General features: G+C 46.2%; 1 protein-coding gene, 1 non-coding gene and 1 pseudogene across 2 annotated transcripts; 1 reads left to right on the forward strand and 2 right to left on the reverse strand.

Moving 5' to 3' along the window:
• Positions 1–35,741: 35,741 nt before the first annotated feature.
• Cdh3 (cadherin 3) lies at positions 35,742–114,271 on the reverse strand. The gene is made up of 16 exons (XM_045142112.1): positions 114,147–114,271; positions 113,863–113,971; positions 66,446–66,534; positions 65,150–65,275; positions 64,825–64,980; positions 64,564–64,708; positions 60,788–60,963; positions 60,056–60,184; positions 56,764–56,949; positions 51,666–51,907; positions 51,108–51,253; positions 50,181–50,405; positions 42,464–42,670; positions 38,146–38,276; positions 37,682–37,828; positions 35,742–35,996 (listed from the first exon to the last, which is right to left on the reverse strand). The coding sequence occupies exons 1-16, from the start codon at positions 114,192–114,194 to the stop codon at positions 35,787–35,789; spliced, it is 2,472 nt and encodes an 823-aa protein (XP_044998047.1). The 5' UTR covers positions 114,195–114,271; the 3' UTR covers positions 35,742–35,786.
• On the forward strand, positions 77,521–79,077 carry LOC105944250 (annotated as a pseudogene).
• LOC123458201 lies at positions 93,214–93,323 on the reverse strand. The gene has a single exon (XR_006635499.1). It is a non-coding gene; the product is annotated as a U6 spliceosomal RNA (small nuclear RNA).
• Positions 114,272–144,179: the final 29,908 nt, after the last annotated feature.

Here is a 144,179-nt window from a genome sequence, read left to right on the forward strand (position 1 = left end):
CTGGACTACAGAGTGTTGACTCAAAAAAAAAAAAAAAAAAGATAGTATTATTCTATTTCTACTTGAGAAAACTGAGAGGTAACTTGATTTTCCAGGGCCAGCAAGTGGCAGAGTTAGGAAAGCCCGTCATGGGTCAGACACTGTGCTGAGCACCAGCAGTCCAGAAATCCACCCTGCAGGGCACTGCCCTCTCTGTCTATACAGAATGACCCAGGCAACCCAGGGCTAGGTGGCCAACTGTTCCCATTTGCCTGAGATGAAGGGCTTCCAGGACGGAGGACTTTCTATGTTAAAATTCAAGCAACCCCAGAGTCAGTGAGCATTAAATGACCATCCACACCCGCATACGCGCCTGTCTGCACGCACACACTTGTGCCGCCAGCTACGCGTGTGTTGGTGGAAGGGCCATGACTTGATCTTCCCAGGATTTATAGGAGGGAGGGTGGGTGGAGTTGGTCAGACTGAGACAGGTGACAGATTAGAGACATGCAGAGCAGTGAAATGTAGGAAATAGACAACGTTTCCAAGCAGACCTAGAAAACTCCAGAGTCCAGATTTAGGATGACAGGTGATTTCCTTCCTTCCTTCCTTCCTTTCTTTCTTTCTTTCTTTCTTTCTTTCTTTCTTTCTTTCTTTCTTTCTTTCTTTCCTTTTTTCTTTCTTTCTTTCCTCTCTTTCTCTTTCCTTCCTGCTTCCCTCTCTTTCTCTTTCCTTCCTTCTTCCCTCCCTCCCTCTCTCTCTTTTTCTTTCTTTCTTTCTTAATGACTCTCCAACTTTTTAGAGCATATTATTCATTCTTTCAATAACCCAGCCTATACCAAGTGCTTATCTGGTGAAGGAGGTGCCACCCGGTACGCCTGAGCTTCTGATCGGATGGAGCAAGCAGACAAGGGAACCAGGGGCGTACAAACCAGGGCAGCAAGCAAGGATGTTATTAGCAACATTTAACAACTGGTAGAGGTGGACTCCAGGCCTCTCAGGATGAACACCAGGCACTGGCATTGGGGCAGGATTCTAGGTGCCCTGCTATGTCTGGCTTTACCTTTTTGGTTGCTAGAGGGTACGGAGGTGGCAGGGCCCGGAAGATGCGGGGATATGGGGAAGCGGTGATAGATTTAGGAAACTAGGAGAACCATAGCTGTGGTTTTGGTTGGGGGGGAGGGAAACCAACCCTGATCATGTGATTCACCAGGTGGTGTGATGGGAAAGCTCAGGGAAGACTTGCTTGTGGAAATGACAGCAAAATTGAAAGAACAGGGCCTGGGAATGTGGCTCAGGTGATAGAGTGCTTGCCTAGCATGCAAGAAGCCCTAGGTGCCTTCTCCAGCACCCCATAAACTGGGCATGGTGGCACATGCCTGTAGCCCTAGTGCTTGGGAGGTAGAAGCAGGAATCAAGAATTCAAGGTTGGGCTGGAGAGATGGCTTAGCGGTTAAGCGCTTGCCTGTGAAGCCTAAGGACCCCGGTTCGAGGCTCGGTTCCCCAGGTCCCACGTTAGCCAGATGCACAAGGGGGCGCACGCGTCTGGAGTTCGTTTGCAGAGGCTGGAAGCCCTGGCGCGCCCATTCTCTCTCTCCCTCTATCTGTCTTTCTCTCTGTGTCTGTCGCTCTCAAATAAATAAATAAATAATTTTAAATTAAAAAAAAAAAAAAAAGAATTCAAGGTTGAAAATACTTAGTAGCAGAGGCCAGTAAGTTAAAAAGGAGACATAAAGGGAAGAGAAAGGAAGGGAGGAGGGTACTTAATAGGTTAATATTGTATATATGTAAGTACAATGATTGTGATGGGGAGGTAATATGATGGAGAATGGAATTTCAAAGGGGAAAGTGTGTGTGGGGGGAATTGCCATCGGATTTTTTTATAATCATGGAAAATGCTAATAAAAATTAAAAAAAAAAAAAGAATTTAAGGTCATCCTTGACTCAGAAGGCATCATGGTGCTGGAAAGAAGTGACTGGAGTGCTCAGTACTACAATGTCTCTATCACACCTTCCAAGGCTCAGGGTCCATTGCGGAATTTGGCAGAAAGAATGTAAAAGCCAAAGAAAGGGTAGGTCTCCTTACAATGTGCTCCCCCAGACACAAAATGGCCTGGATATCCATGACCTCATAGTGCCTGACACTACCTACACAAGACCATCATAAGAGGAGGTAAAGATCACGACATCAAAATAAAAGAGAGACTTATTGAGATGGGGAGGGGATATGATGGAGAATGGAATTTCAAAGGGGAAAAGGTGGAGGAGGGAGGGCATTACCATGGCATAGTTTTTATAATCATGGAAAATGTTTTTAAAAATTGAGAAAAAATAAAATAAGATTAAAAACATGAAAAAAAAATTAATTTTGGCCCCAGGTTTCAGATGGTTCAATCTCTGATCACTTGGCCCTATTCAATTGGACAGAAATGTATGGCAGCAGGAGTGTGTGAGGGAAACGTCTCTTAGTGGTGGGAGGAGGGGAGGTGTGGCCACAGAAAAGAAGGGCACTGAAAAAAGTAGCAGTCAAGCCCCAGCAGGCTCCCTAGGTGTCAGGAGGGAGCTGTGCCTTTAGAGGCAGGGTGAGTATCCCTTCTGAGGGTAGCTGGTATGACTGGTCTGCTGTGTATGTCCTTGGGACAGGAGCCCTGGCCATCTGTAGGGCTATTCCTTTCTAGAGTTGGCCAGTGAGCCTGAGTTCGGTGAGCCTCACTCCATCTTGGAGCTTACAACGTGTGCTTCTTCCTGACTAGATGCCTGTTTTGGGCCTGGCTTGGGGACTGGTTTTTCATCAGATGTTCCTCCTAGTAGACAGAAAGTCACAATGTGATCTAAAAATGTAGAGAGAGAGAGAGAGGGAGAGGGAGAGGCAGAGAGGGAGAGGCAGAGAGGGAGAGAGAGAGACTAAGAATGTGGCTGTAGATGGCTTAGCGGTTAAACACTTGCCTATGAGGCCTAAGGACCCTGGATTGAGGCTCAATTCCCCAGGACCCACACTAGCCAGATGCATAGGTGGCACATGCATGTGGAGTTCTTTTGCGGTGGCTGGAGACCCTGGCACACCCATTCTCTCTATCTGCCTCTTTCTGTCCGTTGCTCTCAAATAAATAAAAATAATAAATAAATAAATAAATCATTTTTTAAAAGACTAAGAACCCCAAATGGCTTGATTGTAATGGATGCTGAGGCCAAGATTGTAATAAGTTCTCCCCACTTTAATTTTTTTTTTTTTTGGTTCAATATTTATTTATTTGAGAGAGACAGACAGAGCGAGAAAGGCAGGTAGAAAGAGAGAATGGGCACGCCAGGACCTCCAGCCACTGCAAACGAACTCCAGACGCATGCGCCCCCTTGTGCACCTGGCTAACGTGGGTCCTGGGGAATCGGGCGTCAAACCGGGGTCCTTAGGCTTCACAGGCAAGCGCTTAACCGCTAAGCCATCTCTCCAGCCCAAGATCTCCCCACTTTTAAGATTTGCTTTTCCCTCATCCCATCTCTGGTGAGAGCTGGTGTCAGGCTGTGGCTTATCTACCCAAAAAGCAGAACTGGGGATTGGGTGATTGTTGAGGACAGCCTGGGCTCTCTCCCAGCTTATCGTTTGCTTATCACGGACATGCAAATTACTGCCTCTGTGTTTGTTGCCTCCATTTCCCCACCTGTTCAATGGCCCATGATGTCAAGGACAGAACGTCCCATTTGAAGCTGCCCTGAGCAAGTCTGCGGGACCAGCCATGTTCAGACCCGTGTCTGGCCCCGAGTCAGCGGCATGTAAGTGGCGGCTGCTGTGGGGCACTTCCGCAGCTCTCTTTCATCCTTTCCAGGGAATGAGGACCGGGACAAGGCCATGGCAAGTCTGTCTGGTTTGTCAATATATTCCTGTCGCTCAGGGTGTAGTGTGGAACACAGAGGTCTGGGGTTAATATCTGCCGAACAAAAGGATTGAGTGGCCTTTACTCTGGGGTTAGCACTGCTGGATTCAGGCCGGCTGTGAGATCTTGGGAAGTTAGCTTGCCCACTTTGACCCTCAGTAAAATAGATTCGAGTTGATCAATGTTGTGCAAAATTTTCCAATCAGGACCCCCAGTAAGAAATTTAAATTTAGGGCTGGAGAGATGGCTTAGCGGTTCAGCGCTTGCCTGTGAAGCCTGAGAACCCTGGTTCGAGGCTCAATTCCTCAGGACCCACGTTAGCCAGATGCACAAGGGGAGACACGCATCTGGAGTTCGCTTGCAGTGGCTGGAGGCCCTGGTGCGCCCATTCTCTCTCTCTATCTGCCTCTTTCTCTGTCTGTCGCTCTCAAATAAATAAATAAAAATAAACAACAGAAAAAACAAAAAAAAAAAAAGAAATTTAAATTTAATTTATTTGTACGTGCATGTAGTGGGGTGGGGGGCACCAGGGTCTCTTGCTGCTGCAAGAGAATACCAGACACTTGTGACACTTCTCCCCCTCCCCAGGTAGAGTCCTGCTCTAGCCCAGGCTGGCCTGGAATTTACTAGGTAGTTTCAGGATGGTTTCGAACTCACAGCGATCCTCCTGTCTCAGTCCCCCACCCCCAGTGCTGGGATTGAAGGTATGCACCACCATGCCTGGCTCTTTGTGCTACTTTTTTTGGGGGGGGTGAATTTTCAAGGTAGGGTCTCGCTCTAGCCCAGGCTGACTTGGAATTCACTATGTAGTCTCAGGGTGGCCTCAAACTCACCGCGATCCTCCTATCTCTGCATCCTGAGTGCTGGGATTAAAGGCGTGCTCCACCACACCTGGCCTCTTTGTGCTACTTTTTTTTTTTTTAAATTTATTTATTTATTTATTTGAGAGCAATAGACACAGAGAGAAAGACAGATAGAGGGAGAGAGAGAGAATGGGCGCGCCAGGGCTTCCAGCCTCTGCAAACGAACTCCAGATGCGTGCGCCCCCTTGTGCATCTGGCTAACGTGGGACCTGGGGAACCAAGCCTCGAACCGGGGTCCTTAGGCTTCACAGGCAAGCGCTTAACCGCTAAGCCATCTCTCCAGCCCTTTGTGCTACTTTTTATGTCCAGTTTACATAGGTGGCTTGAGAATTTAAGCCACATTGTCAGGCTTTGCAAGCAAGCACCTTGAGCCACTGGGCCATATTTCTAGCCTCCAAGGAAATACATTTTATTTTTTAAACATATTTTATTTATTTGAGAGAGAGAAAGAAGGAGAGAATTGGACACACCAGGGCCTCCAGCCACTGCAAAGGAACTCCAGATGCGTGTGTCCCCTTGTGCATCTGGCTTACATGGGTCCTGGGAAATTGAACTGGGATACTTTGGCTTTGCAGCAAGCACCTTAACCACTAAGCCATCTCTTCAGCCCGGAAATACATTTAAAAATTATTTATTTATTTATTTATTTGAGAGCGACAGACATAGAGAGAAAGACAGATAGAGGGAGAGAGAGAATGGGCGCGCCAGGGCCTCCAGCCTCTGCAAACGAACTCCAGACGCGTGCGCCCCCTTGTGCATCTGGCTAACGTGGGACCTGGGGAACCGAGCCTCGAACCGGGGTCCTTAGGCTTCACAGGCAAGCGCTTAACCGCTAGGCCATCTCTCCAGCCCGGAAATACATTTTAAATTGTTTGGGAACACACTGAAATAAATTGTTTATTGTTCTTCCTTTTTTTTTTTTTTTCAAGGTAGGGGTCTCACTCTAGCTCAGGCTGACCTGGAATTCACTACATTGTCTCAGGGTGGTTTGGACCTCACAGTGATCCTCCTATCTCTGCCTCCTGCCTCCTGAGTGCTGGGATTAAAGGCATGTGCCGCTATGCCGGCTTGTTCTTCCTCTTTTCTGAGACAAGGTCTCATGTAGTCCAGGCTGGTCTTTAACTCAGGATGATGACCTTGAGCTTCTGATCCTCCTAGCTCAACCTCCTGAGTGCTGGGATTACAGGAGCAAGCCACCATACCCTGCTTTGTTTGCTGTTTTTAAATCTTTATTATTATTATTTTAAACTTTTTTTTTTTTTTTTTTTTTGGTTTTTCAAGGTAGGGTCTCATTCTAGGTCCAGCTGACCTGGAATTCACTATGTAGTCTCAGTGTAGTCTCAGGGTGGCCTTGAACTCCCAGAGATCCTCCTACCTCTGCCTCCCAAGGGCTGAGATTAAAGGCAAGCACCACCACAACCAGCTTAAACTTTTTTTTTGTTTTTTGTTTTTTTGAAGTAGGGTCTCACTCTAGCTCAGGATGACCTGGGATTCACTATATAGTCTCAGGGTGAGCTCGAACTCATGGTGATCCTCCTACCCTGCCTCCAGAGTGCTGGGATTAAAGGTGAGCACCACAATGCCCAGCTAAACTTTTTTTATTTGCATTTATTTGAGAGAGAGAGAGAGAGAGAGAGAGAGAGAGAGGGAGGAAGAGAATGAGTGCACTAGGGCCTCTAGATAGTGCAAATGAACTCCAGATGCATGTCACCATGTGCATCTGGTTTACGTGGGTACTAGGGAATCAAACCTGGGTCCTTAAGCTTTGCAGGCAAGCACCTTAACCACTAAACTATCTCTCCAGTCCCTCCACCTTTTTTTTTTTTTTAATTTTTTGTTGTTTATTTTTATTTATTTATTTGAGAGCAACAGAGAGGGAGAGAGAGAGAGAGAGAATGGGCGCACCAGGGCCTCCAGCCACTGCAAACGAACTCCAGACGCATGCGCCCCCTTGTGCATCTGGCTAATGTGGGACCTGGGGAACTGAGCCTCGAACCGGGATCCTTAGGCTTCACAGGCAAGCGCTTAACCACTAAGCCATCTCTCCAGCCCTCCACCCTTTTCTTTTAAGGTAGGGTTTACACTTGTAATACCAGCATTTAGGAAGCTGAGGTAGGAGGATTGTTGAGACAGAAGCCAGTATGGGTTACAGAGTGAGTTCCTAGTTAGCAGGGGCAAGAGAGAGACACTTCCTCAAAAAGGCTACAGAAACTGGGTATGGTGACACATGCCTTTAATCCCAGCAGAGGTAGGAGGATTGCCACGAGTTTGAGACTATCCTGAGACTACACAGTGAATTTCAAGTCAGCCTGGGATAAAGGGAGGCTTTACCCAGAGAAAAAAAACCCGCCCCCAGAAAAAAAAAAAAAAAAAAAGAAAGGCTTCAGAGTGAGTTCCTGGTTAGCATAGGCAAGAGTAAGACACTTCCTCAAAAACAAAACAAAACAAAAAAAAACAGGGCTAGGGACATGGCTTAGTGGGCAAAATGTCCTTGCCTGACGACCCGAGTTCATATCCACAGAACCCACATAAAGCCAGATGAGAAGCACAGGTGAGATCCCAGCAGAGAAAGGGGGTGGAGACAGGATAATCTCAAAGCTCATGGGCCATGCACCCTGGTGAACCCAGCTGTGAACAAGGTAGGATTTGGTGTCAAGGAGAGATCAAATTCCATGAAGATGCAGGAGATCCTAGTTCTGTGAACCCCAACGTTTGGGTCTTTCTTCAAGTTAGTGAAGATTTGAAAACATGGACTCTAAGAATGGTAAATTATGAATTATGAGCTTTATTTTAGAAAGCTTTAGGATCAGGGCTGGAGAGATGGCTTAGTGGTTACAGTGCTTGCCATCTCTCTGGCCCATCATGTGTCTTTTTTTTTTTTTTTTTTTTTTGCAAGAGAGAGAGAGGGAGGAAGAGAGAACTGGTGACCTTCAGCCATTGCAATCAAATTCCTGATGCGTGTGCCACCTTGTGCGCATGTGCGACCTTGCACACTTGTGTCACTTTGTGTATCTGGCTTATGTGGGACCTGGAGAGTCGAACATGGGTCTTTAGGCTTTGAAGGCAAGCACCTTAACTGCTAAGCCCTCTCTCCAACCTATGTATCTTATTTGTGTGTGTTTGTGTGTGCCAGAGTATTTGGCCACCGCAAATGAACACCAAATGCCACTTTTTGTTTGTTTGTTTGTTTTTTGTTTTTCAAGGTAGGGTCTCACTCTGGCCCAGGCTGACCTGGAATTCACTATGTAGTCTCAGGGTGGCCTTGAACTCATGGAAATCCTCCTACCTCTGCCTCTGAGTGCTGGGATTAAAGGTGTGCACTACCATGCCTGGCTCTGGCTTTTATTTTAGCCTTTCTAAGATTTTTTTTGTTTTGTTTTGTTTTTTGAGGTAGGATCTCGCTCTAGCCCAGGCTGAACTGGAACTTACTGTGTATTCTCAGGGTGGCCTTGAACTCATGGCAATCCTCCTACCTCTGCCTCCCGAGTGCTAGGATTAAAAGCATGTACCACCAAGCCTGGCTAAGATTTTAAAAAATATTTAATTTAATTTATTTATTTAAGAGAGAGAGAAAGAGGCAGATAGAAAGAGAGAATGGGCACGCCAGGCCTCTAGTCATCTGGTTTACATTCTGGGTAATCAAACCAGGGTCCTTAGGCTTCACAGGCAAACGCCTTAGCCACTAAGCCATCTCTCCAGCCCCATTCTAAGATTTGTATGGTTGTATCTCATTTTAGTTTTATTTTGCATTTCTCTAATGACTAATGGACTGATAAGCTATATTATTCAATTGTCATGTGCTATATACTGAGAGCTGACTCGAAAGACAGGATAGTCCCCTGCCACCACCTCCCATCTTGGATCCAAGCACGTTTATCTCCAAGTGTTCCTGAGATCACATATCCTGTGGCTGGCTGACCCCTTGGACCATGACAGGGAGAAAAGAAAACAATAAAGAGTCCAAGGATTAAAACATGCTGTGCCCTGGTCTAGAGAGATGGATGGCTCAGTGGTTAAGTGCACTTCCTGCTCAAGCATGAGGGGCCTGAGGCCAGCTGAGTACCAACCTTCAGAATCCAGGTAAACTTTTGGGCATGGCTATGCGTGTCTATAACCCCTGTTCGGTGGGGAGTTCAGACTGGAGAATGATTTGGGTTTGTTTGCAAGCTTTGGAATCAGTAAGAGTCTGTACACAGTGTGTGTGTGGAGGGCGGGGGAGGTGAATGGATAATGAATGGGGACACCTGATGTTCTCCGGCTGGGCTGCCTCAAGTGAGAGCACAGGATGCCACATCAGCATATACGTGTGTACATACCACACACACTACACACATGAAAATACAAAACACACTGTACCCTTGAGACCAGCTGAAAGTAAACTATTTTCTAGACTGGTCCCCCTCACCCCAACCCACATCTTAAGATGAGTGAAAGTCACTAATTTAAAAAAATATTTTATTTATTTATTTTTTGTTTATTTTTGTATATTTTTTTTAATTTTTATTAGCATTTTCCATGATTATAAAAAAATATCCCATGTTAATTCCCTCCTTCTTATTTATTTTTTATTTATTTGAGAGAAGGAAAGAGAGACAGAGAAAGAGAGAGAACAGGCTTGCCAGGGCTTCCAGCCATTGCAAATGACTTCAGATGCAGGCTTCTTCTTTTTTTTTTGTGGTAGGGTCTCTAGCCCAGGCTGGCTGACGTGGAATTCACTATGTAGTCTCAGGGTGGCCTCAAACTCATGTCAAACCTCCTACCTCTGCCTCCCAAGTACTGGGATTAGAGGCATGTGCCACTATGCCTGGCCTGTTTTTTTTTGTTTGTTTGTTTTTTGAGGTAGGGTCTCACTCTAGCCCAGACTGATCCGGAGTTCACTATGTAGTCTCAGGCTGGCCTCGAACTTGAAGGGATTCTCCTACTTCTGTATCCTGAGTGCTGGGAAGAAAGGCATGTGCCACCACACTTGGCAAAATCATTATTATTTATTCCATGATACTAAAAAAGCCTGTGATGGGGGATGGAGAGATGGCTCAGTGGTTAAGTCATTTGCTTGCAAGTGCCTTTAACTGCTGAGTCATCCCGCCACACCTAATTCTGTTTACTTATTTGTGACCAGAGAGAGAGAAAGAGTGTAAGAGAGAGAATGAGTACACCAGGGCTTCTTGCCACTGCCAACAAATTCCAGAACTGTGCACCACTTAGTGCATCTGGCTCTCCATGGGTACAAGAGAATTGAACCTGGGCCAATAGGTTTTGCAAGCAAGAGCTTTTAACTACTGAGCTATCTCCTCAACCCTATTTTTTTAAATTTTATTTTATTTACTTATTAATTTCAGAGAGAGAGAGAGAATGGGCACGTCAGGTCCTCTAGCCACTGGAAATGAACTCCAGAAGCACGTGTCCCCTTGCGCATCTGGCTTACATGGGTCCTGGGGAATTGAACTGGGGTCCTTTGGCTTTACAGACAAACACCTTAATTGCTATGCCATCTCTCTAGGCCCCTATTTGTTACTTGTTGAGACCAGGCCTCATGTTGCCTAGACTAGCCTTGAATTCCTGATTTTTTTTTTTTTTTTTATTTTTGGCCACTACCTCCCAAGGTCTAATATTAGAGGAGGTGTCTTCCACCACTCCTGGCTGATTCTTCTCTTTATTTTTACTTATTTATTTATTTTTTGTTTGTTTGTTTTTTTGAGGTAGGGTCTCACTCTAGCCCAGACTGACCTGGAATTCACTATGTAGTTTCAGGGTGGCCTCGAACTCACGGCAATCCTCCTACCTCTGCCTCCCAAGTGCTGGGGTTAGCGGTGTGCCCCACCACATCTGGCTAGTGTTAGGGTTTTGAGCCTACTGTTATGCCCACCAACAAGGACAGCAGGGGCCCTGTCTATGGGAGAGGCCTGGCAGTAGCAGCAAGCCTGGCTCTTTAAGGCCTTTTGTTTCTGAAGCAGCCCCAGAGATTATTCATTCAGCTAACCCTCCCCAGAACCTCCCCAAGAGGCAGCAGGAAGTGGGGAGGCTCCTCAGAGCAGGGAAGAACAATTAGCCTTTATTAAAATGTTATTCACCAAGAATGCTTTATTAGGAGACGCTGGCCTTGCTCTTGGACAATTCACTGCAGGCTGGCATGGGATTTTGTCTCCTGAAGGAAGATGAGCCCGGTCCAACACAGGCCTGGGCTACTTGGGCATTGGCCGTCATTCCCTTCACTCAGATTCATATTGTGTGGAGAGGGCGAGGAACCACGTGGCCTGGATTCAGTTTTTGTTTTGTTTTGTTTTTGTAGTAGTGGGGATTGAATTTGGGGCCTCATGCATGCTAGACAAGCACTGAGCCACATTCACAGCCCCAGATGCCTGGATTCAATTTTTATTTTTATTTTTATTTTTTTCATCTATTTCCTAGCTGTGTGGCTTCGGGAAATTTTAAAAGCATTCTGAGCCAGGCATGGTGGCGAATGCCTTTAATCCCAGCACTAGGAGGCTGAGTTTGGAGAATGGCTGCAAGTTCAAGGCCAGCCTGAGACTACATGGTGAATTCCAGATCAGCCTGGGCTAGAGGGAGACCCTACCTCGAAAAATGAAAAACCAAAACAAACATAATAAATAAACTCATTCTGGTGACAGATGTGATGGTTTATGTCTATAATCCTAGTACTTGGGAGATTGAGACACAAAGATTGCTACACGTTTGAAGTAAGCTGCATAGCAAGCTGGAGAGATGACTCAGCTGTTCAGGTACTTGTCAGCAGAACTAATGATCCTGGTTCAGTTCCCCAGTGTCTACGTAAAGCCACATGCACAAAGTGGTATATGCATCCGGAGTCATTTGCAGTGGCTAGAGAACCTAGCATGGCCATTCTCTCTCTTTCTATCTCCCTTTCTCTTTCTATTCTCTCTGTCTCCCTCTGCTTGCAAGTAAATAAATAAATATTTCTTTTAAATGTTAAAAAAGTAAACCAAAACCTATGCTGACCTGGAATTCACTGAGTCTCAGGGTAGCCTTGAATTCACAGTGATCCTCCTACCTCTGTCTCCTGAGTGCTGAGATTAAAGGTATATGCCACCAAGCCTGCCTTTCCTACCACTTTTTTAAAATTTACTTATTTATTTATCATTATTATTTGTTTTGTTTTGTTTTGATGGTTTTTTTTTAAGGTAGGGTCTCACTCTAGCTCAGGCTGACCTGGAATTAACTCTGCATTCTCAGGGTGGCTTCGAACTCATGGCGATCCTCCTACCTCTGCCTCCTGAGTGCTGGGATTAAAGACATGTGCCACCATGCCTGGCTTATTATTTGTTTTTTGAGTTAGGGTCTCACTATGGCCCAGGCTGATCTGGAATTCACTATGTATCTCAGGGTGGCCTCGAACTTGTGGCAATCCTCTTACTTCTGCCTCTTGAGTGCTATTTTAGTTTGTTAATTTATTTAAGAGAGAGGGAGGGAGGAAAAGAGGCAGGTAGAGAATTTATTTGAGAGAGAGAGGAGGTAGATAGAGGAAAAGCAAGAGAGAGAATGGGCACACCAGGGCCTCTGGCCACTGCAGACGAACTTCAAACCCATGCACCACCTTGTGCAACTGGCTTATGTGGGTACTGGGGAACTGAACCTGGGTCCTTAGGCCTTGCAGGCAAGTGCCTTAGCCACTAACCCATCTCTCTAGCCCTTTCCTCACACTTCTGAGGCTGAAGCAAGAGTTGGAGGACAGTCTGGACTATGGTATGAGATCCTGCCTCAAAACAAACAAACAAACACATAGAATTGGAGAGATGGCTCAGTGGTTAAATGCACTTGCTTACAAAGCCTAATAGCCTGGGTTCTGTTCCCCAGTAATCACATAAAGCCAAATGCACAAAGTGGTACATGCGTCTGAAGTTAGTTAGTTAGAAGGCCCTAGGGGGCCTATTCATTCTTTATTTCCTGCTCCTCCACCCCAAATAAATAAATATTATGAAAAAGGCAGAAACAAAAGTCAATTAAGGGCTGGAGAGATGGCTTAGCGATTAATGCGTTTACCTGCAAAGGCTAAGGACCCAGGTTTGATTCCCCAGTACCCATGTAAGCCGGACCCAGAAGATGGCGCATTCGTCAGAAGTTCTTTTGCAGTGATTGGAGGCCCTGGCATTCCCATTCTCTCTCTCTCTATCTGCCTCTCTCATAAACAAGTAAATAAATAAAGTCAATTAAGATTCAGCATGAGTGCATAAACGCAGGTGCTATGAAAGTTCGTTCTGTCACTGAAGGGATGACAAACCCAGAATGCTTTCTGGAAGAATTGATATCTAGGCAGGAATCTAGACTCAAGTCGCTTGTAGGTTAAAACAGAGAGACCAGCCATTAATTCCCTTTATTGGAAATGTGCCTATGAGATTCTGAGGTTTCGATTCCCAGATTTCAACTCAGCAATTTCTCAGCACTTGCCTGATTCCCAGGTACTGTGCTCAGTGTTAGGGGTGAGGGTAGGTGCTGAAGATAACAAGGAGTCATCTTGAGAGCTCATGGGGAGATGAACATAAGACGCATAACAACTGGACCCCGAGAGCTGGGGTGCGCTTACTTCATAGCATGTGTAAGACTCTGGGTTCCATCTCTAGCACTGACAAAAAAACATAGTAAGTTTTGGCTGGTCATGGTAGTAAGGCAGGAGGATCTTGACTTTGAGATCAGTCTGTACTACTTAGTGAGATCTTCTCAAAAAAAAAAAAAAAAAAAAAAAGATCCAGGCATGGTGGCGCACGCCTTTAATCCCAGTACTCAAGAGGCAGAGGTAGGAGGATCACTGTGAGTTCAAGGCCAGCCTGAGACTACATGGTGAATTCCAGGTCAGTCTGGGCTAGAGTGAGATCCTACCTCAGAAAAACAAACAAGTAGATCCTGATGAGATCTACCAGAGAAAGGCATAAAATGTCACAGGAGCAGCTAAATTCTGCTGCTGCCAGGACTGGAGAAGGGTTTGCAGAAGAAATGCTTGTAAAACTTGATACAAGTCAGGCATTGGGTGGTCTAGACCTGTAATCCCAGCACTTGGAAGGTTGGGGGGAGGAGGAACAGGAGTTCAAAGTCATCTACATACTGAATGCAAACCAACCTGGCCTACATGAGACTCTCAAAGGAAGGAAGGGAAGGAGGTGAAAGTAAAGAGAGGAAGGAAGGAAAGAAAGAAGAAAGACGGAAGGAAGGAAAGGAAAAAGGAAGATAGGAAAGAAGAAAAAAGGCATTGGCTGGAATGAGAGGGAACGGCAACCTGGGGAGCTGGAGGGAATTGTGTGAAAAAGTGAGGTAGGGCTGAGAGATGGCTCATAGGTTAAAGGCGCTTGCTTGCAAGCCTGATGGCCTGGGCTCCATTCCCCAGTACCCATGTAAAGCCAGATGCACGAAGTGGTATATGCATCTGGAGTTCATTTGCTGTGGCAGGAGTGTCTGGTGTGCCCATACTCTCTCTGATTTTCTCTCTGTGTCTCCCTCTCTGTCAAATAAGTAAATATATAACTTTTTTTTAAAGTGAGGAAGGGGCTGGAGAGATGGCTTAGCGTTCATAGGTTTGCCTGCAAAGCCAAAGGACCTCGGTTTGATTCTCCAAGACCCACATAATCCAGATGCACTAGGTGGTGCATGTATCTGGAGTTCGTTTGCAGTGGCTGGAGGCCCTGGTGTGGCCCATTCATTCTCTCTCTCTCTCTTAACATATATATATTTAAAGTGAGGTAGTAGCAAAGTCTATATTCAAGGAAATGGATTGTTCCTTGTGGACATTGTGGGGTGGTCTGCTGCATGATGTGTGTGGGTGTGTGGGGGGGGAGCAGGTGGGCAGGAGCTGGGGCTTTTGGGTCAAGAAAGAAAGGCCAGGTCTGGAAGAGCTTCAGATGGCCTGCTACTTGGACTTCCTGGAGGTGGTCATGAGAAAAGAACAGAAGTGTTGTGGCATAAAAGGGACGGGGGGGAAAAAAAGGGTTAGGAGCTGCATCCTGAGGAGGCCATTCTGCTAGAAAGGGGAGGAGCCCTTAGGAAGCAAGAGTGCAGCCCAATCCTCTCACTTGAGGCTTAGATGTTCTGGCCTAGGTAGGCACACACAGAGCAAGAGAGGGCAGCGCTTGTCAGCAGACTTGAGACCCAGCCCTAATATTATTCCCTGGTGACTCCTTAGCCAAGATGTCTAATAGCCCTAGAGAAATAGTCTTCACAGCAACCTAATATACTTGTTGATTATGTCTGAGGAAGCCATGCCTCTGTTCTTGTTCTTGCTGGTCAACTGAATGATCAGAAGGGAAAGTGAAAGCTATAGTAAAGTGAATATTTTATTGTTTTTCCACAATAAAAACATTATATGAGGACGGCATCTAAATTGTTTATCAAGCTGGGTGTGGTGCACACTCTTGTCGCCCTAGCACTCAGGAGGTACGGGCAAGAGGATCAGCTCTTCAAGATCACCCTCATACCATGAGCTTGAGGCCAGACCCAGCTGTATGAGACTGTTGCAGTCAGTTTTGAGTTGCTGCACAAAGAATCTGACCAAGAGCAGCTTGTGGGTTTAGTTTCACTTACAGCTAGGCATGGTGGCACATGCCTTCAATCCTAGCACTTGGGAGGCAAAAGTAGGAGATTGCCATGAGTTCAAGGCCAGCCTGAGACTACAGAGTGAATTCCAGGTCAGCCAGGGCTACAGTAAGACCCTACCTTGAAAAACAAAACAAAATGATGACATGAGCAGAGAATGGACATCACCTCCTGGCCAACATCAGGTGCACAACAGCAGCAGCAGCAGGAGAGGTGTCAGACACTGGCAAAGGGAAGCTGGCTATTAACACCCATTAGCCCACCCCCAACAATACATTAATACATCACCTCCAAGAGAATCCAGTTCCTGAACTGTCACCAGCTGGGGACCTAGCATTCAGAACACCTAAGTTTATGGGGGACAACTGAATAAAACTACCACATTCCATCCCTGGCTCCCATAAACTGATAACTATGCATGATGTAAAATGTAATTCATTCAGTCCAACTTTAAAAGTAGGTTTTTAAAAATTTTTTTTGTTGATATTTATTTATTTATTTGAGAGCGACAGAGAGAGAGAGAGAGAGAATGGGCTCGCCAGGGCCTCCAGCCACTGCAAACGAACTCCAGACACGTGCGCCCCCTTGTGCATCTGGCTAACGTGGGTCCTGGGGAATGGAGCCTCAAACCGGGGTCCTTAGGCTTCACAGGCAAGCGCTGAACCACTAAGCCATCTCTCCAGCCCTAAAAGTAGTTTTTATCAATAGTTTTCCCATAGTTTTTATTCATCCCAATGATGTTCAAACATCCCCATACTCCGAGATCTCTTCACTGACCTGTAATACCAAATAAACCCATAATGGTACAGACTAGACATTCACACTGCAAAAGATGACATTGGGCATAATGAGGAAAAAATTTAACCAATACAAGATTTAAAACAAACAGGGCAGAGGCCAAGTGTGGTGGTGCACACCTTTAATCTCAGTATTTGGGAAGGCAGAGTAGGAGGTTTGCTGTGAATTTGAGACCACCCTGAGACTATGTAGTGAATTCCAGGTCAGCCTAGGCTAGAGTGAGACCCTACCTCAGGGGAAGAAAAAAAAGGAAAAAAAGGAAAGAAAAAGAAACAAAGAGGCAGACATCAAGACATCAAATTCTGTAGCTCCAAGTCGGACAATTGTAACCAGTGACAAGTCTCCGGAGTTCCAATTCTGCCCCTGCAGATAGGCTGCTTACAGTCTGGGAAAACTTCATCCAGGACTAGCAGCTCTCCTTGGCATCCATCCTGTAGTTCTGGCATTTCCATTGGCTCTCCACTGCAACCCATGTTTCATCTATATGATTCCACTGGGCCTCCATACAGGTAATCTAACAGGCCTGCTTCACACTGCCCATGGCCATTTCCAAAAAACAAAACTGCATTTCAAATTCAATGACTCTCTCTTTCCCATATTTGGTTATATTCCATAGTACTAGGTGGGCTACCAGTTTGTTAATCTGGTGGGGAAGGGGAATTAATCTGACTTTGTTGTTTATTTTTATTTATTTGAGAGTGGCAGACAGACAGAGAGAAAGAGGCAGAGAGAGAAAGAGGCAGAGAGAAAGAGAATGGGTGCGCCAGGGCCTCCAGCCGTTGCAAATGAACTCCAGATGCATGTGCCACCTTGTGAATCTGGCTTATGTGGGTCCTGGGGAATCAAGCTTCGAACCGGGGCCCTTAGGCTTCACAGGCAAGCACTTAACCACTAAGCCATCCCTCCAGCCCTTAATCTGACTTTGAAGACCAGGATACTCCTTAGCATTCAGGCCTCTTATTCAAAGGAGTCTGAATTCTTTCTGTTGGCCCAATGCAGATCAATTGGCCCAATCTCAATGGTTGCATTCTCTCAGACAATTGCAGCTGAATGGGCAGCAGTTTCAGCCCAATGATTTCATTTCTTTCTGTGCCATATCCCTCTGTTCAAACCAGCCTGTTTCTTTTTTAAAAATTTTTTTTTATTTATATTTTTAAATATTATTTTTTTGTTCAAAAATTTTTATCTTTTTTGGTTTTTTGAGGTAGGGTTTCACTCTTGCACAGGCTGACCTGGAATTCACTATGGAGTCTCAGTGTGGCCTCAAACTCAAGGAGATTCTCTTACCTCTGCCTCCCGAGTGCTGGGATTAAAGGTGTGCGCCACCACGACCAGCTTTTGTTCAAAAAAATTTTTATTAACAACTTCCATGATTATAAAAAAATATCTGGGCTGGAGAGATGGCTTAGAGGTTCAGCGCTTGGCTGTGAAGCCTAAGGACCCCAGTTCAAGGCTCGGTTCCCCAAGACCCACATTAACAGATACACAAGGGGGCACACGGGTCTGGAGTTCATTTGTAGTGGCTGGAAGCCCTGGCATGCCCATTCTTTCTCTCTCTCTCTCCCTCTCTCTCTCACTCTCTGCCTCTTTCTCTCTCTGTCTGTCACTCTCAAATAAATAAATAAAAATAAACAAAAAAATAAAAATAAATAAAAAATATCCCATGGTAACACTCTCCCTCCCCCCACTTTCCCCTTTGAAACTCCATTCTCCATCATATCCCCTCCCCATCTTAGTCAGTCTCTCTTTATTTTGATGTCATGATCTTTTCCTCCTATTATGATGGTCTTGTGTAGGTAGTGTCAGGCACTGTGAGGTCATGGAGATCCAGGCCATTTTGTGTCTGGGGGGAGCATGTTGTAAGGAGTCTGTGGTGGTTTGATTCAGGTGTCCCCCATAAACTTAGGTCTTGTGAATGCTAGCTCCCCAGCTGATAGATATTTGGGAATTAATGCCTTCTGGAGGGAGTGTATTGTTGGGGGCGGGCTTATGGGTTTTATAGCCAGTTTCCCCATGCCAGTGTTTGGCACGCCCTCCTGTTGCTGTTGTCCACCTTATGTTGGCCAGGGGGTGATGTCCACCCTCTGCTCATGCCATCGTTTTTCCCTGCCATCATGGAGCTTCCCCTCAAGCCTGTAAGCCAAAATAAATCTCTTTTTCCCAGAAGCTGCTCTTGGTTGGGTGATTTCTACCAGCAATGCGAACCGGACTGCAACAGAGTCCTACCCTTCCTTTGGCTCTTACATTCTTTCCGCCACCTCTTCCACAATAGACCCTTAGCCTTGGAATGTGTGATAGAGATATTACAGTGCTGAGCACTCCTGTCAATTCTTTCCAGCACCATGATGCCTTCTGAGTCATCACAAAGTCACTGCCATCTGAAAAGAGAAGATTCTCTACCAAAAGTGAGAGTAGCATTAACATAAGGGTATGAACAGTAAGAGAAGTGCTTACTGGGCAGTTTGATAAGCATAGCATATACATTTAAACAGACAGCAGCAGATGTTATACCCCGAGGGCTCATGAATACCCCTGTTTTAAGTTTTCAGTATCAGGGATGTATTCCCTCCCATGGAGCAGGCCTCCAGTTGGTTTCTACTATGACAGATGTGCCACTATTGCACTGGTTGGCTCATTTGGTCTGGCTGGCCAAATATAAGGCATGTAGTGTCCACTGTTGAGTATCTTCATGGTGTTTTCTTCTCTTTTTCCGGTTGAACTGCATGCAGAATGGCTTCTTCCAGCTTTCTGTTCATTTCACAGAGAAAGAGGGAAAGAGAGAGAGAATGAGAATGGGAGCGCCAGGGCCTCCAGCCGCTGCAAACGAACTCCATATACATGCACCCCTTTGTGCATCTGGCTAACATGGGACTTGGGGAATCGAACCTGAGTCCTTTGGCTTTGCAAGCAAATGCCTTAACTGCTAAGCCATCCCTCCAGCCCCCAAAACAGCCCATTTCTATGCAATGCAACCATGCACAAGTTCTTGGGACATGAGCATAACAGCAAGCCTCTCACACAAACTGCTGTTTGCCCATTCTTCCCCTTATAAGCCAAACCTCATAGTCCATAGTTTTTACTGCATTCAGGTCTTACAACTCTGACTAGAGTAGTCCAACAAGCTATACTTCAAGCACTGCAAGATATCTCTTAGGGCAAAATTTCAAATCCTTCAGCATTCCTCCCTCATGTCAGCGATCACATGACCACAACCACAGTCAGACTTCTTGCAGTAATGACCCCACTCCTGGTACTGTTGCAGTGATTCAAGATCATGCTCACATCATGAGCTTGAGGCCAGACCCAGCTGTATGAGACTGTTGCCATCCATTTCAAGTTGCTGCACAAAGAACATGACCAAGAGCAGTTTGTGGGAGGAAAGGATTTATTTTGGCTTACAGATCCACTATGGCAGAGAAAAACGATGGCATGAGCAGAGGGTGGACATTCCCTCCTGGCTTACATCAGGTGGACAACAGCAGCAAGAGAGTATGCCAAACACTGGCAAGGAGAAGTTGGCTATAATACCCATAAACTCACCCCCAAGAATGCATTACATCCAGGAGGTTCCAATTCCCAAATTACTGAGCAGCTGGGGACCTAGCACTCAGAACACATAAGTTTATGGGAGACACCTGAATGAAACCACCACAGAGACCATGTCCCATTAAAAAAAAAAAAAAAAGCTGGGTGTGGTGGCTCATGCCTTTAATCCCAGCACTCAAGAGGCAGAGGTAGGAGTATCACTGTGAGTTTGAGGTCACCCTGAGACTACACAGAGAGTGAATATTCCAGGTCAGCCTGAGCTAGAGTGAAACCCTACCTCGAAAAACAAACAAACAAAGAAACAAAAAAGAAAGCTGGGTCTGGTAGTATATACTTTTGATCCCAGCAATCAGGAGGCCGAATTAGGAGGATTGAATCGCTATGTGTTCAAGAACAGCCTGGGACTACAGAGTGAGTTCCAAGTCAGCCTGGGCTACATTAAAGGTGGCTTTGAACTCAGAGTGATCCTCCTACCTCTGCCTCCCAAGTCTGGGATTAAAGGTGTTGAAATTGGCTGCTTGTCCAGCTCTTTAGCTGCTCTCCTTGAAACCTTTCTAGCTGCTGGACACCTGGAGAGAGGCCCCTTAACACCATAGCACTGGGGCTGGCCTTGCATCCTCTGTCTACTTCTCCATCCCCAAGCCTTGTCCCTGTGCAGCCTTCCAGGTCTCAGCGGTGTCAGGGCTAGATGTCAGCCTCTTTCCTCCACTCCCACTGTTTCACACAAGGGCGTCCCTGTTGCTGTCTCACTGACTCACTGGTCTGAACCTTACTTAGGCCTCAGCCCTCAGCTTTTACTTCTCTCCTAGGAAACCACCCTGGGGAGGAAGAAGAGGACTCTGAGATCAAGGACTCAAGTTCCCTTCATGTTATGGCTCTACCACTTCTCCTTCATTCTTTCTCTTCCTTCCTTTGTGGCTGGTGGTGACTTCCCTCTTCCATGTCTAGTGGGAAGCAGGGCACACAGTCTGTGGGCGGCTGGCAGAAGTGCCCCTCCCTTCTCCCTGGCTGGCATGCTGCCTAGAGCTCTCCAGTCTCCCACACCTGTATTGGACCTTAGTGTACCTGAACATTTCTTCATGCGTCCCACATGCTCCTATAGTGGTGCACACCTGTACTGCCAGCACCTGGGAGGCTGCAGCAAGACGGACTTGAGTTTGAGATTAGACTGGTTTATACAGTAAGGCCTTGTCTCAAAAACAAAACAAAACGAAACAAAACAAAACAAAACAAAAAAACATGGTCTGGGGAGATGGCCCAGTGGTTAAAAGGTACTTGCTTGCAAATCTTCCAGCCTCCGTTCAATTTCCTAGCCACCCACATAAAACTGGGTGAGTACTTGTTTATGATAAACAGAAAAGAAAATGGCCCAGGCCAGAAACATGAGCACTTTCCCTTTCCTCTCATTCACTGTTCTAGAATTTCTCTGTATATATTCAAGTAAAAAAAAAAATCCAAGCCAGGCATGGTGTCTCACACCTTTAATCTCAGCACTGAGGGGAGGGGGGTGTCGCGGTCAGAGGTAGGTGGATCACCATGAGTTCGAGGCCACCCTGAGAATACATAGTGAATTCCAGGTCAGCCTGGGCTAGCGTGAAACCCTACCTTGAAAAAAAATCCATATAGTTTCCTCCTCTGTTCCTACCCAAAAGGAAGTACACTTTAAATACTGCTAACTGTTCCCTATCTCGCTCTGTCACCTGACTGGGTATCTTGGTGATCTTTCCGCCTCAGTACGTAACAAGTTTCCTCAGTCGTAATTTTCAGTGGCAGGGTTCCACATTCTGAGTAGGGCACATTATTCAAGCAGACCCCACAAGTAGCTGCTACGATTCCTTTATTTATTTATTTTTATTGACAACTTCCATAATTATAGACAAAAAACCATGATAATTCCCTTCCCCCTCACTTTCCTTTGCACAATCTCACTTTCCATCATATCCCCTCCCCCCTCAATCAGTCTCTCTTTTATCCTGATGTCATGATCTTTTCCTCCTATTATGAGGGTTTGCGTAGGGAGTGTCAGGCACTGCAAGGTCATGGATATCCAGGCCATTTTGTGCCTGGAAGATTGTATTGTAAGCAGTCCTACCCTTCCTTTGGCTCTTATATTTTTCTGCCACCTATTCTGCAATGGACCTTGAGCCTTGGAAGGTGTGATAGAAACGTCTCAGCACTATGGTGCCTTTTGAATCATCCCAGATATCACTGCCATCTGAAAAGAAAAGCTTCTCTAACCAAAAGTGAGAGCAGTATTAATATATTATACTGTAATATATAGTATTCATATATATTAATATATAGTATTAATATATGGGTATGAACATTAAGAGAAGTTACTGGGCAGTTTGGGGAGCATAGTATATGCATTTAGCCAGACAGCAGCAGAAGTTACACCCCTAGGGCTCATGACTTCCCCCATCATAGGTTTTCAATATCAGGTATGTATTCCCTCCCGTGGAGCAGTCCAATTAGAGAATGGTTGGTTTCTCTCATAACAGACATGTCACTATTGCACCCGTTGGATCATTTGGCCTGGCTGGCCTAACTCAAGGCTTGCGGTGTCCACTGTTGTTTATCTCCACTGAAGACTTCTCTCTCTCCCATAGAGCTGCATGCAGCATAGCTTTTTCATCTTTCTGTCAGCTGATATGCAGGGAGGAGGTTTTCAGCTCAGCTCCAGCAAGATTTCCCAGTGAGCTTGCAGCCCATGCATGAGGAGCCTTTGTTGCGACCATTCTTTTTTTTGTTTTTGTTTTTGTTTTTGTTTTTCAAGGTAGGGTCTCACTCCTCACTCTTGCTCAGGATGACCTGGAATTCACTATGTCGTTTCAGTGTGGCCTCGAACTCATGGCGATCCTTGATGCTACCATTCTTTTGCTTGGCTAGAACATGCACTGGGGGCTGGGAAGATGGTTTGGTGGTTAAAGGCACTCGCGTGCAAAGCCTACCAGCCTAGGTTTGATTCCTCAGCACCCACATAAAGTCAGATGCACAAAGTGCTGCATGCATCTGGCATTTGTTTGCAGTGACAAGAGACCAGACGTGCAAATCAATATATTAGAACCTGTGTTGGTGAATACATGTTCCTTGTCCATCCGGAATCTTTCATATGTGCAACTGTTCATCTAGGATACCCATGGCATCAATTTAGCAATACCCCTGCCTCTGCTGATCACACACCGCTCCTGATCTCCTCCCCAGTGTTGGAGAATTCCTATCCTGCCCAATCCATGCTGGTGGAATGATGAATCAGGCACCAACCTTTAGCTGGTTTGTCTAGCACTCCATGGCCTCCCACATACCTCATAGAACTAGAAAGAATACTCCTCAGGCCGGGCGTGGTGGCGCCCACCTTTAATCCCAGCACTTGAGAGGCAGAGGTAGGAGGAGAGTTCAAGGCCATCCTGAGAATAGTGAATTCCATGTCAGGCTGGGCGAGAGCGAAACCCTACCTCAGGGGTGGGGAGAGTTAACAGTGGCAAAACTTGGAGGAGTGCTTCATGTCATTGAGTGCTGGCTTTGTGCTGAGCACTGCTCCAAGTACATTGTAAGCATTAATTTATTTAACTGCTAGAAGAGCTCACTAGTGGCCTCTGTCATTGTCTTCATCTGATGAGTGGAGAAATTGATACTCTAGAGATCTGAACTTGTCCCAGATGGCAGAGAATGATTTGAACCCAGCAAGCAGGCTTAGAGCCCACATTCAAACACTGCTGTGCTTTCTGCTGGCTTTGAGGCTTCTCCCGTGGGCTTCTACGGGCCCTTAGTGACTCATAGACACGTGCTCTTCCATTGCTGTCCTGCTTATTCCTGTCTCATCATCTCTTTAGGTTTGCTTTAGATTTGGCTGGGTTTATTTTCTCTTTCACTGGGGCCTCCCTGGAACAATCTCTTCCAAGATATACTTACTCTATAACTCACTATGTAGTTCAGGCTGGCCTAAAACTTGCAATCCTCTTGTTTCAACTTCCCAAATTCTGAGATTATGGAAGAGTGGCACCACACAAAGCTTTAACAAACATTTACTTATAAGCGCACACCTCGAATCCCAGCACTTGGGAGGCAGAGGTAGGAGGATCGCCGTGAGTTCGAGGCCACCCTGAGACTACATAGTGGATTACAGGTCAGCCTGGGCTAGAGTGAGACCCTACCTCGAAAAAATAAAATAAAATAAAAAAAAAAGGAAGTTCAAGGTCATTCTCTCAGTTAGATAGCATGTTGGAGGACAGCCTGGATTACATGAGATCCTGTTTCAATGAAATAATAAACAAATAGTCATCCAAAGATGGCAACTCTGTCAAGGTGGCGTTTGGGTAGTGCTTGAAGGGAGAGAGACAGGCAAATGCAGAGGACCTGAGTTAACTGGGTTTTGATTTGGGGTGAAACAAGCATATTGTGGGACACATGGTAAGTGCTTAAGTCATGAAGCTCAAGGACTAATAGTTGTTCTTGGTCAGCATCGTCTTCCAGGAGCACTGAGGGCATCAGGACCCGTGGTGACAGGCAAGCCTTTTCTGCCTGATAGCCACCAGTCCTAACTCACAAGTAGGCAAGGGGAAAAGAATGTCTGGACGGGATCCCAAGCATTCCTGACCCACCCATCCCCTCTCATATTCCTCGGCAGGTTGCCACTCCCTGCAGCTTGCTGGGCAGAGGGCATAGCAATGCTGAGGAGATGGGCAGGGCTTCTGGGCCACCTTGAGTTTGGAGAGGGCCCAAGAACCAAAAGCAGCACTGGTAACAGCAATTAGAGGGAACGGAACCCTAACTGCATGTCAGGTCCAGCTCTGACACAGGGTGTTCTCAAATATCATCTCATGGGGACCCTGTGGGCCCTTAGACAAACATCAGGCTGTAAGCCACCCACCCCACCACCTCAGGAGGCTGCACTCTTAACCGGGGCTCTGCCCCATCAGACCAGGGTGCTCTCTGACAGGCTCGCCCTGGGGCCCTGAAAGAAGAATCTTGCAGCTCCTGTCTACCAGCTCTGCAGCTGTCACAGGCCCAGACAGGCTCTGACCTCTTTCTCGGTGACTGAGGATGGCACAGAGGGGGGGAAAAAAAAAATCAGGTTTTGCCAGCTCCAGGAGTGAAGCTGAGTCAGGCCTTTTCCCAGGGCTTCTGGGGCTGAGCCTGGCTTGAATTCAGCCTCCAGCCCAGGCATGGGGGTGTACCCCACTCCGGATCTCTGCGACGACATCTCTTACCACTCTGGCTCTCATTCCGTTTCAGCCACACTGGCCTCCTGGTTGAACCCTGACTTGCTACTCCTGTGTCCAGGCCTTTGCTGTTCCTCCTGCCTACCGAGACCTGACACGTGTGTTCCTTAATGTCCGCTAATGTTTGCTTACGCAAGGCCTGCCTTCCCTTGACTGCTAGAACTGAGTCCCCCTCCTGCCTTTCTTGCCCTTCGCCCCACCCCAGCTTTATTTTCTCCCTCAAGTCTGCCTTGCACTGACTGCACAGCACGTTTTCCAAGTGTGTCTTTCATGGCAAACCCCTTAGGCAGGGCAGAAGGGGCTTCTTCCTGGCGCTGCACAGAGCTCTGCTCTGGCCTCTCTTCTAGACCCCCTCAATTGTGACCATTATCACCTGTGTCTTCCGCCCAGCCTTCTAGATCACTCCCAAAGGCCCAAATGGCCCTAGGGGTTCTTCCTTGCGTCTCTCCTAAGGGGATGGTCAGCGTGGCACTCATGTACTCACAGGCTCAAGGGGAGCTCAGGAAAGGCTCTTTTTGGAGATCAGCGCACAGAACTTGGACACGTGGGCTGAGGGGTTCGTTTATGAGGAGCCTCCTAGTGTAGGATGGAGCATGAGGAGGGTAGAGGAGGGACTGACTGGAGTAGGACTCTCCCTACACAGCCACATTCCTGTCTATATCCAAGATGTCCTGGAAGAATGCAAACCCGGCCTCCAGGTCACCATGAAGATGGGCTTGTCTGAGGAGAAAGACAAAGGGGCTTCCAGGTTACAACCCTGACTGCCTGGGCTAAAGCAAGAGCCTACATCAAAAAACCAAAAAGAAAAAAGAAAGAACAACAACAAGATTTAGAGCTGGAGAGATGGCTTAGTGGTTCAGGTACTTGCTAGCAAAGCCAAAGGACCCAGGTTTGATTCCCCAGTACCCATGTAAAGCCAGATGCACAAAGTGGCGCATGCGTTTGTTTGCAGTGGCTGGAGGCCCTGGAGTGCCCATTCTCTACCTGCTTCTCTGTCTCACTCAAATAAATAAATAAAATATTTTTTAAAATGATTTATTGCCCGGTATGGTGGTGCATGCCTTTAATCCCAGCACTAGGAGGCAGAGGTATGAGGATTGCTGTGAGTTCGAGGCCACCCTGATTCTACATAGTGAATTCCAGGTCAGCCTGGGCTAAAGTGAAACCCTACCTTGTAAAACAAATAAAACAAAACAAAAATATGATTTATCTATTTATTTGAGAGAGAGAGTTAGTATAGGCATGCCTGAGCTTCCTACCACTGCAAACAAACTCCAGATGCATGGGACATTGTGAGGCAAGTGTGACAACCATTATTACATCACGGAAACCTACTGCTTTATGTGAGTACTGGGGAGTCAAACCCTGGCTGTAAGGCTTTGCAAACAAGTGCCTTTAACTGCTCAGCCTTCTCTCCAGTCCCAGTAAATGATTTTTTTTTTCTTTTGGTTTTTCATGATAGGATTTCACTCTAGCCCAGGTTGACTTGGAATTCACTGTGTAGTCTCAGGGTGGCCTTGAACTCATGGGAATCCTCCTACCTCTGTCTCATGAGTGTTGGGATTAAAAGCGTATACTGCCAAACCTGGCTTTACATGAATTTATTTTTAATTTTTTAATTTTTATTTATTTATTTGAGAGCGACAGAGAGAGAGAAAGGCAGATAGAGAAAATGGGCGCACCAGGGCCTCCAGCCACTGCAAATGAACTCCAGACACGTGTGTGTGTGTGTGTGTGTGTGTGTGTGTGTGTGTGCATGTGGAGGACAGATTGACATTGGGCTTCCTGCTCAATTTTGCTCCACCTTATTTTGTGACAAAGTCTATTCCTGAACCTAGACCTCAGATTCAGCTAAACCAGCCACCTAGAAATTCTTTTGTTTTTGCCTCCTCAGTGCTATGATTATAGGTATGTACTGCCACACCCAACTTTGTTTTTAAATTTTTGTTCATTTTTATTTACTTATTTGAGAGTGACAGAGGGATAGAAAGAGACAGAGAGAGAATGGGCGCGCCAGGGCTTCCAGCCACTGCAAACGAACTCCAGACGCGTGTGCCCCCTTGTGGCACCTGGCTAACGTAGGTCCTGGGGAATCAAGCCTCAAACATGGTATAGGACAGTCTGGGTGATTTTTCAGTCCTAGGCTCCTTCTCTTCCTCTAGTTGTGTAGCTACCACTGTGGTTTAGGTCAATAGTGCCCTCTGCTGCATGGGAGGTAAACTGCAGCAACCTACTACTGAAGATGTTACCAGCAATGTAGGCGTTTCCAGGAATTTCTCCTGCTGAAGTACAATTTCCACCAAGGGTGTGACTGTGTATACAAATGAGCATTCACTGTTCCTGTCGCTCCTTGACAGCAATAGCTCTTCTGAGCACACCAGATATTATCTTCCCCAACTACAGACGAGAAAAGTGAGGCACAGAGAGACATGAAGTGATAGTGATTAGCCCAGCCCAGGGTCTCAGTGTGGAAGTGCAGGATCTGGACCAGGGCTCTGAGCCATCTTCCCTGGTGGGATTATTTTTTATTTTTATTTTTTGGTTTTTCAAGGTAGGGTCTCACACTAGCCCAGGTTGGCCTGGAACTCACTATGTAGTAGTCTCAGGGTAGCCTTGAACTCATGGCAATTCTCCTACCTCTGCCTCTTGAGTGCTAGGATTAAAGGTGTACACCGCCATGCCTGGCTCTGGTGGGATTTTGATGGGAGGTGGGAAGGCTCTGCCCTAAATCTGCAGGGAGGCGATCCATGGAGTTCCCCAATCCAGTGAATCTAACTACACACACAAAGGATGGACCAAGGGCCCCAAGTTCAATTTCCTAGGATCCAAGCAAGCCAGATGCACAAAGTGGCGCATGCCTCTGGAGTTTGTTTGCAGTGGCTGGAACCCTGGAACACCCATTCTTTCTACCTGTCTTTCTGTCAAATAAATAAATATAAAATGAAAAATAAAAAGAAATAGTGGTGCATTCCCTGAAGGTATTCTGCTTTCTTGCATAGGATCTGAAGATCACAGGCCTACTACCCCGATTTGCAGACAGGAAGCAGGTCCTCACCTAGTTCAAGCCCATTCTTTTATTATTATTATTTTTATTTATTTGAGAGAGAGAGAGAGAGAGAGAGAGAGAGAGAGAAGAGAATGATGGGCGCACCAGGGCCTCTAGCCTCTGCAAATGAACTCCAGGCGCATGCGCCACCTTGTGCATCTGGCCTACATGGGTCCTGGGGAATCCAACCAAGGTCCTTTGGCTTCCAGGGCAAACGTCTTAACCACTAAACCATCTCTCTAGATCTCAAGCCTATTCTTTCCAAATACTCAGGCTGGTGACTCCTTCTACAGCCAAAGTAATTTAGGCCTATCCAGAGGCTAGGCTTGGCTGTGAAAAGCCGTTTTTCCTCTTCAGCGCCTCCAGAAATCCCAGGGGAGTACTCTGGCCTGAACAGTGGCTGTTTGGTTTTATGACTGGCTCCAGCTGAAGATAGGGTTTCCATTCAGGCTTCTAGGAGGGGAACTGAAGATAAGGGGGCAGCAGGTACCACTGGCTGGGACACCCAATCCAAGAACAACTGCTTATCAGCAAAAGCAGCAGGGTCTTGGCAGAGTGTGAATGGGAAGCAAAGGGCCTCAAAAGAGGAGGCAAGATGAAGCCTTGACTGGAAGGCTAAGACACAATGGACCAGGGGTGGGTGAGAAACACACAAACACCATATATGTGTGTGTATATATATATGTATATATATGTGTATATATATATATATATATATATATATATATATATATATGTATAATTTTTATTTATTTGAGGGGGGGGAGAAATGGAGAGAGTGGGTGCACCAGGGCCTCCAGCCACTGCAAACAAACTCCAGACGCAATGCACCGCCTTGTGTATCTATCTGGTTTACGTGAGTCCTGGAGAATTGGACCCGGATCCTTTGGCTTTGCAGGCAAGTGCCTTAACCACTAAGCTATCTTTCCAGTACCACCACCCCCCCCTTTTTTTTTCAAGGTAGGGTTTCATTCTAGCTCAGATTGACCTGAAATTCACTATGTAGTCTCAGGACTTGAATTTACAGCAATCCTCCTTTCTCTGCCCCCCAAGTGCTGGGATTAAAGGTGTGCACAGCCACGCCCGGCTTCGTAATTCCCTTTTGATTTCTCCATCTTACAACCTCAGCCATTGGTTGAGGTGGCAGATCAAAGTGTGTACCTGAATCACTCAGGTCTGCTTAAAACACACCATAGGCCCTACCTTTACTGTGCTAATCAACAGGTGAGAGAGGCTGTGCTGTGAGGTCAGGGACTGGGTCTGGACCACTTTGACGAATTAGTCACTCTTGCCAGGCATGATGGCATACGCCTTTAATCCCAGCATTGGAGGGGCAGAGGTAGAAGGATCACAGTGAGTTGGAGGAACACCTGAGACTATAGTAAATTCCAGGTCAGCCTAGAGTAGAGCGAGACCCTGTGGCCGGGGACTGGGAGACAGAGGTAGGAGTGCTTTAAGTTCGAGGCCAGCCTGAAACTACACAGTGACTTGAGGATCAGTGTGGGCTAGAGCAAAAAAAACAAAGCCAAACAACAACAAAAATCAAAGCCAGGTATAGACGTGCACGCCTTTAATCCCAGCACTCCAGAGGCACAGGTAGGAGGATCACCATGAGTTCGAGGCCACCCTGAGACTACATCGTGAATTCCAGGTCAGCATGAACTAGAGTGAAACCCTACCTTGAAAATCCAAAAATAAATAAAAATAAAAAATAATAATAAAAAAACAAGTTTTGCCACTCTCAGCCAAATATGGTGGCTCATCCTCCCAGCACTGAGGCAGAAGAATCTAGAATTCAAGGCCAACTTGGGCTCCATAGAGGGATGCCATCTCCAAACACAAAGAAAGAAAACAAAGCTTAGTGACTCAGGTAGAGACACCCACGGCACCTTTAGCATGTTCTTTAAGCTCCAGCTCAGGTTCTTTTCTGGCACGAGGGAAACTGTGTCATCTCTGTGGCCTTTTCATCCTCACCTCTGCATTCCTACTATGGTATTGTCAGGAACATTCTGATCTCACTGACATCTCTGAGTGAGTTCTCTACTGGGCATGTGGGCTGCTGCAATGGAGGGAATTTCTGCCTGGTGCTGAAAACCTAATGAAAGCCCGTGACTAGGGAGATTTTAAGCTCTAGGGGAGAAATTACATGTGTTGTCTGACTAAATATGTTATACCACCAAACTGCCCTTTAAATACTTATGTTTATGCCTATATATTAATGCTACCCTCACTTTTTTGTGGGAGGGGGGTTTGAGGTAGGGTCTTACTGTAGCCCAGGCTGACCTGAAATTCAGCATGTAGTCTCAGGGTAGCCTGAAATTCCTGGTGATCCACCCACCTCTCTGTCCCTCAAATGCTGGGATTAAAGGCATGTACTACCACCTTGGCTTACTTTCACTTTTTTTTAAAGTTTGTTTTTTTTTTTTTTTTTTTTTTGAGGTAGGGTTTCACTGTAGTCCAGGCTATCCTGAAATTCACTATGTAGTCTCAGGGTAGCCTCGAACTCATGGTGATCCTCCTACCTGTGCCTCCTGAGTGCTGGGATTAAAGGCATGTGCTACCATGCCCGGCTACTTTCACTCTTAAAAAATATTTTTTTTAATTATTTTTTTATCTTTGGTTTTAACAGGTAGGGTCTTGCTGTTGCCCAGGCTGACCTGGAATTCACTACATAGTCTCAGGGTGGCTTCAAACTCATGGCGATCCTCCTACCTCTGCCTCCTGGGTGCTGGGATTAAGGGCATGCACCACCATGCCTGGCTAAAATATTTTTATTTGTTTGAGATAGAGAGAGAGGGAGAAAAAGAATCACTAAGGCCTCTAACCATTGCAAATGAACTCCAGATGCATGTGCCACTTTGTGTATCTGCCTTACATGGGACCTGGAGAATTGAACCTGGGTCCTTAGGCTTTGTAGGCAAGTGCCTTAACTGCTAAGCCATCTCTCCAGCCCGATTTTCACTTTTGATTAGAGGAGCTTCTTTTTTCCAATGGCAGTGACCACTAGGGTGACTCAAAATTTACCAAAGTGCTGAGAAGTGATGGTAGGGTGTTAAACACTAAATGTGACATCTCTAACACACTCCAAGGCTCAGGGAACATTGTGGAAGATATGATAGAAAGAATATAGGAATCTGGGGCTGGAGAGATGGCACAATGTTAAGGCGCTGGCCTGCAAAACCTAAGGACCCAGGTTCGATTTTTCAGGACCCACGTAAAGCCAGATACACAAGGTGCCACATGCATCTGGAGTTTGTTTGCAGTGGCTAGAGGCCCGGTACGCCCATTCTATCTCTGCCTCTCTCTCAAATGAATAAACTAAAAAAAAAAAAAAAAAGAAAAGAATGTAACAAGCCAGGTGTGGTGGCGCACGCCTTTAATCTCAGCACATGGGAGGCAGAGAGGTAGGAGGATCACAATGAGTTCGAGGCCACCCTGAAAATACATAGTGAATTCCAAGTCAGTCTGGACTAAAATGAAATACTACCTCAAAAAACACAAAACAAAGCCGGGCATGGTGGCACAGCCTTTAATTCCAGAAACATCTGATTATTATTATTATTTTATTTTTTCAGAGTAGGGTCTCACTCTAGCCCCACGCTGACCTGGAATTCACTATGTATTCTCAGGGTGGCCTTGAACTCACAGCGATCCTCCTACCTCTGCCTCCCGAGTGCTGGGATTAAAGGCGTGCGCCACCACATCTGGCATTTTCTTTTCTTTTTTTTTTTTTTTTTTGAGGTAGGGTCTCACTTTAGCCTAGAACTCACCTTGTAGCTCAAGCTGGCTTTGAACTCAAGGCAATTCTCCTACCACAGCTCTGGAGTGCTGGAATTAAAGACATGAACCACCACATTCAGTTTGAAACCCTTAAAATTAAGGAATCAGAGACTCAGTGATGTTGGCACTACAGTGGTGAGCATAGCTGTCTTCCAAAGACTCAGAATGGGAAACTGAGGCAGGATAGAAAGATGGGAGAATTTTCTGGGTGTGGCAGTGCATGCCTTTAATCCCAGTACTGGGGAGGCAGAGGTAGGAGGATTGATGTAAGTTCGAGGCCACCCTGAGACTACATAGTGAATTCCAGGTCAGCCTGAGCTAGAGTGAAACCCTACCTCAAAAACTCAAAACAAACAAACAAAACAAAAATTAAAGAAGAGGCAAAGGAAGAGGAGGAGAGCTCACAATACTGACTACTACCTTCCATACACCAAGTGGTCTTGATATTCATGACCTCACAGTGGCTGATTACCTACACAAGACCTGTACATTAGGGGAAAACTGATAATGTAAAAAACAGAAGAGACTAATTGGAAAGGAGGGATTCGGTGGAGGGGGACTTGGAAGAGGGAGGAGGGGTGGTGGGAGAGGATTATGATTATGGTTTATTGTCTGTATTTATGCAAGCCAAAATAAGGAGCCGGGGAGATGCTTAGTAATTAAAGTAGCTTACTCTGTGAATCTGCCAACCATAGGTCTATTTCCTCACCTACATAAAGTTGGATGCACAGTGGCACCTGCATCTGTAATCCCAACATGCTTACCTAAGTGGGAGGTGGGGCCGAGAGACTCCTGAAACTTATTGGGCCAGCCAGCCAGGCTTTTCCCTTGGCCCCCACCCCCTGGAAAAAAAAGAAACCTGACTCAAAATAAAAAAAAAAATGGAGAGGATCAACACCTGGTGGTTGTCCTCTGACCTCCACATGTGCATCATACCATGCATGCGTGCACACACACAAATAATAAAACAAAATAAATCTAAATAAATAAAAAATAAAGGCTGGGCATGTAGCTTAATTAATACAATATTTGCCCATCATGCATAAGGTACTGGGCTCAGTCTTCATATCACATAAAACGAGGCTACACAACACCTTGTCTCAAAAGTAAATACAGCCGGGCGTGGTGTCGCACGACTTTAATCCCAGCACTGGGGAGGCAGAGGTAGGAGGATTGCTGTGAGTCCAAGGCCATCCTGAGACTACAGAGTGAATTCCAGGTCAGCCTGGACTAGCAAGATACTACCTTGAAAAAAACAAAACAAAAAAACAATCAATCAAACAAACAAACAAAAAAAGTAAATATAGGCCTGGAGAGTTGCCTTTGCAGTTAAGGTGTTTGCAAAGCCAAAGGACCAAGGTTCAATTTCCCAGGACCCACGTGAGCCAGATGGTCTCAAATAAATAAAATAAATAAAAATTACAAAAAAGTTAAATACATAAATGAAAACAGAATAAAGATATTCTTTTTTTTTTTTTTTTTCGAGGTAGGGTCTCACTCTAGCTCAGGCTGACCTGGAATTCACTATGGAGTCTCAGGGTGGCCTTGAACTCACGGTAATCCTCCTACCTCTGCCTCCTGAGTGCTGGGATTAAAGGCATGCGCCACCACGCCTGGCTGAAGATATTCTTTAAGGCAGGGGAAAATCCCTTCTGAGGCTGATTATGACATCAAGGTTAAAGGAACTGATCAAAGTGTCACTTGCTTCTAGAAGTTCTCAATAACAGGCAGTATTTACTGTGCATTTAATTACTATGAAATTCCCTATTTTATTTTTATTTGTTTTTAAAAAATATTTTATATTTATTTGCTAGAGAAATAGGCAGAGAGAGAGACAGATAGACAGGGAGGGAGGGAGAGAACAGGCACACCAGGGCCTCCGGCCACTGCAAATGAACTCCAGATGCATGCGCCACCTTGTGCATCTGGTTTATGTGGGTCCTAGGGAGTAGAACCTGGGTCCTTTGGCTTTGTAGGCAAGCACCTTAATAGCTAAGCCATCCCTCTAGCCCTATCTTTTTAATTTTTGTTTATTTTTACTTATTTGTGACAGAGAGAAAGAGGGAGAGAAAGAGGGAGAGGAAGAGAGAGAGCGAGAGGGAGAGAGAGAATGGGTGCACCAGGGCCTCCAGCCACTGCAAACGAATTCCAGATGCGTGCACCCCCTTGTGCATCTGGCTAACGTGGACCCTGGGGAAACGAGCCTCGAACCAGGGTCCTTAGGCTTCACAGGCAACTGCTTAACTGCTAAGGCATCTCTCCAGCCCTCTAGCCCTATTTTTTGAGGTAGGGTGTCACTCTAGCCCAGGCTGACCCAGAATTCATTATGTAGTGTCAGGTGGTCTCAAACTCAAGTGATCCTCCTACCTCTGCCTCCCCAGTGCTAGGATTAAAGTTGTATGCTACCACGCCTGGTAAGACACTGTTTTTGTTGGTCCCTTCCCACCTTGTAGGGTCTCAGTCCAGCCCAGGCTGACCTGGAATTCACTCTGTAGCTTCAGGCTGGCCTCTCAAACTCTTAGCAGCCTTCCAAGTGCCACTATGCTTGGCAGTTTTTGTTGTTTTTTGTTTTTGAGGTAGGGTTTCACTGTAGTCCAGGCCTACCTGGAATTTACTATGTAGTCTCAGGGTGGCCTCGAACTCATGATGATCCTCCAACCTCTGCCTCCCAAGAGCTGGGATTAAAGGCGTGTGCTACCACTCCTAGTTTTTTGTTTTTTTTTTTTAATTTTGATTTATGTACTTGAGAGAGACAGACAGAAACAGAAGGGGCACACCAGGGCCTCCAGCTGCTGCAAACGAACTCCAGATACATGTGCCATCATCCAGCCCTTTTTTTGTTGTTTTTTGTTTTTTTGAGGTAGGGTCTCGCTCTAGCCCAGCCTTACCTGGAATTCACTATGTAGTCCCAGGATGGCCTCAAACTCTTGGAGATCCTCCTACCTCTGTGTCCCGAGTGCTGAGATTAAAGGTTTGTGCCACCATGCCCATTTTTAAAAAATAAACTAGAATATCTTCTAGCACTTAAAAAAAAAATTGAGAGAAAGACGCAAAGAGAGAGAGAGAGAAAAGAATGGGTGTTCCAGGGCCTTCAGCTGCTGCAAACAAACTCCAATCGCGTGCACCCCCTTGTACACATGTGTAATGTTGCATGCTTGCATTGCTGCGCATCTAGCTTATGTGGGACCTGGAGATTTGAGCATGAGTTCTTAGGTTTCGCAGGCAAGCACCTTAACCACTAAGCCATCTTTTCAGACCAGGTTTGTTTTTTTTTTCCTAATTACTCTCCTGACACCTGTGGGAAAAAAGTTCCTTTAATAAAAAAAAATTCTAGTACATTTATGCGATTGTCATCACCCTTAATCTACAGCACACAACAGAGAAAATAAAAAATACAGGACAACCTAGACACACTCAGTATAAAAATGCAGTGATCCATCCAAATGGGACCTCAGGCTCTGGAGATCAAAGAAATGCATAAGGGCCCGTGAACCCAGGAGGTTATACTTCTGGAGGGCCGGAGGGGGGCCTGAAGGACATGCCTTTAACTTTCTGAAAACAACATTAACAAGAAAATGTTGCTGTTAGGGGGGGGTCTCTCTCTCATTTTTTGTTTTTTCAAGGTAGGGTCTCGCTCTAGCTCAGGCAGACCTGGAATTCACCATGTAGTCTCAGGGTGGCCTTGAACTCACAACGATCCTCCTACTTCCGAGTGCTGGGATTAAAGGTGTGCACCACCATGCCCAGCGCAGGGCGGGGGGTCTCTGTCTTCAGAGAGGTAACCACAGAACCTGGGAAAGTCACCAGGGACATGAGAGCAGATCCCGGCCCGGGGCCAGTAGGATGAGCACACTTCATGGCAGGTAAGAGACTTCTAGAAATCCAGTCTCCCAAGCAACTCCGACCTTGGCCGAGAGCTGATCGGGGTTGAAGCCGACTTGCCACCGGCTTCCGCTCGGCATGGCTTGCAGTCCGGCCCTCTTCACGTCCCACGCGGGCCGTGGCGCAGGCCACTGCCAGACGAGCTCCACGGTCGCGGCTGAAGCGGCTCCGAGGTCCCTTGGGCCGCGCTGCTGCTGCTGCTGCTGCGGCCGCGGCCCGCTCTCTCGAGTCCCCGCCCGGCCGCCTAGTCGTCCTCGCCGCCGCCGTACAGGTCGGCCAGTTTCTTAAAGCGGCCGCCCCACTCGCTGAGGTAGCGGTAGTCGTGGTCCTGGTCGGAGGCGGAGGAGGTGAGGGAGCTCAGCGAGGCCGCGTCGGAGCCGCCGCCCTCGTAGTCGAACACCAGCAGGGAGTCGTAGGGCGGAGCCGTGGGGTCCGTGTTGGCGGCCTTGAGGTTCTGCGGCAAAGGAGGGCAGGGTTAGCACAGGCGGCATGGCAGCCTCCTCGCCGCGCGTTTCTTCTGCCGGGAGGCCGCCCGGCCTCTCTTCCCCAGAAGGCTCTGAAGGTTGAAATGAAACAACGCCCAAGAAGCCTGCAGCATGGAGGCCCAGCATCATGTAAGCTAGTGACTTCGAAGTCAAGGCAGACTGAGCCCTGAACTCGGGACTACCACACAGCACGTGTAAGTTTTTGCACCTTGGGGGAAATTCCTCAGCTGCTCTCTGCCCGTTTCCTGTTTGGAAAAAGGTGAGGCTGCATAGCTGCCGTGGAACTGAGGCGTGTAGGGAAAGCTCTTAGTAGGCTGCGTGTCAAATAGCTGAGCGCTGGTTTTGTATTTGTAAAGTGACACGGGGAAAGAGATAGGCTTTGCAAAATGCCCTCATAGAACCACGGGGGGGAATCTAATTCCAAATCAACTGCCTTGAGCAACTTTCCCCAAGTGTGTGTGTGTGTGTTTTTTTTTTCCTTTTAAATTTCGAGGTAATGTCTTACCCTAGCCCAGGATGACCTGGAACTCACTGTATAGTTTTAGGTTAGACTAGAACTCTAAAACAATCCTCTTACTTCTGCCTCCCAAGTTCTGGGATTAAAGGCATGTGCCATCACACCTGACTTCTTTTTTTTTTTTTTTTTTTCAAGGTAGAGTTTCTAGCCCAGGTTGACTTATATTCACTATATAGTCTCAGGGTGGCCTTGAACTCATGGCGATCCTCTTACCTCTGACTCCCGAGTGCTGGGACTAAAGGTGTGTGCCACCATGCCTGGCTTCTTCTTTAGTTTTTTAAAATTTTTATTTATGTAGTTGGGTATGTCTGTGTGTTTGAGCATGCCAGGGTTTCTTGCTACTGCAAATGAATGTCAGATGTATGTGCTACTTTTTGTGTCTGGATTTACATTTATAGTGAGGATCAGAACCTGAGCAGGCAGGCTTCACAGCAAGTGCTTTTGATCACTAAGCTATCTCTCCAGTGCAGGTTTTTTTTTGGGGGGGGGGATTTGAGGTAGGGTCTCACTGAAGTTCATGATGACCTGGAATTCACTACGTAGTCTCAGGGTGGCCTTGAACTCATGGTGATCCTCCTACCTCTGCCTCTTAAGTGCTGGGATTAAAGGCGTGCACCATCATAGCTGGCCAACTTTTTTCAAGTTTATGTATTTGTGAGGACGAAGAGACAGAGAGACTAGACAGAGTATATAGGCACATTAGGACCTCTTGCCACTGCAAATTAACTCCAGATGCATGTGCCACTTTGTGCATCTGGCTTTATGTGGGTACTGAGGAATAGAACCTGGGTTGTGAGGCTCTGCAAGCAAGTGCCTTGAACAGCTGAGCCATCTATCTAGCCCGCTATACTGTAATCTTCAAAATTCGTACCTAGACAGCATAGCTCCACAGTCTTCTCCTAACTGCTCTGTGTTTAAATGAATGAATAGTTCATCACTGTTCTAAGATAGCATGCAGCTTTGGGGTTTAACACAGAAGCCCAGGGGCACTAGAAAATGCAGAGCTCATACAGCTGGTTAGTGGTGGAGCCAGGGTTTGAACCCAGAGCCAAGACCACAAGCCCATGCTTGTTCTCCTGTGCTGCTCAAACTGGGTTTGACTTAAGGAATGTCCTAGGCCTGCTTGCTATGCCTCACCTCAATGATAAAGTTGCCTATTTCGTCTGGGTTGGCCGGCCGGGGACGGTACGTGGGTGTGGAGATGAAGGTTGGCGCCACATCGTTGCGGAAGACCACCTCAGGCCTGGCTTCCAGACCTCGGTGGAGTTGGGTGATGTCATAGTCCTTTATGAAAATGAATGAGAATATCGGGTTGAGAAAACGGCTCCTCACCAGGCACCCTCGCCCTTTGCATGCTCTGGAAAATGATTTCTGAGATCCCTTCCTTTCTACCCTCCCTTGTTCTTCCAGATTCAGGACAGACTCAAGGGCCACTTGGCTGCCAGAGAGACTACGGTGATGCACCAGCTGTGCCAGGAGAGGGAGTAAGCTGACTGATGCTTCTGCCAGGGCTAGTCGACGTAGCTAACGCGGTGAATTGGCTGACTCGGTTCTGCCCTGGGTCTTTGGGGTATCCACATCCAAACCCCACTATGACCCACCTGGTCCTCTTCACCACCACCCTCCTCGCCATAATAGAAGACGTTGTCGCGGGTGTCATCGTCTGGGAGCAGGAGGGGCTCTTTGACCTTCCGCTTCTTTCTCACCAACAGGAGGAGTACCAGCAGGAGGACTGCAAGAGTTGAAGGCCGTGAACCCTCTCCTCACCCACGTGGCCAGCCAACACCCCTAAGTCATCCACCCATCTGCCCATTCTTTTTTTTTTAAATTTTTCAAAAATTTTTTATTTATTTATTTGAGAGCAACAGAGAGAGAGGCAGATAGAGAGAGAATGGGTGTGTCAGGGCTTCCAGCCACTGCAAACAAACTCCAGATGCATGTGCCACTTTGTGCATCTGGCTTACGTGGGTCCTGGAGAACTGAGCCTTGAACTGGGGTCCTTAGGCTCCACAGGCAAGTGCTTAACTGCTAAAGCCATCTCTCCAGCCTCCATCCATTCTTCTTTTCTTTTCTTTTCTTTTCTTTTCTTTTTTTTTGGTTTTTCGAGGTAGGGTCTTGCTCTAGCCCAGACTTACCTGGAATTTGCTATGTAGTCTCAGGGTGGCCTTGAACTCATGGTGATCCTCCTACCTCTGCCTCCCAAGTGCTGGGATTAAAGGTGTGTGCCACCACGCCCAGCTATCTTTTTTTGTTTGTTTCTTTGGAGATAGAGCCTCACTATGTAGGCCAGGCTGGCCTCAAATTTATAATCCCCCTGCCTCAGCCTCTCAAGTGGTGAAATCACCACCATATTCAGCTCCATATAAATTCAGAGCCCTCCACTCAGTAGTATACTACAGGGCTCCTCCTCCAATCCCCTACCCACCAAGGTCTAGACACATTAGCCTCCGCTGAGTTACTTAGATATTCCCCAGTTTCCCACTTTGGGATTTTCTCATGGGCTCCTGGCCTAATCTCATGTATATGTATGCCTTTACCTGTAGATTTCATTTTGATACTACCTCCTCTTATAATCAGCGGGACTCCATGTAGCACCACACCTGACTAATATAAATATAAATATATATATATATATGTATGTATATATATATTATAATTTTATTTATTTGAGATCTTTGTGTAGTGGTGCACACCTTTAATTCCAGCACTCGGGAGGCAGAGGTAGGAGGACCACCATGAGTTCATGGCCACCCTGAGACTACAGAGTGAATTCCAGATCAGTATGAGCTAGAGTGAGACCCTACCTCAAAAAACCAAAAATAAATAAGTACAATTTTATTTATTTGAGAGAGATCGACAGAGGCAGGTAGAGAGAGAGAGAGAATGGGTATGCCAGGGCCTCTAGCCACTGCAAATGAACTGCAGATGCACGTGCCACCTTGTGCATCTGGCTTACGTGGGACGTGGGTCCTGGGTCCTTTGGCTTTGCAGGCAAGTGCCTTACCCACTAAGCCATCTCTCCAACCCTCTTTCTTTTTTATTTTGTTTTTTTCAAGGTAGGGTTATGAAGTAGCCCATGCTAAACTGGAATTCACTATGTAGTCCCAGGCTGGTGTTGAACTCATGGCCCTTCAACCTCTGCCTCCCAAGTGCTAGAATTAAAGGCATGCACCACCATGCACTGCTGAAAACTAGATTTCTTACCTGAACCCAAGGCTTATGTATCTAACTGCCTGTTCATTTCCTCAATGGATTGGCTGCTCCAATCTCTTCCTACAATCCTTCCCTAACTGGCAAGTGGAAGCATGCTCACATATACTCTCTCTTTCCCCCTTCCTCCCTCTTTTGTCCAGTGCAAACTCATTTCTCTCTATATATCTCTTTTTTTGGTTTTCAAGGTAGGGTCTCACTCTAGCCTAGGCTGACCTGGAATTCACTATCTAGTCTCAAGGTGGCTTTGAACTCACAGCATTCCTCCTACTTCTGGCTCCTGAGTGCTGGGATTAAAAGGCGTGCGCCACCACATCTGGCTCATTTCTCTCTCATTAAAGTCCAAGTTACCTTGTTGGGTCTCATTTGTAGGTCAATCAAGTGGTAGTATCAGTAAATCCTGTGAAGCCATCCAGGAGGGTTTACACTTTAAGACCCAGTTCCTCCACAGAGCAGATTCTGGTTCACTTACATACAGTACGTGAAGCCGGGCGTGTGCGCGTGAGAAGTGTAGGTGTTGCTCCTCAGGGGTGCTGTCTACCTCTTTTTGAGACATGGTCTCTCATTAAGCCTGGAGCTTACTAATTAGGCCAGATTGGCCGGCCAGCAAGCTCCAATAGTCCACTTGTTCTGCCTCCCCAGCTCTGGGATTGCAGGCATGTGCCACCACGTCTGGCATTTCACTGGGCAAAATGGGTGCTGGGGATCAAACCCAGGTCCTCATGCTTGCAAGACAAGTGCTTTACCAAGTGATCTCTCCAGTCCTTCCTTTTAATATGTACTTGTACATATATGTACACATGCACACGCACAGGCATGCCAGGGCTTCCTGCCACTGCAAATGAGCTACAAATGCATGCACCACCTTGTACATCTAGCTTGCATGGGTCCCAGAGAATTGAACCTGGGTCCTTTGGCTTTGCAGGCAAGCACCTTAACTGCTAAGCCATCCCTCCAACCCTCCCTTTTAATATTTTTATTTATTTGCAAGGAGAAAGAGAGAAGATGGGCACGCCATAGCGTTTTGCTACTGCAAATGAACGCCTGATGCATGTGCCACTATGTGCATGTGGCTTTACATGGACACTGGGGAATTAAACTCAGGCCATTAGGCTTTGCAAGCAAGGGCATTAACCACTAAGCCATTTATCCAACCCAAGATTTTATTTTTTATTTTTCTTTTTTTGTTTTTTTGAGGTAGGGTCTTGCTTTAGCCCAGGCTGATCTGGAATTCACTATGTAATCTCAGGGTGGCCTCAAACTCACAGTGATCCTCCTGCCTCTGCCTCCCTGAGCACTGGAATTAAAGGCATGTTCCACCACAGCTGGCCCAAGAATTTCTTTTAACTTTTTTTTTTTTTTATTGAGGTAGAGTTTCACTCTAGCCCAGGCTGACCTGGAATTTCCTATGTAGTCTCAGGGTAGCCTTGAACTCATGGCAATCTTCCCACCTCTACCTCCTGAGTGCTGGGATTAAAGGTGTGAACCATCATGCCCAATTTTTTTTTTTTTTTTTGGTTTTTCAAAGTAGGGTTTCACTCTAGCCCAGGCTGACCTGGAATTCACTATGGAGTCTCAGGATGGTCTCGAACTCATGGCTATCCTACCTCTGCCTCCCGAGTGCTGGGATTAAAGGCATGTGCCACCACGCCTGGCTTATGCCCAATTTTTAAAAAACTTTTTAATTTTTACTTATTTGAGAGAGATAAAGAGGGAGGGAGGGAGGGAGAGAAAAAGAGAGAATATGGGTGTGCCAGGGCCTCTAGCCATTGCAAACAAACTCCAGATGCAAGTGCCACCTTGTACATCTGGCTTATGTGAGTACTGAGGAGTTGAACCTGGGTCCTTAGGCCTCACAGGCAAGCTCTTTAACTGCTAAGCTATCTCTCCAGCCTTCAAGAATTTTTTTTTTTTTTTTGAGGGGGAGTGGTTTCGAAGTAGGGTTTCACTCTATCCCAGGCTGACCTGGGATTCAGTCTGTAGTCTCAGGGCGGCTTCGGACTCATGGTGATCCCTCTACCTCTGCCTCCCAAGTGCCAGGATTAAAGGTGTGCACCACCGTACCCGGCCATTTTTTTTTAAAAGCGTACCTTAAAGCTAAGAGCCTGTCTTTCTAACAAATTCCTGGTCCTACCAATGCTGTTGGCCTGAGACCACCCAGAACTATCGTGAAGGCCTCTCGAGGACATGAGAGCAAGACCAAATTTGTTTGCTCAACATTATCCTGGCATATTCCAGAAGCTTCAGGAATGTCTGTTGATGGAATGGTGCTCCTGGGATGGAGAGTTTAAGGAATGTTAGGCTGTGGACGTAGCTCAGTTGGTAGCGTGCTTGCCTAGAATGCCCAAAGCCCTGGGATTGATGCCCAGTACTGCATAAACCAGGTGTGGTGGCACACACCTATAATCCCAGCACTTTAGGGAATAGAGAGAGGCTGGAGGAATAGTAAATTTAAGGTCATCCTTAGTGTGAAGATTTGAATGTAAATATGCTCCATAACCTCAGTTTTTTTTTGGTTTTTCGAGGTAGGGTCTCACTCTGGCCTAGGCTGACCTGGAATTCACTCTGTAGTCTCAGGCTGGCCTCGAACTCAAGGTTTTCCTCCTACCTCTGCCTCCCAAGTGCCGCGACTAAAGGCGTGCGTCGCCACGCCTGGAAGAATCAGGTCTCTTAGCCACCCAATTCCCAGTGGAGGTGCATGATACTCACTCAACAGAGCTAGGACGGCCCCCAGGACAGGCAGGATGAAACCGCCCTTCCAGGGCACAGGGCAGGTCTCCACATGGCCATGGCAGTCACACACAGTGGCCCTGATCACGGTTAGCTGTTCCTTGTCACCGTGGTCAGACAGAGAAAGGTGAACATCATATATGTCTTGCTTTAGGAACTTCTTCAGGGACAAGGCCACAGCGTCTCCTGGAGTGACAGAGAAACTATTAGCCTAGGGATTCCACATGTGGCAGGAATTCAGTGAGGAGGATACCATGATAAAATCTCATGTGAGGCGGGTGTGGTGGCGCACGCCTTTAATCCCGGCACTCAGGAGGCAGAGGTAGGAGGATTGCCATGAGTTCGAGGCCACCCTGAGACTCCATAGTGAATTCCAGGTCAGCCTGGGCTAGAGTGAGACCCTACCTCAAAAAACCAACCAACCAACCAAACAAAAAAATCTCATGTGAACAACAAAACGAAGAAACATAGCAAGAGCAGCCAGTCATGGTGGAGCAGGTGAGGGTAGGAGGATCAATGAGAGTTTGAGGCCAGCCTGAGATTGCATAGTGAGTTCCAGTCAGTATGAGCTAGAGCCACACCCTACCTCAAAAAACCACAAACAAAAAAACCAGAACAGGGCTGGAGAGATGGCTTAGCTAGAAGTTAAGGCACTTGCCTGCAAAGCCAAAGGACCCAGGTTCAATTCCCCAGACATAAGCCAGATGCACAGGGGGCTCATGCATCTGGAGTTTATTTTCAGTGGCTAGAGGTCCTGGCATGCCCATTCTCTCTCCCTCTTTCTATCTAACTCCCTCCTCAAATAAATAAATAAAAACTTTAAAAAAACCAGAAAAAAATATATCAAAAGCAGCCTTTGTTTAGCACCAACCTATAGCTCAGGGGAAAAAGAGAAGATGTAATTTAGCCACATGCCCAAGGCTCTGCGATCAATCCCTAGCCTAGAAAAACAAAACAGGGACTAGGAGGATGGCTCAGAGGTTAAAAGTGCTTGCTTGCAAAGCCTAGTGGCAGAGGTTTGATTTTCCACTTGTCATGTAAAGCCAGATGCACAAAGTGGCGCACGTACCTTGGTCACAGCAGTAAGAGGCTCTGGTTCAACCACACTCACTCTCTCCTCACAAATAAAAAATATGTTATTTATTTGCAAGCAGAGAGAAAAATGAGAATATGGGTGTGCCAGCGTCTCCAGCTGCTGCAACCAAACTCCAGATGCATGTACCACCTTGTGCATCTGGCCCTACATGGGTACTGGGTAATTGAACCTAGGTCATTGGGCTTTGCAGGCAAGTGCCCTAACCACGAAGCCATCTCTCCAGCCCAGTTAAATTTTATTTTTGGTTTTCTGAGGTAGGGTCTCACTCTAGCTCAGGCTGACCTGGAATTCACTATATAGTCTCAGAGTGGCCTCGAACTCACAGCAATCCTCCTACTTCTGCCCCCCAAGTGTTGGGATTAAAGGTATGTGCCACCATGACCGGCCCAACAATGTTTTTTTTTTTTTTCTTTTTTTTCAAGGTAGGGTCTCTCTCTAGCTCAGGCTGACCTGGAATTCACTAGGCAGTCTCAGGGTGGCCTGGAATTCATGGCGATCCTCCTACCTCTGCCTCCCAAGTGCTGGGATTAAAGGTGTGCGCCACCACGCCCAGCTCCTAATAAAAATATTTTTAAGGGCTGAACGGATGCCCTAATGGTTAAGGTGCTTGCCTGCAAAGCCAAAGGACCCAGGTTTGATTCCCCAGGATCCACATAAGCAGATACACAGGGTGGCACATGTTTCTGGAGTTCATTTGCAGTAGCTGAAGGCCCTGGAGTACCTATTCTGTTTTTCTTTATCTGCCCCCTTCTCTCAAATAAATAATAAATTTAAAAATATTTTTAAGGGATGGAGAGATGGCTTAGTGGTTAAGATGTTTGCCTACAAAGCCTAAGGACCCCAGTTCAATTCTCCAGGACCCATGTAAGCCAGATGCACAAGGGGGCGCATGTATCTGGAGTTCGTTTGCAGTGGCTGGAGGCCCTAGTGTGCCCATTTACACTCTCTACCTCTTTCTCAAAAAAAAAAAAACAAAAAACAAATTATATATTTTGTTTTTTTTGAGGTAGGGTCTCACTCTAGCTCAGGCTGACCTGGAATTCACTATGCAATCTCAGCATGGCCTTGAACTCAAGGCGATCCTCCTACCTCTGCCTCCCAAGTGCTGGGATTAAAGGCATGCACCACCATGCCTGGCTCAGAAAAATTTTTCTTTTAAATTCTGAAAAACAACTCTATGAGAAACCCAAACAAACCTGGCTACAGCAAAATTTACCACTATGGAAAAGATTCTTGTAATACAAAAATTAACTCATGCCAGGTACAGTGGCTCACACCTATGATCTCAGGCCTTGGAAGGCTAAGGTAGGAGGATCAGCGTCAGTTTGAGGGCAGCCTGGGCTATAGAGTGAGTTAGTGATCTAGAGATCAGCACGGGGTAGAGTTATATCCTGCCTCAAAAACAATTAATCCTGGCTGTGTGGGGCGATGCACAGACACTAGGACAGTCACCAGTGGCCTGTGCATTTCTGCCTCCTCACCCTCCTCAAGGCTTGCTGGCCTATTTCAGCACTGACCTCAGTCCTTTGCACTTACAAGATTCTGCATACTCTTGTGCACAGGCCAGAGGGAGAAGTCCTCTTGTTGCCATTTAGCAATGTCAGGCAGACAGGCCTGCAGGCTGAGCATGGGGCCGAGCACGTGGGGAGGCCAACGTTGGCTGTGTCACCAAAGCACACCTATCATGCTCCGGGACTAATTCCAGCAACTAAGTGGGCAGTTACTACATGTCAGGCCCCACCCCGACCTTCACCACAACTTACAGTGGTGGCTACTGTTATTAGTCATATTTCACGGAAGTGGAAATTAAAGCTGAGTCAAGTAACTAGAACAGGGTCACCTAAGAAAAGTATGGGGAAAAAAAAGTATGGACACAAGAGAGGGGATGGTGCAGAGGAGCGGGTGGGAGAAGGGCTAAGCAAAATTAAGGATGTTAGCGGGGGGCGGGGGGAGAGGGCCTGGAGAGATGGCTTAGTGATTAAGATGCTTGCCTGAAAAGCCTAAGGACCCAGGTTCAACTCCCCAGAATCCACACAAGCCAGTTGTACATGGTGGCACATGTATCTGGAGCTCATTTTCAGTGGCGAGGGGCCCTGGCGTGCCCATTCCCTCTCTGCTTCTGTCTCTTTCTCTCAAATAAGTAACTTTTTAAAACTATTAAAAAAAAAAAAAAAGACATTAGCCAGGTGTGGTGGCACATACCTTTAATCTCAGCACTTGGGAGGCAGAGGTAGGAGGATCACTGTGCGCCACCACGCCCAGCCCATCATTTGTTTTATCTTCACATGCATGTGGAACTGGGTCAGATAACTGATTTCACTCTAGAAAAAGGAAACTGAGGCAGAGAGAAGTTCCCCAAGCCGCCTAGAGTCACAGAGCTGGTGAACAGTTAAGTGGAAGGACTGAGTCCCGAACCAAGGCATTCTGTGTCCAAAGTTCAAGCTCTTATATTACATGTTCAACAAAGGAGAAAACAACAACAAAAAAGGCTTCTGAGCCACAAGAAGGTGAGAGGAGACCATCGTGAGGCCCTCTCCCCAGCAAAAAAGTGCTGGAGGAGCTGGAGAGATGGCTCAGTAGTGAAGGCACTTGCCTGCAAAGCCTAATGACATGGGTCCTGGGGAATAGAACCTGTGTCCCCTTGGCTTTGCAGGAAAGCACCTTAACCACTAAGCCATCTCTCCAGTCCCTCCCCTCCCCCCCTTTTTATTAGTTGTATATATAATGTGCATACAGCCATGATGGTACCATTGTTAACCTTCTCCTTGTCGTCCCCCCATGAGGATTGTGGGTGTTGCATTGAGGGGGTGGCTATCAGTTATGGGGGAGAGGCAATGTCTCTGTGCATAAGGACCAACTTATGGCTCTAACAATTTTTCCGTCCCGTCTTCTGTGAACTTCCCTGAGCTCTGAAATAGATTTTTTAAAAAAAATTATTTATTTATTTATTTGAGAGCAACAGACACAGAGAGAAAGACAGATAGAGGGAGAGAGAGAGAGAGAAGGGGTGCACCAGGGCTTCCAGCCTCTGCAAACGAACTCCAGACGCGTGCGCCCCCTTGTGCATCTGGCTAACGTGGGACCTGGGGAACCGAGCCTCGAACCGAGGTCCTTAGGCTTCACAGGCAAGCGCTTAACTGCTAAGCCATCTCTCCAGCCCTGAAATAGATTTTTAAAAAATATTTTATTTTTATTTATTTATTTGACAGAGAGAAAGGAGGGGTGAGAGAGAGAGAGAAAATGGGCGTGCCAGTGCCTCCAGCCACTGCAAATGAACTCCAGACACCTGCGTCACCTTGTGCATCTGGCTACCATGGGTCTTGGGGAGCTGAACCTGAGTCCTTTGGCTTTGCAGAAAAACACCGTAACTGCTAAGCCATTCCTCCAGTCCTTGTTTTGTGTTTTTGAGATAGGATCTTGCTCTAGCCCCAGGCTGACCTGGAATTCACTATGTACTCTCAGGGTAGACCTGAACTCTTGGGAATCCTCCTACCTCTGCCTCCTAAGTGCTGGGATTAAAGGTGTGCATAACCACACCACGCTCCTTTTTTTTCCTTTTTCAAATTATTATTGGGCTGGAGAGATGGCTTAGCAGTTAAGGCACTTGCCTGCAAAGCCTAAGGACCCAGGTTCAATTACCCAGTACCCACATAAACCAGATGTACAAGGTGGCACATGCATCTAGAGTTCTTTTGTAGTGGTTAGAGGCCCTGGTATGTGCCCATTCTCATTCTCTCTCTCTGCCTTTTTCTCTCTCAAATCAATCAATAAAATTTTGTATTATTATTATTTATTTTATGAGAGATAAAGAGAAAGAATGGGTACACCAGGGCACCAGCCACTGCAAACGAACTCCAGATGCATGCGCCACCATGTGCATCTGGTTTATGTGGGTACTTGGGAATCGAACCTGGGTCCTTAGGCTTTGCAGGCAAGTGCCTTAACTGCTAAGCCATCTCTCCAGCCCTAGATGTGAATTTCTAAAGCAGGCCATCCAAGTCCTGCTGAGCTGGGTTTAGTGGCAATCAGAAATTAGGTATATGATTTCTTTTGGGTAGAACCTGAATATACTGATTCTCCATTTCTTTCCAGGAGGGCCTTAGCCCCAAGAAAGGAGAGCAAGGCAAGGCAAGGCGAGGCGAGGCAGAGCTTCTCCAGGGGTCTGTGGTGTTTGAGGTGGCTCATGTGCCCTGAGCTCCTCCACTTGTGGGAGAACCCCGGGAAGTATGACTCTCTTCCCATCTGTGTGACAACTGAAAAATCCTGAAGGCCACGTACCTCTGAGCTGGACTGGAGAGGCAGGAAAACGGGTGGGAATAGAGGCTTGGGCTGGCTTTCATTTTGTATCTACTTTATACCCTTGGACATGCTATTTAGCCTTCAAAGCCTTGTTTTCATCCATTTCAATCCATGTAGGAATGAAAACTTGACTACAGACATTGGTAGAAATATTAAATAAGGAAATTCAGCACGAGGCTGGGCGTGGTGGCACATGCCTTTAATCCCAGCACTTGGGAGGCAGAGATAGAAGGACTGCTGTGAGTTTGAGGCTAGCCTGGGAATACAGAGTGAGCTCCAGATCAGCCTGGGCTACAGCCAGATCCTACCTCAAGGAAAAAAAAAGCAGCTTGCATATTACCAGGATATCAATCAATCAATCAATCAATCAATCAATAGTAGGCAACAGAACATCACAGTAAAGCCTGGATAAAAATCTGAGTTCTAGCATTTACTTTCTCTCATTTTTATTTTTTTAAATTTATTTTTATTGATTTATTTATTAGAGAGGGGGGGGAGAGAATGGGTGCACCAGGGCCTCTAGCCACTTCAAAAGAACTCCAGACACGTGCACCACCGTGTGCATCTGGCTTATGTGGGACCTAGAGAACTGAACCTGGGTCTTTACTTTAGGCTTCACAGGCAAACACTTTAGCCACTAAGCCATCTCTTCAGCCCACTTTCTCTTATTTAAAAAAATATTTTATTTATTTGAGAGAGAGAGGCAGACAGAAGGGGAGAGAGAGAGAGAGAATGGGGAGACCAGGGCCTCCAGCCACTGCAAATGAATTCCAGACACATGCGCCACCTTGTGCATCTGGCTTACGTGGGTTCCTGGGGAATCAAACTTGGGTCCTTAGGCTTTGCAGACAAGTGCCTTAACTTCTAAGTCATCTCTCCAGCCTGGATTTTTACATTTTAATCAAGGGCTCCTTCCCTAAGCCATGTTTCCTAACTATAATGCCTATAGTAAGTCATTTAAGCTTCTAGGGCTATGGGTGTAGCTCAGAGGTAAGGTGCTTGCCTACCAAGCACAAGGGTGAGGGTCCAATTCTCAACACAGAAAACAAGTAATTTTTTTCTACCTGTAAAGTGTGTGTGTGTGTGTGTGTGTAAGAGACAGCCATAGAACAGTACTTCTTCCCAGGGCTGAGTGAGCCCCCACGATGGCAGGGAGAAGGGAACATGTGAAGTGTGCCTGGCCCACAGTCCCCTCACTCAGGGAGTGTCCGCTCCTAATCCTGTGCTGGAGCCCTGACTCTCTGAGATAATGGGCAAGTCACACTCTTTCTGAGCCTTGGTTTTGCCATTTTTTCTTTTTAATATATTTTATTTATTTAAGAGGAAGAGGTGGAGAGGGAGGGAGAGAGGGAGAGAATGGGCACGCCAGGACCTCCAGCCATTGCAAACCAACTCCAGATGCTTGTACCCCCTTGTGTATCTGGCTTACTTGGGTCCTGGAGAATTGAACCAGGACCCTTTGGCTTTGCAGCCAAGTGCCTTAACCACTAAGCCATGTCTCCAGCTCGGTTTTGTCATTTTTCTGTGTATGTATATATATATATAGAGAGAGAGAGAGAGAGATAGAGAGAGAGAGAGAGAGAGAATGTACGAGGGTTATGTATATGTATGGGCACATGTGTGCCACTGTGTGTGTGTGTGTGTGCGTGTAGGTTAGAGAAGATCCTTGGGGTGTTGGTTCTCTTTTACGAGAAAAGGTATCTCTTACTCTTTTGACACTGGGAAGCCCAGGCCAGCTGGCCCAGTAAGTTTGGGGATTCTCTTGGCTTGGCCTCCCATTGCCTTCAATGCACTGGAATGACACATGTACACACTTTTGCATTCTGCTTTATGTGGGAGCTGCGACTCCAAACTTGGATCCCTAGGTTTGTGCAGCAAGCGTCTTTAAACCACTCAGCCATCTCCCCAGCCTGGTTTTGCCCCCCCATTTTTTTTGTTTTTTTGAGGTACAGTCTCACTCTAGTCCAGGCTGACCTGGAATTTTATGTGGTGTCAGGGTGGCCTTGAATTCCCGGCAATCCTCTTACCTCTGTCTCCCAAATGCTGGGATTAAAGGCGTGTGCCACCACACCCAACTTTTGGTTTTGTCAATTTTTTTCAGGAGAGCTAGATGGGTCAGAAATGTCCTTTCTTTAAGGTTCCTAAGGAATTTATGCTAGCAAATAACATCTGGTGGCCATTTCTGATGAGACTGTTAGCTGTGACTCACAAATGCTGGAATAGGGATGTATGTGGGGTCCCAGCGTGGGCAGGCAGCCGTCGAGCCGAGCTGGCACCTACCAGTCACCACGGCTCAGTTACCTTTCTCGTTGACCTCTGCCATCCAGTAGATGCCCGAGTCATGTGTGAGCTGGGCCCGGAAAGGGGAAGAGTGGGGCGACAGGTCCTTGTCCACGATGCTCAGCATTTGCGGGATGGGACTTTGGTTGCAGATGGTGATCTGACGGGGCTCAGGGACTGGGCCGTGGTCATTGATGTCAGTAAGTGTTAGCAGGAGGGTCCCCGTGCCAGTAGTGGGAGGGCTTCCTGTTCACAATTACACACACAAATCTCTTCAGCATCTGCCCTTGGTTAGTGAATGAACCGATGTTGAGCTCATCTAAGACCTACTTGATCATCTTGCAAGAGGCTCCTGGTTACCACCCCCAGCTCTAACCTCTCAAGTCCCTGTAGGCCCTAGCTTCACTATATGTCAAACCTGCAATGGCAAATACAAGTCTACGAGGCCATCATTCTAATGTGTGTCCACAGCAGACATTATCAATGAATCACAGGAGAGCTGCAGCCACTGGCATCTGACATAGAGTGAAACCTACTGGCCTCCTGGAGACAAGTCCACATTTTGCTGATCAGCTTCCAGATACCTGCCGCTAGGCCTTGGTTCAGTATGTGTCAAGCAGACATGGCATTCTATTGTAATCACCCTTGGTCATAGTGCTGTATCACTAATCAATTGTGGTCTTTCCAGGCAGTCCTATCAATCAGCCATAATGGGACAGTGGCAGACCAGTTCAGGGTTCAGTGAACAAAAACAGACAGGCTGAAAAGTGAGTCTTCAGGACCTCTACTGACTCCCAGGGCTTAGAGAAATTGGAACTGCAGCCAGTCACCCTAAGAGACCTTAAACTCCAGACTGGTGTGCTGATTGCTTCTGCACCCATCCTCCACCGAGGGAATGTGCTACGTCATGCCATGGGCATTGTGGAGGGGCTGGGGGAAAGTCCTTACCATTGTCCGTGGCCAAGACCACAACTTCGTAGACATTGTTCTTCACAAACCGCTCATCCTCACGGTCTAGGACGCCTGCGGCGGTGATCTGCCCGCTGTCTGGGTCCACCGCTAGCCATCCTGCTGGGTCTCTCAGGATGTGGTAGCTGGACAGAAAAGAGTTGAGATGGGTTAGATCCAGCATGTGTAGACTTCTTGTGTCACCCTTCCGAGCCTCTTCAGGCCAACTGCAGGTGGTTTCTGGGCTCCTAAGCAGGGTCACTTGGGAACTGCACATCGTTATAAACAGAGCCTATGGCAGCAGGTGGGGAAGGCCAGCAGGGAAATGTGAGTGCAGAGAAGATCTGCCTGGCCCCTGAATCCTACTCAGTCTTTAGCCTCAATCACACTAGGAAGGAGAGATCTGGTACAAGTGTGATGCTCACAACATCAGAATCTAGAGTGCTAACCACGACACCCTGGAACCTCACCCTCGACCATAATACCAAACAAGCTTTATGTTCTCCGAAACAGCCCACCCAAGGGTCTCCATGCAACTGGAGCCCAGGCCCCTGATACCTGATCTTCTGACCCTCCTTGTCGGGATCCTGAGCGGTGTAGACACAGACAAGTTCTCCAGGAGAAAGACCTTCCTGGGCCTCGATGACTTTGGAGGGAGGGATAAACGTCGGGGCCTCGTTCACGTCTTCCACGTGGACCACTACAGTGGCTGTGGCCGTTGGGATCTTCACCACAAAGGGGGCCTCGTTGGTCACTTCTATGTACAGGGTGTGCAGGTTTTGAGACTCAAAATCCAGGCCCTAGGAAAGACAACGACTCCGAACTAGGCTTTTGGGAGGAGGCCCGAGGGCATCAGAAGCACCCTGACTAGCAACAACTCCTGCTGTCTCCCTGTCCCCAAAAGTCTGTTTCCTGAGTGGACATCCACCAAGGCCTGGAACATTGGTTTCCAATGGGGTGACAAGGCCCTGTCAGGGGTGTGTTAGTGACGTCTTAGTGGTCATAACTGGTACTGCCTTTAGGCTGGGGTAGGAATAAGGTGGCCCTCAATGTCATGGATGAAGAGCTGATCCCATCTCCCATACGACTTGCCAATGCTTCCTAAGCCATTCACACATACACGAGTGTGAAATACCTGTTTATAATTAGAGCCAAGAACATGCTTAACATGTTTCATATATAAACCAACTTTTGGGTGTGGTTTTAATAAATACTGAATTCTCCAGGAATGCAACTTCTGAAGAGAGCTTGTCACTTAATTTGTTCAGGATGTTTCCAGGGGTTGTTTATCCACTGTTCTGAATACCAGTTGTAGCCATGCATCGCCAAGGCGACATATACTATCCACTGCATCTGGAATGTTCTACAAAAGATGCAAGTAACTGACTTCACTATGTTTTGATTATAACTTTGCCCAAACATTTACATATCAAAACGTTCTAGTTACTTATCTTATGGTTTTTTTCAAGGCAGCATCTCACTCTAACCCAGGCTGATCTGGAACTCACTCTGTAGTCCCAGGGCAGTCTCAAACTCACAACCATCCTTCTAATGTGCACCACCACATTTGGCTCACAAAACATTTCTTTTTATTTATTTTTGTTTATTTATTTGAGAATGATAGAGAGAGAAAGAGGCAGATAGAAAGAGGGAGAGAGAGAAAGAATGGGCATGACAGGGCCTTTAGCCACCATAAACGAACTCCAGATGCGTGCGCCCCCTTGTTCATCTGGCTAACGTGGGTCCTGGGGAATCGAGCCTCAAACCGGGGTCCTTAGGCTTTGTAGGCAAGCGCTTAACGGCTAAGCCATCTCTCCAGCCCCCTGGCAAAACATTTTATATCCAGGGGCTGAAGAGAAAGCTCAGTGGTTAAAAGCACTTGTTGTGCAAGTCTGTTATCTGGAGGTCAGATTCCAGAACCCGTGAAAAGGCAGGGAGAGCCCAAAATACCTATAGCAAAGAGAGGTTAGTCAGAACCTTGAAGCCAGTTGGCCTGCCAGTCCGACGTTTGCAGTGGCAAACAAGAGACCTGGTCTCAAATAAGGTAGAAGGTGAAAAGTGACATCTTGAGGCTGTCCTCTGACCTCCCCATGTGCACTGTGGCATCATGATATGCCCATACACACATACACTTGTTGTTTTCTTATTTTTAAATTTTATTTTTATTTATTTATTTGAGAGAAGGAAGAGGCAGAGGGAAAGGAATAGGGAGGGAAGGAGGGAGGGAGAGAGGGAGAGAAAGAGAGAATGGGCACGCCAGGGCTTCCAGCCACTGGAAGTGAACTCCAGACACATGTGCCCCCTTGTGCATCTGGCTTCCGTGGGTCCTGGGGAATTGAACCGAGGTCCTTTGGCTTTGCAGGCAAGTGCCTTAACTGCTACGCCATCTCTCCAGCCTCACTTTTTTCTTTCTTTCCTTCCTTCTTTCTTTCTTTCCTTCCTTCCTTCTTTCCTTCCTTCCTTCCTTCCTTCCTTCCTTCCTTCCTTCCTTCCTTCCTTCCTTCCTTCTTTCTGGTTTTTTGAGGTAGGGTCTCACTCTGGTCCAGGCTGACCTGGAATTCACTATGTAGTCTCAGGGTGGCCTCAAACTCATGGTGACCCTCTTACCTCTGCCTCCCGAGTGCTGAGATTAAAGGTGTGCACCACTACGCCCAGCCTTTTTTCTTTTTTTTTTTTCCTCCAGGTAGGGTCTCACTCTTGCTCAGGCTGACCTGGAATTCACTATGTAGTCTCAGGATGGCCCCAAACTCATGGCAATCCTCCTACCTGTGCCTCCTGAGTGCTAGGTTTAAGGGTGTACGCTACCACGCCTGTAACAAATTTTATATCTAATAACTTTTACTATAAATTTCTCCTTTATGTTATAATAGGGCATTCTATTTTAATTCTTTAAACATTTTTTAAAAAATAAATAAATAAAATTAAATTAAAAAAATTTTTTATCTTCATTATTTTATTTGCAAGCAGAGAGAGAGAGAGAGAGAGAGAGAGAGAGAGAGAGTGACAGAGACAGAGAGACAGAGAGAATGGGCATGCCAGGGACTCTAACCACTGAAAACAAACTCCAGATGCATGTGCCACCCTGTGCATCTGGTTTTAAGTAGCTACTGAGGAATTGAACCCAGATCGTTATGCTTTGCAGGCAAGTGCTTTACCCATCTTGAGCCATCTCCCTAGCCCTCTACTTAAAAGAATCTAACAAATTCATATGCTCAACATTTTACTTTTATTTATTTGAGAGAGAGGGAGGGAGAGAAAGAGACAGAGGGAGGGAGGGAGGGAGGGAGGGAGGGAGAGGGAGAATGAGTGTGCCTGGGCCTCTAGACACTGCAATTTCCAGATGTATGTGCCACCATGTCCCTCTGGCTTAAGTGGGTGCTGGGGGATTGAACCTGGGTCCTTAGGCTTCACAGGCAAATGCCTTAACTTCTAAGCCATCTCTCCATCCCCCTCCCCCTTAAATCTTCTCATGGCCTCATTTATTTTAAGTATTTTATTTATTTTTTGGTCTTTTGAGATAGGGTCTCACTCTAGCCCAGGCTGACCTGGAATTCACTATATAGTCTCAGGGTGGCCTTGAACTCACAGTGATCCTCCTACCACTACCTCCCAAGTGCTGGGATTAAAGGCATGTACCGCCATGTCCGGCTAAATATTTTATTTTTATTTACTAGAGAGGGAGAGACACAGAGAGACAGACAGAAAGAATGAGTGCATCAGTGCCACCATGTGCATTTGGCTTATGTGGGTTCTGAGGAACTGAATCTGGGTTCTTAGGCATAAAGGGTGGACTAAAAAACAACACCAGAAGTGGGCCAGATTCCACAAGCACAAACAGGCATACACATACAAATAATAAATCAATACTGTCTCAGATATAGCACCTTCTTTTGGGGACAAATTCATCATAATGTCCTTTTTTCATTGTGAAATGAAGTTCAAATGTAATACTATAACTTAGCCAATACACACTTTCTAGGAAAACAGGCTCGGATATGATTCAGTGGTAGAAAGCTCACCTAGCATGTTCGATCCCTAGCACCACAAAAGAGGAGGAGGGCTGGAGAGATAGTAGCCCAGATTCAATTCCCGTGTGTGTGTGCACAAGCAATGAAGGCATGTGCATATCATAGCATGCCTGTGTAGTTTCCTTTTTTCCTCAAGGTAGGGTCTCACTTTAGTCCAGGCTGACCTGGAATTCACTATGGAGTCTCAGGTGGCATCAAACTCACAGTGATCCTCCTACCTCTGCCTCCTGAGTGCTGGGGTTAAAAGCACGCACCACTACGCCCAGCTGCATCCTGCTTTTATGTGGGGGTTCTGGGAATCCAAACTTAGTAATAAAAGCAGTTCTACCCACTGAGTCATCTCCCAGCATCTATATATATATTTTTTGAGACAGAGTCTCATGTAACCCAGTGTAGTCTCAAATTTTCTATGTAGCTGAGGATGACCTTGAACTCCTGATCCTCTTGTTACCCAAGTGCTGTGATTACAGACGTGTGTTACCACATCTGGCTTTCACACTTTTTGTCCCAATCTATGCCATACATGTTGATAAAAACAAAAATTCACTAAAGTTTATTGAAAAAGGGAAGCTGGGTTGGGGATACAGCTCAGTCGCAGAATACTTGCCTAGCACAGGAAAGGCCCTGGACTTAATTCCCAGCACCCCCCCAAAAAAACCCTAACTTAACCAACCAATTAAACAAACAAACAAAAAAAACCCAACCTTGTCTGAAAAGGCTAAAATAATAATAATGGGCAGAGGCTGAACTTAAAGCTTTGCACATATTAGTATACATTCTATCACTGAGCTACACTCCAAGTTCCTCTCACTCAAAAAAAAGTGTTTTTTGAGAAACAGGGATCGACCTAATAAATCTTAACAACCTTCCACTATCCAAGCCCCTAGATGAGTGCTGTAGAATAAAATACAAAGTGAGTATGACCCCAACCGAAGCAAGATGCTCTGTGGAGACACCTGTGGAGGCAGTCTCTGGACACAGTACTCAAAGCGGGAGTGCCTCTCATTGCTTCACTTACACCAGCAATTTACCTGCTTAGGAATTGGGCCCTGGTAAAGTTTAGTTTGAACAAAGAGATTTATTTATTTATTTATGAGAGCAACAGACACAGAGAGGGGGGTGGAGAGGAAGGGAGGGAGAGAGAATGGGCGCACCAGGGCCTCCAGCCACTGCAAACGAACTCCAGACACGTGCGCCCCCTTGTGCATCTGGCTAACGTGGGTCCTGGGGAATCGAGCCTTGAACCGGGGTCCTTAGGCTTTACAGGCAAGCGCTTAACTGCTAAGCCATCTCTCTAGCCCAAGAGATTCATTTATTTTATTTTGAGGTAGGGTCTTGCTCTAGCCAAGGCTGACATAGAAATCACGATGTAGTCTCAGAGTGGGCTTGAACTCATGGCAGATCTTCCTATCTTTACCTCTTAAAGGCGTGCGCCACGGCTCCTGGCCTGAACAAAGAGATTCTTAACACAAGAGCCAGGGGACAGTATTGAGAGCCACTGGCCTGATTCAATCCTTGGTGAATGACCCATGGTAAGTGGTACGAGGTAGGTGGTGGCCCCTTGTCCTGGGGGCTTCAGATCTGGTGGTCCCAGCTTTGATCTTCACTTAAGACCCAAACCGACTCACCTTCACGGTTGTCAGGATGCCCTGGTTGCTCTCGGGGTGAGTGGTGATGGTAAAATGGTCCCCGCTGTCCCCTCCCACGATGCGATAGGTGGCAAACCAGGCTGATGTGTTAGGGGCATCCAGATCAGTCACTGTCAGCCTCTGCACTTCATGGCCTACTGTGTTCTCGGGAACCCGGGCCTCGTACTGTAGGGGAGAAACATGGCGCCATCAGGAGAGAGAACGGCCAACCTGACAGGCTGTGCTACTTGCCAGCACCTGTGACCCCTCATCCCGCTGCTGGGAGCCCCGCAGCCTTCTCACGGCCCTGCTTCGGGCGGGCTTTCAGAGCACACGCAGGCGCAGAAGGGCCCGAGCAACAGGCTCCCAGCTGTGGGGAAGACACACCAGCCCTGGGCCTGGGGCTCGGGAATCTCACCAGATAGGGTGTCCAAGCCTCTGCTGTGTCTAGCCACCCATCCGGCTGATAGCAGAGGCTTGAAGGAAGGTGCAAAGACTAGGGAAGCAGCTGCTGAAGACAATTTTCCTTTTTCTTCGAGGTAGGGTCTCGCTCTGGCTGACCTGGAATTCACTATGTAGTCTGTGGGTGGCCTCGAACTCTCGGCAATCCTCCTACCTCTGTCTCCCGAGTGCTGGGATTAAAGGCGTGCGCCACCACACCTGGCTCGACAATATTTTTTTTAAGGTTTTTTCTTTTTTTGTGGTTTTTCGAGGTAGGGTCTCACACTAGTCCAGGCTGACCTGGAACTAACTATAGTCTCAGGGTGGCCTCGAACTCACGGTGATCCTCCTACCTCTGACTCCTGAGTGCTGGGATTAAAGGTGTGTGCCACCACACCTGGCTTTTTTTTTTTTTAAGGTTTTTGAGGCAGGGTCTCATGTAGCCAAGCCTGGCCTCAAACTCCCTATGTAGCGAGGAAGACCTTGAACTTCTTATCTTCCTGTTTACACAGTTCAGGTGCTAGGATTACAGGTATGTATACATACCCCCACACTCAGCTCATCAGAACAAATTTTTATTTATTTATTTACTCATTATTATTCTCTCTCTCTTTCTCTCTTTTGAGATGGGGCCTCACTCTAACCCAGGCTGGGGAGATAGCTTAGAGGTTAAAGACGCTTGCTTGTAAAGCCTATCAGATTCAGATTCCCCAGTACTCACACAAAGCCAGATGCACAAAGTGGCACATGCCTTTGTAGTAGCAACAGGAAGGACCTGGTACATGTGTATGTGTGTGTGTGTGTATGTGTGTGTATACACACACACACACTCTCTCACTCAACATCTGTATGTCCCGAAATTGTCATTATTGACTTTCCTTCCAAGGGCCAGATTCGAGAAGTCTTATCATAAGAACCAGTTAAGATCCATTCCTCTGCCCCTTCCATTGAACTGATCCAGTCATCATGGAACATGCACTGCTCTGGCTGGGGTGTGGTGTATTTCTCAACATATTCTAACTCCACAACCTTTTCCAGTGAGATGTTCTCTAGTTCCATGTGCTTGACCAAGGGCATTCGTAGAAACTGGCCTTGATAGGAAATCAAGCTCCACATGCTTGTGCAACTCATTTTTGGCCTGCAGTAGTTTATTAATGATGCTACTGAGGCCGGCAATTTCAGAGGTGGCAGGAATTGAGAAGGGAACATCATCTACTGTGTATTTCTTGTTTTCAGTGTAAAAGCGTGCCTGGAGCTGAGCCATGGCGGGGAGGACACACGAGATTTATCCGCAAAAATGCAGGGGTTGGTAGCTCAAAAATTACACAGCGGACCGGGGTGAGCGAGACCCAAGGGCGACGCGTGATGGCAGCTTTCTTCCTCAGGGTTTCTGCGGCAGGATCTCTCACTCAAATATCAAATACATAATTATTATTATTTATTTGCAAAAAGAGGGGAGAGAGAATGGATGTTCTAGGGCCTCTTGCTACTGCAAATGAACTCTAGACACATGCACTACTTTGTGCATTTGGCTTTTTATGAGTACTGGGTATTGAACCCAGGCCATCAGGCTTAGCAAGTGTCTTTAACGACTGAGAAATCTCCACAACACCCATATATATATATACATACACACATACATACACACACACACACACATACACACACACATATATACACATATACATTTTTTTTCTTGGTTTTTTGAGGTAGTGTCTCACTCTAGCCCAGGTTGACCTGGAATTCACTATGGAGTCTCAGGGTGGCCTTGAACTCACAGCGATCCTCCTACCTCAGCCTCCCAAGTGCTGGGATTAAAGGCATGTGCTACCACGCCCGGCTCCAAAATATATTCTTAAAAAGAATTTTGGGGGTTGGAGACATGGTTTAGTGGTTAAGGTGCTTGCTTGTGAGCCCTTAGGGCCCAGGTTTGATTCCCCAGGACCTATGTAAGCCAGATGCACAAGGTGGCACATGCATCGGGAGTTCATTTGCTGTGGCTGGAGGCCCTGGCATGCCTATTCATTCTATCTTTCACAAATTAATAAATAATAAAGAAAAAATTTTAAAAAGAGAGTTTTGGACTGGGAGTGGTAGCACATGCCTTTAATCCCAGCACTTGGGAGGCAGAGGTAGGAGGACAGGTGTGAATTCAAGGCTAGCCTGAGACGACATGACCCTAGCTTGAGAAACCAAAAAAACTTTCAACTGGAGAGATGGCTCAGAGGTTAAGGCACTTGCCTGCAAAGCTTAACGACCCAAGTTCGCCTGCACAGTACCCACATAAAGCCAGATGTACAAAGTGGCATCTGGAGTTTATTTGCAGTGGCTAGAAGACCTGGCGTACCCATTCTCTCTCTCTCCCTCCTTGGAAATAAATAAAAATATAAAAAGAGTTTCATATTGAGGACCTATATTGCCAGTATAGGGTCAAGAACTGCACATAGATCATTTCATTGAAAACTCAGAATAATATATCACATACTATTATTATCTCTATTTAATAGATTAGACAATTGGGGAGAGAGAATGGAGTGTTGGGTGATTTGCCCAAGGTCACACAGCCAATAAGTGATAGGACTAGAATTCAAAACAACCTCAGTTGGTCGTAGAGTTTCATGAGAAAGGAACAATTTTTTTTTTTTTTTTTTTTTTTTTTTTTTGGTTTTTCGAGGTAGGGTCTCACTCTAGCCCAGGCTGACCTGGAATTCACTATGGAGTCTCAGGGTGGCCTTGAACTCACAGCGATCCTCCTACCTCTGCCTCCCAAGTGCTGGGATTAAAGGCGTGCGCCACCACGCCCGGCCGAAACAATTTTAGTCCTTTACCAATAACGAGGAAAGGACATTACCTTCTGGGGCCTGAACATAGGAGCATTGTCGTTTGCATCCAGGATTTCCACGATTGCCACTGCCGTGGTGGTGGAGCCGTCTCCATCCATGTCAGTGGCCTGGATGGTCAGTGTGTACTCGGGGACTTTCTGAGAAGAAAGAGGAGAGTCCACTGTGAATACAATGTGAGGGGTCCTTCACCTGCGCTCCAGGATGCACAGCTTCACGGGGTGTGGAGGCAGGAGGAGCGTTCTCTCTCACAAAACTCTCTTCACATCCTGGCCCACTCCTAACCCTATTCCCGGAGGACAGGAGTCAAGCGTGGGAAGGATTCTCTTGGGCTAGCCTAGTCACTGCCCAGATCCTTGGCAGTTCCACATGGGAGCTAAGAGCAGGGATCTGAGCAAAGACATTAATTAGGAAACAGAAGGTAACTCCAATATCCACAGAGCTAGCTCCACTTTGTGGCCCACAAGGGACAAACGTGGGCAATGAGCACACTAAGTGAGCCATTCTGTGAGGAAAGGAGAAAAGATCCAGAAATGCGGGCATTTTACAGCTTCCTCCTCATCCTCAGGGGGTCCAGTGAGGCTGTCTGACAGTGAGCCACTGGGATAGCAGCAGCCACCCCAGATGACCTGAGTCCCCACCGTCCTGCCTTGACCTTGGCGTGGGGGCAGGAATGCCTGCTCTGGGTCAGAGCCCAGCCTGAGCAAGCGTGTCCAGGCAGTGCTTTCCCCAAGGCCCCTCACCTCGCGGTCCAGGCCACTGGAGATGACGCTGATGGTGCCAGTGCTGCGGTGCACGGTGAACATGAGATCGTGCGGGTCCTTCGGTTCTTGGCCGTGGATGGTGTAAGCAACCACGCCGTTGTAGGTGCTGATGGCATCGTCCTCATCTGTGGCTGTCACCTGCATCACAGAAGTACCTGGAGAGGAGAGTGGACAAGTGAGTCCCTTCCCTTCAATCGCAGACCTGCCTTGCTCATCAATAGGAGCTATCCCTGACTTTACAGCAGATTGCTTCCTAGAGCCCACTTCCCATAATCCCCTTCTTCCCTAGAAACTCAATCTTCATTTTAGGCTAGGCACAGACCCACTGGGAACAAACAGTACTTCTCATCCATCTCTTATAGTTAGCTGTGACCATGAGAGTCATTTCTGATGAACAGAATATCTAACTTTGGAGTATTTTTGTGTTTTGTTTTTCGGGGTAGGGTTTCACTCTAGCTCAGGCTGACCTGGAATTCACTTGATAGTCTCAGGGTGGCCTTGAATTCACAGCGATCCTCCTACCTCTGCCTCTCAAGTGCTAGGATTACAGGCATGCACCACCATACCTGGCTGGAGGAACTTTTTTTTTTTTTTTTTAATTTGAGAGAAAGGGAGGGAGGGAAAGAGAAAGGGCATGCCAGGGCCTCTAGCCACTGCACATGAACTCCAGACACATGTGCTACCATGTGCATCTGGCTTTTGTGGGTACTGGGGAATCACACCTGGGTCCTCAGGTTTCACAGGCAAGCGCCTGAACTGCTAAGCCATCTCTCCAGCCCCGGAGAAGTATTTTTTATAAATATTCCCTTGTCAGCTGGGTGTGGAGACTCAGCCAGTGATCCTAGCACCCAGGACACAGATAGAGAGATTGTCCATGGGTTTGAGGCCAGCCTGGACTACGGAGTAAGACCCAGTCTCAAAAAATAAACAGGAGCTGGGGGTGGTGGCACGTAACTTTAATTGGAAGGCATAGGTAGGAGGATCACCATGAGCTCGAGGCCAGCCTGAGACTACATAGTAAATTCCAGGTCAGCCTCAGCTAGAGTGAGACCCTACCTTGAAAAACCAAAAATAAACAAACCAACCAACCAATATAGGGCTGGAGAGACAGCTTAGTGGTTAAGGCACTTGCCTATGAAACCTAAGGACCCAAGTTCGTTTCTCCAGTACCTACATAAGTCAGATGCATAAGGTGGCACATGTGTCTGGAGATCATTTGCAGTGGCTGGAGGCCCTGTTGTGCCTATTCTCTTTCTATCTGTCTCTTCCTCCCTCTCTCAAATAAATAAAATATTAAAATAAAATAAGCCAAACAAGGGCTGGAATGATGGCTCAGCAGTTAAAGGTGTTTGCTTGCAAAGCCTCGATGGCCCAAGTTCAATTCCCCAGTACCCATATAAAAGCCAGAACCACAAACGGTGTATGCATCTGGATTTTGTTTGCAGCAGCAAAAGGCTCTGATGTGTCCAGGTACTCTGTCTTTCTCAAATAAATAAGAAATTAACAAAGATAAACCAACACAAAGTGCAAAGTCCCTTCCCCACTTCCAGATGTAATAACTGGGGCTCCAGCAGCCATCATGAGGTAACCTTCCAAACAGAGGCCAAAGCAATAGAGCAACACAGAAGACGCCTAAGCCTTGAGCCCGTTGAAGCACCATGGTAGCCTGGGCCAACCGCCCCTAGGCTTCCTGAATATCTGGAAGGAACGAAGGAAGTTCTCATTTTGTTACAACTGCTTTCCTAGCCAGGCACGGTGAAGCACACCTAGGACAGCCACCCTCAGCACTGCAGACTTTAGTTCAAGGCCAGCCTGGCCTATATGGGAATCTTGTCTCGGGGGACAGGATGGGGAGACGTTTTAGCAGGTGGGCATGGCAGTACATGCCTATACTCAGGAGGCTGTGGGAGGTCCTGTTTCAAAAACCAAACAAAATGGCTGGAGAAATGCTTAATGGTTAAAGTGCTTGCCGGCAAAGCTAAAGGACCCAGGATCAATTCTCCAGTACTCATGTAAAGCCAGATGCAGAAAATGATGCGAATGTCTGGAGTTGGTTTCTAGTGGCTGGAGGCCCTGTGTACCCATTCTCTCTCTACCTGCCTCTTTCCTTCTCGGAAGGAAGGAAGGATGGACGGATGAACAACCCCCCACCCACCCTCTTTTTTGTTTTACAAGGTAGGATCTTGCTCCAGACCAGGCTGACCTGGAATTCACTATGTAGTCTCAGGGTGGCCTTGAACTCACAATCCTCCTACCTTGGCCTCCTGAGTGATGAGATTAAAGGCGTGTGCCACCACGCCCAACTCAACAAACAATAGTTTAAAAAATTGGTATGTGTGTGTACCCCACAGTATCTTGCTACTGCCTGACTGGCTTTATGTGGGTGGCTTGGGAATTGAACCTGGGATGACAGATTTTGCAAACAAGCCTCTTTAATGGCTGAACCATCTCCCTAGCCCCCAAAACATTAAAAAATTATTTATTTATGAGAGTGAGGAAGAGAGAGCGGGAATGAATGGGTGTGCCAGACACTGCAAATGAACTCCGGATGAATGTGCCGCTTTATACATCTAGCTTTACATGGGTACCAGGGAATTGAGCTTGAGTCCTTTGGCTTTGCAGGCACAAGCTCCTAACCCCTAAGCCATCTCTCCAACCCCAAACAGCATCTTAATTGTGAGAATTTATTGGCCATCTGATAAATTCACACCTCTGAAACTCTCTGCTACTCACTTGATCTTAGCCAAAAGGCCTGCCCCCCAGCACCTGTCTTTCAGCTTATGAACATGCGTTTACTTCCCTCATCTTCTGCTGGTCCCCCACCACCCTCTTACCCAGCCCTGTCAACTTACTTTTGCTCCCAGTAAACCACGTTCTAATACCTCCCCGCTGTCCTTGTGGTCGCCTTCACCGAAAGACTTCGTGTCACATGCTTCATGGCATGTATAGTATGTCCATGCTCCCCTCCCTTTCCTTTCTCCCTCCCCCTTCCATCCTTGAGCTACTGTCTCAGGTGCACATATCATTGTTAATCTTCATAATTCCTTAAGATTGATATTCCTACTTTGATTGAGGGTCAGAGACCAAGAATATGCCCAAGGTCATAGCCAGTAAAGAGACAAAGTCAAGATGCAAATCTTGGTCTTTGCAGCTCCTAAGGGAGTAGTTTCCAAGCACGGCTGAGCCTGAGGCTCTGGGGATATCCCCCCCCCGCCCCCAAGGTAGGGTCTCACTCTAGCTCAGGCTGACCTGGAATTCACTATGTAGTCTCAGGGTTGCCTCAAATTTACAGTGATCTTCCTATCTCTGCCTCCCAAGTGCTGAGATTAAAGGCGTGCACCACCACGCCCAGGAGAGAAAGAGAGAGAGAGAGAGAGAGAGAGAGAGAGACAGACAGACAGACAGACAGACAGACAGACAGACAGACAAGGGATGTGCCAGGGCCCCCTACCACTGTAAACTCCAGATGCATGCACCACTGTGCATCTGGCTTTATGTGGGTACTGGGGAATCAAACTCTGGTCGTTAGGTTTTATGGGCAAGTGCCTTAACTGCTGAGCCATCTTTCCAGCCTCCCACGGGAAGTTTTAAATGTAGATCCCAGAGCTCTGCTCCAGGATCATGCGTGTTTAGGAACTCTGGGGCCGAGCGATCTGGATTGGTGGAGTCTTCTGGCTTCAGATGGTTCTAGAGTTGACTCCAAACTAGATCCTGGGCCCAGCTGGCCCTGAATAGTCCCATCTGGATCTTCTTACCCGGGAGGACACCTTCCAGAACACTCCCTCTGAAGACATCCTGGGTGAACTTGGGTTTGTGGTCGTTCTGGTCTATCACCATGATGGAGATATTCATGGGCTCCTCCACGGAGGCGCCGTTCTCAGACACAGCATGGCCGAAAAGCTGTGGGTGCAGAGGTCTGGGCGTAAGGATCTCAACAAGATGTCACCCCCCCCCCCCGCCCCAAACAGCTCCCTATCTCTGAGGGGACAGTCACAGGAGTGCTAAAGGCTACTTGCCTCATACTTGGCAATGTCCTCTCGGTCCAGGGGCTTATTCAACAACAACCAGCCTGTCTCCTTCTCTATGGTGAAAACACCTTCAGGGGGACTATCCGCTCCAGGGCCTGTGATGCTGTAGAAAAGCTTGGTGCCTCTGTCTTTGTTCGATTTGAGCTGGAAGCAAAATAAAATGGCAACTGACAAGAAAGGACAAGTGCCATACGATGCAGCAGAGAACCCCCTATAGGCTCCGGCACCTGGTAGCAGAGACCTCAGCTGTAGGCCTGTGTCTGGCGAGGTCCTTGCAAACACCAGTGACTCCCAGGCAGAAGGAACGCCATACCTGATTCAGCTTCTGAGGGAAGGGACCTTTGCCATTTTCAGGGACAGATATTGGTGGCATCACCCATTCTCGCTTGCGCCTTCGTAAGATGCGTTTGGATGAGAGGATCTTTGATGACTTCCTTTCCTGTAAGGAGAGATTTTTTTTTTTTTTTTTAGCCCAGATATGCAAAGAGATGAACGGACCCAACATCCTCCCAACTACAGGAGTTAAGGTTGAAAGAAACCTGGATAGGTCAACTGTCTAAGAAACTTGGAAGCAACCTAAGAGTCCAACCAGGAAGGAGGACCATGAAGTAGAACACATCTAAGCATATAAATACTATTTGGCTCTAACAGTGAGTATGATTGTTTTACGCTGCGAGGGAAAGCTCTTTGATATACACTGTTAAACAAAAATAGCTTAATATAGCTCAGAATTTTATTTCCTGCTTCTTTTGGAGACAGGGTCTATATATAAAGTTTGAGTCTAACTGAGGAGACTCAAAACTCATCAAAGTAGAACATAAAAAGGGTTTGGTGAGAGCTTAATACTCAATGAAGTTTCTGCCACACTCTCCGAGGCTCAGTGAACATTGGGGAAGAGAGAGCGGAAAGGATGTAGATGCCACAGGGAACTGCCGGACACCGTCCTCCCTTCCTGAACTGACTGGTGCACTCAGGACCTCATGACAGTCACCCATACCCTCACAAGACCAGCACGGTTCTGAGCCCATCAACGTCGTAACATGGAGGATGGAGGACAGCAAAACAAAACAGGACAGAAGAGGGAACACTTTGAAAGAGGAGGATCCTCAGGGGATGAGGGCAGGCAAGTGGGGACCAAAAAAGGTAAAAGAATGGGAACATCAAATTACTGTGTGTTCATATACTAAAGTTCCCAATAAAAATAAAAAAAATAAATTAAATTAAAAAAATAAAGTATGAGTCTAGCCTGGGCTAAAAAAACAGGAGGAGGAAGGAAAGAAAAAAGAGGAAAAAATATATACACACACATATACATATATATCTGTATATACACAAAGTTATCTAAATATATCTGTACACACACACATGAACTGAAAGGAAAGAAGAAACTGAAAATCATAGTGGTTATGTGTCTTCTCAAGAGAAGTGGGCAAAGCTTAAGGCAGAAGGAGACACACAGAAGCTAAACTTGATCAAATGGGAAAGAAGGGAGGGAACAGACGCTCTGAGCGGAGCGCACTGGGAGATGGCTGCAAGGACGCCTGCCTCTCTGGCTCCCCCACCGGGCAGCTTGAGTCACTCCCCGGCTTGGATTGACAAGGTATTTTACCTGGATTCTTCTGTCATTCAGCACAGTGATGTCACTGATAGCAGGGTCAGGCTGGGACAGCTCTTGCCAAGGGCAGCCAGTGAATGTGACTACGAGGAAGAGAGAAAGAACGGGTATGAGAAAGGAAGGGGACTTTCTGGGAGCCTCTGCCGAGAGAGCAAGATAAGAACCCTCTAATTGAGCTGGGTGTGGTGGCTCATATCCATCGGGAATTGCTGAAGAGGCTGAGGCAGGAGGATCTCAGTGAGCTCTTGAGAGAGGGGGGACCACCTCACTGTTATAAATATTCAGTGGCATTAGTCTCAGGTAGCCTCACGAGACAGAGTTCACTCAGTCACAGCTAGAGAATAAAGATTTTCTTTTTTGAGGCAACGAATGTATCTACACACAATACGCATCCTGTTGCAATGAAGGTCACACTGTTACGCAAAGACCATTCTGTACAACTTCTGATAATTTCAGCATGTCATACTCTGCCCGAGTCCTCCCTATGAAGCATTCTTTAAACAAGCAGCCTGGTCACCAGCCAGAGAGCCGGCCACGTCATCCCTACAACAATCAACCAAGGGAGGCATCAGCCTTCACTCCGTGTACTTGGTGGCGTCGGGGACCAAGCCCAGTGCTTTGCGTATGCTGTGAAGGTGTTCTACAACTGAGCACAAGGCAGGACATGGGAGAACCTGGAGCCTTCATGTGTTGCTGGCGGAATGTGAAATGGTGCAGTCACTGGGGAATAGCTTGGCCGTTCCTTTAGTCAAATCTAAGTCAGGTATGGGGGATCATGCCTATAATTTCAGTACTAAGGAAGCTAGGTAGGAGGATTGCTTTGAGATCCAGGCTAGCTTGGGCTAGAGTGAGATTCTGCCAAAAAAAAAAAAAAAAAAAAAGAAAAGAAAAGAAAAAGAAAGAAAGAAAGAAAGAGAGAGAGAGAGAAAAATGTTGGGGCTGGAGAGATAGCTCAGTGATTAAAGGCATGCTAGAAAAGCCTGGTGGCTCAGGTTCAATTCCCCAGTACCCATGTAAATATGTGTCTGGAGTTCGTCTGCAGTGGCAAGAGGCCCTGGCATGCCCATATATTCTCAAATAAGTAAAAAATTTTTGCTTAATATTTTATTTATTTATGAGAGAGAGAAAAAAATAGGTATGCCAGGACCTCCAGCAATTGCAAACTAACTCTAGATGAATGTGCTACCTTGTGTATATGGCTTACGTGGGTTCTGGGGAACTGAACGTAGGTCCTTGAACTTTGCAGGCAAGTGCCTTAACCAATAAGCCATCTCTCCAGCCTTCAAATAAATAAATTTGAAATCTTAAAATATTTTATTTATTTACTTGAGCAAGAGAATGGGCATGCCAGGGCCTTTAGCCACTGCAAACAAACTCCAGATGCATGCAGCAGCTCGTGTATCTGGCTTATGTGGGTATTGGGAAATCAAATCTGTGTCCTTAGGCTTCACAGGTAAGTACCTTAATGGCTAAGCCATCTCTCCAGCCTTAAAAAAGTTCGTTTACGAGCTGGGCGTGGTGGCGCACGCCTTTAATCCCAGCACTCGGGAGGCAGAGGTAGGAGGATCTCCAAGAGTTCGAGGCCACCCTGAGACTACATAGTGAATTCCAGGTCAGCCTGAGCCAGAGTGAGACCCTACCTCAAAAAACCAAAAAAAAAAAAAAAAAAAAAAAAAAGTTCATTGACTTATTTGCAAGCAGAGAGAAAAGAGACAGAAAGAGAGAGAATGGGCGCACCAGGACTTCCATCCATTGCAAATGCACTCTGAACTCTAGACCCATGTGCCTCTTTTGCATCTGGCATTACGTTGGTACTGGGGAATAGAACCTGGGTTGTTAGGCTTTGCAGGCAAGTGCTTTAACATCTAAGCCATCTCTCCAGCCTGCAAATAAGTAAATTTTCTAAAAGTCAGATGTAGCTGAATGTTATGTTACATGGTTGCAATTCTAGCACTCTTTGGGAGGCTGAGCTAAGAGAAGTGCCCTGAGTTCAAGGCCAGTGTGGGCTACAGAGTAAGTTCCTGGTCAGACTGGGCTAGAAGGAGACCCTATCTTAAAAACAAAACAAAAACCTATGAGTGAATTGCTAAAAGGTGAGTAGGAAAAAGCAGGAGGATTAGGAGTTTGAGGCTAGCCTGGGCTACACGCCTTTAATCCCAATACTTGGGAGGTAGAGGTAGAAGGATTTCTGAGTTTGACGCCAGCCTGAGACTGCATTGTGAATTCCAGGTCAGCCTGGGCTAGAAACAAGGCCCTACCTCAAAAAAACCAAAAACCAAAACAAAGAAAAAGGTGCCAGGCATGGTGGCTTATGCCTCTAACTCCAGCAAAGGGCTGGGTAGCAGGATCCCTGTGAGGTCAATGCCAGTCTGGACTAGAGAGAATCCCTGCCTCTCCTCAATAGAAAAGAGTCAAATTTTAAATCATCATATGACCAGAAATTCTACTAGATATGTATCTACAATAATTGAAGACAAGGACTCAAAAAGATATCTGTACTCAAATTTTCACTCATAGTAGTCCAAGGTGGAAACAACCCAAATTTTCAATAAGAGGAATAGAAACAAACAAACAAACAAACAAACACAAGAGATGAACAGAGGGGCTGGGGATGCAGCTCAGTGAGAGAACTTATCTAAATATGTAAAAGGTCCTGAATTCACTCCTTAACATTGATGAAAAAGAAAACAAATTAAGAGGAGGGGCTTGGGCTTGTGAGATGGCTTAGAGGTTAAGGTGCTTGCCTAGGAAACCTAAGGATCCAGGAAACAACCCTAATGAAATGTTACCAACAAAACCAAACCAAACTAGATATTAAAGGAGAAGGTCGACTAGCTTGGATATGGAAGGGATCAATCATCAGGGGTAGGAAGGGGTAAGAAAGGGTAATGGAAGCCAGAAGTGGTGGCATTTAAACTGAGGTAGAAGGATTATGTGAGTTCAAGGTTAGCCTGAGGCTACAGAGTGAGTTCCAGATCAGCCTAGGCTAGAGTGTCAGTGAGACACTGCCTTGGGAGGAAAAAGAGAAAGGGTAATGGGAGGTGAATATGATCAAGATACATTATATACGTATGAAAATATAACAATCCATTATTATGTATACTTAGTATATGCTAATAAAAGTTAAAAAAATAATTTACTTTTATTTGAGAGAGAGAGAGAGAGAGAGAGAGAGAGAGAGAGAGAGAGAGAGAGAGAGGGAGAGAGAGAGAGAGAATGGGCACACCAGGGCCTTCAGCCACTGCAAACAAACTCCATATGCATGCGCCACCTTCTGCATCTGGCTTACGTGGGTCCTGAAGAATTGAACCTGAGTCCTTTGGCTTTGCAGACAAGTGCATTAACCACTAAGCCACCCCTCCAGCCCTATGCTAATAAAACTTTAAAATATGTATGTTTATTTATATAAAAAGAAAGAGAATGAATTTAATGAATATGGGCACATCGGGGCCTCCAGCCACTTCAAATAAACTTCAGATGCATGCACCCCTCTGAGCATCCAGCCTTGTGTGGGTACCAGGGAATCAAACCTGGGTGCTTTGCAGGCAAGCACCTTACCCTCTAAGCCATCTCTCCAGTCCTAAAACTTTGTGGGTTTTTTTAAAAATATATTTCATTTATTTGAGAGAGAAAGAAAAAGAGAGAGAGAGAGGAAGACAAAAAGGCAGAGAGAGAGAAAGAATGGGTGAGCCAGGGCCTCCAGCCACTGTAAATGAACTCCAGATGCATATGCCCCCTTATGCATCTGGCTAATGTGGCTCCTGGGGAATTGAACCTGGGTCTTCAAGCTTTGCAGACAAGCACCTTAACTGCTAAACCATCTCTCCAGCCCTTGTTTTTATTTATCTATTTAGTTAGTTTTTGAAGTAGGATATCTCTCTAGACCAGGTTGACCTGGAATTCACTCTGTAGTCTCAGGGTGGCCTCGAACTCATGACAATCCTCCTACCTCTGCCTCTCATGCGCTGGCATTAAAGGGGTACACCACCCAACTCTAAAACAACTTATTATTATTATTATTATTATTATTATTATTAATCTTTTTATTTATTTTGGGTTTTCAAGGTAAAGTCTCAGTCTAGCCCAGTCTGACCTGGAATTCATTATGTAGTCTCAGGGCAGCCTCAAACTCACAGTGATCCTCCTACCCCTGCCTCCTGAGTGCTGGGATTAAAGGCATGTGCCACCATTCCCAGTTTAAATTTTTTTAAATTAATTTATTTATTTGGGGGAGAGAATAGGCACATCAGAGCCCCTTGCCACTGCAAATGAATTCCAGAGGCATGCACCACTATATGCAGCTGGCTTACATGGGTTCTAGAGAGTCGAATCTGGGTTCTTAGGCTTTTCATGAGAGCTAAGCCATCTCTCCAGTCCAAAACATTTATAATTTATTTATTTATGAGCAAGAGAGAGGAGAATATGTGTGTGCCAGGGATTCTAGCCACTGCAAATGAACTCCAGACACATACGCCACCATGTGGATCTGGCTTACATGGGCTATAGGGAGTTAAACCTGGGTCCTCAGGCTTCATAAGCAAGTGCTAAGCCATCTCTCTAGCCACTTAAAATATTTTATTTATTTATTTATGAGAGAGACAGAGAGAGAGAGTGGGGGGGGGGAACGGTCGCGACAGGGCCTCCAGCCACTGCAAACGAACTCCAGATGAGTGCTCCCCCTTGTGCAATTGGCTAACGTGGGTCCTGGGGAATCGAGCCTCGAACCGGGGTCCTTGGGCTTCACAGGCAAGCGCTTAACAGCTCAGCCATCTCTCCAGCCCTAAAACATTTTTGTAAATCCAGAATAAGATGAATAAATTTCACTCACACACACACAGAAGAATATTACTCAGCCTTTCTGTTGGTTTGTATTGCACAGGCGGTTGCTATGCAGCTCCGGCTGGCCTGGAGTTCACTAAATCCCAGGCTGCCCTCAAACTCACAGCCTTCCTTTCTCAGCTCAGGAGTGTACCACCAAATCCAGTTCTATTCGCAATGGGGGGAAAAAAATGGAAGGAGGGGCAATGAAAATAGCTCAGTGGTAGTGGTATGAAGGAGGCCCTACTCTCAATCTCCAGGACTGCCAAAATAAAGACATATCCATTTACCAAAAGATGTGTTACAATGTTCACCCCAGCAGTACAGCGCTGGAGTGAACATTGTAACACCTAAAATCCAACAGTAAACACTGCCAGGGTGGACAGAAACATTGTGGCACAGTCACAATATGAAGTGAAATCAACAAGACCACTGGAGGACACCAGTGAGTCATAGCCACAACACTGAAGGGAAATCAACTACAAGCTCATGAGACTACACACAAAGGGAGTCTCAGGAACCTGAGGCTGACAGCGGAAGCCAGATATGAAAAGATGTATCATAATTTCTCCTCAACCCTCAGAATTTTGTAGTTGAGACAGACCCCCTATAACAAATGACAAATTAACAGAAGAAAATCAGGCAAGTTTTTTTAATGTGTCACATGGAAGAAACTTCGATGAAAGGCGTCACAAAGCACTGGTTCAGAGCACTGGCTTACTCACTGTTTGAACAAAGCACAATGTATCTTAGGGAAATGACAAGACACCGGGAAGCAGTTACCAGCTCCCAGAGGCAGCAAACTGGTGTGGCCTGGTCAGCCTATGCCGGACTAGTCAAGTGGAGCAAGGTTGGTTTGTGGAGTCCTCTGGTGCTGTCTCTGAGCCAGTAAGAGTTGTTTCCAGTAAGGAGAAGACACATCTTATCTTTAGGAAAGCTGAAGGGTAGAAAGAGCTTCCTCTCCCTTTGCTGCATCCATCCATCCCTCTTTCTTTTCTTTTCTTTTTTTGGTTTTTCGAGGTAGGGTCTCACTCTGGCTCAGGCTGACCTGGAATTCACTATGTAGTCTCAGGGTGGCCTCGAACTCTCGGCGATCCTCCTACCTCTGCCTCCCGAGTGCTGGGATTAAAGGCGTGCGCCACCACGCCCGGCTTTTCTTTTCTCTTTTCTCTCTTCTCTTCTCTTCTCTTCTCTTCTCTTCTCTTCTCTTCTCTTCTCTTCTCTTCTCTTCTCTTCTCTTCTTTTCTTTTCTTTTCACAGTGCAACGTACCAAACAGAGGGCGATGTGCATGATGGAGGAGTGTTCTGTCACTGAGCCTACCTAAGCCCCTGCTGCTACTTTTTCATTGCCTTTTGTTTTGGCTTCGTTTTTTTTTCCAGGCAGGGTCTCATTCTACCCCAGGCTGACCAAGAATTCACTCTATTCAAGGCTGGCCTTGAACTCACAAGGATCCTACTACATCAGACCCTAAAGGCCATCATAACCCCCCCCCCCATCTCCACTGCCTTTTGCTTAAACATACTTACCACCAGGAGGCATACTCTGGGGCTACACATTCTGGTTTCTTTTAGTTATGATTCCATTTACACAAAGTTCAAACACAGACAATCAATGCTTATTTACGTAAAAGATTAATGGAGGAGGCCACAGGACTTGAGAACTGCAGAGGGCTGCTTTCAGCTCCCAAGGGCCCAGTGCCAGCTCTCCAGAGCCCCAGAGCTCCCAGATCTACATGGCTCTGCTGTTGGAAGGCTGGAATGTGCTCCCGAGAAAGTGAAGATTGCTTAGAGACCAGTCCTGCCTCCTTGACGACATTCCCTCAGGAAGCATGGGCCGTCACATACTTGGCCAGTGGGATCTGGGCCTGATTCCACTCCAGAAGGCCTCAGGGACCATGATATCCCCAAAGTGGCCATACCCTTTATTCTAGTACACATCTTTTCAGTCTCATCCAAAGAATTTTGTTTCGCCTTAATCCTAGAAGGACCGGGAATGATGTGGCAAAGGTTTTATTACCTTATATAGGGCAAAAGGTGATCATCTATGGGACACTCACTCCAGGGATTATGCAATGTCACATTATAGTAGAGGTTATTTATTTTCTATTTTTATCTTTTTTTGTGTGGGTTGTTTTGTCTGATCTGGAATTCACTGTGTAGACTCAGGCTGGCCTCAAACTCACAGCGATCCTCCTACCTCAGCCTTCTGAGTGTTGAGATCAAAGGCATGTGCCACCACACCAGGCAGGGAGAAAGAGAAAGAATGGGTGTGCCAGGGCCTCCAGCCATTGCAGATGAACTCCAGATGTTTGCACCACTTTGTGTATCCGGCTCTACATGGGTACTAGAGAATCAAACTCTGGCCATTAGGCTTTGCAGGCAAATGCCTTAGTGGCTGAGCCATCTCTACATCCCTATAGTAGAGTTTTAAAATTATATATGAAGGCAGGTGTGGTGACGCATCCCTTTAATCTCAGTACTGGGGAGATCGAGGCAGAACTGCTATGAGTTCCAGGCCAGTCTGGGCTACAGTGAGACCCTACCATGAAAATCAAAACCAGACAAACAACAACAACAACAAAAAAACCCCAAATAATTATATAAGTAAATAATACATGGAGATTCTTGTGTGATGAAACAGTAAACAGAATCAGAACTAAATCTAGAGTACATATAACTACCAAAAAAAAAAAAAAAAAAAAAGACAAGAAAATTAGTCCTCCAAATAATTGCAACTTATTTTAAAGATCATTAACCATTTGGCCATGAGTTCCTGCTAAAATCTTATTTTCTTAATTTTTTTCTTTAAGCCCAAGTCTCTCTCATTGGTGTTTTGAGTCAGGGTCTTGGTATGCAGCCTAGGTAGGCCTGGAATATACTAAATAGCCCAAGGTGAATTTCAGTTGTGCCCTAATATGCCTGTTTCCAAATTTTCTCTTAGCATTTTTTTTTCTTTTGGTTTTTCGAGGTAGAGTCTCACTCTAGTGAGAAGCTGACCTGGAACTCACTATGTCGTCTCAGGGTGGCCTTGAACTCACAGCAATACCCCTACCTCTGCCTCCCAAGTGCTGGGATTAAAGGCATGCGCCACCACACCCGGCTCCAGCATGGATTTTTTTAAAAAAAATATTTTTATTTATTTGCAAGCAGAGAGAGAGAGACAGAGAGGAAGGGCATGCCAGGGCCTCCAGCCACTGCAAATGGATTCCAAATGCATGTGCCCTGTGGAGGTTTGATTCAGATGGTCCCCATGAACAGGTGTTCTGAATGCTAGGTTCCCAGCTGATGGAGATTTGGGAATTAACACCTCCTGGAGGCAGTGAATTGTTGGATATTATAGCCAGTGTCCCCTTGCCAGTGTTTGGCACACTCTCCTGTTGCTATTGTCTACCTTATGTTGGCCAGGGGGTGATGTCCACCCTCTGCTCATGCCATCATTTCCCCCTGCCATCATGGAGCTTCCCCTCGAGCCTGTATGCCAAAATAAACCTCGTTTTCCCACAAGCTACTCTTGGCCGGGTGATTTCTACCAGCAATGCGAACCTGACTGCAACATGCCCCTTTGTGCATCTGGCTTTATGTGTGCAATGGGGAATCGAACTTGGGTTGTTAGGCCCTGTAGGCAAATGCCTTATAACTGTTTAACCATCTCTCCAGTCCATGAATTTTTATTTATTTATTTGCAAAAGAGAGAGAAGGAATGGGCCCACCAGGGCCTTCTGCCACTGCTAACAAACTCCAGACACATGTGCTATTTTGTGCATCTGGTTTTACATGGGTATTGGGGATTCAAACCTGTTATGCCGGGCTTTGCAAACAAGCACCTTTAAGCCATCTCTCAAGCTCCCTTAGCATGAATTTTCTTTTTTCAAAGTAGGGTCTCACTTTAGTCCAGGCTGACCTGGAATTCACTATGTAATCTCAGGGTGGCCTCGAACTCATGGTGATCCTCCTACCTCTGCTTCCTCAGTGCTGGGATTAAAAGCATGCACCACCATGCCTAGCATGAAAACTATTTTAAAAAATATTTTTATTCATTAATTTGCAAGCAGAGAAATAAAAGAGAGAGAGAGGGGGAATGGGCCTATAGGGCCTCTTGCCACTTGAAACGAACTCCAGACACATGCACTACTTTGTGCATCTGGCTTTACATGGGCACTGGGGAATCCAATCTGGGCCATCAGACTTTGTAAGCAAGTGCCTTTAACTACAAAGCCATTTTCCAGGCCCTGAAAACTATTTAAAAGTATACTTTCAAGACTGGGAAACTGAGAGGTTAGAGAAGTTCATTAAAGTTACATAGTAGGATGCCAGGTGTGGTGGTGCAAGCCTTTAATCCCAGCACCCGGGAGGCAGAGGTAAAAGGATCACTGTGAGTTCAAGGCCACCCCAAGACTACACAGTGAATTTCAGGTCAGCCTGAGCTAAAGTAAAACTCTACCTCTAAAAAAAATTACACAGCAGGCAATGAGGATGCTGAAGTAGTCCCCTGACCTGTCTGAACCCAGAGTCATCTCCTTAACCACAGAGTCTTTATGTTCTGAGAGTAGTTTTATTTTTGCTTCACTTCCCATTACTTGTTCTCATCTGTATGGAAATAATAGGGATCATTTCTTTAAAATTATTTTTATTTCAGAGAGAAAGAGAAAGAGGCAGGGGAGACAGAGAGAGAGAGAGAGAGGAAGAGAGGGAGGGAGAGAGAGAGAACGGGCTTACCAGGGCCTTCAGCCACTGCAAACAAGGTCCAGATGTATGCATTACCCTGTGCATCTGGCTTACGTGGGGCCTGGGAAATCAAACCTGGGTCCTTTGGCTTTGTAGGCAAGCATCTTAACCACTAAGCCATCTTTTCAAGACCGGGGTTCTTTTTTATTTTTATACCTTTTTTTTTTAGTAATTTTTTTTTGTTATTTTTGTTTATTTATTTGAGAGAGACAGAGAGGGACAGAAAGAGGCAGAGAGAGAGAGAGAGAGAGAGAGAGAGAGAGAATGGGCATACCAGGGCCTCCAGCCACTGCAAACGAACTCCAGACGCATGCGCCCCCTTGTGCATCTGGCTAACGTGGGTCCTGGAGAGTCGAGCCTCGAACCAGGGTTCTTAGGCTTCACAGGCAAGCGCTTAACCACTAAGCCGTCTCTCCAGCCCACCTTTGGTTTTTTTGAGGTAGGTTCTTGCTCTAGTACAGGAATTCACTATGTACTCTCAGGGTGGCCTTGAACTTATGGTGATCCTCCTACCTCTGCTTCCTGAGTGTTGGGATTATAGGAGTGTACCACCATGCCCAGCAGGATCAATTTTTAGAAGAGAAGTAAGGTAGTGTAACACCTCCTCCTAGAGTCACGAGAATCAAGTGATAATCAGCATGAGGGACTTAGCAAGGGGCTGGCACATAAGGTAACATTTTTGAAAGGTCTCCTTGACATAAAAGTCATGGAGGCTAAGCCAGGCATGGTGGCACATGGTTTTGATCCCAGCATTTGGGAGGCAGATGTAGGAGGACTACTGTGAGTTTGAGGCCAGCCTGAGACTACATAGTGAATTTCAAGTCAGCCTGGGCTAGAGTGAGACCCTACCTCAAAAAACAAAAAGAAAAAGCAATGGAGAAACTCCTATTTTTTGGGTGGGTGGGTGGGTGGATGGGGTAGGGACACACTCTAGCCCAGGCTGATCTGAAATTCACTATATAGTCTCAGGCTGGCCTCGAACTCACAGTGACCCTCCTACCTCTGCCTCCCAAATGCTGGAATTAAAAGCATGCACCACCACGTCCAGCTTCTTAATTAACAGTTTTAAAGATAAAGTGCAATGTGTTCTGTGCTAATATGTGAATATTTGCACTCTGACACTGCCTTTGAAAAGTACTTCTGGAAGACAACTCAAAGCAATGGGCTTGGTGTGGGGGAGATGGCTCGATGGATAAAGCGCTTTGCTACACAGCACTGAGTACTCAAATTTGGATCCCCAGATGCCATGTAAAACATGGGAACCTGTGACGGGCTTCTGTAATCCCAGTGCATCTACAAGTGAGAAGGGAGGAGATAGGAGAATCTCCTAGAAGCTAAGGAGAGACCCTGTTTCAAATGAGGTAGAAGATGAGGACTGACCCCTAAATTATCCTCTGACCTCCTATGTGCGAGGTGGCATGCATGCGCCCAGCTGCTCTCACACATGCTAAATAAATAATGGAGGGAGGGAACAAAGAAGGAAGGAAGGGGCTTATGGGTGTAGAAGTGACAAGATTTTTTATCACATGCCTTTCAGAATTCTGATGCTGCTGACTGTATCAGGTATTCAAACAGTGGTTGGAAACAAAATCGCTGGGAAGCCGGGCATGGTGGCTCACATTTATAATCCCAACACTCAGTAAGCTGAGGAAGGAGGATCACCATGACTTTGAGACCAGCATGTGCTACAGAGTGAGGTCCAGGTTAGCCTGGACTAGAGTGAGACCCTTACTCAAAAAACAAAACAAAGCCCTATCGCCGCTGTGGTGGCAGCCGAGAGTAGGCTCAGGCTTCAGAAGAGGCTTGCCTCTGTGCCCTCCGTTGTGGCAAAAAGGAGGTCTGGTTGGACCCCAACGAGACCGATGAAATCGCCAATGCCAACTCCGGTCAGCAGATCCGGAAGCTGATCAAAGATGGGTTGATCATCCGCAAGCCTGTAACTGCCCATTCCCGGGCTCGATGCTGGAAAAACACCTTGGCACGGAAGGATACTGCCACTGCTCGGAATGCCCGAGAAGGTGACCCGCATGGGAAGGATGTGGATCCTGTGCAGGCTGCTCAGGAGATAACACGGATCTAAGAAGATTGACCATTGCATGTACCACAGCTTGTACCTGAGGGTGAAGGGGAATGTGGTCAAAAACAAGCGCGTTCTCGTGCAGCACATGCACAAGCTGAAGGCTGACAAGGCCCGCAGGAAGCTCCCGGCTGCCCAGGCTGAGGCCCGCAGGTCTAAGACCAAAGAAGCCCACAGCGCCGTGAGGGGCAACTCCAGGCCACAAAGGAAGACACCATGAAGACTTTGTCCAAGGGGAAGAGACCAGGAAGTGAAGCTTCCCTCGTGCCTGTACATCGAGGCTTTGGTGGTCAGTCACACAGATCATTGAAATCAAATAAGCCTTTATCTGTTTAAACAAAAAAACTGGGTCAAGCGCTGCCTGTCTGTAATCCTAGTGCTTAAAAGGTGGAAGTAGGAAGATTCGGAATTTAAGGTCATCCTGGGCTACATAGCAAGTTTGAAGCCAACTTGGGCTATGAGACTCTCTCTCTCTCTCTCTCTCTCTCTCTCTCTCTCACACACACACACACACACACACACACACATACACACACACACAACAGCTGGGCATGGTGGTGTATGTCTTTAATCTTAGCACTCAGGAGCTAGAGGTAGGGGGATTGCTGTGAGTTCAAGGCCACCCTGTGAGTACACAGTGAATTCCTGGTTAGCTGGGGCGACAGTGAAACCCTATCCTGAAAAGCCAAAAACCAGGGCTGGAGAGATGGCTAAGCAGTTAAGGCCCTTGCCTGCAAAGACTAAGGACCAGAGTTTGATGCCCCAATACCCACATAAATCCAGATGCAAAGGGTGGCACATGCGTCTGGAGTTTATCTGCAGTGTCGAGAGGCCCTAGAGTGCCCATTCTCTCTCTCTCAAATAAATAAATATTAAAAAAAAAATAAAAGTTTAAGAGTCACTTTCCCTGTTCCTAAGCTCTCTTTAAGTGAAGTCTCCACTGAGCAGATAATTCTCTCAAGAAGCTCCCCTCTTCCTTCCAGGTTATGCATCAGGGGGCCAATGACTGCCCCGCTTACTCAGAAGCTTTAAGCTCCCAAATTCTGAAAGAGCCACTCCCCCACGGTGCCAGTAACCCAGAAACCTTCCTGCTAGCTACAAAATTTGCTCCTCAGGAGTATACAACACACCCCACTACCCTAATCCACTGGCACATCTCCACAGTTGCATAGTATCTAGTCTGTCCATCTATTCTTAAAGAGGATAGTGCCAACAACCAAGGAGAAGCCAGCAGTCATGTTGGGTGTCTGGACCTCCTGGCAGCAATGCGGTCTAGGAGCACCAGGGGGCCGGGCCCCATCAGCTCTAACCGCAACAGGCTGGATACGGAACACAACCAAGGGGCAGGAGTCCAGGCAGGCAGAAGCATGCTTCAAACACCCACTGTGCCTGGGACACCCTGCTAAGTGTTTTCCTGCCCAGTTTTTGCAAAATAACCTGTAAGGTGGCTATTACTGCTCCAAGCTGACAACTCAGGAAACAAGACTCTGCGTGGGGCACAGGGATCCTTGAGCTGCCTGGGGAAGCAGCTTCTGAGCGATAAAAGTCTTTCAGGCCTGTGGGGGTTTGAGTTAGGCGTCCCCCATAAACTCACATGTTCTGAATGCTAGATGATGACAATTTGAGAATTTAATAGGTTTATTGGTGTTACAGCCAGCTTCCTCTTGTCAGTGCTTGGCACACTCTCCTGTTGCTATTGTCCACCTAACATTCCAACCTCTACTCAGGCCATCATTTCACCCCATCATCATGGAGCTTTTCCTTAAGCCTGTAAGCCAAAATAAACCCTTTCCTCTCCTAAGCTGCTTTTGGTCAGGTGCTTTCACCAGCAAACCTGACTGTGTGGCTTTCAGCTTTTTGGAACTGCCAAAAGGCAGGAGGGATGTGGAAGGGTCTGTAACCTTGGTCTAAGACATGCCTTGTAGTGCTGAAGGCAGAGTTTCATGAACTGTTCTGGTCAGAGTTGAAAGACCTGAGTGCAGTAAGAACTGTGGACTGTGAGGCTTGGCTTATGAGGGGAAGAAAGAACATTGTGGGGACTGGTCTAGAAGCAGTTTGTGTCAGAGGCTTGCTGCATTCTGCCTGCCTGTGTCTGAGGACTTGTGCAGGGTTGCACTGCACAAAAATGGACTGGGGTGAGCAGAAGGAGATGTATGGCACAGAAAGAAATGTGTCAGGCTGGAGGCAGTGCACATTCAGCTGCAATTATCTGAGAGATCACCACATTGAGATCTGGCCATCTGTTCTGCACTGGGACAGCAGGAAGAAAGCAGACTCTTTTGAAAGAATAGGGCCTTGTACATCATAGGCCTGGTGTGGGAGTGCATGTCTGCAATCCCAGCACTTGGGAGGCAGAGATAAGAGGACTGCTGTGAGTTCAAGGCCACTCTGAGACTACACAGTGAATTCCAGGCCAGCCTGGGTTACAGTGAGACCCTACCCTGAAACACAAAAATAAAAACCAAACCAAAACAAAACAAAAAGACAGTAGCAGGGGCCTCAATGCTGAAGGAGTGTCCTTCAAAGGTGGCTTTATTCCCCCCCCCCCCCGTAACAAATTTGGTAGCCCACCTGCTACTATGGAGTATAAACAATGCAGGAAAGAGCGGGCATGGTGGTGCACACCTTGAATTCCAGCACTTGCGAGGCAGAGGTAGGAGGATCATCATGAGTTCGAGGCCACCCTGAGACTACACAGTGAATTCCAGGTCAGCCTGAGATAGAGTGAAACCCTAACTTGAACCCCCCCGCAAATAAAACCCCAACCAACCAACCAAACAAACAAAACAAAAAACTACAGGAGAGGGTCATTGGATTTGCCATATGGTTTTGTGTTTTGGAACTGGCTATGGAAGCAGGCTTGTAGGATTTCCTGCATGGAGGCCTGACGGAGCCACAGAGATGAACCATAAGCTGCAGTGGAGACTCAGTGGCAATGCCAGGACTGTGGGTGGCTACCAGCGAGAGCTGCCAGCCCTGGATGGAGTATCCCCGGGGCTACGAGCACCTGAGCTGCAGGGACTCAAGGGGCAGAACTGGAAACCCAGACTTTGTCACTGATCAGAGATACTGGACTTGGAGTTATAGAACTTGATGTTTACCCTGTTTTTATTTTTAAACATTTTATTTTAGTTAAGAGCGCCAAAGAGGCAGAGAGAGAGAGAAAGAGGGGGCGGGGGAGGGAGAGAATGGGTGCACCAGGGCCTCCAGCCACAGGGAACAAACTCCAGATGCGTGCACCACCTTGTATACCTGGCTTACGTGGGTCCTGAAGAATCGAGCCTCAAGCTGGGGTCCTTAGGCTTCACAGGCAAGCGTTTCACTGCGAATCCATCTCTCCAGCCCCACCATGGTGGCTTTTAAAGTTGGACTGAATGCATTACATTTTGCATCGTGGATGCTCAGGAGTTTATGGGGGCCAGGGGCGGAACGTGGTGGTTTGAATTAGGTGTCCCCCATAAACTCGTGTGTTCTGAATGCTAGGTCTCCAGCTGATGGCAATTTGGGAATTAGTCTCCACAGGAGGTGTGCTATGGAGGGCAGGCTCTCTCTTGCTAGTTTGGAACACATTCTTGCTGCTATGGTCCACCTGATGTTGGCCAGGAGGGGATGTCCAGCCTCTGCTCATGCCATGTTTTCCCTGCCTTCATGGCATTTCCCCTCGAGTCTATAAGCCAAAGTAAACCCTTTTCTCCCACAAGCTGCTTTTGGTCAGGTGTTTTGTGCCAGTAACACAAAGCTAACTGCAACAAGGCACAATAAGTAAGGAAGTAGCAGGACCACATTTCACATCCTGAAGGCAAGTAAATGGACAGGAATTCAACAGACTCAAGGTTAAAATTCATATGGCACTAGTTACCTCCAGTATAACTGGGCCAGGTGTGTGAGCATATGGCAGCTCGGTTTCCTCATCTGAAAAACGGGATTAGAACTGGAGAGATGGCTTAGTGGTTAAGGTACTTGCCTGTGAAGCCTAAGGACCCAGGTTCGATTCTCTTAGAGTCCCACATAAGCCAGATGCATAAGGCGGTGTCTGTGTCTGGAGTTTGTGGTGGCTAGAGGCCCTGGTGCACCCATTCTCTCTCTCAAGTAAAAAAAAAAAATTTTTTTTTTTTTTTTAATGGGATTAACATGCATTAGGGTCTCGCTGTAGCCCAGGCTGACCTGGAATTAACTATGTCGTCTCAGGGTGGCCTCAAACTCACAGCAATCCTCCTACTTCTGCCCCCAAGTGCTGGGATTAAAGGTGTGCATCACCATACCCACCAGATCAATATGTGTCTTTTTAGGTTCTTGGAAGTGTTTGTGTGCCACTGAGCACTGTGCTAGGCCCACAGTTGGCTAGTAAGCTTTCAATAAAAAGTATCATTAATCTTTCCACAATTAACCTTGGTTTTTAAAATATATTTTTACTTATTTAAAGGGAGAGATGGAAGGAGGCAGACAAAGAGAGAGAGAATGGGCATGCCAGGGCCTCTAGCCATGCAAATGAACTCCAGACCCATGTACCATCTTGTTTATCTGGCTTTACATGGGGACTGGGGAATTGAGCCTGGGTCCTTTGGCTTTGCTGGCAAAGCACCTTAACTGCTACAAGCCATCTCTGCAGCCCCAACCTAAGGGTTATTTTTGTTTTTGTTTTTTTGTCTTTTTTTTTTTGGTTTGTCGAGGCAGGGTCTCACTCTAGCTCAGGCTAACCTAGAATTCACTATGTAGTCTCAGGGTAGCCTCGAACCCACGGCAATCCTCCTACCTCTGCCTTCCGAGGGCAGGGATTAAAGGCGTGCGCCACCACGCCTGGCCCAACCTAGGGTTTTGACTCCAAGTTTTGTTTTCATTCATATTCATATATTTTTCTTTCTTTCTCTACCACCACAGAAGAATCTATGGAGGAGTTAACTCTGCTTTACCTGAAGGGAGAGGCAGATAAACAGGACTGAAGAGCCAGAAGGGAGCTGCTAGCTCAATCTACCTCTGGACAGGGCAAGTTTGAAGGTTGCTCTGTGGCTTGTTGCAGGGGAAGGGGGAGGCAGAGAATAAAGATCTCACCGCCAGGCTGACCTTTCTGGGGAAACTTGTTGCATCACCTGAAAGAACCCAAGTGGTTTTCTTTGCAGGCCATGAATCACAGGGACTGGTAAACAGTGAGGCCCTGGGGCAGATCATTACAACTTCCTCCCAGATGCTTCCTGGCACCGCTGGCTTTGAAACACTGTTTCAAAATAAAATTGATCTAAAACCAGGTTCCATCATCACCCATCCTTCTTCCGCCTCAGCTTCTAAGAGCTTGTGAAGTAAGTGGATTCCTGTTCCTGACGAGCTTCACAAAGCCACACATCTTGGCCGAGTCACGGGGGCATGAACGGGCTTGTGTCAAGCTCTCTCTGAGGCGAGTGAGGAGCCTTGATGAGCACATGAAGCAACGGTTCAAACTTTAAAGGTTGGAAAACAAAGGCTTAAACTTAGTTCTCACTTCTACACCCACCTGGGCCTCAGACAAAGTCAGCGGTCTACTGTCGCCTCTTTCCTACACAGGGATTCTGGATTAAAAAAAAAAAAAGTCAGTGAAGCCAGGCGTGGTGGCACGCACCTTGAATCCCAGCACTCGGGAGGCAGAGGTAGGAGGATCGCTGTGAGTTCAAGGCCACCCCGAGACTACACAGTGAATTCCAGGTCAGCCTGAGCTAGAGAGAGATCCTACATCGAGGAAAAAAAAAAAAAAAAGTCAATGAACCTGATGAAGAGGTGCATTTTTTGCTGGGTTGATAAAAACTGGCAGCTCTCAGCATGGAGTCTAAGTGCACACTTTCTGGAATATTATTTCATTGAGAAAAGATGTTAAGTAACCTGAGATTGGTTCTAGAGAAATTAACAATAAAACAACAACAAATCAGAGCTCTGTGTATCTGCTGGAGACTGAAGACATCTAATCAAACCAGGAGTCCCTGGCCTAGCTTCAAAGCTCCTCTCCAAAAACTACCCTGCCAAGCATGGCCTCAGATCCTGAACTGGCGCCACTATAAAACTTGGGCAAGAAAAGTCCAGTCTCTGGGATATAATAGAGCTGTAGAAGAAAGATAGCTTTCTATGCATCCGGCTTTACATGGTACTAGAGAAATGAACTTTGGCCGTCAGGCTTTACAAGCAAGTGCCTTTAACCACCGAGCCATCTCCCCAGCCCAAAGGCGAGCTTTGAAAACAGATTTATAAGAACTGATAGATACTGGGTTGAGAACTCATTCTTATGTTCTAAGCATTCTTTGAGGTTAGAAATGCCTGGATACCTCCAAACTCTCAAGGAAGTACTACTGAGAGTCAGGAATTTGTCTTCTCAGTCACAATATGGAGAGGCTATGGAATCCCAACATCCAGATTATTAGATGAAAATACAACAGCCCATCTCTCTGAAGACAAAATATCCAAAATAATAATCCTGGCCAATTTCCCTGCTATTTCTGGAAGGAACATGTGGCCAAAAGACAGCTTTGAGAGTAGGAAGTCTGTGAAGTCTCTATTCTAGCTTGGTTGAGGGACACAGCTCACAAAGCAAGCTTCTTACCATAGCTACTTTCTGTTTGAGGAGTTTAAGGAGTGGGGGTTAAAAGGACAAAGGGGAAAGTACCTTGAGAGAAAAGTCTGGCCTTTCCCATGTAAAAATTTCATACAGAAAAAATATATACTTATTGAGAAACACTAATTAAAAGGCCAAGTAGTGTGGAATACTTGGGAACCAGGTGCTGTTATATATTGCTGGGGGAGAGAGAATGTAAATAAACACTTTTCTGACCCTTAAGAAGCTGTAAATAGGGCCTGGAGAGATAGATGGTTTAGCAGTTAAGGTGCTTGCCTGCAGAGCCTAATGACCTGGGTTCGATTCCCCAGTACCCATGTAAAGCCAGATGCACAAAATGGCACGTGCATCTGGAGTTCGCTTGCAGTGGCTAGAGGTCATGGCGTGCCCATTCTCTCTCTCTCTCTCTGTGCAAATAAATAAATAAGTTGTAAATACGCCCCTTGGCCCAGGTGTGATAGCAGAAATCTTCCCAGATATGACAGAACTAACCCTTCACCACTGTTGTTCAATATTTAATTTATTTAATTATTTAATATTTAAGAAAAAGACCTCAATAATTATGTTGTGCTCTGGGCATTCAAATGCCTAATGTACAACCTTAAATGTTGTAAAAGAAACCCTATCTAGTTCTGCCATGGGGAAGAAAGAAGCAGGTCACAAAACAGCCATTTATGGTACACACCCAACAGCTATAACCTAAAGTGTTAATAGTTCCGTGTGTAAAAGTAAGGAGAGGTGGGAGAGAGCCCTGACAGCAGGAAGGCTATCTTGGATTCCTCCCTCATCACTAGGCATCTTGAAGCAAGAGGACACCAAGATGGCCTGGTGGGGTGGCACAGGCATGCATCTCAACATTCTGAAGGATGAGGCAGGAGGAGAATAAAAAGAGGGCAACTGGGACTGTGGGGATGGCTTAGTGGTTAAAGACGCTTGTAACGTCTGCTGGTCAGGGTTCAATTCCCCAGCCACCCACAGAAAGCTGAATGGACATTTGTTTACAGCAGCAAGAGACCCTGGCACACACGCACTAAAAAATAAAAGATGGTGATCAATAAATCGACTAGATCTGAGATCAATGGGAAAAGGCTGCATGGAGGGCATGCTGGGAGTCGCCCATACCTGCAGAGAGGCTGTAATCTTGTGGCCTTTTGATAGACCCTGGGAAAACTCAAGGTAGTTCCAACCCTTCCTCCCCCAGAGCTCCAGGCACAGCAGGCTGAAGGCCTGCCGTGGGGTGCAGGAAATGTACCCCGCTGACTCAGACAGGTCTAAGGAGCAGCAGCGTCCATATGGTGGAACCCAAGCACTTATTGGGAGACACTTTCTGGTAGCTGCTCTTTATAAAGCAGTGGCTTTGTCAACAAAGATGGCAAGCTCCAGGACACAGGGCCCTGGAGGAATGTGGCTAAGTGGCAGATGGTACCCGTCTTTGCATGGCTCACCCAGGACCTGACCTCCCAGATGGGCGCTCAGCCTACAGCAAATGTGGGACGGCTACCAGCACTGGCTGGGGTATGCCTGAGACCATGAGCAGCAGAGCTCTAGGGGCAGAATTGGAACTCCAGAGATATTGGACTAGAAGCTATGGAACTTGATGTTTATCCTGGTTAACTTTTATCTGATAACTTGGGAGAGAAGGAAGGAAGCAGACATAGAAAGAATGGGCATGCCAGGGCCTTCGGCCGCTGCAAACAAACTCCAGACATATGCGCCACCTGGTGCATCTGGCTTACTTGGTTATTGGAGAATTGAACCTGGGTTCATTGACTTTGCAGGCAAGTGCCTTAACCACTAAGCCATCTCTTCAGCCCAATATAAGTATTAAAAAAAAAAAAAAAAGATGTGGAGCCAGTAGTGCACACCTTTAATCCCAGCGCTTGGGAGGCAGAAGTAGGAGGATGACCATGAGATTGAGGCCATCCTGAGATTAAATAGCCTGGGCTAGAGTGAGGCCCTACCTCAAAAAAAAAAAAAAAAATTTATTTTATTTTATTTTATTTTATTTTATTTTGCATGGGGCCTGGTATGGTGGTACATGCCTTTAATACCAGCACTCAGAGGCAGAGGTCAGAGGATCACTGTGAACTCAAGGCTACCCTGAGACTACACAGTGAATCTGAGGTCAGCGTGGGCTAGAGCGAGACCCTACCTCGAAAACACACAACAAAAGATTTGGGTGGAAAGGTAGGGAAATGGTCTTAGAAGATATGTTTATTCTTTTGAGGACTGAGAGACGGCTCAGTGGTTAAAGACACTTGTTTATAAAGCCTGTCAGCATTAAGTTCTGTTCTCTAGCACCCATGTAAAGCCAGATGCACAAAGCGGTGCGTGCCTCTGGAGTTTACATGCAGCAGCAAGAGGCCCTGGTATGCCCATACTCTTTCTTTCCTTACAAATAAAAAAAAATTAATTAATTAATTATTTTGAGGGCTGGAGGGATAGCTTAGTGGTTACAGCCTAAGGACCCAGGTTGGGTCCCCTAAAACCCACGTTGTATCAGATACACAAGGTGGAACCATGCATCTGGAGTTCCTCTGCAGTTGGCCCTGTGGGGCCTATTCTCTCTCATAAATAAAAATTAACATTAAAATATTTTAAAATATTTAAAAAAAATTTTAAGATTCAAAGAGACTTTATTAGATTAAGAAAAGAACAACACTTGGGAGGCAGAGGTAGGAGGACTGCTGTGAGTTCGAGGCCACCCGGAAACTACATAGTGAATTCCAGGTCAACCTGATCTAGAGTGAGACCCTACCTTGAAAAACAACAAAACAAAACAAAAGCACAGAGAGCTCCTGACACGTGAAGGCAGGTGGGGTAGAGATCACATGTGGGAATAGGCTCCGATCCCATTTCAGCTCAGCAGGGCCCAGATGAGGGGGCTTGCCAGAGCGGGGACCTGGAAGTTGAACAAAGGTAAAAAGCAAAAAAAAAAAAAAAAAGAGCTAAAATGCTCTTTTTTAAAACTTTTTTTTTAAATTGATAACTTCCACAATAAACCATGATAATTTCCTTCCCCCTCACTGTCCTCTTCAGAACTCCACTCTCCATCATCTTCCCTCTCCCTCTCCATCAGTCTCTCTTTTATTTTGACACCATCCTCTCTTCCTTCTATGATGAGGGTCTTGTGTAGGAAGCAGCAGGCACTGCGAGGTCATGGACGAGTGCATTATAAGAAGTCCTACCCTTCCTTTGGTTCTTACATTCTTTTTATTTATTTATTTATTTATTTTTTTGAGGTAGGGTCTCACTCTAGCCCAAACTGACCTGGAATTCACTATGTATGGATATGTGGCCTTGAACTCAATAGTCCTCCTACTGCAGCCTCTCTAGGGCTAGGGTTAAAGGCGTGTACCACCATGCCCTGACTACTCTCACTTTTGGGGGGCTGGAGAGGTGGCTTAGTGGTTAAGGCATTTGCCTGCAAAGCCAAAGGACCCTGGTTTGATGCCCCAGGACCCACATAAGCAGATGCACAAGGTGGCACATATATCTGGAGTTCATTTGCAGTGTGGCTGGAGGCCCTGGTGTGTCTATTCTCTCTCTCTTTCCCTCTCTCTGCCTCTTTCTCTCAAATAAGAAAATTAAGAATTATTTTAAAAAAGTCCCACAGTGCTGAAAGTGACAGTGGAGAGTGTTCAGCACTGAGCCACCTCTATCATACCGTCCTCCAAGGCTCGGGAACCACAGCAGAAGAGGTGGTGGAAAGAGCGTAAGAGTCAAAGGAAGGGTGGACTACTTAGGCGCTCTTCCAGACACAGAATGGCCTCATATTCCTGACCTCACTGAGTCTGGCCCTTCCTACACCAGATCTTCATAGTAGAGGAAAGATGATGACATCAAAACAGAAAAGAGACTAATTGGGAAGAAGGGATTCAAAGAAGGGTAGATTTGAGAGTGGGGGTGGGAATTACTATTTATTGTCTATACTTATGGAAGCTAACAATAAAATTAAAAAATACAATAAAAAAAACAAGGGATTGATTCAAAACACAAGAATGTTAAGGTCATTTAGAGCAGTGAGATACAGATAGAAACCAGTGCTGACGGCCAAAGGAGCAAGCATTGGAAATTCGATTCAAAAGGCCATTTTTACCTGATATACCCCTGTAATCCCATCATTTGGGACGGTGAAGGCAGAAAGGTCAAAAGTTCAAGGCCACCTGGGTGTGGTGGGGGACACCTTTAGTCCTAGCATGCACTAGGGAGGCAGAGGTAGGAGGATCACAGTGAGTTCGAGGTCACCCTGAGAATACAGAGTGAATTCCAGGTCAGCCTGAGCTAGAGTAATACCCTACATCAAGGGGGGAAAAAAAGGAAAAAACAAAAAGCCATCCTTTTCATTCTCTTATTTATGTTATTTTCTGATTTTTGAGATAGGGTCTCACTCTGGCCCAGACTGACCTGGAATGAACTATGCAATCTCAGGATGGCCTCGAACTCACGGTGTTTTCTCCTACCTCTGCCTCTCCAGTGTAAGTGCTGGAATTAAAGGCGTGTACCACTGCGCCCGGCTCATTCTTCTTATTTTTACACCTCATCTGTCTATTCCTTTCTATATTTTTAGCTCTTCACAATGGCCTTAATATCGTCACCGAACAATGGCTCACATTTTATAAATCCACATTTCCCATTTCTGGCTTTCTGATTACTCCTATTGATCAGTTTCTAGGAGTTAAGATTTTGTGAAAAGCACAATTTTTTTTTTCAAGGTAGGGTCTCACTCTAGCTCAGGCTGACCTGGAATTCACTACATAGTCTCAGGGTGGCCTTGAACTCAAGGCAATCCTCCTACCTCTGCCTCCCAAGTGCTGGGATTAAAGGCATGCACCATCACGCCTGGCTGTTCTGTTTTAAGTTAATGGTTTACTTATTTCTGATAGGTACATTGGTATGGTATGGCTTTTTAAAATAAGGGTATTTATGTACTTAAGAGAGAGTGAAAGGGAGAAAGAGGCAGATAGAAACAGACAGAGAGAGAATGGGAGCACCAGGGCCTTTAGCCGCTGCAAACAAACTCCAGATGCATGTGCCACCTTGTGTATCTGGCTTTATGTGGGTACTGGGGAACCAAACTTGGATCCTTAGGCTTTGCAGACAAGCACCTTAAACTCTAAGCCATCTCTCCAGCCCTTATTATGGCTTGTTTGTTTTTGTTTTTGCTTTTGGTTTTGGTTTTCTGAGGTAGAGTCTCACTCTAGCCCAGGCTGACCTGGAATTCACAATGCAGTCTTAGGCTGCCCTTGAACTCACAGAGATCCTCTTACCTTGGCCTTCCAAGTGATAGGATTAAAGGTGTGCACCACCATGCCTCGCTGGCTGGTATGGCTTTTTTCTTTTTTAACAGATTAAATATTTTATTTATTTTTTATTTGAGAGAGAAAGAGAAAGTGGCAGATAGGAAGAGAGAATGCACATGCTAGGGCCTCCAGCCACTGCAAACTAACTCTCCAGACACATGTGCCACCTTGTGCATCTGGCTTACATGGGTACTGGGGCATGGAACCAGGTTCCTTAGACTTTGCAGGCAAACACCTTAAGTGCTAAGCCATCTCTCCAGCCCTGTTATGGCTTTTTTGATGGCACCTTAAAATGTGTGCTAAAATTTCAAATGTTTGGCCCTCTCCTTCGACCAATACATAACTTTCTGTATTTAGTGTCATCATTTGGATGCTTTAAAGGTTGCTTGAAATCAATAGACCAAATACCAAATTCTTGATCTATTTTTTTAATTTAAAGTATTTTATTTATTTATTTGAGAGACAGGTAGAGAGAGGCAGATAGATTATGAGAGAGAATAGGCACACCAGGGCCTGTAGCCACTACAAAGTCCAGATGCATGAGCCACCTTGTGCATTTGGCTTTATGTGGGTTCTGGGGAGTTGAACATGGGTCCTTCGACTTCACAAGCCAGTGCCTTAACTGCTAAGCCATCTCTCCAGCCCTTGATCTACTTTTTATTAGTCCTATTGTGGTTCTTTCCCAGCATCCCTCTTCCAGGGAGCAGCATACCAGACACCCAGTTGCTCAAGCCTAATCTAGGTCTGAGTGGCAGCCCAAGGCTGCACATTAGAGTGCCTGGGCTCAGGTTTCAGTTCCACAGTGACTTTGGGCCAGGTTTGTTCACCTCTCCAAGTTGTTTCCACAGCTTTGAAATAGAAATAACACGATCTAACTCAGTTCTATGCGTTTAAACTTACCAGCATGCTTTGCCGTTGGTTAGCTAGCACACTTATCCTTCTTGGTCATTTCTCCTGTGATCTCCCCCTCCCAGCCAGTTACCAGGCCTCACATGTTTGCATCTCTTCCATTCCCCCAACCTCAGTATCTATTAGACATTTTCTTCTTTCATCTAAGTTGGTGCAAAAATCTCCATTTGGAAAGATCTGTTTTAAAAATGCAACGTATGAGCCAGGCGTGGTGGCACACACCTTTAATCCTAGCACTTGGGAGGCAGAGGTAGGAGGACTGCAGTGAGTTTGAGGCCACCCTGAGACTACACAGTGAAATCCAGGTCAACCTGAGCTACAGTGAGACTCTACCTCAAAAACGAAAGTGGGGGGCTGGGGGGGGGGGAGAAGCAACATAGTACATTTGAGAAAACAAGATAAGATCCCTTCCTTATCTGAAAGTCACCAATGACGTATCATTGTTTTTAGAATAAAAGCATTACTTGGGCTGGGGAGATGGCTCAGCAGTTAAAAGCACTTGTTTGCAATTCCCCAGGGCCCATGTAAAGCCAGATGCACAAAGTAGCATGTGCATCTGGAATCCATTTGCGGTGGCAAGAGGTCTTGGCATGCCCATACTCATTCTAAAATAAATAAAAATTTAAAAATATTTTTACTTGTTATTTGCAAGCAGGAGAGAGAGAATATGGACCCAGGAGGATCTAAAATCCAAGGTCATCCTCAGCAATACAGCTTGTTATAGGCCAACCTGGGCTACAAGAGACTCAAAAAACAAAACAAAAGAAAACAAAACAAAAAAACTCAGCAGTAGGGCATGGTGGCACATGCCTTTAATCCAGAGATAGAAGGATTGCTGTGAGTTCGAAGCCACCCTGAGACTACACAGTGAATTCCAGGTCAACCTGGGCTTGAGTGAGACCCTACCTCAAAAAACCAAAACCAGAAAATTCTCAAAATCTTTAACGCATAATCCTTATCTCCACTTCTAGCAACGTTCGTTTCTCTTTTCTTCTTCCTTCTCTTTATTTTTATTTTCTTGTTTTTTTGAGGTAGGGTCTCATTCTAGCTCAGGCTGACCTGGAATTCACTATGTAGTCTCAGGGTGGCCTTGAACTCATGGCAACTGTGTTTTATTTTTTGGAGACAGGGTCTCACTTTATAGGCCAGGCTGGCCTCAAACTAAAGATCCTCCTGCCTCCATCTCTCAAGTGCTGAAATTACACGTGTGTGCCTTGTCTACCCCCAACTAGGATATATGTACTGTTTCGATATACTAGGTAGTTGAACCCTCACTGTAGCCCAATTTTTATTTACTGACATGTATGCACATGCGTGTGCGTACGTGCACGCACCACAGTGCGCATGTGGAGCTCCGAGTTCTCTGGGCTCCACCATCCTTGACACAGGATCTCCTGCTGCTGAATCTGGCCCACAAGCAGCTTTAACTGGGTGCTAGGGAAATGAACCCCGACCAGCAACCTTTGCAAACAAGTTCCTTTAAACCACTGACCCATCTTCTGCTCCCACTTATCTGTTTTATTTTTGTTTGTTTGCATGCAGTGTGATCCGTATTGCATGTGTTGCATGTGTGTGGTGCTGACACATGTATGCGCCCTTGCAGCATCCCATGTGCTCGCTTGCAGCAGAGCTCGCTCGGCTGTGGTGCCCAGAGGGGAAAGTGGGGCATTTCTGCTCCATTGCCCTTCCACCCTTTTTCGTTTGAGCTGCAGTCTTACTGATCCTGGAACTCGCTAGTACTTTTGGGAGCTTTGGGGATTCCTGGGTCTCTGCTCCCCATAGAACTGGGTTACAAGGACGTGTGGCCATGTCCAGCTGTTTAATGGGGGTTCTAAGATTCAAACTCGGGCTGTCTCAGGTCTCAGATTCTCAGGCTTGTGCAGGAAGTATGCTTAACTGCTAAGCCAGCTCTCAAGCTCCTATTTATTTATTATCACTATTATTATTATTATTATTATTATCATTTTTTGGGGGGGTGGGTTTCAAGGTTTCACAAGTGTTTCACTCTAGCCCAGGCTAACCTGGAATTCACTATGTCATCTCAGGGTGGCCTCAAACTCATGGGCGATCTCCTATCTCTGCTTCCCAAGTGCTGGGGTTAAAGAAAGGCATGTGCCACCATGCTGGCTTTTATTTATTTTTTTAAAATACTTATTTATGTGCAAGGAGGGGGGAGGGAGGGAGAGAACAGGCACATCAGGGCCTCCAGCTGCTGCAAACAAACAGATGCATGTATCACTTTGTGCATCTGGCTTTATGTGGGTACTGGGGAATTGAACACAGGTCGTTAGGCTTTGTAGGTAAGCACCTTCAAGTGCACAGCCATCTCTCTAGCCCTGTTTATTGTGTGTTTGTTTGTAAAAATATGGAACGCTTCATGTATTTGCGTGTCATCCTTGCATAGGGGCCATCCTAATCTTCTCTGCATTGTTCCAATTTTAGTATATGTTTTGAGACAATTTTAAAAACATATTATTTATTTATTTTTTTGAGAGAGAGAGAGAGGGAGCAGAGAGAAAGTGGCAGATAGAGAATGGGCACATCAGGACCTCTAGCCACTGCAAACAAACTCCAGACGCATCTATCCTCTTGTGCATCTGGCTTATGTGGGTCCTTATGTGGGAGTTGAACCTGGGTCCGTTGGCTTTGCAGGCAAACGCCTCAACTGCTAAGCCATCTCTTCAGCCCTTGAGATCTTTTTTTTTGTTTGTTTTTTTTTGTTTTTCGAGGTAGGGGCTCACTCTGGTCCAGGCTGACCTGGAATTAACTCTGTCATCTCAGGGTGGCCTTGAACTCATGGCAATCCTCCTACCTCTGCCTCCCAAGTGCTGGGATTAAAGGCGTGCGCCACCACGCCCAGCTGAGATCATTTTTTTTATGCAGCCCGGGCTGACCTCAACTCTGGAACCTCCTACCAGGTCTAGCCAATAGGTGAAAAATCTGAGGTATAGTGTAGTGAGTGGTTGGCTAAGCAATTTGCCTAAGGATCCATAGCTAGTAAGTGAGCAGATCCTACTAAGGCCCAGTGGGGCTAGGACCCCAGCTCAGGCACTGTATATATATAATAAATATATATATAATAAAGGCATACTATATGCAATATGCAAATCTCAACTATAGAAATTTGAACTAATTCAAAAAATGCTAAACCCTCACTTTGTATGTAAAGTTTGAAGGGATAGAAACTCTTCATGTTAAAAACAAAACAAAGTAAGCCGGGTGTGGTGGTGCACACCTTTAATCGTAGGGCTTGGGAGGCAGAGGAAGGAGGATCTCTGTGAGTTTGAGGAGGCCACTGTGAGACTACATAGTGAATTCCAGGTCAGCTTGGGCTAGAGTGAAACCCTAGTACCTCAAAAAAAAAAAAGGGCTGGAGTGATGGCTTAGTGGTTACAGCACATGCCTACAAAGCCAAAGGACCCAGGATCGATTCCCCAGGATCCATGTAAGCCAGATGTCAAGGGGGTGCATGCATCTGGAGTTGGTTTGCAATGGCTAGAGGCCCTGGCACACCTGTAATCTCTTTTTGTCTCTCTACTTGACTATTCCTCTCTCCCTCTCTCAAATAAATAAATAAAATAAATTAAAAAAAAAAAAAAACATTTTAGAGCTGGGGACACAGCTCAGTGAGTGCTGCAGTCAGCTTCCTGTTGCTGACAGAAAGCACCCAATCAAAAACAGCTTGTGGGAAGCAAGGGCTTATAGACTCGAGGAGAAGCTCCATGATGGCAGGGCAAAACGTGGCATGAGCAGAAGGTGGACATCACTTCCCGGCCATCATCAGGTGTGATAAACACTAGCAAGGGAAAGCTAGCTGTAACACCCATAAGCCAGCTCCCAACAACACACCTCCTCCAGCAAGGCTCCAATTCCCAAACCGCCATCAGCTGGGGATCAAGCATTCAGAAGACATGAGTTTGGTGGCGCACGCCTTTAACCCCAGCACTTGGGAGGCAGAGGTAGGAGGATCGTCATGAGTTGAAGGCCACTCTGAGACTACATAGTGAGTTTCCAGGTCAGCCTGGGCTACAGTGGGACCCTACCTCGAAAAACAAACAAACGAAATGACTTAGTTCATGGGGGACAGCTGAATTAAAACACCACAGTGACAGAGAACTTGCCTAGCAATCCCGTGCATGTACTGAACAACAAAAAGATGAAAAGTCACCTAACTGGCAAGCTGGAGAGACTACAGAACCACAAGCTCCCTCCAGCCCCTCCCCACACCTCACCTATGTTCATATGAAAACATGAGTGGTGAATTATGGGTGTTGTAAGTTATTTGAGGCTCTCAAGAATGCATCCTTTCCATCCATGCAGCCACCCTATACAAGACTGTTTACCACAGCAACATTTGGGATTAGAGAAAAATTTATAAGCTTCTCTTAAGGGAAAAATATAATCAGAAACGACTGCTGTCAAATGGAAACCAACTTTTACTCAACTGCAGGCTTGAAAACTAGATTTGGAAATCTAAAGAAAAATTTGAGGGAAAAAATGTTTTTGCTCTAGTTGAATGAACGCCATAAGCTCTCAACAGTCAAGAAAACAGTATGAATACCTTTGGTAGTTCACTTCTAAATCATGCAACTTTAAATCTTTTTTCTTTCTTTTTTTTGTGATTCCAAATGCTTTCTGAAACATTATTTAGATAATTAAGTCATAACAAATGGTTACTGTGAAAACTAATGATTATTAAATGGCATAACCACCTTATCTTAGACTTACAGCCATAGTCTGCCTTGAGGGGACAGCTCAGCTGCAAAAGCTCACTTCATCTGGTCGGGGTTAAGATGAACAATTCTCTCCATCATCTTTCTATGACAGTCTTTCCTAATAAGGCGATTCCTGATAGTTAGATTTCTAAAAATCCAAACACTTGACAATTTTTAGGCTCACTCCTCCCTGCCACCACATCTGTAAAAGATAAAAATAGAGGGTTGGCTAAATAAATCAGGACCCATCCACCACTAGAAGACTTTGGAGCTGTTAAAAATCAAGATAATACATGTTGTGTTTCAGCCTGGAAGGATGCCTGTGGCACTCAGTTAAAAAAGCAAGTTGTAGGGCTGGAGAGATGGCTTAGCGGTTAAGCGCTTGCCTGTGATGCCTAAGGACCTCAGTTCGAGGCTTGATTCCCCAGGACCCATGTTAGCCAGATGTACAAGGGGATGCATGCATCTGGAGTTCGTTTGTAGTGGCTGGAAGCCCTGGTGCACCCATTCTCTCTCTCCCTCTCTCTCTCTGCCTCTTTCTCTCTCTCTCTCTGTCGCTCTCAAATAAATAAAAATAAACAAAAAAAAAAAGCAAAAGTTGTAGAGTAACACTTGTGTGCATCACACAGTCCAAGTATTCTTTATATTTATTTATTTATTCAAGGTAGGGATCCACTCTAGCCCAGGCTGACCTGAAATTCACTATGTAGTCTCAGGATGGCCTCGAACTCATGGTGATCCTCCTACCTCTGCCTACCAAGTGCTGGGATTAAAGGCGTGCACCACCATGCCTGGCTCCAAGTATCTTTTAAATTTCTGTATGTGTTTTTTTTAAATATTAATTTTTATTTATTTTATTTATTTCAGAGAGAATGGGTATGTCAGGGCCTCCAGCCACCATAAACGAACTCCAGTCGTGTGCACCACCTTGAGCATCTGGCTTATGTGGGTCCTGGGGAATGGAACCTGGGTCGTTTTGGCTTCGTAGGCAAATGCCTTAATTACTAAACCATCTCTCCAGCCCAAATTTCTGTATGTATACATTAAACAGGTCTACTGGGATTCATACTAAACTGTTAGCCATGTTTGTCCACAGGGAGAAGAACTGGGAAAGAGAACTATCTCAAGTTTCTTCCTGATATGCTTCTATGGTATGTTTTTGTGGTTTCAGGTCAGGCTGTTAAATCCAAAGTCTACTACTTACTTAGCATGTGAGCCTGGATGGCTACTTAACCTCCCTACCTTCAGTTTCTTATCTGTAAAATGGGATAATAGCACCTCCTCAAAGATGACTGAGGATTAAATGACCTAATACATATAAAAATGCTAAGAGGGGGCTGGAGAGATGGCTCAGCGCTTCAGGCACTTGCCTCAAAATCTAAAGACCTGGGTTTGTTTCCCTAGTTCCCAAATAAAACCAGATGCACAAAGTAGCACATGCGTATGGAGTTTTTCTCTCCCCCAGCTTCTCTCAAATAAAATAAAATAAAAATTCATGTGTGGCGGCACACACCTTTAATCCCAGTACTTGGGAGGTAGAGGTAGGAGGATCACCATGAATTCAAGGCCAGCCTGAAACTACGTAGTGAATATCAGGTTAGCCTGGGCTAGAGTGAGAACCTACCTAGTAAAACAAAACCAAAAATGCTTGTCTTTACCGGGAGCATATATTCACGGTTTAATTTTAAATCCCAACCAACAAGTCCTACATAAACAATGTAAAATAGCATATGTTGGGGGTTAGAGTGATTAAAATTAGAAACTTCCTCTGGCCATCCCTCCCAACAAGGTCTCACTCTAGCCCAGGCTGACCTGGAACTCACTCTGAGCCCCAGGCTGGCCTTGGACTCACAGAAATCCTCACCTTGACCTCTACACCTCTCGCCTTTTTGGATTATCAGCCAGACTTGCAGACTATTACTCAGAAGCAGGAATGAAGCAGAGGGAATGAATGGGGTTAGGTCCAAGTTGGGGCATTCAGGAAGTGGGAAAAGACCATAAATAAAAGATAAGAAAACATCAGGGCTGGGAGTTGTTGGGAAGCCGGGCTGAAGGACTCCACAAGGCAGGGTAGGGTGTGGGCCTGGGGTCCTGTTCCAGCTTGTGTGAGGAGAGCCCGCAAGTAGCTGTTTTCCCCCTACCTGAAGCTACAACAAGATCGGGCTCGTTCTGCAAAGGTAGCTCACCAGGCAGGCAGCCTACAGAAGGAAACCAGGACATGCACAGGGCAAAAGAGCCTACTCCAGGCACTGCAAGAGCCCATCTATCAGGCCAAGCACAGCCGCCTCTCCTTGTAGCCAGAGGGCCTTAGAGGCATTTCCCAAAGGACAGCTGGAGTCCCCAGGTAGAGAACTGGGGCTCAGAGAGACTTCGGCCACACAATTTAGGTGAGCATGGAGACCTAATATCCCCTTTTTCCTTGCCAGCACCCAGACACACACCATAGGTCTATCCCCTGATAGGTGTGAGAACGATCTTGAAACTCCCGGTTCTTCTGTCTCTACTTCCCAAATGCTGGGATTACGGGGGTGTGTACCATGCCCAGCTCTGATGGTAATTCTCACTTCTGTATAAAATGCATACAGCAGTCCTCCAGTTTGAGAGAGGAAGCTACTCATCTGATGGCACCATTTGGGAGGCTGAGGCAAGAGGATCAATTTCAAGGCCAGTTTGTCCTACATAATGATTCACATATTTTTTTGTTTGTTTGTTTGTTTTTCAAGGTAGGGTCTCACTCGGGTCCAGGCTGACGTGGAATTCACTATGTAGTCTCAGGGTGGCCTCGAACTCTCGGTGATTCTCCTACCTCTGCCTCCCAGGTGCTGGGATTAAAGGTGTGCGCCACCACACCCGGCTCCGATTCACATAATTAAAAAAAAAAAAAAAGGAAACCAAATAAGAGAATCTTCTTAGAAAGACATACATAAACTTCCCATACACAAGTAATTCTAGGGGATCAAAGACTTCCTAAAGTAAAATTGAGACCCTGAGGTCAAAAAGGGCACCTTCTCTAAGTGTACAACATGGTTTACAGGATATTTTTTCTCTCTCTCTCTCATAATTTTTCAGCCCAATAGTGGTTGTTTAGGGGGAAGGGCATGCGTGTGTGGTGTGGGGTGGTATATGCATAGGTGTGTGCATACGTGCATGTGTGTGCATGTGGAGGCTAGAGGAGATCCTTGGGTGTCCATCCACCTCTGTTGTTCATCTGCATGCTTCCTTCATCTGCATGCTTCCTTGAGAGGGAACCTGGTGCTGCCATTTTCTTTTTTCTTTTCTTTTCTTTCTTTCTTTTTTTTTTGTTTTTTTGTTTTTTGTTTTTTCGAGGTAGGGTCTCACTGTGGTCCAGGCTGACCTGGAATTAACTATGTAGTCTCAGGGTGGCCTTGAACTCTCGGTGATTCTCCTACCTCTGCCTCCGAAGTGCTGGGATTGAAGGGGTACACCGCCATGCCCGGCCTCGGTGCCACCATTTTCAGTCAGACTGGCTGACCGGCAGGCTCCAGCAATTCTCTGGTCGCAAGTGCCCACAAAATTACAAGGCTAGGATTGCGAGCATGTGTGGCCATGCCCAGCTGTTCACATGGGTGCTTGGGAATCAAACTCAGGCAGTCTCAGGCCCTCATGCTTGTGGGAAAAGAACTCCTACTCCCTGCTAAGACATCTCCCCAGTCTCTCTTTCTGTTCCTTTTTTTCTTCCTTCCTTTCCTTTTAAAAATGTTTTTGCTGGGTGTAGTGGCGCACACCTTTAATCATAGCACTTGGGAGACAGAGGTAAGAGGGTCGCTATGAGTTTGAGGCCACCATGAGACTACATAGGGAATTCCAAGTCAGCCTGAGCTAGAGTGAGACCCTACCTCAAAAATCCAAGGGGGAGGGCTGGAGAGATGGTTTAACGGTTAAGCGCTTGCCTGTGAAGCCTAAGGACCCCGGTTCGAGGCTCGGTTCCCCAGGTCCCACATTAGCCAGATGCACAAGGGGGCACACGCGTCTGGAGTTCGTTTGCAGAAGCTGGAAGCCCTGGCGCACCCATCTCTCTCTCTCCCTCTATCTGTCTTTCTCTCTCTGTCTGTCGCTCTCAAATAAATAAATAAAAAAAATGAACAAAAAAAAAATTTAAAAAAAATCCAAGGGGGAAAAAAAGTTTTTATTTATTATGACAGAGAGAGAGAGAGAATGGATGTTTCAGGGCCTCTTGCAAGCAAGCCCTCCCCCCCCACCCCGAGTAGGGTCTCACTCTAGCTCAGGCTAGAATTCCAGGCTGACCTGGAATTCATTATGTAGTCTCAGGCTGGACTTGAACTCATAGTGATCCTTCTACCTCAGCCTTCCAAGAGCTGGAATTAAAGTTGTGCACCACCACACCTAGCTAAAGCATCACTTTTTGAGTCTGGACTTATGTAGTACCAGGGAATTGAACCAGAGCCAGCAGACTTTGTAAGCAGATACCTTTAACGGCTGGGCCAGCTCCACAGCCCCTATTCCTTCCTTCCTTCCTCCCTCCCTTCCTTTTTCAGCAGTGGTTCACTTTGAGGCTCAGACTGGCCTAGAAGTCACTACCCAACATGGCGTTACACTTACAATCCTCCTGCCTCAGACTGCTGAGTGCTAGAGTTATAGATGTGCACCACCACGCCTGGCTTTCGGGCAGTCTTCTGTTGATGTTTTGGGACAAGGTCTCATGTAACAGTCCAAGCTGGCCCTTGAACTCACCACCTCCTGCCTCCACTTTCCAAGTGCTAGGAATACAAGCATATGCTACAATGCCTGGCCATCAGACAGTCTTAAATGAGCAAGACTGGGATACTAAGACAGTGAGGAAGAAGGTCTAGGGTTCTGTTTTCTCAACTGCTGAAGGGCTAGCTCCCTGCAAGAAAACAGCTCTTTCCTCCTAGGACCACCTGGCCTCTTGAGGGGGGAAGAACCCACCACCCCTGCCCACTTCCTGGCTGTGTGGTCCTGGCTCTGAGCTCTCTCCTCTGATGCTACTCCGTGAAAGAGCCAGAGCTATGAGTTCAAAGAAGGGGTCAAGGAGTAAAGAAGCTGTTTGATGGCTTGCTTTCTCAGGACAAGGCACTTCTGAGCACTCAGCAGGACCAGGGCAGCCACAGCCTGCAGGGGTTTGTGTAGCTCGGGGAGTTCACAGACCACCAGTGCTGAGGCCCCAGGTAGTGCAAAACAAGACTTGGTAGGGGAGGGAGGAAGAGAGAGAGGGGGGCAGTCCTTCAAACTAGTTGGGCTGGGAGCCCGAGGTGGGAGGTGTGGGGTGAGGAGAGACAGAAGATGAACTGCCAGCAGTCTGCGGAGAATGCCAGTGTGAATGCTATCAGGCCTGGTATCTGAACCCCACCCCCATCCTAAAAGGCAGGCCAGAGGTCCTGGACAGAAGTGCCCCTGCCCCACTCCAGCTCCGGGTGATTAACAGAGAGGCCTAGAACAGGAATTCAAAGCTCTTGTTAACTATTTCCAATCTTCCCCTAGCTTGGCCAGGCCCAGAGAGGACTCTTTCCCTCTCCTTCTTCCCACTGAGTTCCACCCACATGGGTGGTCGGAATTCTCACGTAGCACGTGTGACCTGAGTTCAAAGCTGGATTCTACAACTTACTAGCTAGATGACCATGGACAAATCACAAAATCACAAACCTAAGGTTCCCAATTGAGTTAAATTCTACCCACCTCATGGGGCTTTTAAGGAGGATTAAGAGGCTTATGACATAAAGTAAATAGTGTGATTCTGGAATGCAGTGTGCTCTCAGCAAACAGTATTTAGGTTGATGGCCTTTTTCTTTTTATGAGAGAGAGAGAGAGAGAGAGAGAGAAAGAAAGGAGAGAGAATATGAATTGGTGCACCAGGGCCTCCAGCCACTGCAACTGAACTCCAGATGCGTGTACCACCTTGTGTGCATGCATGACCTTGGATCTGGTCTCAGATCTTGAAGCTGGGTCCTTAAGCTTCACAGGCAAGCACCTTAGTCACTAAGCCATCTCTCCAGCCCAGGTAGACTTTTTTTTTTTTTAACCCTTTCCTTGCCAGCCCTGCTGCCCGGTTAGCAATACTAGGTTACTAGACGGGATGAGGGAGAAGAGGCAGTGTCTTCTTGTCTGAGAAGTCACGGAGGGGAGTCGAGAAGGGATGCCAAAGGTGGGGTGGTGGGGTCCAGTGTACTGGTTCAAAGGAGACTTCAGAAACATGGGTGTCCACAGGGCTACCACGGGGCTGCAACATGTTTGCCTGCCTGAGACAATTCCAAATTCCAAGCTGCTGTTCGCTTGGCTCCCCTTGCCTTACACTCCACAACTTTATTTACGTTGCTGGAGCCCATCATGCTGTCTTCCTGCTAGAACATTCACTGCTGCCTCTCATATCCCCACACTCAAGCCCAAGCCTAGCTCTTTCATAGCCTCCCAACTTGGATATCAATCACTTCTTGCTGGTTCTTCCAAGAATATGTCATCAACCCTTCCTAGGTGACACAATGTATATTCCTTTCTCTCTCTCACACACAAACACTTATGTCATCTGTCTCTACTAGTGTGTCTATGTGGTCCTTGAAGCTTGGGGTTTTACATTTTGTTCACTAATATATCCCTAGAACCTAAGATAGTATCTGGCACTTAGTAGTTGCTCAAAACTGAGGAGATGGCTCAGTCAGTAAAGAGCTTGCTATGCAAGAACAAGGATCTCAATTCAGATCCCCAGTACCCACACAAATGCTGGTCATGGTGGAGTGTGCCTATAATCCCAGCACCAGGAGGCAAAGGCATGCAGATCCCCAGAGCTAGCTGGCTAGCTTGACTAGCTGAATTGACAAGCTCTGGGTTTGGTGAAAGGCCCTTTCTAAATACATAAGGTGGAGAGTGAGTGACTGAGGAAGATACCCAGTGCCCAGTGTTAGCCTCTGGCCTCCACAGAAGCACAAAAACACGTGCCCACATGTGAACACACACACATGTGCAGGCACACAGCATACACATATACATGCCAGAAAAGTAGGTGCTCAATAAATAGTTTTTAAGGGCTAGAGAGATGGCCCAGCGGTTAAGGCATTTGCCTGAGTTCGATTCCCCAATACCCATGTTACGCCAGATGTACAAGGTGACGCATGTGTCTGGAGTTCATTTGCAGTGGCTAGAGACCCTGGCATGCCCATTCTCTCTCTATCTGCCTTTTATTCTCTAGTTCTCTCTCTCTCAAATAAATTAATAAATAAAATATCAATTTTTTTTTTAATGAGATGTGGTATCAAATGCTGGTAATCACACTATGAAGGCTGAGACAAATTGTGACTTTGAGGCCAGCCTGTACTATAAGTGAGACCCTGTCTTTGGAAAAAAAAAAAAAAAAAAGGCTGGGTATGGACTCATGCCTTTAATCCCAGCACTGGGGAGGCAGAGAGGTAGGAGGGATCGTTGTCCCAAATTCAAGGCCAGCCTGAGACCACAGAATGAGTTCCAGATTAGCCTAGGCTGGAGTGAGACCCTACCTCAGAAAACAAACAAAACAAAAAAAAAAAACACCAAATAATAATAATAATAATAATAATAATAATAATAATAAATAAAGAAAGGTTTTAAAAGAGGTTTAAAAATTCTATTAAAATTTCCTGGTGAATTTTTTTTTTTTCCTGGTGACTGACCTTGCCTTTTCTAACTGGGGGTTCACTGAGTGCAAGGAGCTATGGGCTCTGCTTGCCTCTGAACATCTAGCACCAAGATGCCCAGTCATTTGTGGGTTGGATGACCATGTCAAGTCAGCTTTGGAGCTCAGATACCTCACTGCTTCTATAATGAGGGAGGAACTGGGTTTGATCACATTGAGAAATTGAGATGGCTGCTACCCTCCCCCACACTGGCCAGGATCAAAATCTTCATCCAGGAAGGGGTTCTCACCTAAGAAAGTCACTGCCCTTCCTGGACTTCTTTCCTACTCTGGGAAAAGCAAGCATTGGCTTAAGAGCAAGCAGTGGGAAGATATTCTCCCCAAAGGCTAAGGACTAAGTACATGACAAAGACCTGCTCTTAGCACAGGGCCAGCTGAGAAACCAGAGTCTTTGGAAGGCTGCGAGAATCCAGAAAAAACCCAGCTGCTTCAGGACAGAGAACAGATGTCAGCTAGGACTGTACCACAGTACTGAGATGCCAGGAAACCCACAGTTAACCCAGAAAATATGCTTCTTGGTGTATGCTTGACAGACAGGGACACACGTTCCCCAAAAGATGTGAACAAAAACGTTCATGGTGGAGCTGGGGGATATAGTTTAGCGGCAAAGAATGGTGCCTTGCATGCATAAGGCTCTGGGTTCAATCCCCAGCACCAGGTGACAGAGCATAGAAACTACTACAATGACCATCAACAGAGCTGTAAGACACAGTCACACAATGGGCTACAAGAATCACCCACAATTACATCCAGAATCACACAACAATCTCAAAATGTGCAATGAAAGGAGCCAGATCCAAGAGGATATATTCAGGGCTGGGGAGATAGTTCAGCAGATAAAGTGCTTGCCTTGCAAGCACGAGGAGCTCAGTTCAATCCCCAGAACCCATATAAATGCTGAGGAGGTGGAGACAGGTGGAGCCTTGGAGGTCACAGGTCAGTTCCTCTTAATCTAATTGGTGAGCTCCAGGCCCATGAGAAAGCCTGCCTCAAAAAGAGGTAAGTGGAGTACTGGAGTATCCAAGGAAAGCATCAAGGTTGTTCTCCAGCCTCCGCAGTGTGCACGCGCATGCCCATCCATGTATGAACACAAACACGTCAAAAAAAAAAAAAAGATTCTCGGCTAGAGTAAGACCCAACCTAAAAAAAAAAAAAAAATACAGGGGCTGGAGAGATGGCTTAGTGGTTAAGCACTTGCTTGTGAAGCCTAAGATACCCAGTTCAAGGCTTGACTCTCCAATACCCATGTAAGCCAGATGCACAAGGTGGCACATGTATCTGGAGTTTGTTTGCAGTGGCTAGAGGCCCTGGTGTGCCCATATATTCTCTCTCTCTGCCTCTTTGTCTGTTGCTCTCAAATAAATAAACAAAAAATTTTTAAATGATATGATTTATGGTTCTCCCCCCGCCCCCTTTTTGGGTCTTAATATACAGCCTGGGCTGGCCTGAAACTCAAGATCTACCTGCATCAGCCTTCCATACTGAGATTATAGGCATGACAATTTGTATGTTTCCTTGCTTTTTAACCTTTTGAGATAGGGTCTCATATATCCCAGGTTTGCCTCAAACTTACTATGTAGCCAAAGATGACCTAAAACTTTTATCCTTTTACAATTTATTTTTATTTATTTCCATATGTGTGTATGTGTGCATGCCTGCGTCTCTTGCCACTGCAAACAAATGCTGGCTTTACATGGATGGCTGCAGAATTGAACCTAGGCTGGGAGGCTTTCCAAGCAAGTGGTCTTTAATCACTGAGCCATCTCCCCAAGTCTCAGCCTAGAACTCCTGATTCTCCATCCACTACCTCCTGAGTGATAGAGTTAGAGGTATGTACCTCTTTGTCCCATCTTATGCTGTGCTGGGGATCGAATCCTAGGCAAGCACTCTTACCAGCTGAGCTACATCCCCAGCTCTGTTTTTGTTTTGTGGTAATGTAGATTGACTGGGTCTCGAGTAGGCCAGGTTGGCCCATAACTCACTACATCTGAAGATAGCCTTGAACTCTGATCCTCCTGCTTTTACCTCCCAAGTGCTAGGATGATTCCAGGGATGATGACACTCCCCTTGGCCATGATTCGGATACGAAGTTCAGATGCAGGCAACTCAATCTATTAGAATCCAGAATGGCAGTGATCTTGAGAGGAGGGGAGTTGGCAGGGAAGCAGCATCTAAGGAATGAGTGGTGTTGTTTCTTGGTTTGTGGGCAAGGAAGGTACAGGGCATTTTAAGTTGGAGATGCCATTAAGCTTACCACTTTCCATAACATGCTATTCTTCAACAGTGAGTGTGAATAGAAACTAGTCACCCTCAGGAAAGAAGTTTTAGTTGATCACAGCGGGGGTGGGGGGGAGGACTTGCCCGCTTGCTCCAACATCCTCTAAACATTTTTCAGAGCCATAGTTTCTGGCCCTAGGAACTCATTACCCACCATAAGTGATGCCTTCTTGACTTAGCAGGGAGGTGAGAGCACCCATCACAGGTAGCCTAGGAACAGCGTGCCATGCGTGGAGGTGACTGGAGGTTTGAGACCTACTCCCCAGACCCAGCTAACTGATGGTGATACAGGTCAGTTTTCAGCAGGCAGCTCTACTCTACTGCTGAGCCAGGAAGGCAGCTGGCTAGACTTCAACCCCCAGTTCCCCAACATTCATTCCTCCTAGATTTATAGGGCACTACCAAATCCCCCTGGGCTATGGAGGCAGCCAACCAGGATTTAAATCCCAAGTGATTCCATTTTACACTTCACGGGAAGTCCTCACCTTTGCTTTGCAGGGCAACCTTAAAAAAAAATGGGAGAGATGGCTTAGCAGTTAAGGAGCTTGCCTATGAAGCCTAAGGACCCAGGTTTGACTCATCAGTACCTACCTACATAAGCTAAAGGTGCAGGGTGGCACATGCATCTAGAGTTTGTTTGCTGGAGTGAGAAACCCTGGTGTGCCCATTCCCTCTCTCCATCTGCCTTTTCTTCCCCTTCCTTTTCTCTCAAATAGATAAATTATATATATATATATATATATATATATATTTATATTTTAAAGTTAAACTGTGAGCTCCTCCAAGACAGGGACCTTATTTTTTATTCATTGCTTTGACTGCAATACACGGCAGGTGCCAATCACTACAAGTGAAGGGTACAGAGTAGGGATTCCAGCAGTTTTTACACCAAAAGCTGAAATAAACATTTTTTTTAAAAAAATCTTATTTATTTATTTGAGAGTGACAGACAGAAAGAGAGAGAGAGAGAGGGAGGGAGGGAGAGAATGGGAGCATTAGGGCCTCCAGCTACCGCAAACAAACTCCAGATGTGTGTGCCCCCTTGTGTATCTGGCTAACGTGGGTCCTGGGGAATCGAGCCTCGAACTGGGGTCCTTAGGCTTCACAGGCAAGTGCTTAACTGCTAAGCCATCTCTCCAACCCCCCCTTTTGTAAAATTATTTGTTTTTCCAGGTAGGGTCTCACTCTAGCCCAGGCTGATCTAGAATTCACTATATAGTCTCAGTGTGGCCTCGAACTCACAGTGATCCTCCTACCGTTGCCTCCCAAGTGCTGGGATTAAATGTGTGCACCACCATGCCCAACTTTCTTTCTTTTTTAAATAAATATATCTGGAAATTAACTCAGGCTCAGTCAAGTTCATTACTCATCTTTGAAGTTTCCTGAGATTAGCTTTCAATCTTACCCTAAGACATCCTAAGGGTCAGCTGACCATGCTGAGGGGTCATGAAATGTGTTGGATCTCCACTAATATCATTAAGCCACCTCTCTCAATATAGCCATTCTCTCCTCTCATTCTCCTTTGTCTTTGCTTTCAGACCACGTTTGTGGGACTAGAGAACCCTCAGACTATGACCCTTAAAGACTGTCTCCCTCTGCAGACAAGCTTTTGGAAGCAAGCACCTTGAACCACTGAGCCATTTCTCCAGCCCTGACACAAGCTTTTGGAAAATGCTATAATAAAAATGATCAATGAGTAAGTGCTCAGTAAGGGGTGTGTGGTGGTTTGAATAGAATAGATGGCCCCCAATATATTCAGTTCTTTATTTGTTAGTAGTTTGCATCTGCTGCCACCTGACTGGAGGCAATGTCCCTGGGTGGATCTTAAGGTGTGGTGGTGGGTTTCAGATTTCAATCTAAAGATATGCAAAGTGTGCCTAGCTGGAGTTCCTGAAGTGTGCTGTGGCTTCTGACCTTTTGGTTTGTGCTTCTCTGTCTGCTTGGGTCTGTGAAGGCAGGCCAGCTTCTTCTGCCGTTTATGGAACTTCCCCTGGATCTGTAAGCGTCAATAAATATCCCTTCCTCCATAACTGTACCTGTCTGGAAGTTCATCTCAGTGAACCTGAAGCTGTCTGCTACAGAACTTGGTACCAGGAGTGGGATGAGATGAACCTGACCATGTGGATGTTGATCTTTTGGAACCTTTGTTTTGGAGGTATGGGCATGGACTTGGTGCTTGCAAACGAAGATGCCTTCTGGAGTGGTAAGCCAAGTTTTATGGACTATTCTGATGAGAGTCTGAGAATGCTAGGTGCAGACGGCATTGAACTTCAAGGCTTGGCTTATGAGCTTTCTAAGGGGAAAGAAAGACTGCAGAGGACTTTGTTGGTACTGGGCTGCTGACATAAGGGCTGGCTGCATCCTGCTGCCCTGGCCCATAAAGTTTGATCAAGGTTAAATTTGTAATGGACTGATGTGCTTGGCTAAAGATATTGGACTGAGAGATTTAAGATCTTAAGCTGGAAAACCTCAAGCAAGTCAAAATTGCAGGCACTGAGACTGGTTTTAGGTTACTGAATCTGCTATTGTCAAACACATTAGCAATTTTAAAGGAAGATGGTCCAATTGCTTTACCATGGAAAGGATGCCTGAGGAAAGACTATCATAGAATTGCAAACACTTTTGAAAATAGTTGACTGGAGAAGGAACCTGCTTTTCAAGGTTATGATTTATTTTGTCTGTGAATTAAGAATATGGCTGTGCCCTGCACACCTGGTATTGGTTTCAGAGGCATGAAAAATGCGAGGAGTGGTTGTGAATTGCACACGGTCCCAGGAGCTGCTACTGAGATGCGACATGAGGTAGCCCTTATAGGCTGAAAGAGCCTTTGGAAGATGGACCGTGGTTTGCATGAAGACCTGAGGATGTTTTGCATCTACCAGGACAATGCAAGGGCTACCATAGAGTGTACTGTTGGCCTAAGATGAAAGTGTTCCCTGGCTACTCTGCCCAGCTGGAGGGTTGGAATTGGAAAATCTGGAGACTGTCAGTCTCTGGTTGTATTAGACTTGAACTGCAGAAGTTTGATGTTTGTTTGATGGTGGTTGAGTTTGCATTGTTTTAAACTCTCCTTGCTATGCCTTATACCAGTTGAAAATGTTTACTCTGTGCCTTTATATCTTTAGAATTGTTTAACTTGTTTGATTTTACAGGTCTTAATATCTTAAATTGGTCAAGACTGTGGGGACCTTTGAAATTCAACTAAGTACAATTTACAATGTGTGATGGTTATAAATCTATTGGGGGCCAGGGGCAGAATGTGGTGGTTTGAACAGAATAGATGGCCCCCAATATATTCAGTTGTTTATTTGTTTGTAGTTTGCATCTACTGCCACTTGGCTGGAGGCAGTGTCCCTAGGTCGATCTTAAGGTGTGATGGTGGGTTTCAGATTTCAATCTAAAGATATGCAAAGTGTGCCTAGCTGGAGTTCCTGAAGTGTGCTGTGGCTTTTGACCTTTTAGCTTGTGCTTCTCTGTCTGCCTCCTTGGGTCTGTGAAGGCAGGCCATCTTCTGCCATTTATGGAACTTCCCCTGGATCTGTAAGCATCAATAAATACCCCTTCCTCCATAACTGTACCTGGTCTGGAAGTTTATCTCAGCGAACCTGAAGCTGTCTGCTACAGGGTGTTGGGGGGGGCGGGGGCTACAGGATTCAAGGCCCCAGCATTCCACTTCTTAACTTCTATTTACTAGTGTGAGGAAACTTGAGAGTCAGAAGCTTCCATTCAAGTCCTAGCTAGCTACTCCAATGACTTTGTACAACCACAACCACTTGGGTTTCTTCTATAAAATGGGCTGATCTTCACAAAGTTGTCATAATTTATTATTTTTTTAAATTTTTTAATTTTTTTTGTTTTTTCGAGGTAGGGTCTCACTCTGGTCCAGGCTGACCTGGAATTAACTCTGTCATCTCAGGGTGGCCTCATGGCAATCCTCCTACCTCTGCCTCCCGAGTGCTGGGATTAAAGGCGTGCGCCACCACGCCCGGCTTAGTTGTGATAATTTATACTAAAGAATTTACTCAGCCTTCTCTTCAGTTTAAGGTTCTGGGCTAGGGATATAACTCAGTTGGTAGAATGCTTGGTTCAATTCCTAGCACTGAATAAACCTGAATGTAAGCTGGGCATGGTGGTGAACACCTTTAATCTCAGCATTTGGGAGAGAGACGGAGGATGACTGCCATGAGTTCGAGGCTACCCTGGAACTGAGACTACATAGTGAATCCCAGGTCAGCCTGGTCTAAAGCAAGACCCTACCTCAACAAAAAAAAAACAAACAAACTCCCCCCCACCAAAAAAAAAAAAAAAAAAAAACAACAACAGAAAACTGATTGATGCACGGAGCACCTTGGAAGCAGAAAGATGCAGAAACTCAAGGTGAGGGCGAGGGAGATGGCTCAGCAGTTAAAGGCACTTGCTTGTAGGCCTGCTGACCCTGGTTAAATCCTACTCAACATCCATGTAAAGCTGGACACAAAGTGGCACATATGCCCATAATCCCAATGTGCCACAGCAACGGGAAGTGTGGCCAAGAGGTTTGGAAACTCACAAACAGCAGTGATAAAACAGACTGTGTGCAAAGAAGGTGGAAGGCAAGGAGAAATGCTCGGGGGCTGTCCCCTGACCGCCACACGCACACTGTGGCAGGTGCACTCATACACACACATTCACACATTATATATGCAAATAACATACATGAGAAATTCTAGGTCATCTTCAACATGTTCCAAGTAAACCGGGACTATATGAGACCCGGTCTCAGTAAATAAATAAATAAATACATAATGTGTGGCGCACGTCTTTAATCCCAGTACTCAGGAGGCAGAGGTAGGAGGATCACTGTGAGTCTGAGGCCAGCCTGAGACTACATAGTGAACTCCAGGTCAGCCAGAGCTAGAGGGAGACCCTGCCTTGAAAAACCAGGAGTCCTAGGCATACACCAAAAGGTAAAAATTGCATCTGTCTGTGAGCTTCAAAGAAGTTCATGTGTTGCTCAGTGATAGACTTCATGAAGCTATGGCTATTTCCCTACCCTTAACATCTCTGACAGTGTTAGGCTATAATCCTAATTAGGGTTAGGTTAGGTAACAACAGCGTTTCTCAAGTTCCAACTCCAAGATTAAGACCTCAAAGTGTTTAATATTTACCTTAGCTGCTACAAGGGAATGTTAAGACAGTAAAGCAAGCTCAGAGTTGTAGAAGGGCTTTGAAGACGACACACATACAAACAAAGCATTAATTATATCAGGTAATTTCTTTGAGCTCAACTTCATAGACACCTATAATATTCGTAACCCAGGGGCAAACAACAGGAGCAATTGTTCCTTAGGAAGATGGAAACTTGTATGCTTAACCAAGCTTGTGAGTTTGTATATGCCTGCAGGATAACCCTTTAAACCTGCTGGGAGCCAGGTGGGACACCCATTTTTTGAGGATGGGGAACTAGTGTGGGGATGGCAGGGCAGAAGTGTACCACCAGTTGAAGACCAAGAGGAGAAAGTCTGAGGAGAAATACTTATTTTGTTGTTGTCGAGAAGCTTCTGCTTATTTAAAACTTTTATTATTTTTGCAGTGTCGAGGATCAAGCCCAGGGTCTCAATCTACCACAGACATATACCTGCAGCTGTACTCATTTATTTTGTAGAATTATGAATTATTAAGTTTATTGAAGGGAAATCACAAATTGTCGGGTTTAAGGGAGAAATCACAAATTATGATGTACGTATGTTTGTATGTATGTATGAATGTGTGTGTATGTATGCCTATATATATATATATATACACATATATATATTTGTTTTGTTTTGTTTTAAGAGATGGGATCAGTCTAAAGAGATGTCAGTGGTTAAAGGTGCTTGCTTGCAAAGCCTGATAGCCCGGGTTCAATTCCGCAATTACCCACATAAAGCCAGATGTACAAAGTGGTGCATACATCTGGAGTTGGTTTGCAGTGGCTAGAGGCCCTGGCATGCCCATTCTCTCTCTTCATCTTCACTTACTCACTTTCTCGGAGGCAGAGGTAGGAGGATCGCCATGAGTTCAAGGACAACCTGAGACTAAAGAGTGAATTCCAGGTCAGCCTGGGCTAGCCTATGGGGGGGGGGGGAATTGGCTAATACAAATACCACAGACTCAGTGGCTTAAATAATACAAATGTTATTTTAAAGAGATGGGCTCTTGCCATGTTCCCCAGGGTAACCCCAAACTCGTAGGGTCAAAGACTCCTCATGTCTTAGCTTCCTGATTAGCTGAGAAGACAGATACACACCTAGCTTGTTGAGTCTCACCTTACTGGGGCCAATTGGGGCCCAGATTTTTTTTTTTCCCTCTTTCTTCAAGGAAGGTTCTCACTCTAGCCCAGACTGACCTGGAACTCACAGCCATCCTCCTAGCTCTGCCTCCTGAGTGCTGGGAGTGAACGGTGTGAGACTACACTTGACTGAAACTTGCTTTTTAACTAAAGCGACATCCCATTCCCCAGGAAGTCTGCCTTAAAAGTGTCACGTTTGCCAAGGTCCACCAAGCACATTAACTCACTCTTTGTTGTATAAATCAGGTGTGTTCCTGGCACAAACCTACCATTTTCACAACCATATACCAGACATCCGAGAAAGCTGAATTTCCTCAAAAGGTTTAAAATACCTGACGTCACCAGGAAGCATTGGCCAACTCAACCATGAAATCGAAAACCTGATCAGCACTTCCTCCCTACAACCTCAAGCTTAGTGAAGTGACAGCTGATCTGATATTCCTTGCTTCAGTAAGATAAGGCATTCAGGACTCTGCTCTCAAACTATAGCACAGAACTTGACAATGAGGGGAGGGGGGGAGACAGGAGGTACAGATTTGGCTGAAGTCTGGTTAAGCAATAAAGCTTCCTGAGGGAGCCGGAATTGGATTTGGGGCCCTGCCCGAGTTAACATTTTTACAGGTTGGCTCAGATGCAGTTTGTTAGCCCGCCAGTAATAAAGCCATGTGCAAGAATTTAAAGTTTATGAGGCATGGCCTCTTAATGCCTCTACTCGGCTCCCTACAGCCAAGGGTTCAAGGAGCCTGGCCCGAGCCTGGGTGTTAATTGTTTTAGTCAATCTGCAGAGTTATTTGGGAAAAGGGGGGGGGGGAATTTCAAAGGATTCTATAGGTTCAAGGGCCCAACTCCTTTTTTGGAGAAACAAAGGAAAGCTATTCTGCCCCAGATCACTGACACCCCCACACTCAAGCTGGGGGCATTTGTCCCTAGGATCACAAGTATGTTGGTGGAAGCATTAGAAAACATGCTAGGTGGTGACATGGGTTCTTAAAAGTTTTAAAAGCCATTTTAACTATATATCCTTTCCACAGAAAAGTGAATGCAAACAATTCCCTGGGACTCTACTCAAGGATCCCAGATTACACCCGTTTTAAGAGTTTGGGTTTAATCCTCAGAACCGCCATTGTGTTCTCTATTTGGAGGGAAAGCGTCCGGGGCCCCCCCCTATATCTGGCAGCTGGGTCTCATGACACATCGGTTCTCCGCACCAAAGTGACCCTCCACGCTCAAGTTTTTGAACTTGGTTGGGGGGAAAAGGGTAACTGGAAGATCTAAAAAGTACTTTGATCTCTCGTTCGCTGTCTCCACAGCCCAAGGCTTGCCGGCTTGGGACACCGACTCTCGAGCGTTCCCTCCCCGCCCGCGCCCCCCCAAGCCCTACATCAACTTCTCCAGTAAAGTAGCATCCTAGTCCCAAGAAGCTGGGGGCCTGTGTGATGGCCCCAGTCCAGGTGTGCCAGGCCATGCACAGGCAGGCTGCAGGGGCGCAAGCCCTCCGGGAAGGGCAGGGTTAAGAGTGCATTCCAGCTGCCCGGGAAGGAGGGGGGCGAGCAGGGGAGGGAGCTCCGAGAAGAGAAACAGACCCGGTCTGTCTGTCGGAGACACAAAGCACGGTTCACAAAGGGGGCCCGAGAGGGGCGAAGGGGCCTGCCCGGGGCACGGCTCATCCCCACACCTGCGCGGGGGCTGGAGCAGGAATGTGCACGGCGCATTCCTCGGCTGGGGCCAGCGGGGGAGAAGCCCTGCACGTCGGGGCTGGGTGAGGGGCTCCGAGGCACCGAGGGGTCAAGGCAAGCGGCGGCTGCGGGACAAACAGGGCCGTCCTGGACGTTAGTGGGCGCTACGCTGCCCAGCCTTCTCCATCGGTCACACTGGTCCCTCATGCCGGCCCCCCGGGACACTTTTTGAGCCTTCTGGGGATCGGAGGAGGCTCCATGCGTTCCATGCCCTTGCTCTAGACACCTCTGGCGCGGGCCACAACGGGACAGATCACGCGTGGTCTCCTGCACGGCGTTTCCACGCAAGTTGCCTCCCGGAGGGTCTTACCTTTTCCCTGCGCCAGGCCCGCGCCTGCTGCCTCCAAGGTCACTTCAGCCTCCCTAAAGCCCGCCTGGCAGGGCTCGGAGACCACGCACGGCAGCCAGCAAACCTGTACCTGAGGACAGAAGGAGCCTGGGTCATAAGTGTGCCCCATTCTGCACATTAATCCCTGGGAGTCCTCTGCGACCACCTCGGCCCCGAGGAGCCCCATCCCCAAGCTAGCGCGCGCGGACCCCGCCCGCCCTCCAGGGAGCAGTCCCGGTAAGGGATGGGGCCAGGCACCGGAGTACCTGGAGGAGGAAGAGGAGGGACGCGAGAGGCCCACGCAGGAGCCCCATGGCTGGAGAGAGGCGAAGAGGCTGCCGCGACGGCAGGTCTCGGCTCCACTAACGCTCTCGGTGCAGCTCTCGCCGCCGAGACTCGCCGGAGCCAGCGAGCGGAGGCCAGGTGAGCGCAGGTGGCTGCTGATTGGCTTAGCGTCACGAGGTCCCGCCCCCTCGCAGGTGGGGCCGAGGCCGGCGTGCAGAGGGCACTCGCGAAGCCAGTAGCCTTGCGGTCCTCCCCTGGGTCCTCCCGGAGCCTTCCCGCGTTCTCCAAGCTTCTCCCGGCTGCTCATGGCAGGGGTTCCTAGAGGCTCACAGGTTCTGGGTTTGAAGGAGGAAAAACAAAAACACAGACAATAAGTCAAAATAACTAACTAACATCACTCTTTTGCCTCAAGGCTACAGCATAGAAAACCCTACTGAAAACAGAGGCGCTGTTTTCAAAGCTTTGATGGAGGCTGGGTGTGGCCCCCACTCCCACTACCTACCGGGGTCTTCCCTCTGCCACTTCTTCACCTCCCACGCGTGCCTAAGCCGGAGGAGTCAGGGTTTAAAACTGCTGGTGAAGCCAGGCGCGGTGGCGCACGCCTTTAATCCCAGCACTCGGGAGGCAGAGGTAGGAGGATCATCGTGAGTTCGAGGCCATCTTGAGAATACAGCGTGAATTCCAGGTCAGCCTGGGCTAGAGTGAGACTCTACCGTGGAAAAACAAAACAAAACAAAAAACCTGCCGGTGAAGTCCCCAAGGACTGAAGCACACCATTTGATACACCTTGTGAGAGAATTGGTACTTCCATTTCACAGCTGAACAAATGGGGACTAGGATTGGCCCCAGAGTTTGGAAGCCTTGATAGCGTCAAAGGGCTTGGGGTAAAGAGGTATTATTAGTTATTAGCCCCATTATTTCCACCATCCTTCCAAAATAAATGTTTTCTCAGCCGGGCTTGGTGGTTCACGCCTTTAATCCCAGCACTTGGGAGGCAGAGGTGGGAGGATCGTCATGAGTTTGAAGCCACCCTGAGACTACATAGTTAATTCCAGATCAGTCAGGGTCAGAATGAGACCCCACCTCGAAAAAAGCAAAGAAAACAGGGGCTGGAGAGATGGCTTAGCAGTTAAGGGCTTGCCTGTGAAGCCTAAGGATCCCCGTTTGAGGCTCGATTCTCCAGTACCCACATAAGCCAGATGCACAAGGTGGCACATGTAGCTGGAGTTGTTTTTTGGGTTTTTTTTTTTTTGCATTGGCTGGAGGCCTTGATGCACCCATTCTCTCTCTCTGCCTCTTTCTCTCTCTCTCTGTCTGTCGCTCTCAAATGAATCAAACCTGATTTGTTAGGCTTTGCAGGCAAGTTAAGTGCCTTAGACACTGAGCCATCTCTCTAGTCCAATTTTAACTCCCCCCACTTTACAGACAGAGTCTCATTCTGGAACCCATTAGGTAGCCCAGGCTGCCTTCAAGATCATGGTAATCCTTGTGCTCCAGCCTCTCGAGTGTTGGGATTACAAGTGTACAGGTGTGAACCACCACGACTGGGTTAATATTGGTGATTTTTTTTGAAGGTCTCAATATCCCAGGCTGGCCTTGAACTTGCTATGAGCCCAGAATGATCTTGAACCCCTTTCTGATCTGCCTCCACTTACTCAGAGCTTAGATTATAGATGCTGTTTCATGGAGAGCAGAGGATAGAACCTAGGGTTCATGCATGCAAGGCAAGCACTCTACCAACGAGCTATAGCCTCAGACCCAATGATGGCTATATTTTAAAAATTTATCTTTTATATTTTATTTATTTGAGAATGAGAAAGAGAGAGAATGGGTACACCAGGGCCTCTAGCCACTGCAAACAAACTCCAGATGCATGTTCCATCTCATGCATCTGGTTTATGTGGGACCTGGGGAATTGAACCTGGTTCCTTGGGCTTCATAAGTAAGTGCTTTAACTGCTAAGCCATCCCTACAACCATTGGCTAGATTAAAAAATTATTTATTTAGTTGCAAACAAAGAGATAGAAGGTTGACAGACAGAGAGAAGGGGCATGCCAGGGCCCCCAGCCACTACAAACAAACTCCAGATGCATTTGTCACTTTGTGCATCTGGCTTGATATGGGCACTGGAGAATAGAACCTGAGTCATTAGGCTTTGCAGGCAAGTACGTTGATTGCTAAGCCATCTCTCCAGCCCCCAATGATGGCTATTTAAACAGCTTTTTGTTTGTTTGTTTATTTTTATGTATTTATTTGAGAGCGACAGAGAGAGAAAGAGGCAGAGAGAAAGAGAGAGAGGAGAGAGAGGAGAGTGGGCGCGCCAGGGCTTCTAGCCACTGCAAACGAACTTCAGATGCGTGCGCCCCCTTGTGCACCTGGCTAACGTGGGTCCTGGGGAATCGAGCCTCGAACCAGTGTCCTTAGGCTTCATAGGCCAGCGCTTAACCGCTAAGCCATCTCTCCAGCCCTTAAACAGCTTTTATTGGTCTGAAATACTATATATAATCTCATGAAATAGATAATCTAAACCAGGTGTGGTGGTGCACGTCTTTAATCCCAGCATTTGGGTGACAAAGGTAGGGGGATCACCACGAGTTCAAGGCCACCTAAGACTACAAAGTGAATGCCAGGTCAGCCTGGGCTAGAGTGAGACCCTACCTGGAAAAGCCAAAATAAATAAATAAATAAATGATAGATAATCAAAATCTAATGAAATATGTAATCTAAGACTATCTGCTGTGTAATGACTGTCCCTGGGAAGACGGCTCCTCTCTGGCCTTCCTGAAAGAAGCGGCTCAGCTGGATTCTGTGTTCCTCTGTGTTGCTCTTTCCACTACATTAAACATGAAGGACTTTCCTCTTGGAGGCACACAAGTGGGCCCCGGGCATAAACACAGTTCTGAGGCTCCAATCACTCCACCCCACATGCCCTTTCCCTGAGAAACTGAAGTTTCTGAGCCAGTCTCAAGCTCTTCTTTTTTTTTTTTAATTGTTTTTTAAAATTTATTTATTTGAGAGCGACAGACACAGAGAGAAAGACAGATAGAGGGAGAGAGAGAGAATGGGCGCGCCAGGGCTTCCAGCCTCTGCAAACGAACTCCAGACGCGTGCGCCCCCTTGTGCATCTGGCTAACGTGGGACCTGGGCAACCGAGCCTCGAACCGGGGTTCTTAGGCTTCACAGGCAAGCGCTTAACCGCTAAACCATCTCTCCAGCCCTCAAGCTCTTATTCTTGTTCCATCATCCCCTCTTCCCCATCTTCCCTTGCTCCCTAGAGAACCCCGGGATCCTCTTCCCTCTCTCTTCTCCTCTCCCCGGCTCAGACTTAGGGGTTATAGATTTTTGACCTTCAAGGACTAAGTTGAACCTACCTGTTCTTCCCACCAGCAGGCCTGTGGGTGAGCTTGTGCTGGGACGTGACCCTGCCTGCATTGGCACTAGACTCATTGTGCCTGGATTCAGACTCGGGTCCCACCACTTATAAGTACTGTACACTCAGTTCCTTCTCTGCCCTCGTAGTACTGTACTAAATAGGGCCAGGCATCGTGGCCAGTAATCTCAGAACTCAGGAGGTGGAGATAGTGTTGCCACCATGTAAATTCAAAGCCAACCTGGGCTGAGAATATGTTCAGGCCAGCCAGCACTACGTAGTGAGAGCCAATCTTTTTTTTTTAAATATTTTATTTTTATTTATTAATTAGAGAGATACAGAAATAGGAAGGAGAAGGAGAGAGAGAATGGGCTCTCCAGGGCCTCCAGACACTGCAAATGAACTCCAGATGCATGAGCCCCCTTGTGCATCTGGCTTAAGTGGGTCCTGGGGAGAGGAACCTGGGTCCTTTGGTTTTAACCGCTAAGACATCTCTCCAGCCCGTGAGACCCAATCTTAAAGAAAAAAAAAAAAAAAAAAAAAACCTGTCCTAGGATTAAATTAATATGTGTTCAAAAGGATTAAGCAGATTATTACGTTAAAAACTCTAAACTCAGGCCGGGCGTCTGAAACACTATAACTAATCTCATGAAATAGATAATCTAAACCGCATTTGGCGGTGCACGTCTTTAATCCCTGCATTTGGGAGGCAGAGATAGGATGGCCATGAGATCGAGGCCACCCTGAGACTCCATAGTGAATTCCAGGTCAGCCTTGGCTAGCCTACCTCGAAAAACAAAACAAAAACAAACAAAAAACAACTCAAAGTAGCTGGCACAGAGGAAGGGCCCGTGATGTTTGGTATTATTGCTCTAGGATCCGGCTCATTTTGCCTCCTCTGCTTCTCCAGCCGTTTCTCACCCCCACTTCCGCACCCAGGAGAATGGGAAGCCTCGAATCCTTCAATTTCACGGCTGAGAGTAGCCGGCATCTGCTATCTCCGGAGCTTTCAGTGGTCCAGCATCTGAGGGGAGGATGTGGGCAAGATGCGAAAACAGCCCCAGTCAGCCCGCCTAGCTGCACAGCTCCGCGACCCGGCTGGGCGGCTGGGGCGATCCCCGCGCCCCCGCGCACTGGCTCAGACCGGGAGGGCACGGGGTGGTCCGTTCTGTTCTCGCCTTCAAGGGACCCCAGCGCCGGCCAGGAGCCAGACTAAGCCATTAGGCGGACAGTTAAACACAAACGAGCCTCGGGATACAGGCCCTAATTAAGTAAACACCCGGCTGGAGAGCCGTGGAGCGCGCTCATTTCCGCCGTCTTCCCGGGCACTCAGCATTCCAGCGCCGAGAGCGCGGAGCGGAGAAATGGAAAGTCAGCTCCTCGGCGGCCCGCGCCAGCCTCCCCAGCCGGTCGTTCATCCATTCATTCGTTTAACTGAATGAATCTCACTCTTGGATTTCAGTGAAATTCGCTGACAGCCTGCTAAGTACCAAACACTGGGGATACGATTTGAAACAAAACAGGCAAACCTCCCTGCATCCTTGGACTTTTAAATCCCAGCGCGCGCGTGTGGGTGTGGGTGTGTGTAACGGAGAGGGGGAGCAAAATAAACAACTAAATATGCAATAAATGAGATAGTAATTCATGCTGTGTCGAAGAACAAAGAAAGGTAAGTGCAGAAAACAGAAAACCGCCGGGCACGGTGGCGCACGCCTTTAATCCCAGCACTGGGGAGGCAGAGGTAGTAGGATGGTTGTGAGTTCGAGGCCAGCCTGAGACTACCTAGTGAACTCTATGTCAGCCTGGGGTAGAGTGAGAACCTACCTCAAAAACAAACAAAACAAAACAAAACAAAAAAAACAGCATATAGGATGGCATGGCAAATTTGTTTTGTTGTTAGGTTTTTTTTTGTTTGTTTGTTTTGTTTTTATCAAGGTAGAGTCTCACTCTAGTCTAGGCTAACCTGAAATTCACTATGTAGTCTCAGGGTGGCCTTGAACTCAATGAGATCATCTTCTCTCTGCCTCCTGAGTGCTGGGATTAAAGGCATGAGCCACTACATCCAGAAAAAAAAAATTAATTTAATTTAATTTATTTATTTGCAAGAGAAAGAATGAAAGAGGCCGATAGAATGGATGTGCCAAGACCTCCAGACGCATGGGTCACTTTGTGCATCTGGTTTACGTGGGTCTAGGGAATTGAACGTTGGTCCTTAGGCTTTGCAGGCAAGCGCCCTAACTGCTAAGCCATCTCTCCAGCATTTTAAAAAAATTGCGAGAGAGAGAGAAAGAGTCAAATAGAATTTTTTTGTTTGTTTTTCAAGGTAGGGTCTTCTTCTCTATAGGCCCACACAGACCTATAATTCACTATGTAGTCTCAGGGTAGCCTTGAATTCACATTGATCCACCTACTTCTCTGCGTCCTAAGTGTTGGAATTAAAGGCATGTGCCACCACACTTAGCTGAGAATTTTTGTTTGTTTGATTTTTCAGACTGTGTCTCAGGCAACCCAGGCTGGCCTCAAACTCACTCAATAGCTGAGGTTGGACTTGAATTGCTGATCCTCCCACCTCTACCTTCCAAGTGCTAGAATTACTAATGTGCTCTACCATGCCTGGCTGAGTTAGAAATTAAATAAAACAATGCAGTAGGCATTGCAGTCAGGGTCTAGCTAGTAGGGAACAGCCCAACCTAGGTTCATGTCCTCATGAAAGAACCAGAGGAATGGCGGGGTTCAGAGAAGCGACAGGGATGTTGAGGTACCGAACACCAGCAGCCTCAGAAAGGGCATCACCTCCTTGAGAGTGAAGAACAAGGAGGAAGTGATGTTACTGGGTGGAAATCTGTAAACATGGGAGCCTCCCTCCTACCGGCTGCAGTGATTGAAGACGCACATCTATTTCCCAGAATGAAGTAGGGAGTGTACAGGGGAAAAAAAAAAAATACCCTGGATCTCTGCCCTTTATGTCTGGCTGTGATCCATCAAATCACTGAGAAGCTTGAGGGCACCAAAGGCCAGGTGTGAGCCGGGTGTGGTGACATATCCTAGCACCCCAACACTTGGAAGACAGATGGAAGCTCCAGGCCCGCCAGGGTGAGACCTCATCTTAAAAAACAAAAAAGCAAGTCCAGGTGTAAGTTGGGCGTGATGGGCAGCACTAAGCAGGTTGAGGAAGAAGGATCAGGACTGCTAGATCAGCTGGGGCTACATTGCGAGACTCTGGCTCAAAAAATTTAAAAAAAAGAAAAAAGGAAAGTCCAGGTGTGGGAGTCTCTGGGGTTATCCTCCTCCACACTAGGACACAGGACTGTCTTTCCTTTTAAAAAACTACTATTATTACTTTTTATTTTCTGCAGAGCTTGGATTGAACCCAGGGCTTTTCTCCTACTAGTCAATCACGCTACCACTAAGATGCACACTCCATTTGCAAAATTTTCCAGTGGAGGACTGGAGAGATGGCTTAGAGGTTAAGGTCCTTGCCTACAAAGCCAAAGGACCTTGGTTCGATTGTCTAGGACCCACGTAAGCCAGATGCACAAGGTGGTGCATGCGTCTGGAGTTCCTTTGCAGTGGCTGGAAGCCCTGGTGCTCCCATTCTCTCTCTCTCTCTCTTTCCCTCTCTCAAATAAATAAATAAAAATAAAAATATTTTAAAAAATTTCCAGTGGATGGGGTAGGGAAGCAAAAAAGAAAGCCCAAAAGCTTTGCTAAGAAAAGGATTTTTGAGCCGGGCGTGGTGGCATACGTCTTTAATCACAGCTCTCGGGAGGCAGAGGTAGGAGGATTGACATGAGTTCGAGGCCACTCTGAGACTACCAAGTGAATTCCAGGTCAGCCTGGACTTGAGCAAAACCCTACCTTGAAAAATAAAAACAAAACAAAAAATAAAAAGAAAAAGAAAGAAAGGACAAAAGAAAGAAGAGGATTTTTGAACAAAGACTCAAAGTCACACACGACCAACAGCTAAGGATATGAAGGGAAAGAAGTGTTTCAAGCAAAGAAAATATGAGGAATGCCTAGAGGCAACAGATTACTAAGAATCAGGAAAAAAAAGAACCAATGTGACTGGAGTAAAGTAAGCACGTAGGAAGCGAGTTGGAGTTTGGGAGGGTGGGAGCCAATTTTAAAGAGACCCATAGTCTATTGTCAAAACTTTGGTTTGTACTGTGAGTGGGAGGAGAGGAAGCCACTGTTGGTTTTGTTGCAGAGAACAGACTTCTGGGACCAGGGCAAAAGTTGCCAGGGCCTTTGAACTCAATTACAACCATCAACGTAAATGATGGAATGGCTTGCTTTGTGTTGGTTATTGTGGAGGGAGAAAGAAATAAACAGATTTTTAAAGTATTTATTTAGTTGCAAACACAAAGAGAAATATGGGGAGGGAGAGAGAGAGAGAGTAAAAGAGAGAAAAAATGGCATGCAGGACCTCTAGCTGCTTCAGATGAACTCCAGATGCATGTGCCACTTTGTGCATCTGGCTTTACGTTGGGTACTAGGGAATCAAACCTGGACCGTCAGGCATTGCAGACAAGTGCCTTTAATTGCTGAACCATCTCTGCAGCCTTAAACACATTTTTTTTTTTTTAAATTTTAAAAAGTAACAAATGTTGATTTGGAAAGATGGCTTAGTGGTTAAGGTGCTTGCCTACAAAGCCAAAGAACCCAGGTTCATTTTCCCAGGATCCATGTAAGCCAGACGCACAAAGTGGCACATGCATCTGGAATTCGTTTGCAGTGGCTGGAGGCTCTGGTATGCCCACTGTCTCTCTCTCAAATAAATAAAAATAAATAAATAAAGAGTAATAAATGTTCCTTCTACACTGTTGGTGGGAATGTAATCTGGTCCAGCCATTATGGAAACTATGGTTCCCAAGACAGCTAAAAATAGATCTACCATATGACCTAGCTATAGCACTCCTAGGCATATATCCTAAGGACTTGTCTCACTACCTTAGAGATACTTGCTCAACCAGGTTTATTGCCACTCTATTCACAATACCTAGGAATGGAACCAGCTTAGATGTCCCTCAACTGATGAGTGGATAATGAAGATGTGGCACATTTACACAATGGAGTTCTACTCAGTGGTAAAGAAAAATGGAGTTATGAAGTTTGCAGGAAAATGGATGGATCTGGATCTGGAAAGGATTATACTAAGTGAGGTAACCCAGGCCCAGAAAGCCAAACGTCACATGTTCTCTCTCAGAAGAACAAATTAATGGAGGTGAAAAGGTATAAGTGAGGTCAGGGGAAGAGACTGAGTCAGGAAAGGTGGAGGAAGAGCTAATCAAAATCTAAGAGGATATTGGACTGGAGAGATGGCTTAGCGGTTAAGCGCTTGCCTGTGAAGCCTAAGGACCCCGGTTCGAGGCTCGGTTCCCCAGGTCCCACGTTAGCCAGATGCACAAGGGGGCGCACACATCTGGAGTTCGTTTGCAGAGGCTGGAAGCCCTGGCACGCCCATTCTCTCTCTCTCCCTCTATCTGTCTTTCTCTCTGTGTCTGTCGCTCTCAAATAAATAAAAAATTTAAAAAAATATTTTAAAAAATATTTTTAAAAAATCTAAGAGGATATAAATAAATCATATGGAAACGTCCTTTTTTTGGACAATGGAACACTCAGGAGCCATAGATTGTAACTAGAAAATTTTCAGTGCCAGGGATGGGATACCTTCCAGTGAGTTGTTGGCCAGGGAGGCCCCTGATGCCCCCCCAAACATTACAGACCATTGCCAAGGCCCTTTATTTCCCACCAGGAATATATGGTAAGACCCTATTGCTGAAGACTCCACATACTTGGGCTGCAAGGTTATTGAGAAATCCTGCTGGAACTGAGCTGAAAACCTCCTCCATGTAGACCAGCTGACAGAAAGCTGGAAAAAAACATGCTGCAAGCAGTTCAATGGGAGAGAGAGAAATCAACAGTGAAGATACTCAACAGTGAACACTGCAAGACTTAAATTTGGCCAGCCAGGCCAAATAAGCCAATGGGTGCAGGAGTGGCACATCTATTATGGGGGAAATCAACTGCCCTCTAATTGGACTGTAGGTTTTCAGTATCCCTGATACTGAATGTGTCATCCCTGATACTAAAAACCTACAGTCAAATTAAAAGTCACGAGCCCTAGGAGTATAACATCTGCTGCTGTCTGGCTAAAAGTATATACTATGCTCACCAAACTTCCCAGTAAGCACTTCTCTTAATGTTCATACCCATATATTAATGCTACTCTCATTTTTGGCTAGAGAACCTTCTCTTTTCAGATGGGAATGACTTTGGGATGACTCAGGAGGCACCATGGTGCTGAGAAGAAATCACAGAGGAGTGCTCAGCACTGAACCATCTCAATCAAACCTTCTATGGCTCAGGTCCTTTGCAGAAGAGGTGGCGGAAAGAATACAAGAGCCAAAGGAAGGGTAGGACTCCTTACAACGTGCTCCTCCAGACACAAAATGGCCTGGATATCCATGACCTCACTGTGCCTGACACTACCTACCCAAGACCATCAAAACAGGAAGAAAAGACCATGACATCAAAATAAAAGAGAGACTGATTGAGAGGGGGAGGGGATATGATGGAGAGTGGAGTTTCAAAGGGGAAAGTGGGGGGAGGGAGAGAATTACCATGGGATATTGTTTACAATTATGGAAGTTTTCAATAACAAATATTTTAAAAAAGTAATAAATGTTGATGAAAATGTGGGGGAACTGGAATTCTTGTGCATGATTGATGGGAATGTAAAATTTTGGGTCTACTATGGAAAACTGTATATGGTTCCTAAGTTTAAAATTACACCATATGTATGTATGTATGTGTGTGTGTGTGTGTGTGTGTGTGTGTTTGTGTGTGTGTGTATATATATATATATATATATATATATATATATATATATATATATGAAATACATGTTTGAAATTATTACATTGCATCCTATATATATCTCTGCAATTCTTACGTGTCAAATAAAAATAATGAGGGGCTGGAGAGATGGCTTAGCGGTTAAGCACTTGCCTGTGAAGCCTAAGGACCCCGGTTCGAGGCTCGGTTCCCCAGGTCCCACGTTAGCCAGATGCACAAGGGGGCGCACGCATCTGGAGTTCATTTGCAGAGGCTGGAAGCCCTGGCGCGCCCATTCTCTCTCTCTCCCTCTATCTGTCTTTCTCTCTGTGTCTGTTGCTCTCAAATAAATAAATAAAAAAATTTAAAAAAAATAATGAAACAGCCTGGCATGGTGGCACACGCCTTTAATCCCAGCACTTGGGAGGCAGAGGTAGGAGGACTGGCATGAGTTCAAAGCCCCCCTAAGACTACATAGTGAATCCAGGTCAGCCTGGGCTAGAGTGAGACCCTACCATGACGAAACAAACAAAACAAAAACAATAGTGATCCCATTTTTGGGTACATACATAACAGAAGTCAAAGCTAGGATTTGAAGAGAACTGTTCATAGCAGTGTTAATCATAATTGCTCATGAGTGGGAGCAACCCTTGTCCTTCAACAAATGAAGGGACACACAAAATAATAAACACCAAGTTTCTGTTGTTCCTGATGAAAGAGTTCTATGGATACGCGCTGGCAATGATAGGACAACAATATAGATGTACTCCTCTAAATTAGTTAGATGGTAACTTTTTTTGGTTTTTCTAGGTAGGGTCTCATTCTAGCCCAGGCTGACCTGGAATTCACTGTGAGGTCTCAGGGTGGCCTCGAACTCACAGCAATCTACTACCTCTGCTTCCCAAGTGCTGGGATTAAAGGCGTGTGCCACCACGCCTGGCTAGATGATAAATTTGATGTGAATTTTACAATTAGAAAATAATATTTTCCACCAGGAATAGATGGTAAGATTCTATTGCTGAAGACTCCACATACGTGAGCTGCAAGGCCACTGAGAAATCCTGCTGGAACTGAGCTGATAACCTCCTCCATGTAGACCAGCTGACAGAAAGCTGGAAGAAGCCATTCTACATGTAGTTCAATGGGAGAGAGAAATCACCAGTGAAGATACTCAACAGTGGACACTGCAAGCTTTATATTTGTCCAGCCAGGCCAAATGAGCCAACGGGTGCAATAGTGGTACGTCTGTCATGGTGGAAACTAACTGCCCTCTAATTGGACTAGAGGCCCACTCCATGAGTGGGAGGAACATATCCCTGATACTGAAAACTTAAAACAGGGGTAGTCATGAGTCCTAGGGGTGAAACCTCTGCTGCTGTCTGGATAAATGTATATACTATGCTTATCAAACTACCTAGTATGTATTTCTCTTAATGTTCATACCCTTATATTAATGCTACTCTCATTTTTGGTAGGGAATCTTCTCTTTTCAGATGGCAGTGACCTTGGGATGACTCAGAAGGCATCATGATGCTGGAAAGGAGTGACCAGAGTGCCCAGTACTGCAATATCTCTATCATACCTTCCAAGGCTCAGGGTCTATTGCGGAAGAGGTGGCAGAAAGAATGTAAGAGCCAAAGGAAGGGTAGGACTCCTTAAACGTGCTCCCCCCAGACACAAAATGGCCCAAATATCCATGACCCCACAGTGCCTGACATTACCTACCCAAGACCATCATAATAGGAGGAAAAGATCATGACATCAAAATAAAAGACAGACTGGTTGAGAGAGGGAGGGGATATGATGGAGAGTGGAGTTTCAAAGGGGAAAATGAGGAGAGGGAGGATATTACCATGGGATATTTTTTATAGTCATGGAAGTTGTTAATAAAAAATTAAAAATTAAAAAAATAATAAACAGGGGGCTGAGGAGGTGACTCAGCCTTTAAAGGGGCTTACATGCAAAGCCTGGAGCCCAGGTTCAATTACCCAGTATCCACATAAGCCTGAGGAGGCTGTGGTTGCATGAACCAGTTCAGGGAAGGTGTGTGGCCTGGGGGTGTTCATCTGCCACAGTGGGAACATACTGATCGAGAGCAACTTGTAACAGACGTGCCTAGACCCTGGCTCACTGGGGCCTCACCTCTGTGTTAGTCAGTTTTCTGTTACGTTACCAAAATACCTACTATCATCTTGGGAAGAGAAAAGGTTTATTTTGCTCATATTTTGGAGGTTCTAGTCTATGGCTGCCTGTCCTCAATGCTTTTGGGACCTTGATGAGGCAGCAGGACTGTTAAGGCACACAAAACCCACTTACATCATGGTCAGGAAGCAAAGAAAGGAAGAAGGGGCCTGGACTTCACGTTCCCCAATAACCTAAAGGCCTCTTACTGGGTGTGACTCTGGGAACCAAGCCTTTAGCACATGAACCTTCTTTTTATTTTTATTTATTTGAGAGAGAGGGATACAGATAAGACAGGTAGAGAGAAACAGAGAGAGAGAGAGTGAATGGGCACGCCAGGGTTTCCAGTCACTGCAAATGAACTCCAGATGCATGCACCCCCTTGTGCATCTGGCTTATGTGGGTCCTGGAGAGTTGAACTGGGATCCTTTGGTTCTGCAGGCAAGTGCCTTAACCGCTAAGCCGCCCCCCTCTTTCAACTTTGTGTTTGTTTGTTTTTGAGGTAGGGTCTCACTCTAGTCCAGGCTGACCTGGAATTCACTATGTAGTCTCGGTGATCCTCCTACCTCTGCCTCCTGAGTACCGGGATTAAAGGAATGCACCATCATGCCCAGACAAACTTTAATTTATTTATTTATTTTTTGTTTATTTTTATTTATTTCTTTGACAGTGACAGACAGAGAGAGAAAGAGGCAGAGAGTGAGAGAGAGAGAATGGGCTCGCCAGGGCTTCCAGCCACTGCAAACGAACTCCAGACACGTACGCCCCCTTGTGTATCTGGCTAATGTGGGTCCTGGGGAACCAAGCCTCGAACTGGGGTCCTAAGGCTTCACAGGCAAGCACTTAACTGCTAAGCCATCTCTCCAGCCCGTAATTTTTAATTAATTTATTTTGTGTGTTTATGCATACACACATGCCATGGTATGCATGTGGAGGTCAAAGGACAGCCTTGAAGTATCTGGTTCCACCTTTGAGATAGGGTCTCTTGCTGCTGCTGGCATCAGGTGCCATTAACTGCTGAGCCATCTCCCCAGACTCTTGTACATTGGTTCATTTTGTTTTGTTATTTTAAATATTATTTATTTATTTACAAACAGAGAGGGACACAAGGAGAGGAGGAGAGAGAAAGACACGGGGGGCGGGGTGCCAGGATCTTCTGCCACTGCAAATGAACTCCGGACACCTATGTGCCACTTTGTGCATCAGGTTTTGCAAGTAAGCGCCTTTAACCACTGAGCCATCTCTCCAGCCCTGTTTTGTTTTGAGGTGGGGTCTTATTCTAGTCCAGGCTGACCTGGAAAACTCTGTAGCCTCAGGCTGGCCTCAAAATCATGGTGATCCTTTTACCTTAGCTTCCCAGGTGCTGGGATTAAAAGTGTGTGCCACCATGTCTTTTTCTTTTTCTTCCTCATTTTTTTTTTTTTTTTTTTTTTAGGCCAGGACTTAGGCTATTCTCAAATTTTCTGTGTAACCAAGGCTGGCCTTGAGCTTCTGATCCTCTAGCTCCAGCATTCCAAGGGCTAAGATTACAGGTGTGCATCACCACACCCAGATTTCAGACCCAAATTTGAATATTTGAATTGTGCCTCTGAAAATGACTGCCTGGGTGACCTGGGGTGAGTTACGCAACTCCTCTGAGTTCTCTGGAACCTTCTATTTGGGTACTGGTGAGACTATCCCAAACGCAACTCCGGACCTTGCCTCTCAAACCTGCTCTTCCCACAGTCTTTCTTCCTCAGCAAAAGACAACCGCATCCTGTGAGCAGCCCAGGCTGAGGCGTCTTTCACTCTGTGGCTCATGACTTCTCCACCTGCTCTGCCCTTAGCCTGGATCACTCTTCCCCTAGATGTCCACCTACATCTTTCCTGTCTCTGCCAGTATACTGCTCGAACATGATACTTCAGAGAGGTCCTCCCTGATCACTCTGCACGCCTCTGTCACCCTTCCCCCTCCTTTTACCCTGATTTGCCATCTTCAGAGCACCCATCACAGCTCGATTTAATGTAATCTCTTCGCGAGGCAACGAACCGTAATGATTAAGAGCATGTGTGATACTGCATGGCCTCGAATCTTGAATTCAGCTCAGTTTAGCTGTTGCACCTTGGGTAAATGATTTCCACCCCTCCCCCCATCTACCTCAAAGGTTGCCATCTGCAAAATGAGGTATTTGTAAAGCACGTTATGACTGCAAAACACAAGAGCTCACTAAATTGTTCTTCCTGTCTCTTCCCCCATGGAAGGTATCCTGGGTGAGAGGCAGTGATTTTACCTCCTGTGCTCATTGCTAGATCCCCAATGCATAAAATACTCCATGGCATAAATATCTACTCAATGAAAGACAGCAACAAAATAATAAGTGTTAGCATCTGGCAGGGTGCTAAACACATCATAGAAGCAAAATCAATGTTGGTTCCCTAACCTACCTCGCATAGCAGCCCCAGTAGCAAATGTATGCATTTGCAAAGTGCTATACAAATCACCCACTACCACTATTTCCTGATTGCTTTGAGCTAAGTACTCTTGCTTGCAAGCTTCTTCTTTTTTATTTTATTTATTTATTATTTATTTATTTCGTAGAGAGAGAAAGAGGCAGAGAGAAGGGAGAGAGAGAGAGAGAGAAAGAGAATGGATGCCTCAGGGCCTTCAGCCACTACAAATGAACTCAACACATACGCCCCCTTGTGCATTTGGCTTACGTGGGTGCTGGGAAATCAAACCTGGGTCCTATGGCTTTGCAGGCAAGTGCCTTAACGGCTAAGCCAGCTCCTTACAAACGTCTTCTAATCCTTACAACATGACAAGGTAGTTATTTTATATGATTCGGACTCCATAGTAATAGGAGGTTACATGCCCTGCCCATGATCACAAAGCTGGGACATTGGCAGGGCCCCAGTCTAACACAGTCTTTCTTACTCCAAAATTTATTTTCTGATTTCATTGCCAACATGTAATCCAACAGCATTTGCTAGGATGAATTTGGGAAACAGGCCTGGTATATTTGAAAGAATTCTAAAACATCTGACCAAAAACAGAGCTTTGCACATACGAGGCATCTAGGCATGCATGCTATCAACCAAATGAGCTACATTGCCAGTCCCCAAATACTTTTTCATTTTTTAAATTTATTATTTATTTATTTATTTTTAATTTAATTTTTTTTAACATTTTCCATGATCATAAAAAAAATCCCATGGAAATTCCCTCCCTTCCCCCCCACTTCCAAATACTTTTTTTTTTTTTTTTCAAATCACATATGGCTTCTTTGACCCCATCAAATAACTTTATTCACACAAACGTCCCTTAATTTACAAAGTCTCAGTCACTCATACACATTAGAGGGATCCACAGTGTTCAAAAACTTAAATATAATGTATCATACCAACCCAAGTAAACCAAGTACAAAAAATATTCATATAAAGTTGTTCACACATAGGTCCTATATTACCAGCTTCTGTGCAAAAAAGAAAATAAAGAAAAATAGATTAACTACTATTTGAAACTAACCCTGTGCCTGGCTTAAAACCTCCCTCAAAACCAAGTCTGGCCCACATGAGTGTTAAAAGTAATGAAAATTATCATCCCCTGTTTTGATGGCAAGTAGCCCTGGGACAAAAGATTTCAGTCATCCCTAAACTCCCTTCTTCCTGTGGTCTTGTCTAGAAGAAGAAAAAAAAAGTAGAGGCTTGGGCTTTTTCAGTTACTTTCTGCAATCCTAGGGGCCCCTAGGTAATCAGTGGTAGTGGATTTGTCCCTCAGTGATTGCATGGATACTAACCTATCATGTGGTACCTACTTCCAGAGCATGCTTCCAGACAAGGACCCCTGCCTTCAAAGCTAGGCCTGTGTTGACCTGCAGGCTATGTGACAGCTCAGGATGCCAAATACTTTTTTAACTAATTTTTTTTTTTTTTTTTTTTTGAGATTAATCTCACTCTAGCCTAGGCTGACTTGGAACTCACTCCCACGCTAGCCTGGAACTCACAGTGATCTCCCTCTCTCTGCCTCCTGAGCGCTGGGATTAAAGGGACGTGCCATCTACTTTTTCTTAAGAATCTCTGAAAATAACTATATTTGCCTTTGGTCCAAGGTTAAATTCTGGGTCTTCTCAGAAATATTTAGATAGAACTTTTCTTCCTCACTCCCCTTCCACCCCATTTACTTCTGGGAATGTGTCCCCCAAACAAGTGGATGTTTTTCAGTCTCCCAGGAAGTGGCCCTAAGACTGGGTGCAGCAGTTTCCTGGCATGCCCCGCCCAGTTCTCTATCCAAACAAGTCTGTGATCTTGATTCTTTGAGTTTATTCCTGAATTTGCTGGGAACCTCCTTTTTGCTCTCTGGTAAATTCTATGATCCTGATTCTTTGAGTGTGTTTTCTTCTTTTTGAGGTAGGGTCTTACTCTGGGTGGCCTCGAACGTTCAATCCTCCTACCTCTGTCTCCAGAGTGATAGGATTACAGGCGTGTGCCACCAAGGCTGGATTTCCTGGGAGCCTCCTTTTGCTCTGCGGTGTCATCACTGGCCAGCTTCTCCCACTGGTCACTCCAGAGCTCTCCGAGGTCAGGAGCCGACTTACCTGCATTCACTGAGAAACGTGCTCCACATTGCTTCCCTGTTCTGAGTCTCGAGTAGGGGGGTACATCTTCAGCTCTGGTGAGTTCTTGCCAAGGCCTGAGCTGTTAAGTCTCCAGAGTTCACAGGCCAAACATTCACGTATTTGTGTATGTTGAGGGCAAGGGATCAATTAATCAATAAGCACTCAGGATGTCAGTATTCAGCTAAGGCCTAGAGACTTGAAACTTTACAATCAAAACAGAACCTCAAGGAAAAATAATAACCATAACATCATCAAAATAATAATAGTCTGATCTCTGAGCCATGTTCCTCACCCTCCCCTGAAAGGCAGGCTTTACCACCCTCTGTCCCAGGACCCCCACCCCCAGATTGTTTCCCAGGCTCTCTTCAAAGATGACTTCCCTGCAGGGCTCAGCAAATAGAAGGCATTAATGGGACGCTGGAGGGCGGGGCAAAATTGCAGCCAGGGTGGGGCTCCCCAGTTGTGGTTATGGCTTCTGGATCCAGCTCCCATGGTGGGTCAGCCAGGTGACCCCAAGACTCTAGATGCCACTAATACCACCTTTTCCTCTTGCTAAAGGGCTCAGATAACTCCACACTAACCTCTGAGTTGTATTCAGGTCTGCTATTTTGGGTTCTCAGCCTCTCCATTACCTCTACTTAAATTATCCTTTAAGCACTGTTTTTTGTTTTATATACATATATTTAAGAGTGTCTCAGTGAAAAAAGCAAAGAGTCAACCTACAGAATGGGAAAAAATCTTCACCAGCTATATATCTGATAGAGAATTAATATCTAGGATATACAAAGAACTCAAAAAGTTAAATAATAAGGAATCAAACAAGCCAATCAAAAAATGGGCTATGGAGCTAAATAGAGCATTCTCAAAGGAAGAAATACGAATGGCATATAAGCATCTGAAAAAATGTTCCACGTCACTAGTCATCAGGGAAATGCAGATTAAAACTACATTGAGATTCCATCTCACTCCTGTCAGATTGGCCACCATCATGAAAACAAATGATCATAAATGTTGGTGGGAATGTGGAAAAAAAGGAACCCTTCTACACTGCTGGTGGGAATGCAATCTGGTCCAGCCATTGTGGAAAACAGTGTGGAGGTTCCTAAAACAGCTAAAGATTGATCTACCATATGACCCAGCTATAGCACTCCTAGGCATATATCCTAAGGACTCATCTCATGTCCTTAGAAGTATGTGCTCAACCATGTTTATTGCTGCTCAATTTATAATAGCTGGGAAATGGAACCAGCCTAGATGTCCCTCAACAGATGAGTGGATAATGAAGATGTGGTACATTTATACAATGGAGTTCTACTCAGTGGTAAAGAAAAATGAAGTTATGAAATTTGCAGAAAAATGGATGGACCTGGAAAGGATTATACTAAGTGAGGTAACCCAGGCCCAGAAAGCCAAGCGCCATATGTTCTCTCTCATATGTGGATCCTAGCTACAGATGATTGGGCTTCTGTGTGAGAATGAAAATACTTAGTAGCAGAGGCCAGTAAGTTAAAAAGGAGACATAAAGGGAAGAGAAAGGAAGGGAGGAGGATACTTAATAGGTTGATATTGTATATATGTAATTACAATGATTGTAATGGGGAGGTAATATGATGGAGAATGGAATTTCAAAGGGGAAAATGTGGGGATGGGGAGGGAGGGAATTACCATGGGATATATTTTATAACCATGGAAAATGTTAATAAAAATTTAAAAAAAAAAAGAGTGTCTGAGAGAGAGAGGCAAATAGAGAATGGGTGTACCAGGGCCTCTAACCACTGCAAATGAACTCCAGATACAAGTGCCACCTTGTGCATCTGGTTTATATGAGTACTAGGGAATCAAACCTGGGTCCTTAGGCTTCACAGGCAAGTGTCTTAACCACTAAGCCATCTCTTCAGCCCCTGGTTGGGTTTTTTGAGATAGAGTCTTGCTCTAGACCAGGATGACCTGGATTTCACTATGTAGCCTCAGGCTGGCCTCTGCCACTCACAGTGATTCTCCTACTTCAGCCTCCTTACATGCTGGGATTAAAGGTGTGCACACCCTGCTGTGTTTTTAAAATATTTTATTTATTTATTAAAGAGAGAGAGAGAGAGAGAGAATGGGCATACCAGGACCTCCTGCCACTGCAAATGAACTCCAGATGCATGCACCATGCATCTGGTTTTGTGTGGGTACTGAGAAATTTAATCCAGGCCTTTAGGATTTGCTGGCAAGTGCCTTAACCACTGAGCAATCTCCTCCAGCCCCAGTACTGTGGTTTTTGTCTTCCTGATTGGACCTGATTTTCCAGTACTCACCCATGTAAAGTCAGATGCACAAAGTGGCACATGCATCTGGAGTTCCTTTGTAGCAGCTATAGAGGTTCTGACATGCCTATTCTCTCTCTCTTTCTATTTTCTTTCTCTCTGTCCCTGCTTGCAAATAAATAAATAGTTTTTTTTAATTTTAATTTTTTTTTTGAGGTAGGGTCTCACTCTAGCCCAGGCTGACCTGGAATTCACTATGTAGTCTCAGGGTGGCCTCAAACTCACAGCAATCCTCCTACCTCTGCCTCCCAAGTGCTGGGATTAAAGGCGTGCGCCACCATGCCCGGCTCAATAAATAATTTTTTTAAAAAAGATGAACACTGGAGAGATGGTTCAGTGGGTAAAGTGATGATGCATATCTGAGCTCAGATGCCCAGAGCCCACATAAAAGCCAACTGCTAAAGCAGGCATCTTTAATCCCAGCATGACTATAGAGAGGAGGGAGGTGGAGGCAGGAGAATCCATCAGAAGCTTGTGGGCCAGCTAGCCTGGTAAACAGAGCAATGAGCAATGAAAAGAAATGAAACAAGGGCTGCAGAGATGGTTTAGCGGTTAAGCGCTTGCCTGTGAAGCCTAAGGACCCCAGTTCAAGGCCCGATTCCCCAGGACCCATGTAAGCCAGATGCACTAGGTGGTACATGCATCTGGAGTTCTTTTGCAGTGGCTGGAGGCCCTGACATGTCCATTCTCTATCTACCTCTTTCTCTCTCTGTCACTCTCAAATAAATAAATAAGAGAAATGAAACAAGGTGGACGATGCAGCCCAACATCCAATGTTGTCTTCTGACCTCCACACATGCATATGACACACATGTGCTTACACTCAGACCCATGAACACACAAACAAAACTCACACATCATGCATGCATACTCATACACACACCAAAAAAAGTAAATAAATGTCACAGATTTGGGTATGATGGCACATGCCTATAATCCCAGAATACAGGAGGCTGGTATCATGGCTAGCTCCAGGGCAGCCTGGAACTACATAGTGAGATCCTTTCTCAAACCAAACCAAACCAAAATAAATAAAATTTAAAAAAATATAGCCGGTTGTGGTGGTGCATACCTTTAATCCCAGCTCCTGGGAGGCAGAGGTAGGAGGATTGCTGTGAGTTCAAGGCCACTGAGATTACATAGTGAATTCCAGGTCAGCCTGAGCTAGAGTGAGACCCTACTTCGAAAAAAAAAAATATATATCTATATACATACACACACATGTATGTATGTATGTATACGGATATATGGAAGTGTTGGATGCTATCCTAGTTCTGCTTAGTCAGGCTATCCCTGCTGTGGGGCCAGGAATCTGGAGATCTAAGAGATTCCTCAAGTGAGTCAGATGCGAACAACCCACACCCTTCTATGAACTGGTACTTGGGAAACCCTAACTTCACTCTGGTGATGAGGATGCCAAATTTCAATAAGGATTTGTGGCTGCCCACAGTGACTCTGCAAGCTTAGTGGCCAATCAAAAAAGAAAGAAAGAAAGAGAGAAAGAGGCCCAAGGTCCCTTGGCTGACTCTGATGTTTGGACTTGCTCTTCCCAACAGCAACTTGAAGCCACTTTTTATTAGAAAAGTTTTAGAAAATTCATTATGTAAACAGAATGTGTTTGGGATTGTTAAGTAGTTGATCAATGTTTGAGAAAAAGAAGAGTTGTTTCATAAACTGAATTTCTTACTTTACAACCTCTCTGAGTAACTTTAGAGAGCTTGTTAACTTTTCCTCCATTCTGCCTTCCCCTTAGGACTCAGTAAAACTATGTTGACACACACCTTTAATCTCAACACTCGGGAGGCAGAGGTAGAAGGATCGCCATGAGTTCAAGGCCACCCTGAGACTACATAATGAATTTCAGGTCAGACTGGGCTAGAGTGAGACCCTATCTTGAAAAAAAAAAATCCTCTTTGTGTGTGTGCTCTTATATGTGAGTGCAGACACATGTGTGCCACAGTGCGTGTGTGATCAGATGAATGTCAGTCCTGGCCTTCCACCCTATTTGAGGCAGGGTCATTAAAATTTTTTTTAGCCGGGCGTGGTGGCGCATGCCTTTAACCCCAGCACTTGGGAGGCAGAGGTAGGAGGATCGCCATGAGTTCAAGGCCACCCTGAGACTACAGAGTTAATTCCAGGTCAGCCTGGACCAGAGTGAGACCCTACCTCGAAAAACCAAAAAAAAAAAAAAAAAATTTTTTTTAATTTATTTGCACATGTGGGTGCATGTGTGTGTGTCTTGCAAATGAATGCCACGCTCTTGTGTCACTTTTTGCATCTGGCTTTATGTGGGTGGCTGGGGAATCAAACCCCGGCCAGCAGGCTTTGTAAGCAAGGGAGGCAGGACCCTTCATTCACCCACTGGGAAGGCAGGGCTGGCTGGCCTGTGAGCTTCTGGGTTTCTCCTGCCTCCTCCTCCCCCCGTGTCGCTGTAGGATGGCTGGGATTACAAATGCTCTCTACTGTACCTAACTTTAAAATTTTTTTTCTTTTGTTGTTTATATTTTATTTATTTGAGAGTGACAGACAGAGAGAGGAAGAGAGAGAGAGAGAGAGAGAATGGGAACACCAGGGCTTCCAGCCACTGCAAACAAACTCCAGATGCGTGCGCCCCCTTGTGCTAACATGGATCCTGGGGAATCAAGCCTGGAACCGGGATCCTTAGGCTTCACAGGCAAGAGCTTAACTGCTAAGCCATCTCTCCAGCCCTACTGTACCTAACTTTTATGTAGGTTCTCAGGATCTAAGCTCAAGTTGTCATACTTAAACAGCAAGAGCAAGCTCTTGACCTTGAGCAATCTCTCTAGCTTGTTTGGTTTTTTATTTTTCTTTGAGACAGGGTCTCTCTATGTAGCTGAAGCTGGCCTTAAATTCTCACTCCTCTTTGCTTCAGCCTCCTGAATGCTGGGTTGACAGGAGTGAACCATCATTCCTAGCTTAAGCTTCTTTCTTTCTAGCTAGCTGTGTATTCTTAGCTGTATCAATTGATTTGATGTAATATATTTTCAGGGTAGGACCTTAAGGTGTTAGGTGTGGCTCTTAAGACTCTCAGAGTATCTACAAAGATGTTCTTAGGGTTTGAGTTTCCCTGCTATAGGAGTATTCAAGCAGGCTAAGTGGAATAAAATACAGGTAGATTCTAAAATTCAACTAAACACTGTACACATTCAATCAAAAACAGCCCCGAGTATGTATGCAAGAGTAGTTATTATAATGACCAGATCCTCTATCAACAGAAGAGGTTAAGATTTCTGGTCTGTTGAGGGATCCAAGTCAGCTTGCGACCAAGTGAGACCCTTCCCTGGTACAATCCCAGTTACCTTGGATGATTTTGGTCTCAGTCCAGTTGCTGCCTGGGTCATCGGGCTGCTGTTCTGATTTCTGGAGCTGGGCACTTGCTTTTCCTGCGGGGCCAACCGAGCCTGGCAAGTGTGGCCCTGCAGATCAGCTCCCCTGCTGCTGGAACTGCTGCTGCTCAAGCTGCCCCTGCTGGGTCTGTAGTCACTGCTGCTGAAGGTGTTGCTGCTGGACCCACCGCTGCTGCTGCCTCTGCTGCTGCTGTAGCTGCCACTGCTGGAGCCACCACTGCTGCTGAAGCTGCTGCTGCTGTGTCCACTGCCGCTGTTCCCCCTGAAGCTGCTGCTGCCGAGTCTGCCGCTGCTGCCACTCCTGGGTCTGCTGCTGCTGGGGCCGCTGTTACGGGTGCTGGAGCCGCTGATGTTGCTGCCGAACTCTGCTCCTGCTTGGGTCCCACTGTCAGCCCAAGTTGGCGTGGCCGGGTCCCGGGCCGCTGCTCTGTTCGCTGGAGCTGGGCTCAGGCGGTGGGGGAGGGGAGGGAGCCGCGGCTGCTCTGATTGTCTCGCTGCTCCAAGCATTCTTTTACCTCGCGGTCTGCTCCTCTGCTGCTCGCTGCCGCTCTCCCCTCACGTTTCCTGAGTTGCAGAGAGCGCGGTGTGAGGGGAAGCTCCCGCACCTGGCTTTTCCTGCGGCTTGAGCCGAGTCTGGCGGCTTTCTGGTGCGCCGCAGCCGCGGCGGTTGGCGGAGCTGCCGGAGCCGCTTTTCCCACCTGTGCAGGCTCTGTATGTTCTGGAACTCTTCTACTTCTCCGCTGCCACTTCAATTTCCTATACACCTCACTTTTTAGTAAAAGTGTGTATTTTGCTGAGTTTTTTTGGTCTTTTTCCCCCCTAGGCTGCTTTGGCGTGGTACCTACACCCAAGCTTCTTTTTTCCTTCCTTCCTCTTTCTTCCCTCCCCTTCCTTCCTTCCTTCCTTCCTTCCTTCCTTCCTTCCTTCCTTCCTTCCTTCCTTCCTTCCTTCTTTCCTTCCTTCCTTTCTTTTTAAGGCACGGTCTCACTCTAGCTGACCTGGAATTTGGTATGTAGAGTCAGACTAGCTTCAAACACACAGCTATCCCCTTCCCTCATCCTCTTGAGTTATTGATTAAAGCCATGCACCGCCACGCCTGGCTTTTTTCTGTTCTTTCCCCCGCCCCAATTTTACTTATTTTACTTATTTGAGAGACAGAGAAAGAGGCAGATAGACAGTAGCTACTGCAAATGAACTCCAAAAGCATGTGTCACCTTGTGCATCTGGCTTTATGTGGGTATTGGGGAATCAAAATCAGGTCCTTAGGCATTGCAGGCAAATGCCTTAACCACTGAGGCATCTCTCCAGCCCGCCACTGAGGTTTTAAAACTTCCCAATATGACACTTTGTGTCTCTGATGAAAATCCTAAAATGTTTCCCTACATATCTTTTTTTTTGCTTTGTTTTACCTTTATTTTTATCTATTTATTTGAGAGAAAGAGAGAAAGAGTCAGAGAGAGAGAGAGAGAAAGAGAAAGAGAGAGAGAGAATGGGTGCACCAGGGCCTCCAGCCGCTGCAAATGAACTCCAGATGCATGTGCCCCCTTGTGCATCTGGCTTACATGAGTCCTGGAGAATTGAACGAAGGTCCTTTGACTTTGCAGGCAAACACGTTAACCATCTCTCCAGCAGCCCCCACACCATATCTTTTTTGATTTTTTTTTTTTTTTTTTTGCTAGGCGTGGTGGTACAGGCCTTTAATCCCAGCACTCTGGAAGGCAGAGGTAGGAGGATCACCGAGAGTTCGAGGCCACCCTGAGACTACATAGTGAATCCAGGTCAGCCTGGGCTAGAGTGAGACCCTACCTCAAAAAACAAAAACCACAAAGAAGTAGAAGAATATGGCCTGACATTTTATAAAAAGCCTCTAGCTCATGTGTTAAAAACTTGCTGGGGATGGGGAAGGAATCAAAGTAAGGGTCAAGCGTGGAAACTGGCACTGTGTCTAGGCTACAAGTGACAGACCTGGCTTAGACCACAGGGGTGGCAAGAGAAATGCAGAAAATAAATCAGATTCTACAGCTTTGGGTAAAACGGACAAAGCTGCTGATTGACTGGTTCTGGAGGTGAAGAAAAAAGGAAGAAAGGATTCTCCTGCTGGGGACTAAATAGTTCATGGTGGTGCTATCAGTGGGGACAGAATCAGGGACAGGAGACATCTAGAGTTCCCGGCTGGATGGAATGCAAGCTGGAGGTGGTGTGAATGACGAGGGGCAGGTCTCGAGTTGGCTGTGACATATTTGGGTTTGAAGCTAAGAGGTCAGGCTGAGTTGGAGAACTGTGGTGGATATCCCATACAGATGATACAGAAAGCACTGGGATTAGCCCGAAGGTCCTTGGGCATTTGAAGATTGGAAAGAGGAGCCGGGCGTGGTGGTGCACACCTTTAATCCCAGCACTCGGAAGGCAGAGGTAGGAGGTTCGCTGTGTGTTTGAGGCCACCCTGAGACTACATAGTGAATTCCAGGTCAGCCTGACCTGGAGTGAGACCCTATCTCAAAAAACAAACAAACAAAAAAAGATTGGGAAAAGGAGTGACTAGATAGATGAAGGGAAAATCAGAAGAGTGGAGTCAACAGAAGAAACTGTCTCAGAAGAAAGGAAATGGTCAGCTGGTCAAAGCTGCTGGGAGGTCATGGAAGATGTGGTTAGAGATACACCCATTGGATTAGTCTACTCAGTTACTCAGAGAGGAGTTTTACTGTAAAATTGACCCAAAGGCCAGATTGGATTAGACAGAGTATATTGGAGGTGAAGAAATTCTCTAACCAATTTTTCTGTTTTTTGAGGGTGTGTATGTATGTGTATGTGATATGCGTGGTATGTGTGTGCATGTGTGTGCAGATGCTCATGCCCTATGCTCACAACATGCAGAGGCCAGAGGAGGATGTCCTATTCGATTGCTCTTCTACCTCGTTTCCTTGAGATGGAGTCTCTCACTGAACCTGGAGCTTGCTGTTTTCTGATTAGACTGGATGAGCAGCGAACCCCAGTGACTTCCTTGCCTCACTACTGGGGCTACAAGGCATGCATGACCATGCCTGGCTTTGTACATGGGTTCTAGGGGTCCAACTCAGGTCCTTGTGCTTACGCAGTAAGCACCGTTACCTGCTGAGCCATCTCCTCAGCTCCTAGACAATGTTTCTAGATTTTGCTTTAAGGGGAGTAAGAAGAACTGGGTTTGGTAGCTCACACCTGTAATCCTAGTACTTGAGAAGATTGATGTGAATTTAAGGTCAGCTTTGGGCTCCTTAATGAGACTCAGTCTCAGAAAAAGGGGAAACAGTAAGGAAATGGAGTATAGCTACAGTGTGTGGGGGTCAAGTAAGAGTTTTCTGGGGCTTTTGGTGGTATTTTTTATATTAGCTTTTTAAAAAATTTGGCCCAACTTCCTTTTATTTATTTTTATTAACAACTTCCATGATTATAAACAATATCCCATGGTAATGCCCTCCTTCCCCCCACTTTCCCCTTTGAAACTCCATTCTCCATCATATCCCCTCCCCCTCTCAATCAGTCTCTCTTTTATTTTGATGTCATCATCTTTTCCTCCTATTATGATGGTCTTGTGTAGGTAGTGTCAGGCACTGTGAGGTCATGGGTATCCAGGCCATTTTGTGTCTGGGAGGAGCACATTGTAAGGAGTCCTACCCTTCCTTTGGCTCTTACATTCTTTCTGCCACCTCTGCTGCAATAGACCCTGAGCCTTAGAAGGTGTGATTGAGATATTGCAGTACTCTGGTCACTCCTTTCCAGCACCATGATGCCTTCTGAGTCATCCCAAGGCCACTGCCATCTGAAAAGAGAAGATTCTCTTCCAAAAGTGAGAGTAGCATTAATATAAGGGTATGAACATTAAGAGCAGTGCTTACTGGGCAGTTTGATGAACATAGTATATACATTTAGCCAGATAGCAGCAGACGTTACACCCCTATGGCTCATAACTACCCCTGTTTTAAGTTTTCAGCATCAGGGATGTATTCCCTCCCATGGAGTGGGCCTCCAGTCCAATTAGAGGGCAGTTGGTTTCCCCCATAACAGACATGCCACTATTGCACCCATTGGCTCATTTGGCCTGGCTGGCCAAATATAACACTTGCAGTGTCCACTGTTGAATATGTTCACTGATGATTTCTCTTTGTCCCACTGATTTATATTAGTTTTTAAAATATTTTATTTGTTTATGAGAGAGAGAGAGAAAGCAGCAGATAGAGAAAGAGAGAACCAGAGAGAGAAAGAAAAAGAGAATGGATACACCAGGGCCTCCAACCACTGCAAACAAATTCCAGATGCATGTGCCACCTTATGCATCTGGCTTATGTGGGTCCTGGAAAATCAAACCTGGGTCCTTAGATTTCATAGACAAGCACCTTAACTGATAAACCATTTCTCCAGCCTCCCCCCATTTTATTTTTTGAAAATATATTTTTTAAATTTTTTACTTGAGACTAAGAGAGAGAGGGAAAAAGAAAGAGAGAAAGAAGAGAATGGGCATGCCAGGGCCTCACACTACTGCAAGGGAACTCCAGGTACATTTGCATCTGACTTTACATAGGAACTGGGGCATCAAACCCATGTTGTTAGGTTTTGCAGGTAAGTGTCTTAACCTCTGAGCAATCTCTCTAGCCCTCTTTTACCTTTTTTAAAGAGTATATTTTATTTTATTTATTTATTTTTTAAAAATTTTTTTTAAATTTTTATTAACATTTTCCATGATTATAAAAAAATATCCCATGGTAATTCTCTCCCTCCCCACCCCCACACTTTCCCCTTTGAAATTCCATTCTCCATCATATTACCTCCCCATTACAGTCATTGTACTTACATATATACAATATCAACCTATTAAGTATCCTCCTCCCTTCCTTTCTCTTCCCTTTATGTCTCCTTTTTAACTTACTGGCCTCTGAAGAGTATATTTTAAAAATTTTATTTTTATTTATTTGAGACAGAAATAGGCAGAGAGAGAGAGAGAGAAAGAGAAAGAATGGGCACACCAGAGCCTCCAGCTACTGCAAATGAACTCCAGATGCATGTACCCCCTGCCTTGTGCATCTGGCTAACATGTGTCCTGGGGAATTGAACATGGGTCCTTTGGCTTTGCAGGTAAAGACATCTCTCCAGCCCTCCTCTTTAAAAAATTTTTGTTGTTGTTGTTTATTTATTTGAGAATGACACACAGAGAGAGAGAGAGAGAGAGAGAGAGGCAGATAGAGAGAGAGAGAGAGAGAATGGGCAAGCCAGGGCCTCCAGCCACTGCAAACGAACTCCAGACACTTGCTCACCCTTGTGCATCTGGCTAACGTGGGTCCTGGGGAATCGAGTCTTGAACCGGGGTCCTTAGGCTTCACAGGCAAGCGTTTAACCACTAAGCCATCTCAGCCAGCCCTCCTCTTTTCTTTTTATTAGACAGGGTCTCATGTTACCCAGAATGGCCTCAAATTCACTATGTAGCCAAGGATGACTTTGAACTCCTTAAACTTCTTCTTCTTCTTCTTCTTCTTTTTTTTTTTCTTTTTAAATTCCCTTCCTTCTTTTCTTGTTTTCCTTTATTTCTGGTGTGTGTGTGTGTGTGTGTGTGTGTAGGTCAGAGGCTGACTTCAGGAGTCAGTCCTCTCCTTCCACTTGTTTGAGGCAGGATCTCTTTTCTTTTGCTGTTCATCAAGCTAGGTAGATTGCAGATGCTGTTTCTATGGTGTCAGGCTTTATTTGTGGGTTCTGGGGATCCAAACTCAAGCACTCACATTTATATAGCAGGAGCTTTAACCACTGAGCCTTCTCTCCAGCCCTGACCTGAAACTTCTTTTTTTTTTTTTTTTTTTCGAGGTAGGGTCTCACTATAGCCCAGACTGACCTGGAATTCACTATGTAGTCTCAGGATGGCCTCGAACTCTCAGTGATCCTCCTACTTCTGCCTCCTGAGTGCTGGGATTAAAGGTGTGCACCACCTTTATGTACACAGTTATGTACACAGTGTGTAAACAGCCATGTTGGTACCATCGTTAGCCTCCCCCCTGTCCTTCCCCCTCTGCAGGGATCCTCCTCGTTGGGGAATGTGGATCATATTGTGGGGTTAGCCATCAGTTATGGGGAGGAGGCAATGTCTCTGTGCATAATGTCCCAACATGTGGCTCTAACAATCTTTCCACCCCCTCTTCCCCTAATTTCCCTGAACCATGTTGGGTTCATTTTAGGTCTACTTCAGTGATGAGGTCTTGGGAGTCTCTGTGACTCGGGATATCTGGTTTGGTAGGAGTTGAGTGTTCTCTGTGTCTATCTCCTTCACCCTTGTGCTGGTACCAGGTTCACCAAGAAAACAGCACTCTTGCTCATTTCCCCAATTACTTTATGGTTTCATCTGGGGCCCTAGTGAGGTGTGATGGGCTGATTCTCGCCTCAGAACCTGTGTCCATCTGAAAAAGAGAAGCAGATTCTCCAATGGAGAGTAAAGTCAGCACCAAATAAATGGGATAACCATTGTAATTATAGAGAGAATTTAATAGGTGTAGGCCCTCTTGTAGCCCATGACTGGTGGGAGCTTGATAATGGAGAATGAACTCAGTTTTTGGATATGGTTCTGACTTGTTTCCCAGATCCAGCTATGGGTTCCATTTCACTGAGCAGATCCGTTATCCAAATCAAGAGCAGTTGGTTAACCACTGTGATGGTTTGAATAAAATAGATGGCCCCCAATATATTCAGTTGTTTGTTTGTAGTTTGTGCCTTTAGCCACCTGGCTGGAAGCAATGTCACTGGGTGATCTTTAGGTGTGGTGGGTTTCAGATTTCAATCTAAAGATACACAAAGTGTGCCTAGCTGGAGTCCCTAAAGTGTGCTGCACTGTGTGGCTTTTTGGCTTTTTGGCTTTTGGCTTGTGCTTCTCTCTCTCTGCTTGGATCTATGAAGGCAGGCCAACTTCTTCTGCCATTTATGGAACTTCCCCTGGATCTATAAGCTTTAATAAATATCCCTTCCTTCATAACTGTGTCTGATCTGAAAGTTCATCTCAGCAAACCTGAAGCTGCCTGCTACAGAACTTGGTACATGGAGTGGGGTGAGATGAACCTGACTTTGTGGATGTTGATCTTTTAGAACCTTTGTTTTGGAGGAATAGGCATGGACTTGGTGCTTATAACTAAAGATGTCTTCTGGAGTGGTAAGCCAAGTTTTATGGACTATTCTGATGAGAGTCTGAGAATGCTAAGTACAGATAACATTAAACTTCGTGACTTGGCTTATGAGCTTTCTAAGGGGGGAAAAAGACTACAGAGGACTTTATTAGAACTGGGCTACTGGCATAAGGGCTGGCTATGTCCTGCTGCCCAGGCCCAGAGAGTTTAATCAAGGTTAAGTT

This window comes from Jaculus jaculus, chromosome 1 (genome assembly GCF_020740685.1).
Source record: "Jaculus jaculus isolate mJacJac1 chromosome 1, mJacJac1.mat.Y.cur, whole genome shotgun sequence".
NCBI lineage: Eukaryota > Metazoa > Chordata > Mammalia > Rodentia > Dipodidae > Jaculus > Jaculus jaculus.

Coding starts and splice junctions, on each gene's coding strand:
- Cdh3 (XM_045142112.1), bottom strand. CDS start 114,194: ATGGGGCTCCTGCGTGGGCCTCTCGCGTCCCTCCTCTTCCTCCTCCAG. Junction 113,972..114,146: donor CCCTCCTCTTCCTCCTCCAG/GTACTCCGGTGC, acceptor TTCTGTCCTCAG/GTACAGGTTTGCTGGCTGCC. Junction 38,277..42,463: donor GGCCGTCCTAGCTCTGTTGA/GTGAGTATCATG, acceptor CAACTCTTGCAG/TCCTCCTGCTGGTACTCCTC.